At 48.1% G+C, this 141,439-nt stretch overlaps 7 protein-coding genes across 7 annotated transcripts in view; 2 read left to right on the forward strand and 5 right to left on the reverse strand.

The window, feature by feature from the left end:
- Positions 1–5,399: 5,399 nt before the first annotated feature.
- Cib3 (calcium and integrin binding family member 3) lies at positions 5,400–14,106 on the forward strand. Its single transcript, XM_051178215.1, has 5 exons — positions 5,400–5,450; positions 5,603–5,637; positions 8,302–8,413; positions 12,406–12,553; positions 13,835–14,106. Exons 1-5 carry the CDS (start codon positions 5,400–5,402, stop codon positions 14,104–14,106), a joined length of 618 nt encoding a protein of 205 aa, XP_051034172.1.
- Positions 14,107–22,099: 7,993 nt separating this feature from the next.
- Positions 22,100–29,601, reverse strand: Hsh2d (hematopoietic SH2 domain containing). The gene is made up of 6 exons (XM_051178201.1): positions 28,599–29,601; positions 27,618–27,764; positions 25,619–25,708; positions 24,402–24,567; positions 24,004–24,123; positions 22,100–23,147 (listed from the first exon to the last, which is right to left on the reverse strand). Exons 2-6 carry the CDS (start codon positions 27,740–27,742, stop codon positions 22,647–22,649), a joined length of 1,002 nt encoding a protein of 333 aa, XP_051034158.1. The 5' UTR covers positions 27,743–27,764; positions 28,599–29,601; the 3' UTR covers positions 22,100–22,646.
- Positions 29,602–36,523: 6,922 nt separating this feature from the next.
- Positions 36,524–53,545, reverse strand: Rab8a (RAB8A, member RAS oncogene family). Its single transcript, XM_051178203.1, has 8 exons — positions 53,378–53,545; positions 46,860–46,920; positions 44,176–44,236; positions 41,061–41,138; positions 39,706–39,795; positions 39,246–39,311; positions 38,009–38,059; positions 36,524–37,210 (listed from the first exon to the last, which is right to left on the reverse strand). The coding sequence occupies exons 1-8, from the start codon at positions 53,499–53,501 to the stop codon at positions 37,118–37,120; spliced, it is 624 nt and encodes a 207-aa protein (XP_051034160.1). The 5' UTR covers positions 53,502–53,545; the 3' UTR covers positions 36,524–37,117.
- An 11,698-nt stretch (positions 53,546–65,243) lies between these two features.
- Tpm4 (tropomyosin 4) lies at positions 65,244–83,248 on the reverse strand. The gene is made up of 8 exons (XM_051178204.1): positions 83,041–83,248; positions 79,003–79,136; positions 74,463–74,580; positions 73,392–73,462; positions 71,855–71,930; positions 71,302–71,364; positions 71,152–71,221; positions 65,244–66,742 (listed from the first exon to the last, which is right to left on the reverse strand). The coding sequence occupies exons 1-8, from the start codon at positions 83,170–83,172 to the stop codon at positions 66,660–66,662; spliced, it is 747 nt and encodes a 248-aa protein (XP_051034161.1). The 5' UTR covers positions 83,173–83,248; the 3' UTR covers positions 65,244–66,659.
- A 16,336-nt stretch (positions 83,249–99,584) lies between these two features.
- Positions 99,585–103,987, reverse strand: LOC127217288 (olfactory receptor 1361). The gene is made up of 2 exons (XM_051178228.1): positions 103,971–103,987; positions 99,585–100,527 (listed from the first exon to the last, which is right to left on the reverse strand). Exon 2 carries the CDS (start codon positions 100,524–100,526, stop codon positions 99,585–99,587), a length of 942 nt encoding a protein of 313 aa, XP_051034185.1. The 5' UTR covers position 100,527; positions 103,971–103,987.
- A 5,784-nt stretch (positions 103,988–109,771) lies between these two features.
- LOC127217289 (olfactory receptor 2Z1) lies at positions 109,772–110,716 on the reverse strand. Its single transcript, XM_051178229.1, has one exon. The coding sequence runs from the start codon at positions 110,714–110,716 to the stop codon at positions 109,772–109,774; it is 945 nt and encodes a 314-aa protein (XP_051034186.1).
- A 19,864-nt stretch (positions 110,717–130,580) lies between these two features.
- Positions 130,581–141,439, forward strand: part of LOC127217266 (cytochrome P450 4F3-like) — a 20,447-nt gene continuing 9,588 nt past the window's right edge. The window contains 7 exon segments of the mRNA XM_051178205.1: positions 130,581–130,643; positions 130,999–131,198; positions 134,700–134,709; positions 136,747–136,877; positions 138,152–138,205; positions 138,282–138,415; positions 140,453–140,571. Coding sequence (XP_051034162.1) covers positions 131,000–131,198; positions 134,700–134,709; positions 136,747–136,877; positions 138,152–138,205; positions 138,282–138,415; positions 140,453–140,571 — 647 coding nt within the window. The 5' untranslated portion in view covers positions 130,581–130,643; position 130,999.

The following is a 141,439-nucleotide window of genomic DNA, read 5'->3' on the forward strand; positions in this document are numbered from 1 at the left end:
ACCGGAGGTACAGTTATCTCTTTGTTTCTTAAGGACCTAGTCACAAGAAAGGAGGGGCAGTGTGAATTCTTGGTTCTGCTTCCACGCTCACTGTCTCACCCACTCAAGCACCTGAAGCAGTACCACCGCCCCAGCCTTTCTTTACCTTTTACAACGTAACTGCTCCCAGCAGTGAACCGGTCAATGTCTCCTCAGCCAGTGGGATGTCTGTAAGATCTTTGCGAACCCCAGTCTCTTTAACCAACAGTTGATGGCAGTCCTGAGTCCCTGGTTCACCAGTCTCCTCAGGCAGAAGAGTGGCAGGATGAGGCTGGCTGGTGGAGCGAACACAATCCGCTCAGTCTCTCAGTGAGAAGCAGGCTTTGGTGGTGAGTCACACGGGCGTTGGTCATCATCAGTCGGCGGCTGCCGGACAATGCTCTCCAATGCATGTGGGCTATTATAGTTGCTTTACACCCCAAAGTCAACTTGTCAGCAGCGATAGCTTTTAGACAGCCAGGCCCTCCCCTGGCTACAGGATCAAGCTTCTTTGGCAGATAAGCAACTCGTTTGTTTCAAGGCCCTAGGGATTTGGTCAAAACTCCCCAGGCGACCCCCTTATGCTCATCCACATAAAGGGTAAAAGGTTAGTAACATCAAAAGGCTTAGAGCAGGTGCGCTCAGCTGGGCCTTCTTAATGGCATCAAATGCCTCCTGATGATCTGGGGCCCAGGAGAATTTTTTCTTAGTCAGCGGGTAGTGTGGAGCTGCTAAGGTCTCGAACCCTGGGATCCATAGCCTGCAAAACCGAGATGTCCCCAGAAATTCTCTGGCCATTGCCTGGCCATCGTTGGGGAATTTTAAACCCTTGGGACAGTCGGGTCCAGATGAGCTGCCCAGTTCTGCACGTGTCAGGGTCCTTCCATTCAAAGGCAAAAAGCAGTTGGCTGGTGGGATGTAACCTCGAACGAGTGGGGTACCCGGCCCCCGCCAAGGTCCACTGTTCTTCGGGCAGTCCATGAATTACCTTGGGCTCGGGGAGGAGGTCCAAACCCCGTCTCCCTTTACTTTTATCCTTCCTTAGGGCTAGGACCTTTGATACCTTGTTTGTCTTCTTGGGACAATCATTTGCCAAGTGTCCTTTTTCTTTACAATATGCACACTGGTCCTCCTTGTCGAGTGGGGTCCTGTTGCCTAGCCTGTTTTAAATTTCCTAACTTTTTTCTCTCTCTCTTTATTTTTTCCTTTAACCACTGCAGCCAAGATATTTTAGTCAAATTCTTTTCCTGTCTTCTGTCACACTTTTTCTCTTTTTCTTTCTCTGCTCTCTATCTCTCTACTGTCTTTCCTCTGTCTTTCCTCTTCTTCTCTTTTCTGTCCCTTTAGTACACTTTCTCTGCCTCTTTCCGTAAATCACATAACTCAGCTTTCTCTAATTGGGAGTTTCTTCCTAATATCTGGGGCCCAGTTTCCCCATGAAGACCAGAGCCACAGAAGCTCTCTGGGCTTCTGAAGTATGGTCAAAAAGTGCTCTCTTTACCTTAGCCAAATTGGTGGGCGGTCTCATGGCACCTTGGAGACCCTCCACAAGAGCCTGGTGATAGATCTTTAAGCTCTCCCTACCTTCAGCAGTGTTGCCCAACTGGGGCCAGTCAAAAGAAATCCCAAGTCAATCTCATTTTTTTCAGCTGCGCTGGCAGCCCATTGGCCCAAGGGATATTTTTATAGCCTCAAGCAGAAACTGTTGATAATCATCTCAAATAGCCTGGTGAGAGAACATAAGGAACTCCACCAACCCCGTAAGGTGTTGGGGATCCTCAGAGAAAAGGGGGTGGTTAGTTTTTCAATTACAAAGATCTGGGGAGAAGGGTCAGCCCTGGAGGCTGGCGTTGGGGAGCCAAACATGTGCGGCGGCAGGGTCATAAGTCATAACCCTGTCCCTTCATTCCGGCATGGCTCCGCCCAGGCCGCGCCTGGCCCATGGCTGTCCAACCATTCTGCTGAAGCTCAGCCCTAGCGGCTCTGGCTGCCCTGCCACATTCCTGGGGGTGGGGGACAAGCGTGCTCATTGTCTCTAGCTGGATCTCCTGGCCCTGCTCTCCTGGGGATCTAAAGTCAAACTTAGGTGGGGTAGTTAGTTGTTGACCCATGGGGAGAGTAGAAATGGACACAAACAGTAGGAACAGAAGGATGTGACAAACAGAACAATCCGACAAACAAATCTGCGCATAGACAAACGGCGCCCAAACCAAAGTTACAAAGAGGGAGGGAAGCAAGTCCAGAGGCCGGCCGGCCCCCGGAGAAGCGAGACTTCGTCTCCTCCCCTTCTCCAAACAACCTGGGACTTTCCTCCAGGGCGGGACCAAGGGTCTCAGGACACGTCTGACTCCCCCTGTGGTCCTATAACAAATACAAGTCCTGTGCAGGCCAGGCACAGATTCAAATACTTGAGTCAAAAACACAAAACATCAGACACATCAGACATACAGCAAACATAGGTTGCGAGCTCAATCTTACCTCCAACTGGCAATGGAATTGAGTCTGGGGGTTGACCAGATCGCGGTGGGACCTCCAAAATGTAAGACCCTCAGAATGAGGAGTCTCCCAGTTTCGGTCGGTACCCCCAAGAACTCAATGTCCAGTCCAGTTGCTGCAACACACAAGAGGCTTTAATAAACAGGAAACGTTTGCACAAACGGGCTCCTCCAGCATGCAGGCTAGAGAGTTTGTTACCTCCAGCTGAACCAGAACATCAGACCCCATTGCTATACAGACTCTCTGCCGGCTGGACTCAGAAATAAAGCAGGAGCCTATTGACTGGAAGCTGCCTCCTTGCTGGCCTCACCATTCCAGACTGTGCTATGGCATCAGGTTGGTGTGGGGGAGCAGGTGTAATGATGGAGCCTAACTCTCCACTGACTCCAGGAAGCTAGAAGTTTAACCCTTAAATTCCAGACCCTGCCCTCAGCCACAACCAGGCGAAAGGTCACATTCTTTGCTTGTGAGTACATGAGCTTTGTTGCCCCACCCAGGAACCCGAGTGAATGCAAACCTCCGGGGCTATAGGAAACTGATTTGTCTATAAAGCACGGGCTTGGATGGTTTAAATTGATTGGTCTGCACTGCGCAGGCTCTGGATGCTATGAGATGATTGGTTTAAGATGTGCAGGCTTTGTTGTAACCCTATATAAACTATCTTACTTCCACCCTCGTGGTCCTTAGTCCTCTGGCGCTGCATGGCACATGACTGTGGACCCTAGTGCACTTGGAATATAAAAGACCTCATGCTGTTGCATCAGGACCACTTCTCATGAGTGATTTGGGGGAGCCGCCTTTCCTGAGTGGGAGCGTGAAGGTCCGTGCTCTGCCGGTCTTTCACAGGCACCGATAGTTTCACTAAGCTGTGGGTGCTGTGTTCTGCATACTGACCTGCTGGGCCAGATGTGCATGGCTGCAAAAGGGGCCCAGCTGTTAAGGTGTAACTGACCACTTTCTGCCAGGAGGGGACTCGTGCTTGGCATTTTAAATCAGGTCAAAAGCACGTGCTAGCATTTTCTCAGTTACTGGTCCCTTTTCCGGGATGACTCTGCTTGTGTCAAGCTGACCAACAATAACCACACAGCATAGATTCTCAGCGTTAGACTTTGGATCTCTTTCTTCATTGTTGGGGTGCACCATGCAGCGCCAGTTGGTAGAAGAAAGAAGGGACTCCAAGCAGCAGGGAAATCCAACCTCTTCTGATGGATTGAACCCTAAACAGCTGACATTTTTATTGGTTGTTACATGTCTTACTAATGGGGAGCATCGCATGCCCCCATGACTTTATTATGTATCATTTGCAATACACAATAATATAAGAGTCTCAGGTGTCCCTGAGGTGTCTTGTGACCAAAGTCATGGGGTGGCAGCAATGCCCCTTCAGCAAAACAATCAGTTTCCCACAAGGATTCTTCAAGGTCAAAGTACTTCTAGGAAACAGCTGTTTATTCTAATGTCTACCCCAATATAGTGATTCTGCTAAATTCCTACAACACTTCATCTAACTCAGCACTTAATACAAGGGCTGCAGTGCTGACCTCAAGCTTCGTCTAGCTTAGTTTGTCCCTGCATTCCTAGGGCCTAGACTGGCATATGACCAATAGTCCCTTAATTACCCTGACCTCTCCTATTCCTTGTGCAGTGCATGTGTACAACCTAGCACCTTCCTCTATCACTCACCATATGTTCTTTTTGAGACAGAGTTGTGGTGATATTTTGCTTATGATCTAATAAAGCTCGACTAAATATCAAAAAAGCAAAGCTGGCCACAACCATAGAGGCCAGGCAATGGTGGTCCACCCCTTTAATCCCAACAGCCATACAAGTTAGCCATAGAAGTTGGGTGGTGGTGGTACATGCCTTTAATCCCAGGACTCGAGAGGTATGTAAAACAGGAACAGGGTCTCAGACCTGACAATTAGTCCCCAGCCATGTTGAGGACAGGAACTCCCCAGCCTTGGTAGATATGAGAACTCTCTGGCAGCTGACTGCTTTGTTTTTCCAATATTCAGCTTGAACCCCAATATCTGTTTCTGGGTTTTTATTATTTGTGCTACATAGGGTCTCTCACTAAACACAGAGATTGCTGATTGGCTGGGTGGGCTGTCCTGTGAGTTCCAGGGATCTTCCTGTCTTCTCCCAGTACCACCCCAATCCACCTTACTCTACTTCCCTCCCTCCCTACAGCCTCCCCCCCCTCTCTCTCTCTTTCTCTCTCTCTCTCTCTCTAGCTTTGGCTGTCCTAGAACTTGCTCTGTAGGCCAGGCTGGCCTTGAACTCACAAAGATGGGTCTACCTCTGCCTCCTGAGTGCTAGAATTAAAGGAGTGAAAGACCATGGCGTGGCTTCTCTTCTTAATCTTCTTCCTACTTCTCCCCCATCTTTCTTTTTCTCTAACAAATTCTAACTATGCAGCTTCAAGATGACCTTAAACTCTCCAGCCTCAGTCACACCCAACATAATATCTGTCACCTGTAGACTAATCCTATGATATAGATGCTAATGTAATTGTTATTTCACAAACAAGGTTCAGAGAAGTTATCCAAGGCCACACAGCTAGCAGAAGGAGAGCTGGGATTTGAGCTGGGATGTGTGTTTGTGGCCTTCCCCTGAAGGTGTCCTGGGCTACTAGCCTCACCAGATGGTGATGAGCCTGGCTTTTCTGTGACCTCCCACAGCCCTTGTTCCTCACCTGTGGACACATTCAAATGGTTGCCCAGAGAGCCAGCTGTAACTTGAGCTTCACTAAGCTTGGGGTTACTGGATGGGTGGGCAGGTGACAGCCAGGGCAGGGACATCTGCTCAGACACTATGTGCTTAGGTGACCCCAAGGAGCCACCTGTAATTTCATTTCCAGTAGATTCAAGACTGCAGTCCTCAGCATGGGCAACAAGCAGACTGTGTTTACTCATGAGCAGCTGGAGGAATACCAGGTGGGTGTGGGTAGTGGGTCCTGCCAGCTGGCAGAGCCAAGAGTCTCCTGCAGAGCCTTGTTTGTGTCATCTGTCTATTTATGTGGATTTGGAGTGACTGGAGGGGCACTTGGAGAGACAACCAAGAGGTAAGCCAGTTCTTCTCCCCACAGGACTGTACTTTCTTCACGAGGAAGGAGATCATGAGGTCAGTGGGGACGTGATTCCTGGGCCTGTGTGCAGTCTTTTGGTGTTCTCTTTTGTTTGAGAAGGAGTCCAGACTAGCCTCAAATTTACCTCATCTCTTTAGTCCTGAGATCACTGGTGTGTGCCACTGTAGCTGTCTGCAAGTTTTTTGTTTTTAATTGTTGTGGGGAGTATGATTTGTGAATGTATAAATGTGTGTGCACATGTGCCATGGTGCTTGTGTAGAGTTCAGATGGCAATCTGTGGGCTCGATTCTTTTTTACCTCCTTTGGGTACTGGGGATGGAATCCATATAGTTCAGATGTTCGTTTTCCGCCATGTGTTAGTACTCCAGTAGCTGTGCTGGCCTGCCCTTGGGGTTTGGACAGGATACATCCTCACCTGCAGCCACTAAGAGCACCACCTGTGCACATTCACAATTCCCTTTTTAAAAGGGCCCTGCCCACCTCTCTTTTTTTCTCTCCCTCTCTCTGTTCCTCTTTCTGTCTCTCTCTCCGCTTCTGCCTGCCTCTCCACCCACCCACACCTCTCTTTTCTCTTCTGTTGCTCCTGTTCCCAGAGGCTCATCTCCCCCACTCCCTTTTTACCCATCCCCTACCCCCTAATAAAAACCTCTTCGTGTGAGCTCTGTTGCATGGCATCTTTCTCTCTAGTGATGCTTTTGAAATTTCAACTCAATGCCCTGTGGGTCTCAGGGGTCAGATTCAGGTTATCAGGCTTCGTAGTGAGTCAGAAAGTGTCTTTCATCATTTTGGTTTTCCTTAGATTTTTGGTGGTGGTGCTTTTTTGTTTGTTTGGTTTGGTTTGGGTTTGGTTTTTCAAAACAGAGTTTCTCTGTGAAGCCCTGGCTGTCCTAGAACTCCCTCTGTAGGCCATGCTGGCCTCAAATTCACAGAGACCCTCCTGCCTCTGCCTCCTGAGTGCTGGGATCATAAGTGGGCTCTGCCATGCTCTGTGTCTTTTGCAGTGTGAAGGGAGTCAAGATACAGCACCATCAAGGTCAAAGCTTTGATGTGGGTTTTGCCTTCAGGTCAGTGGACTGAAGCAGAGATGGTTGGCTAAGAAGTCACATCCTGTCATACCGGCAGAGTTTGTACTGAGGAATTTGTACTTTTACCCAAAGGTAGCAGGGAGCCATGGAAGGTACTGGAGCCTTGGAAAGGCACATTGACTTTTTGCTGTTGGGAGTTCAGTGCAGAGTAGAGATCCAGCTCCGAGCTGTGAGTGGTGTGAAGGAGATTGTGATGTGGGTGGGTGGCTCCTGAGTGACTGCAGGTCCCTGGCTTGAGCTCGTCAAGATGGGCACAAATGAACCCCCCTTGTCACCCTTCTGTTTGTTGGATCATTATCCATGAACTTGGAGCTGTGAAACCCAAGCCGGCTGGGTTCAGCTGTGGGGCGCTCAGGGCCGAGCCCCTCTTGTGTGGGCACAGGGCATCCATTATTGATGGGCACACCTCTCGCCCATCAACCCATTGTCTGTGAGGACAGTTGGAAGGGTCATTTTGGCCATCATGATCAGATTACTGGCAGGGAAACTGAGGCTTGGGCATGGAGGACTTCTGTTTCCAGACAGCAGACAGGCAGAATCCCGGGTTCCAGATTGTCAAACAGAATAACTGAGACTGGGAGGAGAGAGGGACTCACTGGATGTCACAAAGAAAGACAAACTCTGTGGGTCCTCAATATGGCTCAGTAAATAAAGGTGCTTGCTGCCAGGTAGACCAAACTGACCTCTAACTCACAAAAATCCATCTGCCTCTGCCTCTTGAGTGCTAGGATTAAAGGTGTCTGCCACCAGTACCTGGCTCTGTAAAGATATTTTTAAAGGAAAGATAAACACACTCAAGGCATCCCTGGAGGACTCTGGACAAGGGAACAGGGCACTTAGGACTGAGGCTCATCAGCCGCACTCAGCTATGGAGTCATTAGAACACCCAGGGACATCCTTGTCCCTCCAAGAAAGCTCTTAGCAGCTTGGGGACATCAGATGTCATGTATGGTCTCTTTGGGGTTGGTTATGCACTCTAAGGGGGTATGGTGTCAGCAGTGTTTTGTGGATTCCCTTTTTTAAAATCTAACTGGAAGTGGTAGAACAAGCCTAGCATCCTCACCCTTGGGAGCATGAAGAGGAACATGAGATAGGCTACATAGGGAGACTGTGTCTTGGCAGGGAAAAAAAGGTCTGAACATTAACTGTTTATCTGTGCCCTGCTCCAGTGGGGAAAACCTGCCTCCTAGTGTACAGAGAGCGAAGGAAGCCTGAGACTTGTGTGGAGGGGTCAGTAGAGCCAAGATCCTGCCAATGTAATAATGAACAGTTTAGGTTACATATCCAGGTCCCTCAAATATTGGCTGTGGAATGATCAATCAGTCATTAGCACTTCCTTCTAGTTCCATCTTCCTGGTCAACTCCAACTCCTACTTGTAAGCCCAATGCCAGTGCTCCTCCTCCAGGAAGCCCTTCTTCCTCCTTACCTTGTTTCTACTTCCCCTTTCCACCTTGGCCTTGTCTGTGGAATGTGTGGCTAAGGTGCCTATTTCTGGTTCTGTGTGCCGGGGGATGCTGGGAACCCAGTGCCCTTCCTTGTGGAGTAACGACAAGTGTGTAAGAAAAGGGACAAGTCCCTTCTGACTATTCCAGGTTTATCTCTCCCCACACCAGGCTCTTCTATCGATACCAGGACCTGGCCCCCCAGTTGGTGCCCCTGGACTACACTACCTGTCCTGAGGTGAAGGTTCCCTATGAGCTGATCAGCAGCATGCCAGAGCTGAAGGTATGCCTGGACTGTCGGGACAGAGGGAAAACAATGAAGATGTCTCCGCTGTGTTCTTATGAGGTGGAAGCTGCTGATACCTCCATTTTACAGAAAAGAAAGCTGGGGCTCAGAGAGACACACAGGGGTCACGAGGGAGACAAGGTGGGAACTGGGTTGAGGGGCAGGGAACATGATGGCACTCGGATCTCCTGCAGAAGAAGATGTCTCTGTGAGTTTGAGGCTGGTCTGGACTACATAGCAAGTTCTAGTCCATCTGGGACTTAGTTACTAGTTGGGAAGGAGACATCCAAAGGTGTGGGAGGGCAAGAGGGCGGATGTATGCATGTGAGGGTGTGTGGGGATGTGTGAGGGGAGGAGTGTGGGGATGTGTGGGGAGGAGTGTAGGGAGTGTGGGGAGGTGTGAGGGGAGGAGTGTGGGGAGGAGTGTGGGGAGGAGTGTGGGGAGGAGTGTGGGGAGGAGTGTGGGGAGGAGTGTGGGGGGAGTGTGGGGAGGTGTGAGGGGAGGAGTGTGGGGAGGAGTGTGGGGAGGAGTGTGGGGAGGAGTGTGGGGAGGAGTGTGGGGAGGTGTGTGGGGGAGGTGTGTGGGGAGGTGTGTGGGGAGGAGTGTGGGGAGGTGTGTGGGGAGGAGTGTGGGGAGGAGTGTGGGGAGGAGTGTGGGGAGGTGTGTGGGGACGTGTGTGGGGAGGGAGTGTGGGGAGGAGTGTGGGGAGGAGTGTGGGGAGGTGTGAGGGAGTGTGGGGAGGAGTGTGGGGAGGAGTGTGGGGAGGTGTGAGGGGAGGTGTGTGGGGAGGAGTGAGGGGAGGAGTGTGGGGAGGAGTGTGGGGAGGAGTGTGGGGAGGTGTGTGGGGAGGAGTGTGGGGAGGAGTGTGGGGAGGTGTGAGGGGAGGTGTGTGGGGAGGTGTGTGGGGAGGAGTGTGGGGGAGGTGTGAGGGAGTGTGGGGAGGAGTGTGGGGAGGAGTGTGGGGAGGTGTGTGGGGAGGAGTGTGGGGAGGAGTGTGGGGAGGTGTGAGGGGAGGGAGTGTGGGGAGGTGTGAGGGGAGGTGTGTGGGGAGGAGTGAGGGGAGGAGTGTGGGGGAGGAGTGTGGGGAGGAGTGTGGGGAGGTGTGTGGGGAGGAGTGTGGGGGAGGAGTGTGGGGAGGTGTGAGGGGAGGTGTGTGGGGAGGAGTGTGGGGAGGAGTGTGGGGAGGTGTGAGGGAGTGTGGGGAGGAGTGTGGGGAGGAGTGTGTGTGAGGGAGTGTGGGGAGGAGTGTGGGGAGGTGTGTGGGGGGAGGAGTGTGGGGGAGGTGTGTGGGGAGGAGTGTGGGGAGGAGTGTGGGGAGGTGTGTGGGGGAGGAGTGTGGGGAGGTGTGTGGGGAGGAGTGTGGGGAGGAGTGTGGGGAGGAGTGTGGGGAGGAGTGTGGGGAGGAGTGTGGGGAGGTGTGAGGGAGTGTGGGGAGGAGTGTGGGGAGGAGTGTGGGGAGGAGTGTGGGGAGGAGTGTGGGGAGGTGTGTGGGGAGGAGTGTGGGGAGGAGTGTGGGGAGGAGTGTGGGGAGGTGTGAGGGAGTGTGTGTGAGGGAGTGTGTGTGAGGGAGTGTGGGGATGTGTGGGGAGGTGTGAGGGAGTGTGGGGAGGTATGGATGTGTATGGGGATGTGGGGGATGTATTGTAGAGTTATGGGGAGATGTGGTGGGAGGAATAAATGCATGTGTAGGTATGTGTGGGTATATGTATGTGTGTATGCAGAATGTGTGTTTTGTGTGGAAATGTAGGTGGAGAAGGAGGAGTGTGTGTCTGTGTGTGTAGGGGCAGTGTGTATGGGGATGGTGTGTATATCGGGAATTTGTATGTGTGGAGGGAGCCCCCTGGTGGCACACAGGCAGACGTGGTGCTGGAGAAGTAGCTGAGGGTTCTGCACCCAGATCCATCGGCAGCAGGAAGAAGGGAGCCACTGGGCCTGGCTTGGGCTTTTGGAATCTCAAAACTCACCTCCTGTGACACACTTCCTCCAACAAGGCCTCGGCTTCTAATGCGTGTCAAGAGGTGCCACTGCCTGATGACAAGAATTCAAATCTATGAGCCTATGGGGAAATTCTTATTCAAACCACCACAGGTTCCTTAGGAGTAGAAATGACTCACAGACAACTGCATCACCAAAGCCCACCCCAGCACAGTGACAGCTCACAGAGCTGGGATCTGGAGCGTAGCACACAGGCAGTTCAGCAGGTTGGAGGGTGTCTTTTCCAGGTGCTTCAGTTGAGCTGAGCCTCTTGTATTTTTAATATTTAATTTTATTATGTATGCAGTATTCTGCCTACATGTATCCCTGCAGGCCAGAAGGAGGCATCAGATCTCATTACAGATGGTTGTGAGCCACCATGTGGTTGCTGGATTGAACTAAGGACCTCTGGAAAGCAGTCAGTGCTCTTAACCTCTGAATCATCTCTCCAGCCCCAGACTGAACCTCTTTTAAGCAGCCAGTTTGCTGAGCATCTCTTGGCAGTTCTTACAGCATCTATGTTCCTGGAGAAGAAGGGGCTAGTGAATCTGGTCAGTTTCAGGGACTTCCTGAGTTCAGGTCTTCATGAACTACCCTCAGAATGGAGAGTTTCTCCTCCCCTTAGACCAGTGATCCTCAACCTGTGAGTTGTGTTCCCATTGGAGGTCAGATGACCCTTTCACAGGGGTTGCCTAAGATCATTGGGAAACACAGACCTTTACATTACGATTCATAACAATATCAAAATCACAGTTATGAAATAGCAGTGAAAATACTTTATAGTTGAGGGGTCACTGCAACATGAGGAACTGTGTCAAAGGATCACTGCACTGGGAAGGAAGGCTGAGAACCACAGTCCTAAAAGATCTCTGTGAGTTCAAGGCCAGCCTAGTCTACAGAGTGAGTGCTAGGACAGCCAGGGAGACACAGAGAAACCCAGATTTAAAAAACACTAACACCAAACAAAGATGTTTTGCTCCAAGGCGGGAGGATATAAGAGGACACCTGCACTCAAATACACACACACACCATTAAAATTAAATAAACCTTTATTTTACTTTTGGTTTTTTGAGACATTCTCTGTGTAGCCCTGAAACTCATTACATAAATCTTGCTGTCTATGCCTCCTGAATGCTAGGATTCAGGGTGTGTACATTGCACACAGCCTTTCTACTATTTTTGTTTGTGAGCCTAGCCTTTAATGGCTGAGTCATGTCTCCAGCCTACAGCTTTTCTAGTTTTAAAAAATATTTTATCATGTGCATGAGTGTTTTGCATGCATGTGTGCATGCATGGCTGTATACCATGTGCATGCTTTGTGTTTTCAGAGAACAGAGGAGGGTGTTTGGTCCCCAGGAACTGGAGCTACAGATGGTTGTGAGCCACTTTGTGGGTGCTGAACACTGAACCTGGGTCCTCTGGGAGAGCAGCCAGGGCTCTTACCCACTGAGCCATCTCTTCAGGCCTTAAATCCATTAAAAAATAGATATTATATATGTGAATGTAATTGTCAAATATAACTAAAAATTATTTAAAAACTCAAATGAGAGAAGGAGCACACACACACACACACACACTAAGGCTATAGATAGCTGAGTGTTAAGAGTATTTGCTCAACATGTGTGAAGTCCTGTCTCCAAGCCTGGAAACACCACACATACACACAGAGAGAGAGACAGAGACAGAGAAAACTCAAGCAGTAGTCATGGCGGACTTTGACAGGGCATCTATAAAATCACCAATCTCCCCCTGGAAAGAGGTACAGGCCTTAGAAAGTATCTGATTGGCTAGTTTGAGTGACATGTCCTCCCAGGTCAGTTATGGCTGTCAGGTGGATGCCAGCTTCTGATTGCTTCCTTGGATCACAAGCATCTTGTGAAAGTGGAAATGGGTACACAGATGTGAGCGGCTTGACTTCTGTCATAGAGCCCTGGGTCCTGGGGAATGGGGCAGGGATGATACCTGTGAGCTTGGAGGAGTCCTGCTGAGCAGATATTTCCCTTCCTGTCCCCAGGATAACCCTTTCCGCCAGAGGATTGCACAGGTCTTCTCGCAAGATGGGGATGGTCACATGACCTTAGAGAACTTCCTGGATATGTTCTCAGTGATGAGTGAGATGGCTCCACGGGATCTGAAAGCCTACTATGCCTTTAAAATTTATGGTGCGTTCTGGGCCCTAGGGTGGGAACCAGACAGAGACCATATAATGCTCATCTCCCTAGGGACTCCAATGCCCACACAGCTGTGGCCTCTGCCCTATCCCAGGCCTCCTTGTACACTATGCCAGCCTCATGACATTTTGTGCCCTCTGCTTACAGCACCATCTACAGGGGATTCTAGGCAGGGGCTCCATCCCTGAGCCACATCCCCATCTGTCTGTGCTCAGAGTGTCTATTGGTGTTTAGTATTTTTGGAACGAGGGCATGTGAAATAGCAGCACTTTTTTCAGGGCCTGGCCCACAGTAGACACTCAATACTCATGAGTGAGCCAATGAACAACAATCTCTAGGGCATCCAACACACAGTAAATGAACCAATACAACCCTCCCAGGCCCCAGCAGCTCACACACCCCATACATGCTGAATCCTCCGTTGATTGATTTGCTTTTGCTCCTGGGCATGTCCTGGGTGTCCCTACTCTCAGCCACATCTGCTATGGATGTCATCAGGAGCATGTGGACAGCTCTATGGGCAGGCACACATCTAAACACTTAAAACAATCTTTTATGCTATGCTGTGGTGCCTAACACCTTTAATCCCAGCACTAGGGAGGCAGAGGCAGGTGGATTTCTGTGACTTCAAGGCTACAAAGGTACACAGAGAAACCCTGTCTCAAAAAGCCAGAAAACAAAACAAAACAAAACAAAAAAACTTTTACATTATTTATTTTAGCATGTGTAGAGAGGGTTAATGAATGACAAATTGTTACCACAGTGGCTGGCAAACAGTAGGTATTCAATACACACTAGTTGAGTCAGTAAATGAATAAAAAGCAACTATCATGATGCCTGGTACATAGTACACACTTAAATACTTGTTACGTTCACACATATGCCATATAGTAGGTACCTAGTAAACATTTCTTGAATGAGTGGATGTGGTGCCTGGCACACAGTGAGTACTCAGTTGACTGAATGGCTGGATGGATAGATGAAAAAGTTATCCCAATGGCTGGCAAACAGAAAGAACTCAGTAAAATGCTTGCTTAAGTAAGAGGAAATCAGTCATCGTGGTACCTGATATGTAATAAGTGCTATATAATTAAAGAAACAGTTGTCACAGTGGCTGGGATGGTTCTCAGTGTCTATGGTGAGGAGCTCTGGGTAATCAGTAGGTGATCAATAACGGCTGCAAGAGTTCTGAGCATCCCTGTGCAGTTCCAAAGCATGGGGGCAGACATGTCCTGCCACCTCGTGTCCCCAGCCCTACTGTTGGCCTCACAGACTTCAACAATGATGACTACATCTGTGCCTGGGACCTGGAGCAGACGGTGACCAGGCTGACCCGAGGGGAGCTGAGTGCTGAAGAAGTGACCCTGGTCTGTGAGAAGGTGCTGGATGAAGCAGACAGTGACCAGGATGGGCGGCTGTCCTTGGAGGACTTCCAAAACATGATCCTGCGGGCGCCAGACTTCCTCAGGTGCAGGTTCGATCCAGGGATGAAGAGACCTCAGGGAACTTCCCCAGATGCTGTGGCTTCAGCCCACTCCATCTGAGGACCAAGACCAGGAGGCTGAAGGCAGCTCTATCAACTGGCACAGAGTTTAGCTGTGAACTGTCCACACAGCTGCCCTCTGCAGCCTGGGGCAGGCTAAGAGCCCCAACTGCAAGGCTGGTGGGTACATACATGGGTAGCATAGGGTTGCTAGACTGTGGCCCAGGTAACATCCATCCATTTCTGTGATTGGTTGGTTGGTTGGTTTGCTTTTTTCTCAGAAAAGGTCTCACTATTTAGACATGGCTATAGCATGAGATCTAATTGGTCTTAATAAAAACCCAGAGTCAGATATTAGGGGGTGAAAGCTGAAAGATCAGAGAAGCAGAGCAGCCACTAGAGCTCTTACCTCCAGGAAATCCTCAGACTGAAAAGATATCGACTTCCTTTCTCTTTCAGCCTTATCACTTCCTTTCTTTGCCCTGTCTGTCTGTACAGACCTCTAGACCTCAATGGTTAACTAGTAGCTAGCTATGCCCTCTGATCTTCAGGTAAGCTTTGTTAGAGTATAAACAAGATATCACTACATTTCCCCTTGTTTCTCTAAAATAAAAATGTTATAACTAATATTAGAAAAACTATATACAATAAGTACAATAACTATATACAATATAAACAGGCAATAAATACCTCATCAATGTCTAATCCATTAGCAGCTGACAAATTCAGAGATAATACTCCATATCTATCCTATCTCGGTGAGTCAAAAGGTTGTACTAATTTACTTTCTATTCTAACTTGCATTACCAAAACTATCTTTTTATGTGTCTCAACCTTATACATTTAATTTACATTTCATCAGTGAACTTCTTTTCTGATTTTGGTAACAAGGAAAACTACAACTATAAATTCTTCAACTCCATCAGAGACCTGAGAAGGAAATATTACCTGAATGAATAGGGGGTGCAAGCAAGCAACTTCGAAGCAGCTGGCTGCCTAGACCTAGGGTTCCTCTGCAATGGTGGGGCATCCATCTTCGGCTATAGGCCAAGCATATGTGAAGGAGGATATTCTGAAGGGTTGTCCTACCCTTTAGGGTTAGGGTTAGGGTAATTACTAACATGTATTTCCTTTTCCTAAATAGTTGGTAATAATTACTATCAAGGGTTAAAATTGGCATTACATTGTTAAATGAGTTGCATAGGTATAATACCTTGAACAAGATTAGAAATGTATGTACAGTATGTTTTAATAGAAATAATCTTGACTTTGCATCAATATACAAAAAATCCAAGGCAATGTAAGATATTTAAAGCTAGTAGTTGCTTTTTTTGTCTAAAAGTAGTTATGCTTTTTTTGTCTAGATTCAATAATCTACCTTTTAATCTTATTTCTATATTTCCCTTATTTTCAGAGTAGGTTTAATAATCTACCCTTATATCTTATCATATCTATATCCAACTTTTTCTTTTTAAAACAAGAACTCTGAATCTAATCACCTTCATTCAACTTTCTTCCTGATCATAAACAATAACAACTTGTAACCAACTCCCCTAAACAATGACAAATATCCATAACCCATTAAACAACCACTTTTCTGCCAAAGCTCTCTCAGCTTCAGCTGATAATTCTGTTGGATTATTTAAATACTTGTCACAGTCTAAGGTTTTGAACAAATTACTCAGTTCATTTTTTTCTACTTTAATAGTGGACCATAGATGGAAATGTCTCCCAGCAATGTTTGAAAGTCATTAACAGTCAGCAATCAATCTTTCCTAGTTTGCCTCTTTGGGGTCTGATTTTCTGGAGACTTATTTTATATCCTAAATAATTAATAGAATCTCCTCTTTGTATTTTTTCAGGAGCAATTTGTAATCTTCAACAAGACAAAATTTTCTTTACTTCTTCAAAATTCTTTCTAATGTATCTATATTTGAGTCAGCTAATAAAATATTGTCCATATAATGGTAAACTATAGGTTGAGGAAATTGCTTATGTATGACTTACAAAATATTGGCACAGGGTGGGGCTATTTAACTTTCCCTGTGGGAGAACCTTCCATTGATATATCTCTCTCTCTTTGGTTTTTTGTTTTGTTTTGTTTTGTTTGTTTGTTTTTTTCTTTTTGAAACAGGGTTTTCTGTATTGCTTTGGAGCCTGTCTTGGAACTTGTTCTGTAGACCAGGATGGCTTCAGACTCACAGAGAGCCATCTGCCTCTACCTCCTGAGTGCTGGGATTAAAGGCATACACCACCAATGCCCAGCTTCCATTGATATCTCTTAACAGGCCGAGAATTATTGTAAGTTGGAACAGTGAGGACAAATTTTTCTGTCTTTTTCTTGTAAAGGTGTGTGAAAAACAATCTTTTATCAATAACCGTAAGAGGCCATCCTTTAGGTAATAAAGAAGGAAAAGGTATTCCAGATTCTAGAAAGCCAATGGGTTGAATCACCTTATTAACAGCTCTTAGATCTGTCATAATTTTTCATTTTCCAGATTTCTTTTTAATAACAAGGGCTAAATTCCAAAGGCTGGTTGATTCTTCAATATGCTGAGCACTTAACTGTTCCTGTAGCAGTTGTTCTAAGGCCTGCAGTTTCTCTGCTGTTAAATGTTATTGTTTAACCCATATAAGTCTGTCTATCAACCAGTGTAAAGGTAGGGCTGTTGGTGGCTTTGAAAGATCAGCAGCTGTGGCGCCCTGTTCTTGTACAACCTGAATTGCCAGTGACTGTTATTTATTATTTATAATACCTTCTAATATTTTTCCCAGAAACATGTTAATTTACTGTTTGTTTCTGAGATTGGAGGAATGTTAATCTGAGTATTCCATTGCTATAACAAATCATGTCCCTATAAATTCATTGCTATGTTAGCCACATATGGCTTTAATTTTCCTCTCTGTCCTTCTGGTCCTATACATTTGACCCATCTCATGCTCTGTTTTGCCTGAGATAAAGTTCCAATCCCTAAAAGCTGAACATTTACCTCCTGAAGAGGCCAATTTAGATGTCAATTATTGTGACATCCACACTAGTGTCTACCAGACCTTCATGACTATCCCATTTATTTGTATTTTTAATTTTTGTCTTTGTTCATTTATAGAAGTTTGCCAAAATATTTGCCTCATGATTTCTTCTGAATTTTTTGTTCTCTGCTCTATAGCTTTTCTATCATCCAGAGAAGCATTATTTCTTGTAATAGGCATTAGGTTCTTTAATTGCTCTAGGAAAGAGTTTCCTCTATGTTTACATGAAACTGAGTTTGGCATAGGAGCCTGCAAGAGGCCCCTCACAGCCTTTCCTGAAGACAAAAAGTTACCTTGACTATCCCTTGTTGACCCACATTTATTTGTCCAATGCCTGCCTTTGGAACACTTTCTGCATAATCCAGAAGGGAGAGGATTCTGTTTAAATTATGCTTAGAAAAAAACATTGTTACTAGGAACACCCTGCCTATAATCCCTTTTAAGGTGACCTTATTTGCCACAATTGAAACACTTGAAATTTTGATTTTTCTTCAAACCTCTGGAAATCACCTCTCCTATCCAAGCATCATCATGGTCATGAGTTTCAATATTGACTGTATCTCAGATCCATTCCTCTATGGGTGCTGATCTTGCCTTTAATGGCCTACATACCCATTTTCATTATGCATTAGCATTCTCAAAAGACAGAGATTCAATTGTTATTTGTCTAGCTGGTATCATTCTATTTACTGCTGAAGTCAGTCTTTGTAAGAAGGCTCAATTTTCTTTTCTTCTTCTCCAATTCTGTCTCAAGCATTAAAAGCTGCTGTGTGGCATAAATCTAGGATGTAGTCATCATAAAGAGATTGCCTTTGTACATCAGCATAATCTCCCTCTCCAAGAAGTCGGTCTTGGTAGATTTCCATACCTCTAGCCCTACTTCATTGTTCAATGGTCTTAGCCTCATCTTTCCACCAGGTCCTCCATTTTAACAGAGGACAGGCTCCAAGACTGTTGTAACCAATTCTCTCCAGTCTTGAGGGATAATTCTATTACAAGTTGGCCCTGAGTTTAACATCTGGTTCCCAAAAGGTGAACACATGCCATATAAGACTATCACGTCCTTGAACCTCCTTAACCCTAACGTTTCTACAGGAGCCCACTTAACTCTTGCACAGTCTTGGGGATATCTGTCATTTGGAAGTTGCTGTAAGGTGACTGGATAAATTAATGTTGGCTGTTTGAAAACCTTAGGCTGTTTCTCTATTGCCCCGGCCCACGGGATCAGTCGACGGGGGCCCTGAGGGAGGGAGTGAGAATGAGGGGACAAGAGATGAGAGAGACGGAGACAAGACAGTGTTCTGATCAAGTCTCATTTAATGAATATAACCACAGGGTTTAAGTAGTGGAGAAATGAGGGAATGGGCCAAAGGGAGGATGTGAGGGAGGCAGAATGTCCTTACAAGCAGGATGCAGGTGTCCTGCTATAAGATAAGTTGCTATGTGATAAGCCTGCAGCTGGGACTCTTTCAGGGTCAGGCTGCATCATATGCTTAACAGGAAAATAGTCAAAGGGGAATGGAAAATTACCAGTATGTTAGTATCTAAGAGAGTAGTAGGAAAGATGGCTGTTAAGATGCTAACTTTGCTCTGTGGTTCTCCACACTCTGTAACCTTATAATATAAAACTTAAATTGGTTCTCCATTAAATTCCTCAGTCTGGATCTGAATATCTCTTTGACCTATTTTATTAATTTTTTTAAACCTTATGTCTTAGCACACATACTAACTAATCAACTTTTTTAGTGATAAGACAAAGATGGTAAAACTGATAATGTTTATAATTGACATTATATTAATCCCATCTGAATTAGTTATCCTCTCATTTAATTGTTCCATTTTCAAACTGTCCAGGGTATTATTATACAGAGACCTAAATCCCTCCATTGTATGGTGTTTCCTATTTTTTAATGTTAGAAAAAAACTCTCTCAGGGAGGGAGGGAGGGAGAGGGAACTGGGATCGATATGTAAAAAGAAAAAAAGAAAAAGCTCTCTTTTAACGACTCCCCCCTTTAAGAATTCCCAATTGTCTGACCAAATCTTCTGACAATGACAGTGAACTGTGAGGCATAGCACATCTGAGCAGAGAACACAGGCAGTGAGCAGCCTGACTGAGGACAACTGCAGCTGCTAGCATGTAGCTGTGAGCAGAGAGTGGCAGCTCGAGGATAGGGCACCTTAGGGAAACCGGCAGGGACCCGGCTGCCTGAAGGATATACATAGGATCGTGTAGAAGAAGCTAGTGTGGTAGGAGCTGCCTGAAGGCAGAGCCAGCCGGTCTAGGGTGGGTAAATACTCTGGAGTTTGGTGCCTGTGGAGTTCTCAATTAGAGGTTTAGGAAAAAAAGAGAGAAGAACCTTGCCAGCTGGGGGGGTGATGCCAGCAGGAGCTCCACATGAGGTTCCCGGCTGTGCTGGTGCTGCAAAGCCACAAGCAAGTGGCTTTTTCATAAATTCATGCCTTAAAGTTAGGTGAAAATTTGTAGCCCGAGTTCTAATAGGTCTTGATAATAAAAGACCCAGAGTCAGATATTAGGGGGTGAAAGCTGAAAGATCAGAGAAGCAGAGCAGCCACTAGAGCTCTTACCTCCAGGAAATCCTCAGACTGAAAAGAGACCAAACTCCTGTCTCCTCCGGCCTTATCACTTCCCCTCTCTGCCCAGCCATATCACTTCCTGTCTGTCTCTGTGGCTAACTCATGGCTAGCTCTACCCTCTGATCTTCAGGTAACCTTTATTTGTTAGAGTATAAACAAGATATCACTACAAGTTTGGCTGGCCTGGAACTCTCTAAGTAGACCAGACAGGGCTTGAATTCTATCACTTTAAGCCTAAGCACTTCTGTTTGTCAGAGGAATAAACTGAAGCTCAAAGAAGGTTGACAGCAAGTCTGGGAAGGAGCTGGGATGTGAGTGCTGATCCAGACAGGTGCTTAGGACTCCCATGGAAATCTATCTGGGCATGGTAGTGCACATACCTGCAGGTGAAGCACCCAGAAGTCTGAGGCAGAAGGATTACTAGGAATTGCAGGGCTGCCTGAACTACATAATGAGCCAAGGTCTTCAAAACCCAAAACTAACCAAATTAAAGACAGTTCTGGGGGCTGGTGACAGGGCTTAGTGATTAAGGGTGATTGCTGCTCACACCGAAGACTTGGTTTCTGTTCCCAGCACCCACATGGTGGCTCACAACTGTTTGTGACTTCAGTTCCAGGGGATCTGACACTCTCTTCTGGCTTCTGCAGGCTCCTGCATGTAATATTCTGCATATACCCATACCTAGGTGCACTCACAAATAAATAGGTAAATACGTAAATATTTTAAAAACATAATGTGGAAGCCACCTGAGTAGAGACCCCTGGTGTTGACTTCTAGCCTAAGTCCCATGGAGGCAGGAGAACTCCTTACTGTCTGTGATTGCTAGGGTGTCCATATCCCTGCAGATTTCTACTTGCTTCTGGGTCCAGAAGAGGGAATGTTGGGGACCCAGTGTCTATTTGTGAGTTGTCAGTGATGACTGTTTTTTGCACACAGCACCTTCCACATCCGCGTCTGACAGAGCTCGGAGGACATGGCCTAACCCTCACCCATCTCCACTCTGACCTCTCTAAATAAACAGGAATCAAACCCGCCTCAGGATCTTTGCTTTTTGATGCATGGCCTTGGGTGTGGCCACACCCACTCTGGATTGCCATCTTCCATTCATATAACTGACTTCTAGACCTCCAGGTCTAGAGGGTCAGGAACTTCACAGCATATGGAGAAAGACCAATGCCACACATAGCTCCTTTCCCATGTTTTGTGAATTCCAGGAGCCCAAGGTTGTCCCAGGGCCTTTGGGTAGGGTACCCTCCTGCCCACTTGGTGGTTATCCCACCAGACAGTCCTGCCACCCAGAAACTTCCCAGACCAGTCACCTGGTGACTAAAAGCACTAGGTTCTGGGACTGGAGAGATGGCTCAGCTATGAATAGCACCTGCTGCTCTTGCAAAGGACTTGGTCCTTGGGTTGTGTTCCAGCAGCTACTTGATAGTGACTCTCAACTGCCTGAACCTCCCATCTCAGCAGACCTGATGCCACCTTCTGGCCTGTATGGGCAACTGCACTTATGTACACACACCCACCCACAAGCACATTTAAAAATGAAAATAATTCTAGCCCGTTGGTGGTGGTGCACACCATTAATCCCAACACGTGCAGAGGCAGGTAGATCTCTGTGAGTTCAAGGCTAGCCTGGTCTACATAGTGAGTTCCAGGACAGCCAGACCTACACAGAGAGACTTTATTTCAAATAAAACAAAAATAATAAAAATGAAAATAGGAAGACCTGGTGGGCACACCTTTAATCTTTGTACTGAGGAAGCAGAAGCAAGCGGATCTCTGCCAGTTCTGGCACAGCCAGGGATACATAATGAGACCCTGTCTCAATCAATAGTGATGATGACGAGCAGAAGAAGCTCCAGGGCCTCCCTGCCCCTTTTCTGTATGTTGCTCCTGAGAACGGACTGCTATCTCCTCATCTTCCAAGTGAAGAAATGTGCCCAGAGAGGCCTATGTTGATCAACCATCACACAGCCACACAGCGCTTTAATGTAGGAAACCTTTCAGAGGCCACTGCCAAGCCTCACCTCTGTGGATTTTTTTGGGGGGGGGCATTCGTGTGCATATGTGTGCTCTTGTGCAGGTGTGGGTCAGAAGACAGCTTGTAGGAGTCAGATATCTCCTTCCACCATGGGTCCTGGGACTCAAACTCAGATCCTCAAGCTTAGCAGCAAGAACATTTACTGGAGCCATCTTGACTGCTCAGATTTCTTTTAACACTGGTCTGTGTTGGTATTCAGACATCAGTGCTGGCCTGCCCTTGGAGTCCTGACAGGATACATCCTCAGCTGCAGCCACTAAGAGACCTCCTGTGTGCATTCCCTGTGTTCCCATCTTTTTCCCTTTCTTGTCCAGCCCCATTCCTCCCCTTTCCTCTCTATAGCCATTCCTATCCCCCTTCCTGCCTCCTTTATCCCCTCCCCCCTTTCCCATTCTCTTCCTCCAATAAGAAAAGTCTCCACATGAGCTCTGCCGATTGATGGCGGCTCTCTCACCTACCATTTTTTAAACAACAGTCTGGAATTCATTAAGTAGGCTAATGTGGCTGAATGTGAAATATGGATCCCATGGATATAGAAGGCTACCTCATGATCAGAGAGGTTGTGATATAGGCCTGGCATGTATTGTGTCCACCGTGTATGTGTGTGTGTGTGTGTGTACACATGTATGCATGTATGTGGAGGTTGGAGGACAACTTTCAGGAGTTGGGTCTTCCCCTCTGTCATGTGAGTACCAGGGATTGAACTCAGGTAGTCAGGCTTTCCTGCAAGCCCTTTACTTCCTTACCAATGGGTCATCTCATTAGAGTCCCTAAAGTGGTAATTGTATTATTGTTAGAACAATCAGGTCTCTCTGCTGGCAACTACAGAATTCAGCCCTATAACCCCTTTAGCACAGTTCTCTGGTTGTGAGGGCAGGGGCAGGGGCAGGGACTGGAAAAGAGATAGGTACCCAAGATAGAGGGGGTGCTATCAGTACCCAGGGGCAAAAGGTGGTGGTCGGAGATATTCCTCAGGTAGCCAGTCCTGGGCTTCTGGCAAGTCTGCAGGCTCTGGCGTGGTTGCCTGCACAGACAGGGCCCTCACCAGCTTTCCACCCCAGGCCGAGACTGTGTCCTTCCAGCTGGTAGGCCTGGAGGCTGTGAAGGTGGATTCTCTGCCTCTCCAGGCCTGGGGCTCTGAATGGTTTTGGAGAGAGGTGGCTGCACCAGGGTCCGAAGAGTGGCAAGCACTGTCCCAGCTGGATGCTCGAGTCACGGGGCTATGATGATGCACCTCACGCCTGGTGTCTCCCTGCAGGTTTGTGGCGGACAGGTGTGAGGTGAGCCGCTGTTTCAGCCTCCGGCTGGTCTCTGGCAGCGTCCTCAGGTTCTTCCTCAGCCTCTGTCCTGCCTCCCCAAACAGTGCCTTTGGGGAGCAGGGGGCTGGCGCAAGCTTTCTGCCAGTTGCTGCAGAAGGGATCCTTTCAGGGTTCTGGAGCAGAGAACCAGGAACAGACCAGGGGAGGCCTGGGGCCTGGATGACCAGTAAAACTCTAGGCAGCCCCACAACCTCGTCCCAGAGCGCTGGAGCACCCAAGCCCCACCCTGCCCATCTCTCCGTGTGGCTTCTCCACTGCTCAGCCATGTATTCCTGTCTACACTAAAGATTCATTAGCCTAACTCCTTCAAATGGCCAGGTCCTGGGTGGGCTCCTTGAGGCCTGCTGGTGCGCACCTTTAATCCCAACACTCAGAAGGCCGAGGTAGGAGGATCTCTGTGAGTTTGAAGCCAGCCTGGACTGCATAGGGAGTTCAGGCCAGCCAGAGCTACATAGAGAAACCTTGTCTCAACAGAAACCCTTTCTCTTGGCAGGGTGGGGACAGCCGTGCAGAAGGAGCCATTTGGACTTTGAGGTTTGATAAGAGAAACAGAAAGGATACATGCACACCCAGAATAAACAAAAGCCTCCAAGTTGGAAGATGTTCTCTGCAATGACCACACAGGGTTACATGTGTGGGGAAACTTTAGATGGAGGAGACACTTGAATGACTTCTAAAAGAAGAATTAACCAGGCAAGTGCATGGTCCTGTGGAGGGGACTGCCAGACAAAGGGTTCTCAGGGTGGCTGATGGGTCCGTCTGAACATAAGTGGAAGCTGAGGGGGAGGACCTGAAATTGCAGCCACCCCTGACAATCTCTCTACCCCCAAACAACATACAACCCAAGAATGCAACATGGAGTCTGATTCCAGAGTCTGAAAATCACTCGGAAATTAATTACTTAGCTACAGAAGGGCCTGCTCTAGCATCTTTTCCCAACCCAGGCTGGATGCACCACCTGTGGCCTACCTCCTCTGGTGGGCAGGAAGAAGGCCTCTGAATTTCCGTGGACCCGCGGCTTTCAGCATCCTGGACCAGGGCATTAGAGTACAGGAAGAGATCGTCGTAGTCCACGTTTGCTGGATCCTTCTGCAAGGTATGGAAGAGACCCAGGGCTCAGACCTAGCAGTGAGAAAGACTGGGATGGGGAGAACATGGGTGGTGGGGCAATCTCAGAAACCAGGCCACACCCCCACAGAGCCCCATCCACAAGTCTCAGATGGTTGAAAGAGCTCCAACCACTGCAGATCTTAGGCCACGCCCATCAGCCTCCGAGGAAAGCCATTTGTGCCCATGAACCCCCGTGAATTCCTTGCAGGGTGCCTCTGGCACTCCCTAGTCGGCTGCTGGTGTCCGCTTGCCCCCACCTGCCCGCAGGCTTGGGTCAGTAGCTCTCCATATGGACGAATGGGTCTCTCCTGGTGGAAAGTGACCAGGGCGTCCAGAGAAGCGTGGGTCACATGATCCCCAGCAAGAATGAAAGTTCCATCATCTGTGAGTTTCACCATGAAGTGACGGCAGCAGGTCTGGGCTCTGTGGAGACACTGCTGGTATTGGGATGCAGCCACTGTGCCTTGGTTTCCCCAGTTACCACACAGGGTTTCTAAGGTCCACCTCAGGAGTTCTTGGGTGGATGAGATAAGACAATTGCGGTGCCTGCCTGCCATCCCTGCGCTGGGGAGACTGAGGGCAAGAGGATGGAGATTTGGAGGCCAGCCTGGGCTACATAGTAAGACTGTCTCAACCAAATAGTAGTAGCAAAATCTTTTCATTTTAAAGATACAATCTCATGTAGTTCAGGCTACACTTAAACTTACTATGTAGCCTTGAATTCCAGATCCTCCTGTCTCAGCCACCGCCCCCCCTTACTGGGTTAACAGATAGGCACCCCCCACACTACATAATCAGATCAAGGCCAGCCTGGCTAAGAAACCCTCTCCCAAATAGGAAGACAGAAAGAATAGGGTGTTTATATGGAAGTTCTGCCTCAGCTCCCCCACTCTCTCCAAATCCTGCCCCCTTTGAGAAACCCAGCCAAGCAGTGGCTCCAACCCCTTAGATGTTCAAGCTATGCCTACAAGGTATATAAGACCTGATCCCTAGCTGGGCCATATGATTTGTTTCCTGCTTCCCGGAGAGTCACCCCGGAGTTGCTTTGCTCTGTCTTATTAATTTGGCTGGATTTGGCTTATTGCATTGGCAGAGAAACCCACAACCGAGGATTTCAAAATACTTATCAGACAGGAAGGGAGGGAGGGAGGGAGGAAGGCAGGCTGGCTTGCTTTCCCTAATGCTCTAAGATGCCAAAGTCAGGCTTTGAGGCCCCAGGAGCTTGCGGCCCTGGCTTCCTGATCCAGACTCATGTCACTAATTTGAAGGTGAAGGATGCAAGGAGGCAGGGCCACTCTCAGATCCCTGTCTGCCCCAGTTTTCCACGACTGCTGGATACAGCCAAGCCTGCAGACTGGGCAGACTCCTGATGCATGAGGTGACCTTGGCCATCTCCCAGAAGCCTTAGTCTATCTAATTTCCCCCATGGTGCCCTGTCCCTGAAGCCTGGGCCTAACCTCCCCCATGGCCTTACTTGTAGGAAAGGGTGTAGCCCACATGGCTGTGGCTGACTCGGATAAGAAATGCCCCCAGGGGTTGTGACTCCAGCAGGTTCTCAGCAACTCTAGAGAGACAGGGAGAAAGGAGACTGGCTGGATATGGAAGCAAACAAGCAAGTATAGGGATGGCTTAGCAACCTGGAGTTCCATTTGACTTGGTTATGCACAGGGCACTTACAGTATTGCCCTTGGCAGTTTAGCTCTCTTACCTGTATGTTCTCTGTGTGCATGTAACCCCTAACCCATCTGAGCCATGCACATAGCAACCTTGGATGCCATGTGCATCAGGCTACCTGTATTAAGTGGCTAAGCCACTGGGCAGTGGTGGCGCTTGCCTTTAATCCCAGCACTCGGGAGGCAGAGGCAGGCAGATTTCTGTGAATTCGAAGCCAGCCTGATCTACAGAGTGAGTTCCAGGACAGACTCAAAAGCAATACAGAAAAACCCTGTTTCGAAAAACAAAAAACAAACAAACAAAGAATGGGATAAGTTTCCCCCTCCCTAAAAACAATCAAATTTAATTTCTCATATGGTAGAAGGAGAGACCCAATTTTCACAATTTGTCCTCTGACCTCCACACACATAGTAAAGAAATAAAATATAATAAAATGTAAATATCTTGTTACAAAGAAAGAAAAATTCTGATCCAGTCTCAACTAGTCTAGTGTGCATGTGCATTCAGGCAAATAGTGTCCTTCAAGGGCTTTGGGGGAGAATCCTTCGTTTTCCATCTTACACCTGTTGTATAATTGGGCGTGCATGTGACTAGAATCAGATATATTACAGTAAAGGCATGTGCTGTGAGCAAAGACCTACATAATTCAACCTGTGGATCAAAATGCAATGGCACAAGTACACTCCCTCAGCAACCAAGCTCCTCTTGGAGCACACACCTTTGGTCTTAGCACTAAGGAGGCAGAAGGAGAGGTCAGCCTGATTTAAGGACAGCAAGGGCAGGCAAATGTGCTATGGTACATTCAGAAGTCAGAGGACAGTCCACAGAGCCAGCTTTCTGTTTTTGCCTTGTGGGTCTCAGGAATTGAACTTGCATTGTCAAGTTTGGCTACAAGCACCTTTACCCCCTGAGCCATCTTGCTGGCCCTTGCTGTCAATCTTAACAGTGTAGCCATCTCTAACCTGCACTATTGCTTTGCTTCTAATTGGAAAATTTTGCTGCTTTTGCAAATTCATGTGAACCCTTAGCATAGGAAGCCAAGAACCTGGGAACATTTGACCCTGACCTAGGAACACCAGGGCAGGCCCTGGATCTTTCAGGTTTCCCTTCTTTCCTTTTGAGGGGAAACCGTATGAAGTAGCTCAGCCTGGCCTCACACTGGCTTTGAAGCTGAGGATAGCCTTGAATTCCTTATCCTCTACCTTCTGCCTTCTAAGTACTGGGATTGCATTAGGCCTGGTTTAGGCAGAGTGGGAACAGACGTAAGGGCTTTGTGTACACCAGGCAAGCATTCTACCAACCAAGTTATAAGCACTCTATCAACTTAGCTGCAAACACTCTACCAATTGAGCTATAGCCACAGCCTCTGAGTGAACAAATAGCAAGCACTCAGTCTTTCCTGGTGGTTTGAAGCCCTGGGTTGTGAACAGGCGTCACTTGGAGGCTTCTCGAATTGACCCTGAAGTAGATCTCCTCCTATCTCCCACAGCCCCTGCCTACCTGTCCCAAGTCTGAGACCCTCTTAGGTAGGACACAGTATCCAAGAGAAAAAGCAGGGGCTATGGTCTGTCTGATACACTGAGTCTAGAGCCCAGCTGTGTGTGCTATGCATCTGCCGTGTGACCTTAGGCAGGTCTAACCTTATCTGTTCCTCAGCTTCCCAGGGCTTGGAGCTAATCTGAGAATTATGTGAATAGGGGATTTGCTACCTGAGTGTGCTCCCAAATGTTCACTGTGGTTAGGGGAGATCAACCAGGAAGCAGAATATGGCCTGATGGGGGTTACCATTATGTCCTTACTCTCTAGAGATGGTACCATGGAACCACTCCGGGATCCCATATTGGGCCAGCCGGTCCACCTGGGTGTGCACAAACCAGTCCAGCCGAGGGGGTAGTGGTGGGGGCAACCTCCCAGCTTCTGCCATGGCATCCAGGGAAGGGGGTCACCTGTGGAGAGGAGGGAGAGGGGGATATCTCTTGGCTCTAATATTACACACCATGGTGCCTCCTCTACTGGGAGCCCCCCTGGTGGCCAGAGCAAGGACAGTTCCTGTGAACATAGAATTGCTTCCTGGTTTCTGTTGTGTCACAGGCTGTTGCTTAGCTCTGAGTGTGAAGGAGGGGTCACACACACACACACACACACACACACACAAACACACACACACACACACAGTCTGGGAGTCTGTTGTCTCCTTCCACCATGTGGCTCCCTGACTGACACTTAGGTCTTCAGGCCCGGCAGCAAGCATCCTTGCATGCTGAACCATCCTCAGCCAAAATGACATTTTGTTGTTCTGTTTTTAGACATGTTCTCTTTACATAGCCCTGGCTACCCTAGAACTATGTAAACCAGGCTGGTCTCTGACTCATGGAGACCCACCTGCCTCTGCCTTCTAAATTCTGGGACTAAGGGCATGCACCATCATGCCCATCATGCCCAATTCAACTGGCATTTTTTTTTTTGAGACAGGATTTATCTATGTATAGCTCTGGCTGTTCTGGAACTGGCTTTGTAGATCAGGCTCTTTCCAAACTCACAGAGATCCTCCTGCTTCTGCCTCCTGAGTGTTGGGATTAAAGGAGTACACCCTGCCAAACTGACACATTTCTAAAAATTTGTTTTGTGTGTGTGTGCCTTTGGAGGCCAGAAGAGGACATTAGATCTCCTGGAGCTGGAGTTATGGGTGGTTGTGAGCTGCTCCCTCTGGGTGCTGGGAACCGAACTGGGATTCTCTAGAAAGAGCAATGAGTGGTTCAGAACATCTCTTCATACCTCACCTTCTATTCTGAGAAAGGGTCTATCACTAAACCTGGGGCAGGTCACAGAATTCCAGGGGTCTCTCCACCCCAAGCTGGGCCTTTGTTTTGCTCTGTTGTCTCCATGCCTGCTGGAATGAAAATTTGAACTCAGGCCTTCATGCTCACACAGGAAGCATTTTATGGGCTAAGCCAGATCTTGGTTTGTTTTATGAGACAAGCTAGCCTGGCACTCAACATTTAGCCAAGGATGGCCTTGGACCCCCAACCCTTGTGTGTCTACCTCCTTAGGTGATAGCTCCTCCAGTGAGCTGTTAATTCACACTCTTGTTGTTTGATTTACACTCAGGGTACTGCAGGGCTTTGTGGGCTGGTGACATAGGGACATGGCCCTGAAATGAAAAACTGAAGGAAAGTAAGCAAAAAGCTCTCCCCAGACCCCTCAGTCACTCTTCATTCAGTTCCCAGACCTGAGTGGATGGATCCCATAGGGAGGGTCTGTTGATACAGGGTGGCTGTGCTGACATTCTTCCCGGAGAACAAACACATTCCCTCAGGTGTGGCCCAAAGGCTTCAGAGAAAAGTCATTAACCGAATCCACTAATGAACACTTGATAACCTCTGTCTCTGTCCCCATTTCCTATTCCCTCTCTCTCTCAACAGGGGTTCCATGGTGGTAAACAGTCTCTTCCAAGCCAGGGTCTCCCCTGGATGAGGGCCTGGGATCATCAAGCATCTGGAATCAGAGGCAGATTGTCTGGGTTCAAATTCTACCCTACATAACAGCTGTGTGTCACAAACTTAACCGTTTGGGGCTTTAACTTCTGTTGTTAAGTGACATCTTTGGAAGGGGATGGCTGGAACAGAATACTATAGAGTCAATACATTACACATACAGATTGCTTACACATCTATGTATATGGGAAGGTGAGAGGCAACCTCTTTTGTTTTTATTTTTTCTTGTTTTACATATCGATCCCAGTTCTCTCTCACTCCCATCCCCCAACTCTTTCTTTCTTTCTTTCTTTCTTTCTTTCTTTCTTTCTTTCTTCCCTCCCTCCCTCCCTCCCTTCCTTTCTTTGAGACAGAGTTGTGTAGCCCAGCCTGGCCTTAGTGTACCTGAGGATAACCCTGAACTCCTGATCCTCCCACCTCCCTTTCCCAAGTGCTGGGATAACAGGCCTGCTCTACCAAGCCCAGTTTATACCGTGCCTGTGACTCCTGTTCTTGTCACATACCTGTAGTCCCAGTGAGGCTGAGGCAGGACTGCCATAAGCTCAAAGCTACTCAGGGCTATGCTTGGAGACCCTGAATTAAAACAAAGGCCAGATGTGGTGGCACACATCCACCATCTCAGTACTTTCACGGTGGAGACAGAAGCGCCAGGAGTTTCCAGGACACTCTTGAAAATAGTGGAGCTGAAAGTCTTCTATTACTTGTTTTTTTATTTATTATATTGCTTATTTGTTTTTTTAAAGTTTTTTATTTTTATTTATGCGTATGTGTGTCTGTGTACAAATGTTTATCAGCCGTGTATATTCAGGTACCACTGGAGGCCAGAGGTGGCACTGGATCCCTGGAGATGGATTTACAGGTAGTTGTAAGCCTCCCATTTCAGGTGCTGGGAACTGACCCAGATCCTCTGTGGAACTGTACATTCTTAACTGCCCACCCCTCTCCAGTCTCGTTCTGCTATTTAAAAAATTTCAGTGGGGGGGCACCCATGTATATGGACACTCTCATGTGCAGATGTGTGTAGGCCTTACGTTGACATCAAGTGTCTTCTTCCTTCACCCAGTTATGTATTGAAGCAGGATCTTGGAAAGAGCCGGAGAGTCTGACTAGCCAGCTGCCCTGGGGATCTACTGCCTCCCACATGCCAGGAGGGCAGGTGCCCATCACCGGCCAGGCTACAGGACTGCAGGTGGGTTCTGGGGATCTGAACTCAGGTCCTCATGACCCTACACCAAGTGCTTTGTCTAGTGAACCACCTCCTCAGCCCTTCCCTTTTTACTTCCCTTTTCTTATTTTATTACTCACCATGCTTCATAGCACCTACCAGGGTGCTCCAGTTCTCACAGTACTCATGCAGATTGGAGTCCCAGCTCCCAAGGGTGCAGCAGGCAACCCTGCCCAGGCTGTGTACGTATGCACTGTGACAAAATCACCTACCAACAACATCTCCCAGAATGTATCCCGTCATGACGGGACTCTACATCTGCCTCTGTCTAAAATACAGCTGAGCCCAGTCACAAGCTGGCATAGAACTCTCTTTTTACCTCACAACACTCCTATACATCTCTCAAGACCCAAAGCAAATGTCCCTTCCTCCAGCCAGCCTTTCTTCCTCCCCTGCCCACAAAACCCTGGCAATCTTCCCTCCCTTCTCCTTGAGCTTCCCATTGTTCCTTTCTCTGCTGGCTCCAGCTGGACCCCAAGGAGCTGGAGGGACTTTATCCCTCTTTGCCTTACTCTTGTTGCTTAGGACACAGGGCTAGCGGACCGTTGGTTTCTTTGAAACAGATCTCGCTACAAAGCTGAAGCTAGCCTCAAACTCATGGTCTCACCTGCCTCACCCACCAGAGTGCTGGAATGACAGGTGTGGATAACCACGACAGAGCTTGCAACGGTCCCTTCCTCCGGTAAGCCCTTCCCTCATCTCCCAGTCCTACCCCACCCAGTGCTGAAGCCCCAGAGGCTCCACAGCTGGGATGCTGGGATGCAGGGATGCCAGGATTCCAGATACAGGTTTCAGATGCAGGCTACATACCTCAGAGAGCCCGGGCTGTGTTGCTTTGAGCTGCTGCTGAAGCCTTAGTTTCACTTCAGGGTCTGCACGTCAGAGGGGCAGGGCAGGCAGCCCCAGGCGGTTCCTGTTTCCTCCAGCAGGTGAACTAGGGCGGGACTAAGCTCAGGGCTTTGTCTGTATCTGAAGCTGATATTGGCTCCCGCCAAGCCTTTGCTCAGTATCAACTCATTACCAGCTCCATGGAACCCCCAGATTATGCATTGCTGGTAATGGAGCCCAGAACTTCATGCTTGCAAGGCAAGCAGTCTGCCAACCGAGCTGTATTTCCCACCCTTATTGCAGCCCTAAAGAAGTTGGCCATCAGGAAATGGGGGTGTGGCAGTTAGATAGTGAAAGGGGACAAGTAGGAGACCTGTTGGTGAGTACGTGGTACAGCAACAGTGTGTAGACAAGGAGCAGCAAGTGTAAAAGTCCTGAGGTTGGACAGAGACTTTGAAGAACAGACAGGGCTAGTGGACCGTTGGCTTCTTTGAAACAGGTCTCACTACAAAGCTGAAGGTAGCCTCAAACTCATGGTCTCACTTGCCTCAGGCCACACACAGCTCTATCCTGCCTTCCTTTGCAAAAATACACTTGAAATAACACTTTTCAGTCATGTTGCCCTTTAGGCCAATATAAAAGTGTGATGTGACTCAGGTTTGTAGTCCCAGTATTTGGAAGCCTGAGGCAGGAGGATCTGGGGTTCCAGGCTAGCCTGGGCTACACAGTGAGACTCAAACTCAAAACCCAAACAAAACCAAAGCAAGAAAAAAAAAAAAAACCTATTTTATTTCCATCATTTTTCCAAGACAGGGCCTCATGAAGCCCTGGCTGGATTGGAACCCACTGCATAGCGGAGGCTGCTTCAAAGCCCTGCTCTTGCTCCCACCCCTGGAGTGCTGGGTTACGGGTGTGATCATGTTTTCTCTGGTACTGGATAGGACCCGCAGCTCCATTCAGGCCCAGACCATGCTGGACTTGCATGTGCACGCGTGCGTGTGGTGGTAGGCCTCCTGTGCACACCCTGCCTCCTCGGTGATGTGTCTCTGTGTCTAGCAGGCACAGCTGACTTAGCTAAGAGCAGCCTGTCCCACCCTCTCTTGGCTCTGCACCAAGTGGCAAAGCCACTCTCTCCTCTCCAGGGCATCTGGAAGTTCATTCCTTCTAGGATGGACTGGGAGCCTTTCTGATCCCCTGCTTTTCCCAGGTGACCAGGGCTTGGGAGTCTCCAAGGTGACAAAGGCCCAACAGAGAAGGAAACCAGCGTCAGTCCCACAATAGACCTACTCAGGCAAAGGGCCCAGGGGCTTGGCTGAGTCAGCTCATTGGGGCCTGTTATTGTGACTTAATAATTCGGTGCTGAGCCAACTTCAGGTAACTCCCTTGACCTTTACGATTCTCTTCACATTTGCTATGGGCTGGTCTCCAGCCTCCGTGGTGAAGGACAGAAGAGTTCAGGAGGTACCAGACCAGTACAGTGTCACCTGGACAGTCAGGCCTTTGGGGCTCTCTTGTGCATGGGGCTCAGTCTCAGAGAACACGAGCTGTTTGGCTATGCTCGTGGGCTGCGGTCGTCCACAGGATAACATCTTCCTGTCAGCAGTCAAAGTAGAATTCCCCTACCCCCCCCCCATGTCTGTGGTTCACAAACGGACACAGCACCCAAAGGAAGGAAGGGGGCAGTTGTGGCCACCAAGGCAGTGTAAACAGGGTTGCCTGATGGAAAATAATGGGGAGAGGTCAGCTTCTTTTATTGACCTCATAGGGTGAGCTCCAGTCGACAATCCTCAGGGTAGGTAGCTGCAGCTGAACCGCATCAGCTTGGGCCACAAACTCTGGGGGCAGGGGTGGGTAGGAAAGGGACAGAGCCGCCATTTTATACTTCTGTCTGCCAAGGGCATCTGCTTCTACTCTTTCCTTTGTTCATTCTCTTATTCTTTTGTTCATTTCACAAACACTAGTTGGCCTTAAGCTCTGTGCAGGTATCATACTGGATGTCAAGGCCAAAACAAAAGAAATGATAGCATGCCTCTCATCCCAGCACGGAGAGGCTGTGGCAGGAAGAAGGCTAGATCTGGGCCAGTCTGGGCCATACTGGCTCAGGGGGTAAATGGACTAGCTGCCAAGCATGATGTCTTGAGTTTGGTCCCCAGGAATCACAAAGTGATTGCTCCTGCAAGCTGTCCTCTGAACACAGAAAAAAAAAAAAAATTAAGTTTAAAAAAATAATTTCTACTACTACACTGGGCTTGAGCTGTGAGCCCAGGAACCTTAGAAGACACACTCAAAACATGGTATTACACACTGGAATATTACTCAACCATGAAAATGCAGGAAGTTCTGCCCCAGGCTATAAACTAGTAACTTGCTGCTGGATGTGAGGATCCTTGCTTTGAATGGCAGCCTTCGGGAAGCAGAGGAAGGTAGATCTCAGTTAGTTCAGGCCAGCCTGGTCTACATATCAAAAACAGGTCTGCTAGCGCTACACGAGACTTCGTGTCAACAAAACCAAACACCAGAACAATACGGGTCAGGCACAAAAGAGTGAGTGTCATGACAACTGGCATACAGCCAGAGCAGGCAAATCCACAGACAGGAGCATATGGCAGGCTGCCAGGGGCAACTCACCAAGGGAGACAACAGGAAGTAGTGCCTACTCACGAGGACTTGGTGATAAAACATGCTCTAAACTTGACTTTGGGGAGGATATTTTAAGTCTATGATTGTGTTAAAACAAACAAACAAACAAAAAACAAAAACAAAAAACATCTGCCCAAGGACTGGAGAGACAACTCAGTGTTTAGGAGCACTAGCTGCCCTTGCTTGAGTGACAAGATTTGGTTCCCAGCACCCACAAGGTGGCTCACTTGTAACTCTGGCTCCAAGGAATTCCATGTATCTTCTGGCTTCCATGGGCACCAGGCATGAATGTGGTTCAGGCAAAACACTCAAACATAGAAAAATAAAATTAAAAAGCCCTCCCAACCTGGCTTCACACCCTCTCCCTCCTGTTCTTTTCTCCAAGGCTGGGGAAGACCTGCCAACTCCCATGCTCTGTTCCTTAATGCTTTTTATCTTGGATATTTTTGCCATTATTACCCTTGTTATACTGAAAAGACACATGCCATTATTATTTCTTGAAGACTCTTCGTAATGAACCTCAGCCTTGAATCCTGCTCTGTGAAACTATTGTGGAACCCAGACTACACATGTGCTTGACAGGACCAGATGTCCTTCTGAGGGCCAAATAATGCTACAGGGATATCCCTTATGATGCATATAGGGTGTTATATGTATGGTTGTTTGGCCAGCAGGTGTGTCTGTGTACCATGTATGTGTGTGCCTTGTGTTACAGCACTGATTTATCAGTCCTCTGCAAGAGCAACATGTGCTCTTAACCACGGCAGCATCTCTTCACCCCTGCAGGATCTTAGTGTGCCTTTGTAGCCACTGCTCACCTCTTCTCTCCAGCCCCAACCCCATCTTCCTGACTCTTCCCACTGTCCTGTGAGAGGGAGTTGGGGTCCCTCCGTGGCACACATGGTAAGGCAGCTTCCTTTTGTCCACACACAGTAAGGGTTCAGAACACAGCCAGCAGGGTTTGGTGAAGATTGCCAGTCATCCCGGCACCCAGAGACTGCAACAGGACTGCTACGAGTTCCAGAGCAGCCTGGACTTCATAATGATCCTTGATCAAAAAACCACAAAACGCAAGTCCAAACAAACCCTTATCTGGGTGGCTCAGTGTGGTACTAGCCATCTGCACACACGCTAAGGTCTGTGCTAAGCAAGCACATGTTCACTGGGAGGAGGAGTCTCCATGATTGCTCCATGGAAACCTGGGTGCAGACAGTAACATCAGATGGCTCCTTCACACACTGGCAGTCTGTTTATGAGGGGTTTAGCATGTGATATGTGATTACTTTGGCAGATTTCTGCAAGCTTCTGCCCACTTTCTCTTGTGCTCCTTTGCTCACCCTATTAACTCCCCTCAACCTCCTGACAGTTTCTCTGTATAGTCTATAGCTGCCCTGGAACTCTCTGTAGACCAGCCTGGTCTCAAACTCAGAGATGCGCCCACTCTGCCTTCCAAATGCTGCACTGAGTCTGGCTTCATTAGCTGACTTTTTTTTTTTTTTTTTTAAATAGTGAGTCATCTTAGCTGAGAGTGTGCTATAGTTTGGCTAGAGCTTGTGGCTAGGAAGGCTGTGTGCTGGAAGTTTGGCTCTGTGAACATAAGAGGTGGTGGACTTTTTAGAGGCAAGGTTTTTGGGGAGTGTGGAGTGCTTCCCAGGTAGCAAGCAGGCAGTGAGAGCCAGAGGGGAAGAGGTCTGTAGCCAAACAATATTTGCCAAACAAGATGGTTGCTGTGACTGCACTCACAAGGCCTGCACAGGACCACATGGATGGGGAGGGGCTTGTGAAGTCCCACCCCTAGCTGAGGAGTAATGGATGGCTGGTGGCTCCTTTGGGAGAGCTGCAAGTATTCAGCTGCTGAGCCATCTCTCCAGGCCGGGTCCACTTTAACTAAATGTCATCCATTGAACCTGGCACTAAACACAACAACCTGGTGGGTGCTTCTTTTCAAATGCACTTGAATCTGTTTTCGAGTGTATTGATCAGTGTAAATGGGAAATGTTAGACACTCCAGGGGAAGGTGGCTATTGCTGGTATGTTGGTTTTAATTTCAAAAAAGGGAGATTTTGATGCTGACAGCTTGGACTGACAGCAGCATGGGGAAGGGTTAAGAGTAAAAAGGAAGGGGCTCCCAGGCAACACCCCACCCCTCCCGCCAGGATGTCTGGTCCCAATCAGTCTCTCCGGGAGAACAGAACTGTCAAAATACAGGTGGGTAAAGACAGCGACAGCCCACCAGACTGCAGGACGGCACTGTGCCATGGAATGCCTGTCGGGGTCTCAGGGACCAGGTGCCCCCGTCGGGCCAGGACAATCACGCTGGCTCCTGACCACCTGGGTATGCTGCTAGAAAATCAAAGACGGAATCATTTCATGGTGTTAGGAATCTGGAAAAATAAAAAATCATCTCAGCTAGAAAAGGAACGTCCGATTGGAGCCAGCCAGAGGATGAGAAGAGCAGGGAGGTGGTTTTGGTGCCATTGAGGCAGGTGGTCCAGTGACTGGTCATGGGTGAGTGGTGGAGATGGTGGAGTCGCCTGCTGGGGGTACAGTGTCCCCTCAGTGCTGGACACAGACTCCCATCCTGCTGTGGCCATGAGAGCCATCCGCTTCTTCCAAAATCCTCTACATGGATTTTCCTTAGTTTGTGCTTCCCTTTGGTTTGACATGTAAGGAGACAGGGGACATGGTTCTTTGTCACTTGTCCAAAACTGACAGGTGAAGGCAGGTGTCAGGCTTGGCCTGTAGTGGCTCTTGTGGCGGTGCTCAGGGTATAGGGCCAGGCAGGTTGGGCACCGCTGCTGGCCTCACTTCTGTGGTGGAGGAGCAGGGACAGAAGGCTGGAGATGGTGTTGAAATGCCCCCACCCCACCTCTCTCCATCTGTGGCAATATGACAAGGGATGGATAGGCCTGACTGGCAGATGACACAGGAAAAACAGCAAAATTCTAACTTGTTCCATCCCTGAAGGTGGAAAAGATCAGACGGTTACTAAAATAATCAATTTCTCAATTGTGTCCGGGTGGCTGTATCCAAGCAGCGGAGGTGGAGGCTCGCCCGGGGCAGGCACAGTCAGCTGGGCTGAGCCAGGCTCAGGGTAGCGGTGACCTTGTCCTCACAGGAGGCTGCACCGGAAGAAGCTGGTCCTCTTCTGCTGCTCCACTGTGATCTTGACCCCATGGCTGCTCCCCTGTGGGCTGTTCCCTTCCTGAAGTCACAAGTGTGCCTTGTTACTTACTGTGGGCTGTGAGCACCACTTGCTACCTGCATTCAGCTGTCAGTCATTCAGTCCATCTGCCCCCCACTGTCCAATTAACCACTCTGACATCCATCACCCCAGAGCCAATCACCCAGTAGCCACCCATCCGTCCCTGCCATTCAACTATTCCCTATTAACCACTCAAGTACACACCCATCACCCTTCCCACTCATCTACCATTGATACCAGCCACAAAAACTTTTGTCTCAAAAATTAAATAAATAAATAGGCATAGGAATGATGGCTCAACAATTAAGAACACTGGCTGCTCTTTCAGAGGACCTGGGTTCAATTTCAGTACTTACACTGTCTCATAACTGTCTGTAATTTCAGATCCAGGAGAGCTCATGCCCTCTTCTGGTCTCTGAGGACACTAGACAAGTACATGGTATTCAGACATAGTGCATACACATTCATGCATGCAAAACACCAAACACATAAAAAAAAAATAAATAAAACAACAACAAAACAAGTCAGGAGGGTCCTGAGGCTCACTGTCTAGCTAGCTCAACCTAACCAGCAAGGTTCAGTGAGAGACCCTGTCTCAAAATCTAAGACAATTCCTATTGAATGAAGATACCTGACAACCTGATACTGACTTCTGGCTGTCATGTACACATACATGTACACTCACATGCATGCACACACACAGACACACAGGGTAGGATGGTAGACCTGGGTTGGGTAGTGATGATAGTTGTATTCTACAGAACCCCACATCGAGATTTAGGAAGGACTCAGACTCACCAATTTTTTGTCCATTTTTGCTTTGATATCCCTGGCAAGAGTGAAAAATGCCTGTGGAAAGAGCAGGCTGTCAGAGCCCTCTAGTGGTTGGATGTAATGGGCAGGCAGTAAGGGACACATTCCAGTTAGCACTTCCTCCTGTCTCCAACTAGGCCCCTATCTGTCACCCTCTGTAGAGCACCCTGGGGACAGAGGCCTGCTGTGTGGCCACCTCTCCTCAGTTGGCCCTTGACAGAGGCCCATAGGAGACCATGTGATTTGCTCAAAGGTTCTGAGTGGTTAACTGGTTTGGAAGGGTCTGGAGGGCCTGGAAGGAGTAGCTACCCCTGGCTGTGTCTGTCCATGCCAACCCCCTCCCTTTTATTTTAGAGAGGTTCTCTCATAGCCCAGGCTGGCTTCAAACTCCTGTTTCTCCTGCCTTCACCAAAATACTGCCTCCTCCTCTCTTGAAAAATACCTACAAAAGCCAGTCTGCCTGCCCACTGCCATGTAGACAGAACACACAGAGGCAGGTTGGATTTAGGTTTTCTATGCAGGGTTGGCAACCTGGGAGGTGATGCCAGGGAAGAAGGCATGAAGGCGTTGCCCTGGGTGGTAGGGCTAGACAGGAAAAGAATCTGATGGCAGGAAAAGGGAAGGGATGCAGTGAAGGCTGGGAAGGGTGGGCTCACCCAGGTGGCTTATGGGAGGAGTGAGGGTGAAGGTCATTGAGGGGTCAAGGTCCACTGTCCTCTGGGTACCTTATGGGGTGATATGGATGATTTTATTTTCTTATACAGTCTTGCTGTGTTAGCCCAGGCTGGCCCCAGTAATCCTCCTGTCTCAGCCTCCTGAGAGCTGGGACTATAGGTGTCTGTTTTTGAATGTCATTAGGGCTATGTGGAGTTGAGGGCCAGCTGCCGTGGAGAGAGCATGAGGATCAGGGCACAGCACTGAGACCTGGCTCCCTACTGGGGCTGTCCATTAGCAGTGTGGCTGAGGTGAGTGCAGCTGGGCCTATGTACTGGGTTGGCTGGGACAGAGCTTCACTTCCCCTTACCTGCTGACAGCCAGTGACATGTGTCCAGAGTACCCAACAAAGGGCACTGCACAGGCCCCATCAGCAGCACTGGACTGGGGCCCCTGAGCCAGGGACAGGCCCTCTGGATCCTCCAGGCTGAACCTCCCAAAGAAAAGCCCCCCAAACCCCAGAGCACCGATCCCACAAGCAGGGGTCTCCCTGGAGCCTGGGACTCACATTCTCCACATTGATGTTGGCCTTCGCACTGGTCTCCATGAACTTGATCCCATAGTCGAGTGCTAGCTGTAACAGGGGACACACAAACAGTGAACACCCAGGGTTCCCTCAGGAATGAAGTTGGGGCAGAGCTGACAAAGCTCAAGTGGTGATAGACCTGGACAGGGTATCACTTTCACTGTGATAGTACTGCACCAAGTAGGGAGGGAGCAGAGTAGAGGAGGGAGAGGCAGCATGCCCCAGCTGTTCCTTGCTGTGGCGCTGTGGCTGGCCTTGGTGGGTCCTGGGGACATGCCTGGAGCTCACGGCTAAGTTCTTGTTGCTAGGCATGAGCAGCTTCTGCCATCCAGCCCTGCCTGGCTCTCTCCTCCATCCCCAGGCATGGCATGTCATCCTCTGCTCAAAAGACTATGAAGGGGCACATGGGTCCCCCTGGGGTGGGACTGGCTCTGGCACCTACCTTTTCTCCTCGCTCCTTGGACACCTGTCTCTTGTCATTCACGTCACACTTATTCCCCAGTATCATCTTCTCCACATCTGCAGAGGCATGCTGAGGAGAACAGGGTGATCAGGATTAAAGCGTCAGGGGCTGACAGCCCATGCTCCCAGTTGTTGAACTCTGCTTAACTGTAAACAGTTTCTATGGGCCATGGTTGTCAGGGCCAGGGCTCCCAGAACCGATGCTGAGACCTTATCCACACCCACTCCACTGTTCTGTGTTAGTCTCTGTGTGTGCATTAGCATGCACACACCATGGTACATGCACATGCAGCACACCATGCAGAACACTACGTGAAGTCCGCTGTCTCTTTCCATGGGTTCTGGGACTTGAACTCGGGATGTCAGGGTTGCTGGCAAGTGCCTTTACCCATTGAGCAACTTGCCAGCTGAAGCCTCAATGCCTGCTTGGACCTTTTTAGAACCTTCTTTCTCTAGGTTCTGGAAACAAGGCTGTGCCTAGAACAGCCAAAACTTCAAGCTAAGTTCTTCACGAGCACAAAGGCTTGGCCCAGCTCTGACCTCTCTCCTAGAAACAGTTCCCTTGTCAGTCCTCCAGTTGTCCCCTGCAGAAGGGACATCAACTCTGCTGTCAGGGAACACTTTTCCACTCTCTGCCACACCTCCTGTCCACCAGAGGACCCCATTTAGGATGTCCCAAGCTAAATTCAGGACTCCTCTTTTGACCAAAATGGCATCTATAGCCAGAGCAAGCCCAAAACAACTGCTCATAAACAAAGGGTCTGCTTCTTAGCCTGGCTTGGGCGTCTACCAGTCCTGGGTCCACAGTGACATGTGCTCCTTTGTGGCTTTATAGATGGGTAAAGTTCTTGACATCCTAGACCCAATGCCTTACCTGCTTAGTCATCATGGCCACAGGTGGAGCTGGCTAGGAAGGGTAAGGGGTGTGGCAACTGGTCAGAGGACAAAGTTAGCTTTGGGAGGGGAGGCTGGGCTGGCTGCCTCCTTGTCTCTTCACAGTTTTGGGTCTCTTTTTATGACTAGCTGTTGACCTGAATATGGGCTTGGACAGGCTTACACTCTGCAGCTGCAGCTCAAAATGTTTGTAACACACCATCCAAATTACATGTCTTGGCTGCTCTAGAACATTCTCTCTCTATAAAGAGCCAAATGCTCATGTGGCCCCAAACAGTGATAATTGCAAGATCAGCCAAACACTACTATATGGGTCCTGGGACAATGGCAAGTTTGGGCAGAGGGCAGGTGTTTTGGTTCCATTCCCCACTTTCTGCCTGTACTCCACGCTCCTGACTCTGAGATATAACCTTAGGAGAAGAAGCAAAAAGGTGCCCTCACCTCTTCAATGTTTCGAATCCAATTCCGGATGTTGTCAAAGGATTTTTCATTGGTGATGTCATAGACCAGCATGATACCCTGGGTGAGGAAAGAGAAACAAAATGGGCTTTGAGACACCCCATGGGGTGAGCACCCATCAGGAATGGCTGTGGCCACTGTCTCAGCCCAGCCGGTCAGCTTCCCTACCTTCATGGTGACTCCCAAGCTAGACCTGCTGTGCCAGCAGAAACGTGGGCCTGAACTCTCCAGTGGCCTCCAGACTGAGCCAGCACCTCTTTCGATACCTGACAGCATACCTGTGACGTGCCAGACTTACAGCAGGCAGAAACCTGAGGCTGGGGCCTCAGGCCCTGCCCTTGGTGGGGGTCAGCATCCCAGGGTAAGTGGTCTAGTCAGATCCCTAATGGTTTTGAGGGGACACCTGATAAGGTGCACAGGTCCCAAGAGATCCAGAAAGCAGCCTCAGCCAGCCCGAGCAGACTGCCTCACTGTCACTGTAGAGGAGAAACTGAGGCATAGGGAGATGAGATTTTTTTGATTAAGACTGAAGTCCAGGACACCTGTGTGCTGGTTCACACACCTGAAATCCTAACACTCAGGAGGCTGAGGCAGGAGGACTCCTGCAAGTTTGAGACCAGCCTGGGTTCCAGAACAGATGTGTGAAAAAGAGCAACCACCCTCTGATAATCTGGTACTGTCCTGGGTTTATTTATGTGTTGCCTACAATAGCCCAGCTTCCATTCCACTATCACAAGGCCCACATAGGACCAAGTTTTAAGGCCCATAGTTGGCTCCAGCCAAGGCCCTGCTTGCTCCTCTCCTCAGGCATTGGCTAGTGAGTACAGTCCTGTGTAGAACACTACTCACATTTGCCAAGGAAGAGGAGCAATCAGCCAGGGCATAGCACAATGGCAGGCTGTGAGGGTCTGGGTTCCACTCTCAGCATGAAATGATAATAAACACAAAGTAACAGGAGCTGCTATTGCCTGTAATTCAGCGCTCAGGAAGCTGAAGCAGAGGTGTACCACAAGTCTGAGGTACAGAGACAGTGCCATGAGAAAAACTGGCTCAGGGATGGTGATGAATGCCTTTCATACCATCACTCAGGAGCTGGGTCAGGTGGATCTCTGTGAGTTCAAAACCAAGCTAGGCTGCACAGTGATACCCTGTCTCAAAACAACAACAAAACAAAAACTTGGGCTGGGAATATAGCTTAGGTGGTAGAGCATTTGCCTAGAGTGCATGAAGCCCTGGCTTCCATCATGGTACTTTGTGAACCAGACATGGTAGGCTGAGGCAGGAGAATCAGAAGTTCAAGGCCAGCCTAGGCTACTTGGCAAGAACGTGCTTCAACAAAACAACACTGAAGGAGACTGCCACCATCTTGGTGCTGGTGCAGGGCAAGTCTTGGGGTCTTGGCTGCAGAGCAGCGCTCATGTCCATACCTGTACTCAGGACACAGCCATGATCCAAGGAGATACCAGACTAAGACCAAGGGTGCTGGGGGTGGTGGTGGAGTAGGAGGGCAGTGAGGGGCTCAGGGTGACGAACTCAGGCCCCAGTACCCTCAAGGGGCAAAACAGGATTAATTTTAACGAGGGTACTAATGTTTCAGGGCATGGAACTGAGTTTCCAATGTTGGCTGCACTTCCTCTAAATACTTAATTTAATGTTGTCATTCATGTCTTTTGCTCCCAGGCTCCTCAGGTGTCCTCATGAATTCTCAGGCATCAGGCCTGCACAGGGACTGAGACGCACACTGTCCTCACACTGTGGACAGCCTAGGGGGAGGAACTGAGGTCTATGGTTCTAAATGACAGGTTGAGCTATGGAAGGTACAGGGTGATAGGGAGAATGGGACTCTGAAAAGTTGGCCATTTGTTTTCATAGCAGCCTGGGGACATGCTCTACTTTCTCAGAGAAGAGACAAAGCTGGGAGTGTGACCCAGGGTTCTGGGCAGGGCTGGGGTTGCTCCTCCTTCCCCCCTTTGTCCCTTGATGCTCTGTTTTACATAGTCTCACAAGAGCAGGACCAGGTCACTGCCTCCCTCATCTCCATGGGGGAAATCTGTGGGGGTGAGTTTGCTGACATGTCATCTGGCTACAGGCCCAGGTGGAAGATGGGATAATGATAATTCCAAATAAATCCGGCCTTTAAGTTATAGCAAATTCCAGAGACACTGATGTGGCCCATGTGGCCTTTCTCAGTATTGAGAGGCCAGCCAGGGTTTGTTCTCCCTTGAAGGATGGGCTTCCTGGTGCTCCTTCGTCCTTCAACACGAGATATGTTCACCATTTAAGCCTTGCACTGGCTCTGAGGCCTGGGAACGTGTGATGGATGAGAAGATGATGTTGTGGGAGCTGGTTAGGGCACAATGACCTCTCTAAAGCCAGTTTGAGTCCTGGGTTGCCTGAGGAGTTGGAACACAGGCTCCTCAAGACATAAGACTTGGCCAGGTGTGGTGGCATACACCTGTGATATTCTAGCCTAGGGAGGCTAAGGCAGGAGAATTGTGAGTTTCAGGCTAGCCTGGTGCAAAGAAAGTCTTGTCTAAAAAGCAAACCAAAAAGGAGGCTGTCCATAAAGTGCTTACCACATGAGCCCGAGTTTGATCCTAAAACCTGCATCATGCTGCATTGTACTGCAATCCCTGCACTGGGGAGGTGGACACAGGCTGATCCCTGGGGCTCATCAACAGCTAGCCTGGTCTACCTGGCAAGTTCCAAGTCAGAGCAATCAAGGAACAATGCTGGAGGATGACCTGATTTCTGACCTCCACACTTCCACACTCATATACACACATGCATGTGCACCCACATGAACACACACACACACACACACACACACACACACACACACACACACACACACACACACACACACCACTCTTTTAGAACACATAAAACAAGTTGGGTTCAGTGGTATACACCTATTATCCCAGCACTTGGGAAGTTAAGGCAGGAGGATTTTGTTCCTAGGCCAGCCCAGGCTACATTTGGGACTATTTCAACAAGATAAAACAAAACAAAAGTCAATCACACAGGCCTTCTTACTGCCACCTACTGATGGTTGTTTACACTTCAAAAGCAACAGAAACAAGAACAAAGTCAGTACCATGGCACCCCTGTAGTAGGCTGTTGTGATCGTCCGAAACCGCTCCTGGCCAGCTGTGTCCCTAGAAAGAATGAAGAATATTAGTGATATCTATGGCCTGCTGGATCTCTCCTTTGAGTCTCTCCTGCTCAGGAAGCAGGACTATTCCTATGACACAGAAGGGGACTGTGGAGTGACAGGCGGAGGACTTTCCAAGTCCCCTATATTGTGTCCCCCTCTGCCCTTCCATGCCTTAGCTTCTAGTATTATTTTAGGGTCCCTGCAGTTGATGCTGAGGCTGTTGGGAAGAACATGGTGGGTACCTGGGGTGTGTGATGTGTGGTTTACAAACAGGTGCCTTACATAGTTACATACTTGCCTGTTCCCCTGGCACTGGGGAGGTCTAGCAGGGGACTGTGAATTCCAGGCCAGCCTGGGATACACAGTGAGACACTGTCACAGAATAGAAAAGGGACAGGGTGTGCCTGGTGGTACAGTGTTTGTCTAATACAAACGAGGTCTGGGAGGAAAAGTGATCTAGTCAGGGAAATGTTTTTTTTCATCCCTGAGCCCATGGTTCCTCCTGAGGGCTCTGGCCATCTGAATTACACAGAAATGTCTAGTGCTGAGTCTGTGTTCTACCTCTTGCCTTTAATGTTTTCTTATTTGTTTGTGAGGTCACAGCACAAGCAGGTGTTGGTTCTCTCCTACTACAGTGTGGGTCCTGAGGATTGAACTCAGGTCATCAGACTTGGCAGAAAGCACCTTTTACCTGCTGAGCCATTCAGTGACCAGTGTGTGCTAAGGCAATGCTCTGTCACTGAATCTGAAAGCTCTCATTTTATTATTTGTAGTTCTGAGATGACGTGCTGGTGGCACCTGCAGGGGACATACATGGTGAAGAATGCCAGTTGCAGCCCAGGCCAGCTTTCCAGTGACTCTCCCCTTGGCTAAGAATGCTGAGGGGTGAGGTGGAAAGGGAGGAGTCATGGCAGGTGGCCTGGCTTGCTGGAACTGTGTCACTTTGGACTTGGGCACAAAGGCTGCTGCATGGCCAACCAATTGGAAGTGGAGAACTTCTATGGGTCCACTTACCATGTGGCCACAACTGATGACCAAACCCTGAGGACAGACAAGGATTCTCCCTTATCCAGGTTCAAGGTCTGAAGTCAGACTGTGGGGTGCTGACTAGCTAGAGACAAGGGCACCCAGTTGGCTCCCCCAGGGATATTGGCAATCTGGGTGATGGCTCATGCTGAGATTAAAGAGAACTGACCATGCCATGGGGGAGGGGCACCCAGGCTCTGTGCTTTTACCCAGGGGTGCCAGGCTGGTGGGCATTTGAGCACACCCTTCTGTTTGGTTCTGACACAGGTTTGCACTATGCAGTACAGATTGGCCTAGAACTTGCTGTGACCCTCCCGTCCACCCCATGAGGACTAGGATGACAGATGTATGCCACAGGTCCCACTGTAGCATGCTCTTTGGGTCTGTTTGCCCAAGATTGGCTGGATTCGGCCTCCCAGAATGCTGGGCTACTCAAGTCCACACCAGTGTTGGGGACCTACATGCTCACACTTCCCTGACTGACTTTGGTGGTGAAGCCACCCTCAGGGCTAAGGATATTCATGGCCTCTAGGCCTGGCCTTAGCTTTAAGGTTATTTGTGGGTTTCAGGTCCACACACCAGGAAGTGAGGCCTGGGCTCTCTCATCAGGGGAGAAAACAGGAAGTGGTATGAAGCCTTTAAAATTTGGGGTGAGGCCGTGGGCTTGGAAGGAAACTCCCAGCTGGGTGTGGTGGCGTACACTTGTCATCCCGGGACCTGGGAACCTGAGGCTAAAGACTGAAGTTCTAGGCTAGCTTGGGCTACATGGTGGGACTCTCTCATAGCAAAAGAGAAAGGAAATTTACAGCCCAGGTGTCCTGTACTCCACCTCTGCCTATCCCCCAAGACCCTTGGGAAGTCAGAACCACCAAACAGAGCTAGTGACAGGAGCTGTGACTTATGGCCTATCTTCTGAGCCCTGGGCCTTCAGGATCCTCTCAATTCCCACATTTGAAAGTTTCTGGAAGTATTTTCCCTGACTCTGCTGTCTTGGCTACCTCCTGGCATAGAGGGCTTCCTCCAGATTCAACGCAAACCTTGTGCACCCTGGGACACTGAACTCACTAGACAGGTTATGTCCCTTCACACAACCACTAGGCTCCAATGGCCAGCAGAGCATGGCTGCCTCAGCTGGGTATGAAACTCTGGTACCTTCTGAGGAAAACTGCGTGCCAGGGCTTGGAACCAAGGAATTTTGCTCAATTGGTAGATTGTTTGTCTAGCATGCACGGGGCTCTGGGTTCACTCCCATCAGTGTAAAATCCAGGAGCTGTGACATAGAACCAGTCATCTCAGCACTCAGGAAGGGGAGGCAAGAGGATCAGGAATTCAAAGTCATCCTGGAGCTGGGTGTGGTGTGAACCCTTTCAGTCCCAACACTCAGGTGGCAGAGGCAAGCAGATCTCTGTGAGTTTGAGGCCAGCCCAGTCTACATACACAGTGAGTTCTAGGACAGTTAGGGCTGAATAGAGAGACACAGCCTCAAATAAATAAGATAAAGACAGTATGTGTGGGGAGGGGGCACCAACAGCTCTGCTCCAAGTATGGAGCCCAATGAAGGGTCACATTGCAAGGCTGCACAAGGCAACAGCACTCACCATATCTGCAGTTTAATCCTCTTGCCATCAAGCTCTATGGTCCTAATTTTAAAGTCAATTCCTGAAAGAAAAGGAAGAATAAAAGGTGTTATTAAGGTCAGGTCACTTCCCAAGTTGCCAGCCTAGGCTGGTGACAGGTGCTGTGGCTTATGGAGCAGCAGCTGGGTTTCGGGTCATCTCTACCCCAACAAGACTGAAAGCTTCTGGAAAGACCCTCCTCTGCTAGAATCAGAGCCTGAGACTGTAGGGGGGTCTAAGGAAGATGGAAGGAAGCTGATAGGTGTTGGGAGGTGGGCAGACCCATCTCACACTAGCCAACTCTTCCTGCCACCATGGTCCAGCCTTACAGTGGGCATCTACAGGCCAGATCCTGCACTACAAAACATCCAGCAGCTAGTCTATTACCCCACAGTGCACTGAGCTGCAAATGGGCCATATCCTCTCTCCCTAGCCATTGCACAGGTCTCAAGATCAACAAAACCCCAAAACAATCCTAAGTGTAAGTATGTCCACAGCTGGCCTCAGCCCTGACCTTCCACTGGGCTCAGAAACAAGCAGAAAGACCAGCAACAGGCCATCTCTTTGGTGGGATACTGCTCTGTCTTTGAACCGAATGAAGGACTCACATGGTAGAAACATTGTGGAGATGCCTCAAATACATAATGTTGAGCGAGAGGAGCCAGAGAGGAAGGAAGGCCACATATGGAGTGATCAGGCTAACACAGCAGGCAAATCTAGAGACTAGAACTGTGCCTGAGGTTGCCAGGGCAGGATGTGGGGAAGATAAAGGGCTGAGGGGCATGAAGGTGCTGGTGTTTCTTTTTGGCACAAGGAGACATTCTGAAATGTATTATGGTGATGAATGTGCAACTCAAAACATACCAAAAGGTACTGAGCTGTAAGCTTTAAATGGATGGATCAATGAGATGTCAGTTATGATAGTTCTTTTTCCTTTCCTTCCTTTCTTCCTTCCTTCCTTTCTTTGTCTTTTTCCTTTCTTTCTCTTTTTCCGTTCTCTCTCTCTCTCTCTCTCTCTCTCTCTCTCTCTCTCTCTCTCTCTCTCTCTCCAAATTAAAGGTTGGCAAGATGACTCAGGAGATAAATGGACTTGCTGCCAATCCTCATGACTGGGTTTGATGTCTGGAACCCACATGTCATTGGCCTTCATTGGTTCATGTATTAAATGCTTGCTCACCAAAGAATGAAACTGTTTAAGTGGACTAAAAAAATTGGAGGCGTGGCCTTGGAAGAGATATGTCACTGGGGTGGGCTGTGATGTTTTAAAAGCTGTCTCTCTCTCTGTTGCCTGTGGGTCAGGGTGTATCTCTCAGCTACTACTTCAGTGCCTGCATGCCGCCATGCTTTCTACCATAATGATAATACAGTAACCCTCTAAAACTGTAAGCAGGCCCCAATTACATGTTTTTCTATATAAGAGTGTCAAGGCCATGGTGTCGCCTCACAGCAAGCAGTACAACAATGACTATGACACTGTGTATCTATGCCAGTCCCCTACACATCCTAAGTGTCCTAGGGGCTTTCACGCTTGCTCTTCTCTCTTCTGGAATGTTCTTTGCTTCCACAGTCATCTGGTGCCCTTCTCCTGCTCAAGTTGTTCAAAATGGCTTTGTGAGGTCTTCCTCCACCATTACCACTCCAGTACTAAACACACCATAAACAACTATCCCATGGCAAGCAAGAGAGATGTCTTAGGACCCTCTGCCTGATGATATTCAAATCTTTTTCATACTATGACACTTGGTTTACATATATATAGTTTTGTGAGGTGAGGATGATGCACTTCAGGAGGCAGCTTTCTTCTTCCACCATGTGGGTCCCAGGAATTGAACTCAGGTTGTCAGGATTGGCTACAAGGGTCTTTATCTGCTGAGCCATCTCATTGACCTACATTTTTTTTTTTTTTAAAAGACAGGACCTCACTGTTTTATGAACTTTCCTGGAGATCTGAATAGGCCTCTATTTAAGTCTAACAAGAGACCGAAGGAACAATTCCACCTAAGCCCAGCTGGGTGAACCGTGTGGGCTTGGTTCAGATGCATGGGTAAGGGGGTCACTGAAAGCTGCAAGACAGACCTCCACTGTGACAAGGATAGAGTCCACTCTTAGCCTCACACATTATGTACTTCATCCATCGGAGACAGAAGCAGACAGCATAGGTAAAGGTCTGCTAAGCTGCCTCATTCCACCTTCAGTGAAGGTCAACAGTCCAGTTATCAGGGCTCTACTAAGATGGTAGCCAGCTGTGAATCTGAGACTAGCCAGGGCTGCATAGAGAGTCCCCATCCGAGAGGAGGGTAAAGGAGGGAGGGAGGGAGGGAGGGAGGAAGGGAGGCAGGAGGTGGCTCTTACACTCAGAGGGCAGCACCACAGCAGACCCTGCAGCACAGGCTGACCTGGAAACTCACAGTGATTCTCCTGCCTCAGCCTTCCTAATGCTGGGATTACAAGCATCATGCCTGGGTCCTCTGTAGATTTCCAGTCCTGTTTGGAGGAGACACAGACTACCCACTGTCCAAGCTGGCAAATGGCAGTAGGTAAAGATGCCAATAAGCTCAATGACTTGAGTTCTATCCCTATAGTCCACATGGTGAAAGTAGAGAACCAACCCCTATAAACTGTCCTTTGACCGCCACACATTGGCCACTATAAATGTTATTTTAAAACTTTTAAAGTTATGGGTGTAGGGCTGGGGCTGTGGTTCAGTAGGCAGAAGACTTGTCTAGCCTGTGCACAGGCCTCAGTTCCAACCTTAGCACCACAAAAACCAGAGGTTGTGGTATACACCTATCATCCCAGGATTTGCAGGTGGAAGAAGGAGGTGAGGAGCTGAAGGCCAGCTGTGGCTACAAATAAGTTTGAGGCTACTTGGGAGGCTAAGGTATGAGGAAAGATTAAGCCCAAGAGTCTTAGGGCAGCCTAGGCAAAACACACACACACACACACACACACACACACACACACACACACACACACACATAGTGAGATGACTCAGTGGGTAAAACACTTGCAGCATAGCCTGAGTTTGACCCAGGACTGAACATGATGGAGGGAGAAAACTAACTCCCAGCTGTCCTCTGACCTCCACATATGCACTATGGCAGGAACACCCACCCACACACAAAAAAATGTCAAAATTTTAAAAAACAGACTGTGACTGGGGCTCACTTGATAGACTGCTTACCTAGTGTCCTGGGCTCTACTCCCAAAATACTGGGTATGCTGGTATGTCCCAGCAATCCCAGAACTCTGAAAATGGAGGCAGGGGGATTAGGAGTTTAAGGTTATCTTCAGCTACATAGGGATTTCAGGCCAGCCTGGGCTACACAAGGCCCCATCTTAAATAACAGAAAGATGGCTACAGTGTCTGCTGAAACAATGAGCGGGCCTGAGGGAGTGGCTGGGCTCTGAGCCTGGCTTGAGAACTGACTTTGGGAGCTGCAGGGCCAGGGTCACACCACAAACACTGCATACAGCTCTGGAAAAGAGTCTACCACAGGGCCACAGCTTCCAGAAAGCACACAGCACTCAATCCTGATCATTAATGAACACAGTGACAACAGCTGGCTGCTGTTACAGATGCACCTTCCTACATAATTTTAGGACTAAGCAGCCAGGGCAGACTCTCCCAGAGACATTTCCCAGTGTGTCACAAATGCCTAGTGACACACAAAAGTCCAGGGTCACTGTGTAACCAGCCCTGGCCATGAATCCTGCTTTGGTCTAGAGCTCTCCTAGTTTCTATTAACATATGAATTGAATTAGGAACTGTAAACTTTATGAGGCCCCAGAATTATGAGGCTATAATTTTAAGGTCAAGGAGATTAACTTTCCTAGAAGACAGAGGTCTGTAGGAAAATGATGCTTTGGGGAGGGAAGAGATCCTGGTTCAAGTGCTACCTTCACACCTCACTGTTAGGAGGGCCATCTCTAAGTTGGTTTTCTGATCAAGAGTGTCAAACCATCCAGATGTCAGTGGTCAGACATGTGGCTAACCTGGGCTCCATATCCAGTACTTCAAAAAAGAAAAACTAAATAAAACACACTTGAGATGTAAAATACATATTACAGGCCTACGAGAAAGCTCATTGGGTAAAGTTGCTTGCCACCAACCCTGATGATTTGAGTTCAATTCCTGGGGTCCACTTGGTGGAAGGAAAAAACTAACTCCCACAAATTGTCTCCTGACTTAGGCATATGTGCACACACACTAAATAAATGTAACAAAACCAGTGGAGCAGGGAGGCTGTAACCCCAGCGTTTGGGAAACAAGAGCAGGCAGATTTTCATGAGTTCTAGGACAGCATGGTTTACACAGTGAATTCTAGGCCAGCCTATTTCAAACAAACAAACATACAAACAAACAAAGGGCTAGGGACATGTTTGATCCCTAGCACCCATGTAAAAGTAACTGGGCATGGTGGTGTCAACTTACAATCCCAGTGCTGGTGACACAGAGAAAGAAGGGTCCTGGGGCTAGCTGGACAGCCAGTCTAGCCACTTGCTGAGCTCCAGATTCAGTGAGAGACTCAGCAAAGATGGCTTGGTGGGTAAGGATACTTGCCCACAAGCCTGGCATCGTGAGATCAGTCCCCAGGACCCACATGGTAGGAAAGAACAGCTTCCCACAAATTGTCCTCTGACTCCCACATGTTCACCAGCATGCCTGTACCCTCCCAATAAAATAATAAATAAATTAAAAAAAAAAAAAAAAAAAAAAAAAGAACCAGCAGCAGCAAGTGCAGCAAGTGGAGAGTGACTGAAGAACCTCTAACCCTCCTGCACTCACACACATGCATGGGTATGCATGAGCACACACACTACAAAGCAAGCAAGCAAACAAACACCACCCTGAACTAATATGTTGGTGACTAGGAAGTGTCTGAGGCTGGAAAACTGAGGTCGGCGTTGAGAGCAAGCCAGAGCCTGTGGGCAGCTACTGTCATTTCCACTTGGTCCTCCCTCACCTAAGGGTGACTCCAAAGCTGGATGTTTGGGTGGGGGAGGGGAGAAGCTGCAGATGCACCCGTGTCCAGGAGTGTCTAAACTCTCTGCTTCCCCAGATGGACCTCTTCACTTGTTGTATAGATTTAATCCTCCACCACCAGACAGTGCCACATCTACTCTAAACCAACTCAGATCAGACAGGGTAGAGCTTGTTCAAGGATGGACAGCACCTGGAGTCCAGGTATAATTTTCTGGACTTGACACCTGCCACTTGACTGTTTTGCGTGCCCACTAGGATGGAGAGCTTAGATGACATTAGCACACAACGGTCTGGTCAGGGAGACAGTATGGCTTAGTTGGCATTACACAGAAATCATTCCCTAAGTTTTCCTTTTTCTTTCCAAGACAGGTCTCGTGTAGCTCAACCTGGCCTTGAACAGTGTAACCAAGGATGACCCTGAACTCCTGATCCTCCTGCCTCCATTTTCCAAGTGCTGTCATTACAGCTGTTTGCCAGCACATCTGGCTTCAGGGCACTGGGGATAGAACCCAGGGATGCAACAATTGAACAACAGCTTGGCTTGGGATAAATCAGGTCTAGGGACCAGTCTCTCGTTCCAGGGCCAAACAGCACACAGATCACTCTGTTTGACAGAGTTACTTCCAGGTCCAGCTGTCTCAATTAGGGCCATAACTATCAAGGTAAGGATCAACGTCTGCCATTTTTGACATCAGAACTTTGCCAATCACAAGCCAATTCTTTTCAACTACACCGTGAGGCAGCCCTGGAGGAAAGCTGTTCAGAAAGTGATAGGTGGTGTCTTGCGACCGGGATAGGGAAGTCAAGGCTGCACGTATCCATGGCTGATCTTAGTTTCTCATTGGAACTTTTTTCTCATATACCCACCAGGATGACAGGTGCTAGCACCACTCCTCGGGCAGAAGGCAGGAGGACTTTGGGTTGGAGTCCTGACTTAAAGGTGAATTGACGGTGGTGGCTCACCTCTCTTGGACAGCTAAGTCTTGAATTTGGGGGTCAGACACACATGGGTTCAAATCTCATCCCTGACACATGTAGACTGCGACCTTCAGTGCGTGCCACACCCTCAGTTTCAAATTCCTCCCCCAGCGACACGGCACCCAACACGAGAACACTTCAGTGTTTGATACTGCACAGGCCGAGCCTGCCACATAGGAAATGATGCACGAGGTCAGGTGTCATTTCCATGCCTCAGTTTCCTCTTTTATAGGACGGGGATCTCTCCCAAAATTACAGTCTCGAGGGCTGCTGTGAGGACAGAGAGTTGACAGGCGCTAGGACCCCAGCCCAGGGCAGGCTCTCCCTCAGACAGCAGCCTGAGTGTTCCGTCTGCACCTCGTTCCCCGGCGTTCCGCCACCGCCCGGGCTCCCCTCGGGGAGGTGGAGGCCGCTGAGGTTCTCCGCCAGACCCCGCGACCCTCCCGGATCCTCGGCCCGGATGGATACTGACTCGATCCCTCAGCCCAGCCCTACAGGGGCGCGCCCAGCCCCGGCCACCCCAAGGCCCCGCTACCTATGGTGGAGATGAACGTGGAGTTGAAGGCGTCCTCGGAGAAGCGGAACAGGACACAGGTCTTCCCCACCCCCGAGTCCCCGATCAGCAGCAGCTTGAACAGGTAATCGTAGGTCTTCGCCATATTACACTCTCTCCCCGACGGGAAGTACGGCCGGCGCCTCGCTACTGGTCGCTAGACCCGTCCATCATCGCAGATCCCGCCCCCTATTGGACCTCGGCCCGCCGCGCGTCACCAAGGCTGACGCCCGCCCTCCAGAGCCCCGCCCGTCGCAGGGAGCCCAGGGGCAAGAGGCGAATCCGGCGCAGAGCCGGAAGCCGCCGGGCCGCACAGCTCATTGGCTGACCCTTGGACTAGGGAGATTTGTGATTGGCTAGTGGTGGAGAGTCGGAGTGGGGGACTTCAAATGGCGAGCGGTGGGTGTGGCTACGATTGGCCGCGCCTCCTCACCCCCCAACCCTTCAGTGGCTTCGCCCCGCCCTTGACGGGAGGGACCCCAACAATTCCGCGCGCTATCTGCGGAGTGGGGACGGCTTGGTGAAAGTGCGCATGCGTGCAGGAAGACGGTTGGCTCCAGCAGAGGGCGCACGCGCGCGGAGGACGCCTCAGCTTTCCCGCCTTCACAGACCGCGCAGTCGCTGTGGGCGCTGAGCGAAGCGCGGGAAGTACATGTGCTGCTGAGCTAGCTCTGCAGACTTTCTGCGCTGGTGAAGGTGGCCTCCAGACTGCTCCCGGACTTGGCGCCCACCACTGGACACACTGAGGTACAGCCCATGCTAACGCCGCGTAAGCCCCCACGAGCGAGGCCCTGAGGCGCACTGAAGACGCGGCCTCCACCAACCCCGCGACGATCCCAGAAGCCTCAGCGGGGCAGGGGTTGGTAGGACAGTGGCAGTACCCTGTAATGACAGTGTTTGTTCTGGACCTGCGCTCCACACTTAGGAAAAAATGCAGGATTCTTCACCCCACACCAGCTGGGTGAGGTAGGTAGTCCTTTCTCAATTTATGTAAGTATACGCCATAGGGGAGGTAACTTTCCCAGGCTTTAGAGTGGCACTTTTTTCCCTTCTGGGTTTTTTTGGGTTTTGGTTTTTCGAAACAGAGTTTCTCTGTGTCTTTGGAGTCTGCCCTGAACTCTGTAGATCAGTCTGGCCTTGAACTCACAGAGATCCTCCTATCTCTGCCTCCTGAGTGCTGGGATTAAGGCCTGTGCCACCAACACCCAGCTCTCTTTCTGCTTTTCATATGCGATTTTATTTAAAGTTTGTTGAGATGGAACCCGGGATAATGAGAGAGAAGAGACAGAAGTGTTACATTAGGATAAACAGATGAGGAGCTAACAATGTGGCTCAGCCAGTAAAGGCATTTGTTGCCAAGCTTGAGGATCTTAGTTCAACTCCTGGTACACAGTGGAAAGCAAGAACCAACTCATGTAAGTTGTCTTCTGACCTCTACACATGGGTCCTGTGCCACCCTCCCTCTTATCCCCAAAAGATAAAACCTGTGGAGAGCAGCATTAAGATCAACACTAGGGGCCAACAAAATGGCCCAGTGGCTAAAGATGCTTACTGCCAAGCCTGCCGTGACACGAGTTTGATCCCTGAGAAGACACATTGTGGAAGAAGAGAACGAGCTCCTACAGGTTGTTCTCTTGCCTCCATGGCTAGACACTTGCTAAGTAAATAAATGCAATTAAAATATCACATGAGTATTGTATATATGAAGGCTGAGGAGATGGCTCAGTGGGGGAAACACTAGCTGAGTCTTAGATTGCAGACCATCTTAGATCAAGCCTGTCTCCCAGTGTGTCTCTCCTCACCCTCATAAGTAATTGTGCATGCAGGCTCCAGGCTAGTACATACCAAGTTATTTTATGCTGGCTCTTGAAAGGAACAATGTTAATTAAATTGACCCCTTCCCACTTCCCCTAAGTCATGCAAGCTGGGAATCAAGAGACAGCCTGATTTCAAGCTCTTTCTGTAGACTACTCAACCATGTTGTGTCATGGAAACACTCCCTATAAAACATTCAAGTAAAACCTCCCTACTCTGCCACATTGACCTGAATTCTAAGTTCCTACCATGCCCTCTGGCCGACTACCTATGTCCATAGGATCTGTACTCAGAACTCCTTACCTGATGCTGCTTGTATGTCTGTGTGTTAATAATTCTTCTAATAAATATCTTTGCTGAGAAGATAATCTGTCTCAGTATCCCCCTGGAAGCTCAAATGGGAAAACTTTCACTATAATGTGAGGACTGAGTTTGAATCCCCAGAACCCATATAAAATTTTGATGTAGTAGCACTCAACTCTAATTCTAATGCTCCTAAGGTCATATGGAAGACAGGTAGGAGAATCTCTAGAAGCTCAAAGGTAAGCCTGGCAGCAGCACAAACACAAAAGCAGTGTTTTATACAAACAAACAACAAACTGGTCTCAAACAAGGTGGAAGACAAGCATTGAGGTTGTCCTTTGGCCTTCATGGACATATACACTTTAACAGGATGACATACAAAAAGCCAGTTGGCAGAGGGCTGCATGCTCTTCTCTATCTGGACTATCTGTAACAAATAGCATGTGTAGAAAAAGGCCACCATACACATATATGGGAGAGGCTGATCATGAGTCTTGTGGCCCAGTGTTTTGGAGGGGAAGCTTGTACCCTGCTTACAAGCCCATTCTCATCCTCAAAAGCACTATCTTGTTACGAGCAGGTTTTCCCATCATCCTGGTCCCACAGCTGTGCCAGCCCCAAATAACACACATAGACTCTGTATTAGATTTAATGCTGTTAGCCTGTTACTAGCATTTCTTATTGGCTAGCTCTGTCTTAAATACTAACCCATTTCTATTACTCTAAGTATTTCCATGTGGTCTTATCTTACTGGAGAGAGGGGCTGGCATTCTGCTCTCCCTGTCCTACATGTTGACTCTCCTTCCAACTTCTTCCTCAAAACCTCCTTGTCTCCTAGTCCCACCTATCTTGCTTTCCTATTGGCCAACAGTGCTTTATTCATTAAGCAATAAGAGAAACATATTTACAGAATGACGTGTCCCATCATCTCCTCTCTTCTATCTAAAATAAAAAGAAGGGTTTTTAACTTTAACATAGTAAAATATGTAACAAAAACAGTTATCAAATAAGAACCACAGTTAACAATGTTCAGTCCATTAACATTTAGCAAGATTAAAAAAAAATATATCCTATCTTTGTGAGTCTAAAGTCCTATATGTAACTTGTCTTTAATCCTAACTAAGGAAAACTATAACCATAACTATCTGTCCTTCAAAGACCACAGAAGGATAATATATAAATTTTAGAAGTGACAGACAACTCACTGCCTGGTCAGTTATCCAAAGTTCTTCTGTAAGGTTCCATCTTCAGCCTATAGGCCATAGTGTGTCTGGCAGACTCCTCAGCAAAGCAGGAAACTTTAAACTGTCCACCTGTATTGGCAGTTTGTTAGTCATTTTTCTCTGTGTCCTGTCTGGCATGAAGCAGGAACCCTGTATCAATGTCCATCTTGTATCAGCAGTCACTTTCCTGTGGGTCCTGCATGTCTAGTTTATACAGCATAAAGTCAAACAGTCTAAACAAGAGCAGTATTTTGCCCAAATGGCTAGTCTTACCATATCAAAAGCAAACTCCATAAAGTGTTTCTTTAATGTCCATCTTCCTTTCTGACACAGGTGGTGTTGCCAGGAGCAGTTGTGTCTCATTGTCAAAAAAAAAAAAAAAACCTAAACCATTTTAAATGCCATATTCTGTAGGTCTTTGAAAGGTTTGAAGAATATCCATCTCAAATACATTTCTGTATATCTAGAAAACCTAACTCACCTAACTATAAGTTTTGACTATATTAGGTAACTATAATATGTGCTAAATTATACATTACATTTCTAAATGAGCTATATAAACACAATACCTAACAATAGAAATATACATACCACAAAATTAACCTTAAATTTGTATCAATAAATGAAAATCCATTCCAAAACAAAGTATTCATATCTAGACCATAATCCCCTTTTTACCTTTAAAAAGATTGGTTGTTGATGGGAGATGTCATTCTGTAAATGTTTCTCTTATTGGTTAATGAATAAAGTACTGTTGGCCAATAAGAAAGCAAGATAGGTGAGACTAGGAGACAAGGAGGATTCGAGGAAGTAGGGAGGAGTCAATACGTAGAGACTTGAAAAAACAGAGGTCCCGGGCTTCTCTCCGGTAAGATGAGATCACGTGGAAATACTTAGATTAATAGAAATGGGTTAATATTTAAGACAGAGCTAGTCGATAAGAAATGCTAGTAACAGGCTAACAGAATTGTGTCTAATACAAAGTCTCTGTGTGTTATTTGGGGAGGGCACAGCTGTGGGTCCAGGCCGGCGGGTAAACATAATCATAACATAATAGTGCCAGCAACATGGACCCGAGAACTTCCACTTAAAACTTAACAAAAGCTTAAGAAAGGGTTTTAGAAACAAAAGAACAGAGACAAGCAAAGCTTCTTAGTAACAGCATTTTTCTTAGTGGGGCTCTGTTTTGCTCCAGACAAGCAGAGATTTGGGTGGCTCCTTTAAGGGAGATTTCCTGACTCAGCATAAGTGACAAAAAACAAAACAAAAACAAAAACAGCAAGGCTTTTAAAGAGCTCTGCTAACTACTTAATGGTGTGTATGAGAGCTGGCAATGGCAGCACCACATCTCCAAAACAGCGCAGCGTAGACAAGGCAGTGAGCACAGCTCTCAGTTCTGTCAGTAAAAGTACCTGCCATCATCTTTGATAGACGGCAGCTAATACAGCTGTGGCTTTCATTTTAGCAATGTTGTTGTTTACCAGATAAAAGACTCATGGCCAGAAAAATAGTCATCGTCTTTGGGTTGGTTTTAGTTATTTGGGATTGGGTGATGCTTACACTCGGGTTTATCTTTTAGACAGGAATAGGGAATGGTTGGGAAGGTATGGTTTAGATGGGATATAGGTAGATTAGCCTATTTTCTTGAGAATTTGAGTAAGAATGAGATAGTATTTCACAGCTTACATTGTTGTGTATTCTTATGTGGTAAGCTATGTAAAATTAAGTTTATATTTTGTTATATTGTGTTAAATCTTTCCACTTACAATGTTTTATGCACATTATTTTTCACCATATTCTATGTATGTATACTTTTCTTGTATTCAAGACATTTTGTATATTGATACAATTTGGGTATTTATCTTGCTGCCCTTTATAGTTCCACCTCTTGTCTTGACACTTATACTCTACCTCTATTTTAGGGATTTACATGTATGTATATGTAATAGTTATATTGTTTAAGTATTTGTTCCTGCTTTACTCAGGGAAGTTTTAATCAGTCTTTTTAGCTAAGTTCCTGAGTATTACAGATTATCTTCACTCACATTTCCTGTACCTATGAGATTAGTCAGATATAGATGCTTAATCTTCAATCACTTCATAGACATGCAGAACATGGCATTTAAATGTTTTAATATTAGTACTCCATTGACATGAGACACTGTTGCTCCTGACAGCACCGTGCACTTTCCAAAAAATATGTTGGACACTGTTGTTGCTCCTGCTAGAGTTCAATCTTGCCTCAACTAATGGCCTGTTGGGCAAAGAATTGCCCCCACCTTGACCACTGATTTGGACATGCAGTCCTATGTGCTTGCAGGAGACAAATATAAAAGACTGCTTGACCTTGCCAAGTCAGGGTAAGACAGCCATTCTACCTCCCTGCTGTTGTTGTGGTCTTTCAAGTTCTCTTGGCTTTAGCCAAATCTGAGTGTACCAACGTGGCTGTGAGACCTAGGGTGACTGTTCAGGTGGCTTGCTGTGCAGGTGGCTGCACCTTTTGGAAGGTGTCCATCTGCATTTCCTGTCTACTCTAGTATTGTTAATTTCCTTCTCAGGTCTGGATGAGGTTGAAGATTAAACTATCACAACTATTATTCTCTCTTCCTAGTTAGATATATTAGGTGCTAGACTTACGTTTTCCAGCTTAGGACTCCATATTGCCCTCACCCTAGGACTAGATATGTAGGTCATTTTGTTCTCGATTTTCCTTTTCTTAGAGTACACTTGTTATTCACTGTTTTGTATATAGTTTTGTATTAAGCCTAAATCTTTTCTTTAGACTAAAAGGGGAATTGTAGTGAGATAGTTCTGTGGCACTGACCACGCCCATTGGGGGGTGGAGCCATGGGCGGAGTGACCTGTGGAAGGAGGTCGGAGGGGGCCAGGAAAGGCACTCTCTTTCTGGCGTGACTGGCGTGACTCGGACAGGAGAGGATCGGGTTGAATTTCCTGGTGTTCATCTGTCTAGGTTGTAAGTTATTTCTCCCTGAATAAACATCTATTTGGCCTATTTGTTTATCCTGATCCTTATTTACCGCAATAGACTTACAGTAAAAATACATTTAGATTAAGAAAAACCTCTAAAGGTTTACAATGTGTTTTAAAATGTACATAGGCTTGGGAGAGGAAAAGAAACAGGATAAAATGGTTTACAAAAGAATAATAAAAAGAGAGTAGCTGGGTGTTGTGGCACACGCCTTTAATTCCAGCAGTGGGGAGGCAGAGGCAAACAGATCTCTGTGATTTCAAAGTAAACCTGGTATACAGAGTTAATTCCAGTTACACAGAGAAACCTCGTCTCAAAAAATGAAAAAATAGAAGTAGAAGAAATAGAGTAATAAAAAAGCCACATAAAGATGCAAAGCACAAAAAGAGTCTGTATACTATATGCTCTTGTTATTTTTGTATTGTTTGACTACTGAGGAAATAGCAACAACTGTTAAAATAAATGCTGCTGAATTAATCCAATTTATATATTTTAAAAATGCTTTGACTTCCAAAATTAAGTCTAAGGACTGATTACTGGAGGAAAGGATTTCTATTTTTGTTTCCACAGAAAATGAAAAGCTGTGAATTCCTTCCAGATTAACATGGTTTGATCAAGCAAGACCCTCTGAAGCAGTGTCCCAGGTGATCCACCATTCAAAACAGCTGGGACAAGCTAGCCTTGCAGACCACTATAGCCAGGATTTCTGAATCTTCTTAGGCTCCCCATGACAGTGCCCCCTACTAGCAGGAAGCAGTTTGGAAAGAACGATGCCCAAATTCCCAAACATCGTTTATAAATGTTTGTATTCATTTAAATGGGGTTGGTTATAAATTGTGCTTGCTATCAAATGTAACAACTTGAGTTAGATTCTTAAGATCTATATGGTGGGGGTTCAAGGTGACCTATGTGGAAGGGAGAGCCGGGTGCAGTGCCTGTAAGCTGTGGAAGTGAAGCCTTGATGTTCTGGAGCAAGGGTGTCAGGCTGAAGCTGGACCAGGAGGATTTGAAGCAGAAGATGCATGAGGATGTGATCTCCATTCAGAGCTTTGATCTATGTGGCTCTGCTATGAGTCATACCATATATCTTAAAGCTTATGAAGATTGGGAGTCATATGTGGATGCATGACATGAAGAACCTTGTGACAGTTTCAACTGTCTATATGTGACTTGGCATAAAAAGTTAGAAGGGTGATTGACTGGAAATATAAATTCCATCTGTTAAGAACCAGTTGGATTGTGGGAGCTGACATTCATAGCTGAAATATACAACCATTTAGAAAGTGCAAAAGGATGTCTTGTGGTAGGTGTCTACTTTTGTGTTATGGAATTGTAAGTAATATCAATCTCTAAGGGGATTATACCTGAAATGGTGCTGTCTTGGCAGTCATTTCTGTTTAGATCTCTACTTCTGTTCCGAATGTATTTGTTAAGAGTTTGCATGTAATCACAATGACATTTAAACACAGGACTATCAGTCCATATTTTTAGTAAATGAAAGATGAAAGAAAAAACATCCAAGTGGTGGAAGAAGAGACTCAATTTCTGCAAGCTGCCTTCTGACCTATATAAACATGCTATGACCAAAGTGTTGGTGGCACACTCCTTTAATCCCAGAATTCGGGAGGCAGAGGCAGGCAGATCTCTGTGAGTTTGAGGCCAATTTGCTCTACAAAGCTAATTCAGATAGGCTCCAAAGCAATACAGAGAAACCCTGGCTTGAAAATCAAAAACAAAGAAGAACAAACATGCTATGGCATGTGTTGTGCTTTTGCTATAATCCTTGCCTAAGAAACACAAACATGAGACTCAGCACCCACGTGGAGTTTACTGATAGAGGGGAGAGAAGGGGGGATAGCTGGTGGCCAACTGAAAGCAGGAGGGGGGGCAGAGCAAGGAAGAGAAATAAGAGAGGTTCGCTTGGTGTGCTTGCTTTAAAAGGGAAACTTGCACACACGTAACCAGGTAAAGCTTGAGCTGCCAGGTAAAACCTGACATAGCGATGACATGGCCACGAGCGTCCCGCCCATCGTCGGGAGGTGGGGTCAGCAGACTGCTGGTTCCCAACAGCATGTACCATGTACCCAGACCTATACATACCCACACAAAATAAGTAAATAGTGCTAAAAAAATAAATTGATCATTCATTACCCATGTTTAATTGCTTCCTGGTCATTATCCATCCAGACTAGCTTGTCCTAAATTACCTTGTGGGTGAAACTGAAGTAATTTTTGGAACTTTTAAAAATCTCTCTCATATCCTGATTCTTCTAATCTGTCTCAGTGTGTGTGTGTGTGCGCGCGCACACATGTGCCAGTGTGTGTATGCACACACCATAAGTTGATTTGGTCAGGTGTCTTCCCCAATCACTCCACTATGTTGTTGAAGACAGGATCTCACTGAACCTGAAACTTGTCAATTTGGCTAAACTTCCTGACCAGAGAGCCTCCCGTCTCTGTCTCCCCAGTGCTGGGCTTAGAGGAAAATACCACTATGCCTGCCTTTTTCACATGAGTCCTAAGACTGAACTCAGGTCCTCATGCTTACTCAAACACATTACTCACTGAGTTATCCCCCTAGCCTACATTCTGGTTCTTAAAGAGGTTCAAATCCATTTCACATTACCATACCCCTCTCTGCCCATGATAGAATCCACTCTGGTGTGCTTATTCTTAATGGTTACTTAACATCCATTCTTGCCTTAGTCCACCCCTCACAATCTGGTCCTAACCTCACTCTCTTCTATCCTTAGGTCATAGCATTGGGGGACTCCTCAAGATTGGGACAAATCAGCAAACACTGGGTCCTTTTTATTTTATTTTAGCCTTCTTAGAGTCTATCAAAACAAGTCATCACCAGAGATACTGAGAAAAATTTCAATTACATTCACACCTGAGTATGCTTACTGGCTCCAATTCTCCCATTGTTATGGTAAGCAAAACTGAACACTTAAGTGCTGAGGCACAAATGTGAGTAAAACGATCCTGAGTTCAGTCAGAATCCAACCCTGTGGAGTGAGGAAGGAGCAAAGACCTATATGAAGAAAGAACTTTGATCTTATAGTGTGGCACTCAGAGAACAGGATTATGCTATTTAAAGATGTCTGTACCATCTAAACTGTCCACACTGGAGGCTCTTAACTATATTTGGTTAAGAAAATGGTTTACATTTTGTACTAATGTTTTGAAAGCTTTCATTTCTCTGTCTTGAGATAGGGCCTCAAATATCCCTGGCTGGCCTGGAACTCACAGAGATTTGTCTGCCTCTACCTCCTGAGTGCTGGGACTAAAGGTACACACCACCTCACCTGATTCCAGTCAGGTTCTTACTCTAGCCTACGTTAGCCTGCAGCACTTTACCCAACAAAAATTCCATTTTTTTTTTTTTTCATTCCCTTAATCCCCTTGAAGGTAAGATTTTGAAGCCAATACTAAAGCAATTGTGGTAGTGAAACTGTAGTGACTGACAGACTCTTACTCCATGTCCCCTACCACCCAACCAAACATAAAGATCACTTCTCCTTTCTAGCAGCTGCTATCCCAGATAGTCCCCTTTAAAAACGTTTATCTCATTGTAAATACAGGTGCATGCATATCATAGTTTATAAGTTGAGGTCAAAGGACAACTGTCTTTTTGTTTTTGAAGTTTGTCCATGTAGCCCTGACTGTCTTGGAACTTGTTCTATAGACCAGGTCAGCTTTCAACTGAGAGATCGATCTGTAGTGGACAACTTTTATTTCTACTTTGTGTATGTTGTGTATACCTGCTTATCTGTATGTGTATCACATAAGTGCAAGTGCCCTTTTGAGGCCAGAAGTGGTTGTTGGATCCCTGAAACTGGAGTTACAGATAGTTATGAGCTGCCCATTGTGGGTGCTGGGAACTAAACCCAGGTCTCTTCAAGAGCAGCAAGTGCTCTTCATGCTCAGCCATCTCTCCTGCTCTGAAAAAATGTCTTTCAGGAGTTGGTCCTCACCTTCCCATGGTGGCACAAGAATCAAATTCAGGTGGTCAGACTTGCATAGAAAGCACTTTTACCCTGAGCCATCTTGCCAGATTCCATCTTGAATCAGTGGCATTTTCCCACCTTGCCTTGCATTCTTGCCTGTAAAATTAGCCACTCACAGTATTTCTGAGATTAAATGCTGCTGTTTATTTCCATTTCTGATCAAACAAGTTCCAGTTTGGTTTTTTTTTTCTTCTTCTTCTTCTTCTTTTTTTTCTTCTTCTTATATAAAGGGGAGTGGGAGAGAAAAGAGGTAAAGAGACATAGAGACATTGGGAGCAGAAAATAAGAGAGCTAAGTTCCAGTTTTTATCATGTGGATCCAATCTACCTTTTACTTTTGTTTTCTTCTTGGCTTTGTATGTCCCAACAGGCTTTGCATTTCCTAACTAGGACAGTTGTAGTGAGATATCCACCCCACCTGCACCTGTTGCACTGACCACAGCCCTTGGGGTTGTGCCGGGGGAAGGTAGGTCTGGGGTCCTGGACCCCAGCTCAATATCTGGGTGGCATCCTTGGAGGGGGGACCTGTAGCAGTCATGTTTCAGGTGTAAGTGATTTTCTCCCCAATAAACATCATTCAACCTATACTGTGTTCCAGTGAATCTTGTTTCCCATGTGATGGACACTCTGCTCAACCCAGTTTAGGTAGGATCAAGAACCACATGGGACAGGACATCTGGATTGACAGAAGCTACATGCTCCCACCTAAGTATGGAGATTATCTTTGTACCATGAAGTGACAGGGTAAGACAAAGAAACTACTTGCTGAGTTCTTAACACAGTCTCTTTCACTTTATATTCTGCTAACATTTGTTGAACCAAAATGGTTTGTGTGCCTGCACATTCCAGCACACAGCTGGGCTCTGTGGGGAAAGGCAATTGCTGCCAAGCCTGAACCCAGAACCCAGATGGTGAAAGTAGAGAACCAACTCCTCCAGGTTGTCCCCTAACCTCCATGTACTTACTTACCATGGTATGCATTTAAATGTACAACTGCACACACAATAAACATTTAAAAAAAAAAAAAAAGAGCTACACAATCAGTCCTAAACAAGACATTTATACCATTCCTTGGAAGGCTCAGGGAATGTTGCAGAAGAGGGTAGAAACAATTATAAGAGCCAGAATGGAGGAGGGCTGGGAAATGACATTGTCTGGGCAGATATAGCCCTCATAATCATAACTCTGAATTACTAGTAATGTCCATAATATGTCTGCACAGGAATAGGACAGTCAATAGCGAGGCGTTGATGGAGGAGGGGCCTGGGAGCCCCATCCCTCAGTGTGGGACTGGTTTGTTGATAGATTCAGAAAAAGGGAGCATAGTTGCAAAACCACTAATGATCCCAGCAGACTCCAGTGGAAATCACTGGTTTAACTAAATGAGACTGGTAGCGATGGAGGTGGGGTGTAAAGGAGTGGGAAAGACATAAGGTGTGTGTATGGAACAACCATAATGTATTATATATAACCACAAAATTGTCCAAGAACTAAAAAAGAATATACACATTGTTTATGTAAAAATTTATTTGACCAAAATGTAGAAAAAGTGGTATTATCACATATACAATTGCAAGAATCTAAAGAACAGAGTAGGTTTTATTCAATTGCACAGTTTGCTAAAAGTTCATCTTCCTGGTAGTGTGATGCTTAATAAATAGGAGTGAGGGGCAGGGGTTCAGATAAGCTAGAAGCAGGGTAATTTTCAGTTGGAATTGTAAACTCAAGTTGTCCCCACACTGCTAGGGCATGTGGAATGTTTCAGTCTGAGATGGTAACTTAGAAAGCAAAACTACAACAACCCCCCAAAAATGTGCAGCCTACAGAATACTCCCATCCAGTTCAATCAGGAGTTTCTTGGTCTTGTACTAGTGTCATTCCCGAAGGAATTCAAGTCTTGGCAAAGTCAAGCTTCTGTTTGTTGTTCCCTGAACAATGGAGATGAAGTTAAACCAACTTCTTTTTCTACATTTTGCTGCTGGAACAACCTTGTTTTTCACCCCAACTGTAGATATTAGAACAGTCTACTCAATGTATTGATGACCAGCAGTCTTTTTGTTTACTATTCAAGACAGGACCTCACTCTGTAGACCAGGCTGGCCTGGAACTTAAAGACCCTCCTGCCTCTGCCTCCTGAGTGCTGGGACTAAAGGTGTGCACCAATGTGCCTGGCTTTGCTAGCAGTATTTGACATGGTTGATCTGGAAAGTATTGGATTTTGCCACTGGCTCTATTGAGCATGTCATTAGATCATAGCAGATAAGTCCTGGAATAAGACACTTGCTCCTCAGAGAACAATTTTGGAATAAAAGAAAAAAGTGCATGGAACAATATCAAGGCTTTCCTGGAAGACAGATGGGCAATCACCTCAGCGTCCCACTTGGAATGCTTAAAGGAAGTTTGTTCTGCACAGTGGAGTGTGGAGCTGACTCAGCATGATCATGCCTATCTAGCTATGGCTTGACTTCCATACTAGCCTGTTTTTAATTTTTGTTCTGGGTGGAAAATTCCCACTTTTTCTTATAACACCCCCAGCCTCCCATAACTTCTCCAACAGCGACCAGATACTATCAGATATTTGAGCCTGTGTTTGAAAGTATGGAGCTGACTAATTCCCAGGAACCAAATTCCCTCAGCCTTAAGCAACTACACTCAGTGTGAAATTCCCTGCCTATTTTAGGAATAAATGCAATTTAAGAATGAGAATAGCTGAAGAAGCTGGTGACATTGAAAGGAAAAGGAAAGAAAATTAAATGGTGCTCAAAGCTTGTCTGATACAAAATATTTGGTCATGAATTCATTATGTGCTTGGCATTTTCAACAAGGTGAAGACACAGTAACAAGAGGAACTTCTTACAAGAGAGGAAGACATGGCATACTCTCTGGAGTCGTTGGTGTCAGAACACAGGACTCTTCTGGTTTGGGTTATATACAGTTAAGTTCATTTAGTGTCTGATCCAGTGTCTGATGTAAGCCCACATTCTCTTCTTTGGCCTGGGCAAGTTTTTCTATTAAGGATTAAGACAGGAAGGAAAAATGAATTAATAAGCATTTTTGTTATAGGAAGGAAAAGGGGGCCACCTCAAACTGTCAGTGAAAGTTACAGTTAAAAAAGTACTTCTGTTCAGACCACACAGAACACCACGGAGTAACAGGGATCAAGGACCAAACAAGATAAAATATGGATTATTAGGCTGGGCTTTGAATCCCAGATCTCAGGAGGCAGCAAGTTCCAGGCTAGCAAGAGCTGTGTAGTTAGTTAGATCCTGTCTCCAAAACAAAAATGTCTAGAAACAGCCTGGCTTTGTGGTATATACCTGACACTCCAGCACCTAGAAGACTTAGGCAGGAGGTTCAGGAGTCTGAGGTCATCCTGGGCTAGGCTTCATGTGACCTTGTTTCATGTGCCCAACCCAAAGAAAAACCTTAACTTGGTAGAAATTCTCATCAAGAAAAGGCACTTGTTGCCAGGCATGATAATCAGGTTTTTTTTTTTTTGAGACAGGGTTTTTTCCATGTGGCCCTGGCTGTCCTGGAACTCGTTCTGAAGACCAGAGATCTACCTGCCTCTGCCTTCTGAGTCCTGGGATTAAAGGTGTGCATCCGTCCCTTCCGTAATACCCCTGGGATTCACATAGTGGAAGGAAGAGAAGTGACTCCTACAACCTGTTTTCTGACCTCCACACATACACTGCAGCACATGAGCACCTCCCCCACAAACATACAAAGTACAAATAAAATTAACATCCCAAATGTTTCACAAGATGAACTGCACAAAACCGAAATTCTTTGCCTTGCTGACACTCAAATTTGACCTACTGCCCTGTATTTTCCTTTGCTAAATCCAGCAATCCTTGAGCCAGGGCACTTGGACTGAAGCCCTAAGCTGTACAATTAGAATGAGCCATTTAACTTTTGCAGGTCTGTTTGCCCATCTGAAATGGAGAGAATAACACCTGTGAGTATGATGTTAGGAGAACTAACTGGGACATGCTTCAGAACTCAAGAGATACTGTACACATACAAGATTTTGGTCCCAGAGACATTTGTTAGGAAAGTGTCTGGGAGTGACTGCTGTAATCCCAGGCATACAGTGCTCTCTATCTGTGTGCCTCTGGCAATGGAGTCAAATCCCAGGTAAATGATGTAAGACTGAAACCTAAGTTAGACTACAGGCAAAGTATTCCATAACTGAGCTGGTTAAATAAAATTTAAAAAAGATTTGGTGGTTTGTGAGATGGGCAAGGTTCCTGCTGCCAAGCCTGAAGACCTGAGTTGCATCCCCAAGACCTACACGGGAGGAGAAACTTGATACCACTGCGTGCTCTCTTCATCCCCAAGTAAGTAAATAAATATAATAATTTGAAAAAGTCATTGAAAGCTGTGCATGATCAAGCAGGAGAGAACACTGGTTTGTGTGAGCAATGGCTCATAACGATCAGGCCAGGAAGAAAGTGAAAGTCCTCCTAAACTGTGATAGGATCAACCTGCAATTTTTCAGAAAGAAAAACACCTTATACTGCAGAAGATGAAAGCCTCTCTATAGCCACAGTAGCTTTTGTGTGACAAATTACTGTGACTGGCCCATGTTAACTGCATTCTCCTGGGAGCCATGTTTTTAGACAACTCTCCTTGTAATCCAGACTGCATGTTTGTTTAAAAGAAAAGCTCTTGTAGGGCTCTAGCAGAATGATCAGACAGGAAGGGATGGTTATTTCAAAGGGTGGAGGCTAGTCATGTCTGGAAAAAATCTCAGGGAAATGTAGAGCAAACAACAAAAGCACTCCACCCCCTTGTAAGTTCTGTAATCTATCCCAAGGCGTATGCAAGACAAGGTATATAGGGCAGGGTTTACAAAATGCCCACCCCACCCCTCAAACAGGATTTCTGTGTAGTCCTGACTGTCCTGGAACTTGCTCTGTAGATCAGGCTGGCCTCAAGAGATCTGCCTGTTTCTGCCTCCCGAGAGCTGAGATTAAAGGCATGTGCCACCACCACCACCGCCCTGCTTATAAAATGGCTTAGGGTAAATGGCACATAGGAATGGAGAAGCTGGTGGTGGGGAGGGTAGAAAATATGAATCTTTACAAGGTTGGTCAGAGGTTAACCTTGGCTCCTGTGTCTAAGATGCCATCTACCTTTTTGTAAAATTTGCTGTGTGTGTATATGTACCTGTGTGTCTGAAAAATGTGTGTAGGTGCCTGCAGAGGCCAGAAGAGGGTGTCAGACCCTCTGGAGCTGGGGTTACATGTAGTTTGAACTACTTGGTCTGGACACTGGAAAATATACTTGGGTCCTTTGAAAGAGTAAGTGGTCTTAACCTTGTCTCCAGCTTCCTTTTTGAGACATGGTCTGTCACTGGCCAAAAACTCACTCAGTAGGCTAGACTAGATGGCCAACCAGCTCAAAGGATCTTATTTCCCTCCACCCCAGAACTGGCAGTACAAGCCCAAGTCACATCCTAGCCTTTTTACTTTGGTTACAGGGGGACTGAATTCCGGTCCTTATGCTTGAGAAGCAAGCACTTAACTGACCAAACAAAGTCCATATTTCAGGACTAATAATGAGGTATTGGTGGTGATAAGATTAGGAGAAAGCAAGACTTGAGGAACTCAGGGAAAACCCCCACTCTGTTGCCTCTCTCTGCCCACCCCCCTCAATGTGGGTACCCCTTGTGCACATGCAAAGGCCAGAGGCCCAATCACTCAGCCTTATGCCTGAGACAGGGTTTTACACCAAACCTGGAATAAGCAGGCAGCCAGTGAGTTCCAGTGATCCTCTCCATCACTATCTACCTGAGTGCTGGAGTTAGAGAATCGTGGAACTATGTCCATGTGGGGGCTAGGAATTTGAACTTAGATCTTCCTGCTTGTTCAGCAAGCACTCTTACTGAGTTATCTCTCTCCCCCGACCTCTTTTTGGGAGGGTATGTGTGAGATAGGTAGGATCTGGCTATGCTGCTCAGACTTCATATTCAAAATCTTCTCGCCTCAGCCTCTAAACGCCCAGGATCTTTTTTCCTTTGATTGCATCAGGTTCAGCTTCCTTGTACTGATAATGGGCATTACATCTTTTGTGTGGCTTTCTACTGGCAGGGTGTGGAGGTGACCCTTACCCTAGGACAGGGCACTGGCTGACTTCCCTAGACAGTGGAGACTCCAGTTATCATCCTCAGAGTTTAACAGAGAGAACAAGAGTTTAATACAGAGACCACAGCACTATTGCAACCACTTGGATTCATAGCCTGAACCCCAATCAAGGGCAGCCTTTTATTTGCTCATCCATCAGACACTCTCCACTAAGAAGTACTGACTGGGTTGCCACTTTGATTACCTACTGCTGTGTTTGAGAACTCCTGCCAGATTGGCTTTTGGAGTCATTTTCAGAAAAGAACTATGTGGGCCTCATTTTTCTTTAGGTAAAAAGAGCTCTACCTCTCAGCCCAGTCATGTCAAAGGCACCTGGCTCCAGCTCAAAGATGAGATGGTCTGTTGTCATTCCAGTCAGAGTCTGACACATGGGAAAAGGCTAAAGTTCATACCAGGAGGTGAGTTCCTGGAGCTCCTAGGCACCAGAGGCAGGAGGCCACCTGGAGATGGCTACAACCCAACGTGGCACCTGGTGGCCTCAGAAAGGTTTTGTCATTGAGGGCTGGTTCAGATACTTCATGATACCTATTTATTTAAGCTTCTGGGACTCTGTCCCCAGGGTGGTGTCCCCAGGGAGGGAGGCAAACAGGAGGAGAAAAGTGAAAACAGTGACCAAGACAGAGTTGAGCCCATGTCAAATAACTATGGGGTGACTCCTAAGAGGTCTCAGGATCTGAACTGGAATAGCCTAGATGAGCTCTTCAAATAATGGTGAGCTGGTGGCACACACCTTTCATCCCAGCACTTGGAAGGCAGAGGGAAGGCCAGCCTGGTCTACACTGTAAGATCCTGTCTCAAGATAAATAACCCCCACTACCATCATCACTGGGCCCAAGACGACTTCTGATGACTTGATGACATCATCCTGTCACATGTCACCCTTTGGAATGGAGCATTTTCCCTTATATGGAGAAGGGATATGAAGAATGAGTTTTACTCCCTTCCTGGATGAGACAGCCTAGGGGATCCCAACCCCCACGTGCCTGGAATTTCCGTGCTCTATCTCAAAGAATAATAAAGTCACTTCAAGAAATGCTGAGTTATGTGTTGCCAGGGCCCTGTAGGCCCCCTTTTTTTCCTTTTCTTCGTACTAAGATAATCCTTGACTCTGGGAGAAAGGCCAGCAAGAACTGGAGGCATTTAAAAAATGCAAGGCATCTCTGAGAATTCTGAAGACCTCACTCTGAAAACAAAGGCCAGCTCTGTCCCTTCAGAGACCCCCCTCACCCAGCTTTTCATTTGTTACTTAGGGAGATGGATATTCCTACCTTCCAGGTCATCGATTGTCTTCTCCAGTTTAGAAACTGTCCTCTCTGCAAACTCAGCTCGGGTCTCAGCCTAGGGAAGGAGAGAGTCACTACCTTGCCTCAGATGAGCCTCTCAAAAAGTAGGACATGGCTGGGTGTAGCCACACTCACCTCCTTCAGCTTGTCAGACAGAAGCTTAATTTCTTCTTCATATTTATCCTCCTTTTCAGAATACTGTGAGAGAAACCAAAAGGCAGTTCTTAAAAAGTGGGGAAGGAGGCTGGAGACATGGTTCAGAGGTTAAGAGCTCTTGATGTTTTTACAGAGGACTGGTGTTCAGTTCCTAGCTTCCACATGGCGGCTCACAACCATTTCTAACTTCACTGCTAGGGGACCTGACAACCGGCAGTTCAGATGTACATGTAGGCAAAACAGACACGTTAAATACTTTCAAAAAGGAAGGAGAGCTGGGGAGGTGACTAGGAATGAAGAAGCACTGCCTGGCAGTGAGGGCCGCAGCATCCACATAAAAGCTGGATGGTTAAGGCAATCCATCGTGGAGATGGATTCCCAGAGCAAGCTGGCTAGCTAGAGCAGCCAAACAGATGAGCTTCCGCTGAGAGATCCTGCCTCAGCAAGGCTCCCATTAACAAAGGTCTGCTTGCCCACACTCTGGTGTGGACTGAAGAGCAGAACAAGCACAGCAAGCTCCCCTCTATCTGACCTTTTCAGATGCAGCCTCCAGTGACTTCAGGTTGTTGGTGACATTCTTGAGCTCCTCTTCCAGATCGCCACACTTTCTGCACCAAGACAAACCTTGGTTTTCTCTCACATTATAGCAGGCAATTCCCTCCCAAGAAACCCCAAGTCCCCAAGGAATGCTGGAAGCTTATCGAACCCTCTCCTGCCGGATACAAGCAGAGGCAGGGCAGGAGGGCACTTGGAGGGTTTGTAAACCAAACTGGGCATCTGCCAGGAATGAGGCAATAGGAACTTATGAAATCTGTGACTGGCCAGGCTTTCTGAGGAAGGCGTGCAAATGAGATGAGGGCGGGAGTTGGGAGACGGCATTCAGAGTTCATACTAGACACTCCAGGAAGCAAGCCTAGAATGCATCTATGAACCCAGCCTACTCCCAGCCCTGCAGGGTTCTGTGTAGCTGGATCTCTGGTCCAAGGCCAAGGGAAGAGGCGGTCTGTTGTTAGGACCTGTGAGATTCTAGGTGAGCTACCCCAACAGGAATGTGTCAGGCACCAATACCAATATCAGCAGCAATGCCCTGAAACACTTGTGTGGCTGCCACAGACAGCATCTGTAAAGATCGCATGGCCTGGCGAAGCTAAGGAAAAGTCCAAGTTCCAGGACAGCCTGGTTATATAGTGAAACCTTGTTTCAAAAACTAAACAGCCAACAGGGAACACTGAGGAAGTGGGAGGGGCGATGTAAGAGCCAGAGGACTAGGAGAGCTGTGAGATGCTGCTTTCTGTGTCACATAGTGTTATTGCAAACTTATAGTAGCAGTGATTACCTACATAAGACCCACACAGGATGGGGCCTGTCAAAATTCCATCACAGAGGAGGAATGGGCTCATAAGGCCCACCCTCCCGTAGTTATCAGCAGTTAATGGCCTCTGGGGGGAGGAGGAGATGCATTTCTTAGTGGGGTAGCTATTCAGCAAGTTGCCTTGCTCAGGTAAATAAGCCCTACCCATGCACATGCTTGTGTGTGTGTGTGTGTGTGTGTGTGTGTGTGTGTGTAGCAGGTCATACACAAGAAGAAATGAAAGTTAAGAGGGGGTCAGTGGGAGGGCTAAAAGAGGTGTAGGAGGTATGATGCAAACAAAGTGTGTGTGTGTCTGTGTGTGTACACACATAAAATTTTGAAGAACAAAAATTTAAAAGCTCAGTTTGGTAGTGTGTGCCTGTCATCCTGGCAGCCAGGAATCAGAGGCAGGAGGACCAGGCATTCCAGGCTACAAGAGACCCTGTTTATCAAAACAAAAACAAAAACAGAAAGCAAAACAAAGCTCAATAGCCTTGGCTGGTGGAGGAAATTTCAGGGCCTCTACCCAATTTCCCAGTATCTTGGTGGGAAAATAACCCAGCAAAGTTTTCCCTTGGTAGTAAGAACCATCAGCAACCATGTTATGTCAACTGATGAAGCAAAAAAAGGAGGGATGAGCCCTGAACCCTGGATGGCCAAGCCTTTGAGCAGAGGGCCCTGCAGGCAATTACCAGCACAACCCCATTCTGCTACTTACAGTTCGGACACTTCCGCACGCTCCTCTGCTCTCTCCAGCTCGCCCTCCAGGATGACTAACTTACGAGCTACCTACAAAGACAGAAGGGCCAGCTGAGACCCATCCTACTATGTATGGGTCATTCCTTGCAGATGATGGCCCCTCCAAATCTAAGAGCTCTGGAGCCTGCAAATGGATGGAAAACCTCAGGTTCCCAGAGTGGGACAGGCAAGGAGAAGGGAGAGCTGAGTCACAGAATCATGGAGGGAGGAAGAAGGACCAGAGCCCAGTGTGGTGGTAACACTGTTATCCCTGTTTAGTAGGCCAGTTCCTAAACCTGATGGCTTACAATCCCAGCATTTGGGAGGCAGAGCCCCCCCCCACCAAAAAATTAAAAACTGGGAATTAAAGTTACCTCTGGCTATATAAAAGGGAGTTGGAGACCAGCCTGAGATACCTTAGACTCTTTCTTTAAAAACAAAGTTCAGCCATGTATAGTGGTTCATGCCTATAATCCTAGCACTTTGGAAATGGAAGCAGGAGGATAAGGACTTCAGAGGGTCATCCTTGCATTCTTTTCTACAAAGAACAGCCTACACTACAGAAGAACCTTTCTCAGAAAAAAAATAAATAAATAAAAGAACATAGACTGGAAAACCAAAACAAGATAACCAGTTCATACTTAGGATCCTACCACTTGGAAAGCTGAGGCAATGGACAGAGACAAGAGTTCATTGCTAGTCCAGGTATCAGGAATTCCAGGCCACCCAAGCTAGTGTGAGATACAAGAAGATACAAAAGGGACAGTAGAGCCTGACTGGCAGACATGACCCCCAGTGTTTGCAAACTGGTCTCACACCCAGCTTAACAGACAAGAGGAGTGAGCTGATCATTTGGTCTCCAGCAACTCAGACAAGAGGCCACAGTCCTTTTTTTTGGCACTGTCAAGATAGTTTTCCAGCTAAGTGACTGTGTCTGGGGACACAGATGTTCCCACAGAGGTAATCATCCTGAGTGTGCCTTCCGCTGGGTTCCTATCAGCTGCACCGTTTCCTCCCACTTCCTGCGGCCACACCCACTGGCCCCACTCACCTCCTCATATTTGCGGTCAGCCTCCTCGGCAATGTGCTTGGCCTCTTTGAGCTGCATCTCCTGGATCTCCATCTTCTCCTCATCTTTCATGGCTCGGTTCTCTATCACTTTCATGCCTCTGCAAAGGGGGTGGGTGGGGTGTTAGAGCCAGGTCTTCAAATGCCTCCACCCAGCACCAGGCAAGGATGAAAACCCTACTGTCAACTTCCACAGAGTTCACTGAGAAGCCGTTTGGTGTTGGGAACTGAACCCAGGTCCTCTGCAAGAGCAGTAAGTGTTCTTAACTGCAGGACCATCTCTCCAGCCCATATCTTTTTGAGATAGGTCTCTCACTGAATCTGGAGCTTGCTGTTCTCTATAGACTGGAAGGCCACAGAAACCCAGGGATCCTCCAATCTTTGCCTCTCCAGTGCCAGGATTACAGGCAAACACATACATCCATGTCCACCTTTTATGTGAGGATGGGGATATGAACTCAGTATCTCCGGCCTATTCAGCAAGCACTTCAACCACGGAGCCATATAGAGCAATCTTCCCAGACTCATGTTAATTTATTTATTTTTGAGACAGGGATCTCATATAGCCCAGGCTGACTTCAAACTCACTGTGCAGTCAAGGATAGCTTTGAATTCCTGATCTTCTTGTCTTGACATCCTCCTCAGTGCTGTGGTGATGGCCTTGCATCACCATACCTGGCTTATGTGGTGTTCGGGATCGAATCCAGCTTTGTGCAAGCATTCTTAGCAACTGAGCTTCCGTCTTACTCCCAAGACCCCTTTTATCAGGTCTTAGAAGACAGGGTTTTGCTACTTAGCCCAGGCTACTCCACCTGCCTCAGTCTTTGGGAGCACTAGAATGACAGACATGCATCATCTCCAAGTTTCGTGGTCTTCTAGACACTACCAAATACCCAGGTTTCACTATGTGGTGGGTCTACCCCCACCTTACAGATAAAAGAAACTGTGAAGTGGCTCCTCAGAGTGCACCCGTTTTGTATTCCTCTCAGAGAGACAAGCCTGGGCATCAGCAGTCACTATGGAGTGTGCAGCCACACCTTCGGGAATGTTGAGCAGGTGTAGTAGGAACTGAAGGGAAGCTACAGAAGGCTTTCTAGAGCCCTTATTACCTACATGAGGCTGCACTAAGGGTAAGGAGACAATTGGAGGGGCCTGCAGGTAAGCGTGGCCCACCTCTGACATCTCAGCACTTGGGAGACTGAGACAGACCTCTGAGTTCCAGACAAGCCTGGCTCTCTAGCGGGATCTTGTTTCCATAAAACAAAACTTAAAAAAAAAAAAGAAAAGCCAACAATAAACCCAGAGCTACACTGTGTGTGGTGTTGGACACCTTTAGTCCCAGCTCTCAGGCGGCAGAAGCAAGGGGATCCCTGTGGGTTTCAGGCCAGCTGGGGCTATACAGTGAGACTGTTAAAGCACAAAAAGAGAAACAAAGAAACAACCTCCGAACCAACCAACCAACAACGACCCTTCCCCCCCACAAAACAAAACAAAACAAAACATGAAGACACACAGAAGAGCTACAGAAGTAAAGCACATGCCCAGGATGGGCAGGATGTTCATGCTGGGGAGAAAGGGTTACTGGAAACTTCAAGAGACTGGACCTAATGGAAACAAAATACACAAGCTGCAGTGCAAAGACCACAGGGAAGGCAGGTACAACCTGGGCAGCCCAAAGTGCTGAAAAATAAACTAACTTTGAAATGTACTACCATGCCTGGCTTTCAAAACAAACTTTTTTTTTTTTTTTTTTTTTTTTTTTTTTTGGGTCATGCAGGGAATAGAACTCAATGCTGTGTGAATCCTAAGCAAGAGTCCTACCACAAAGGCCCACCCACAACCTGAACCTTTAAGCAGTCATAGCACAAATGGAAGATTCCTCATGCAACAGGCCATTGTTAAAAGGAGGGCACACTAGAAATGCATGAAATGACCCCCCCCCAAGTCCCTGGGTAGAAGGGATGGAGGATGTGTATGGCCTTCCTGTTTAGACAGGAAGATACCTCATTATACATATGTAAACATCTCCAAATCTAGAAACACCCAAACTCCTAAGTACTTTCTGTCCCAAGCATTTCAGACAAATGACTTATGAATATCCAGGTCAGAAAAGATGATGCCCTAGGGCAGCCAGAAAAACTCAGCTGCCTCAGCAAAGCTTACCCTGGCTGAGCTGCACAAAGCAGAACAGAGGAGGTCCTGGGGTCATGGCCCACATGCTTCCACACAAGTATGATACCTGATGCTCCTCCCAGCACCACACAAAACCACTGTAGGGAGGTGTGGACAGCATCCCTGGAGCTCACTGACCAGACATATGGCTGACTGGATGAGCTGTCTCAAAAAGCAGGATGGAGAGAGCCAGAGAGAGCTCAGAGGGTATAGCACTTGTCACCACCAGTCTTGACAACAGGGAGAACCCACTCCTCCAAGGTGTTCTGACCTCCACATATGTGCTGTGGCACATACAAGTGAAATACATGTCCCAGGACAGCCAGGACCCTTCTTCACACACACACACACACACACACACACACACACACACACACACACCAGCCAAAGATATGCCAGGCAGTGGTGGCGCACACCTTTAATCCCAGCACTTGGGAGGCAGAAGCAGTCAGACCTCTGTGAATTCAAGGCCAGCCTGGTCTATAAGAGTTAATTCCAGGGCAGCTTCCAAAGCTACACAGGGAAACCCTGTCTCAAAATAAAAAAATAAATAAATAAAACAACACACACACACACACACACACACACACACACACACCCTGTGGAATATGACAAAACCCCTGATTTATTTATTATTATAATTGCACATTGATTTGTGTGTGAGTGCATACACCCCAGCTTAAGAGTGGGGGCTGAAAAACCTGCAGGGGTTGGCTCTCCTTCCACAGTGCGGGTCCCAAACACTTACTGAACTTGGGCTGTCACACTTGGCAGCAAGTACGTTTACCCACTGAGCAATCTCACTGGCTTGTCTTTCGTTTTTAATATTTATTTTATTACTTTTAATTATGTGTTCGTGCATATATGTGAGTGCAGGTGCCCACAGAATTCAGAGGTACTGTGTTCACTGGAGCTGAAGTTACAGGTAGTTGTGAGCTGCCCAATATGGGCAGTGTGTGCATCAGCCATGGCACAGATGTGGAGGTCAGAAGACAATTTGTAGGAGTCGGTTCTCTCCTTCCACCATGTGAGACCCAGGGATTGAATTCAGGTCCTGAGACTTGGCAGCAAGTGCCTCTACCTGCTGGACCACCTCAACAGCCCAAGTGAACTTTCCTAGTGTTGAGTATATTACACGGGTCCTCTCATGTGCTAGGCAGGAGCTCACCATCAAGCAGCACTGCAGCTCTTGGTTGGTATCTAGTATCTGGTTTGTATGTTCACAGCATGTCTGAGCTCAGTTCTTTGGGAGGAGCCTACACTGGGAAACCTTCAGTATTGGGCTGGCTGGCCACACTGACCACTGTTGGAGATTCCGTATCTGTGTGTTCTGCCCTCAGCTCTCCAAGCTGAGACACACCAGTCACTCAGTCCGGGGGACAGGAGGACAGAGCTCCCTGTGGAAGCTGAAATATAGCACAGATGCCACCAGAACAGCACAATCAGCTGTACACACAGCAAAGGCTGGTTATACACTGTTCTCAAAATACAGCTGTCATCATTCAGAAGCTAAAGCCGGCCACAGCAATGGGAACTACCATTTAGGCATATGGCAGAGCCCACCCTCTCCTGCCTCCCTGGGATAAAGGGTGCACTGCTACGCTTGTCCAGTCCACCTTCACTTCCTCTTTTCTCCACATTAGAAACCCCGTTTTCTCTAGAGTGGGGACCAGAGGCATGGTGGTGTCCCCAGGAAGAAGCAGCACACTGAGGTCCCAACCCCACACCTGTACATTGTTGCTCCTCTCTGCCTGCTGGAGCATGTTCTCCTGGACCATTATCAAAACAAAACAACACAAACCCAAGCTGGCCACATGTTGGAGCATCTGTCATCCCAGCACTCAGGTGGCTGAGGCAGGAAGGTTGCTAGGAGTTAAAGCAAACAAATAAATCCTAAAATCACCACAAAGTGAGGTGTCTATAGGGCTGTCACACATCTATAAGATCTCATTGGCTTTCCCTTCAGTTCCCAAGTCACCAGTGCCATCTCACTTCTTTTTCCATCCAAAATTTGTGTGTGATTTGGAAGGTCAGAGGACGCCAAGCATCCTGTCTATCACTCTGTCTTAGAGCCTTCAGACCGGGGCTCTCACTGACCCTGAAGGTAGGCTGGCAGCCAACGAGCCCCAGCATCCTCCTGTGTAAACACAATAGGCCTATGCTGGGCATTTAAGTGCTTATATACTGAGCCTTCAGCCCTCAACACACACCTTTTTAAAAGTCAGGATGGGCCTCATGTAGCCCAGGTTGACCTGGAACTCTCCACCCTCCCCAGCATTGGGCCCAAAGGGGTGCACCACCACACCTGGCTCTATCTCCAGACTCCCACAGGTCACATGCATCCTACCTACCTCTCACTCTCATCTGCAGCCTTCTCTGCCTCCTCCAGCTTCTGCAGGGCTGTGGCCAGTCGCTCCTGAGCCCGGTCCAGTTCTTCCTCCACCAGCTGGATGCGGCGATTGAGAGCGGCCACATCTCCTTCCGCCTGGGAAGTCAGAGTGCACCAGCCAGGTTAAGAAATGGCAAGCTGTCAAGCAGCCGTCCCCACCGCACAGTCCCTGATACCCTGTCACAGCCCACATCTGAATTTAAATATGCTTTTTAAAAATTACTGTTCTGTGACACAGGCCTTCACAAATTGGACAGGCTGGTCTCCAGCTCAGGGATCCTCCTGCTTCAGTCTCCTGGGTGCTGACATTATAGGCAAGTCACAGCATCCAGCCTCTCTGGAGAACATAAAATATCAGTCTCCCTGAAAACTTCAGGGAATTCACTTTGTGACTGATGGCCAACCAAGTCAACATAGGAGAGACCACTTGTGCAGCTATCATGTCCTGAATAAGAATCTAACTGCACAGTAAAAAGAAAACCAAGCCTGGGGTAGCGCACACCTAGATCCCAGCACTTGGAAGGCATAGGCAGGAGGATCTCTGTGATCTCTGTGAATTCCAGGCCAGCCAGAAACACAGTGAGACCCTGTCTCCAAAAAAAAAAAAAAAGGAAGAAAGGGGCTCACTGTTGGTGGGGCACGCCTTTAGTCCCAGCACCAGCACTCTGGAGACAGAGGCAGGTGGATCTCTGTGAGTTTAAGTCCAGGCTGGTCTACATAAGTAGTCTAGGACAGGCTCCAAAGCTACAGAGAAACCCTGTCTCAAAAAAAAAAAAAAAAAAAAAAAAAAAAAAAAAAAAAAGGTAGAAAGGAAAGTCCGGCCTGTTGGTACATTCCTAACATCTCAACACTCTGAAGGTAACAGGATAGCCAAATGGAGGCCAGTCTCAGCTACAGACCCCAAAACCCAAAACAGACTCAGTATTAGGGTGAATTCCAGAAGGTTCTCAGGCTCAAGGTAGGATTCTTAAAAAGGCTGCTGGATGCACAACAGGGACCCAGCTGAGCATGTCACAGAGTCTGCTCCCATACAGCAAGCGGTCCAGCCCACTGAGAGGCCAAGAAACTTGGGTAGTATGAGAAAGGAAAGGATGCTGCACTAAAGGCACAGGACACACTGAGCAGTGCTACCAGCTTCTTGGTGTTTTGTTGTTTGTAGTTGCTCCTCCATAGTGGGAGAGGGGCCTGGGGCTGTGTGCACACTCAGTGAGCATGCTTTCAGGGGGGCTTTCATAGCATGCAGAAAAGAAGGAGCTCTGGGGTCAGCTGGGTAGAGGGATCTCTCACAGACGGTACCTCATACACCCATTAACTCTCACAGACTGAGCATTTCACAGGACTAAGGGCTACGACCAAAGTGACCAAAGGCTGTAGCATGCTTATCCCTCACATGGGAAAGATGATGGGGGCAGGGTGGGAATCCTTACTGCTGTTTTGTCTTTTTTTTTTTTCTGAATTACATTCATCGTGTGTGTGTGCATGTGCTCGCGTGCGCGTTTAAGGGGGGACCTGTGTGGCAGTCAGGGGACAACTTTTAGGGTTGGTTCTGCTCTCCCACCATGTCCTGAGATTCAAACTCAAGGCAATGTTGCTGTTGGTAAGCACCTTTAACAACTGAGCCATCTTCCTGGTCCTGGTATTGTTTTATCTTCAAGTCTCACCCATCTTACGAGTGGGGACACAAGGTCCCATCAGTGCAGTGGTTTCGTTCAGTGACTTGGGACTGATAAGCCCCTTCTTTCTCTGTTCCTCAGAGGCTTGGGGATTGAACTCTGGCCATCAGCCTTGTTGGCAAGTACCTCTACCCAGCTGAACCGTCTCAGTGGCCCATAGGTGCCTCTTTTTAATGTCTTAAACCTCAATATCAAACTCCAACAACTAGGGCAGGATTGGTTCCCACCCGCTACAGTTTCTGGTATATTAGCAAAAGTACACAGCAAGGACTACTATTATCTAATCTGTTAACTTTTGCCATTTTTCAAAATGAACCTTGTACCCACTTGCAGTCAATAGTTTTTTGAATCATGGTCTAATATAGTTCGGGCTGGCCTTGAACTTCTGATGTCTCTGCCTGAAACTCTCAAGTGCTGGGACCACCTTCACCCAGCCCTGGAGATGGCACCTGGGTTTTGTGCGTGCTAAACAAGCACTGTACCACTCAGGGACAGCCCTAGCCTCTGGAGTAGAGGGGGCTGGAGATGTGCAAGGCCACACCCAGGATAGTAATCAACTTTGACAGTCACACTGAGTTTCTTGATTCATGAGTTGTCTCAAAGAAAAGAGAAAGAATTTAGATTGATGAAGCACATTCTGAATCTTGGCACATTTTCAACTGCTTAAAATCGAAAGAAATTTCGTTCATAAACATGCATTAACGGCAGCGCCTGAGGGCACGGGACACACACACACACACACACACACACACACACACCCGCAGCACATGCGGGCACCGGATGAATGGACACACACACACACACACACACACACACACACACACACACACAAACTACACTAGCCCCCACCTCCAGGCTAGTCATCCTGAGTTCCGCCCCTTCCTGCAATCAAAGCCTTCCACGGGCTACAAAGGGTTTCCCTTATAAGGTAAAAGAGGCTCGCTAGATACTTGTGGCCAAGGAACAGGAAGACGTCGGTTAATCACACAAAAATCTAAATGAAACCAGCTGCTGGGACACAGTCCCAGAAGTCTGCCACATGCCCCCCCCCCATTTCTGGTCTGGGTGCTTCTGGCCTGGAATCAACTTAAGAAGTCTTTCCACAAGGAAGAGAAGTACACTTTGTCACATGAACTTTTAAAGAAGCCCCAAGTTTTCCAAAAAGCACTCCCCCGCACCCCACCCCCGGGCCGCCAAATTCCTGGCTTGGCTGGAGATTCGGGGCCATTTTGGAGCTGTCTAGGGTGGGACTGGAGCGTGAAAGGCCAGAACCGCTACTGTGTGGAGTTTCCACCCGGTGCTGAGGCTTCCTCCAGCCAAAGCTGCCCTTGAGGGATTCAAGGTTTCTACTCAGGCCAGGCTGTCGCCCAGGCCGCCTCGGGAGGACTCCAGGCGGTGCCTGCGCTGCCAGATCCACCTGGCCTGGCAGTTTCTAGGGTCCCCGCCCTGAGTCTTTGCACTCCGGCTTTCAGAGTCCCTGGACATCCCTCCCCCCCACCCCAAGATCTCTCCCTTGTCTGAGAGGCTCCTTAGCCAGGACACGCGGCTTTAGTGCCCAGCCTGGGGAACCGTCCGCAATGCATAGTCTTGTCTGCCCACCCACCTTTAGCGGACTTTAGGGAGAGAAACGAGAATCGAGTGCCTTGTGGGTGCCAGGGCTGAGTTATTAGAACCCAGATCTGGCCCCGGCCCCGGGCTTGACCCAGAGATGAAGACGAGGGTGCGGAGGCCGCTTCCTCTTTCGGAGCTATTCATGCTCCCGGGTCCCGGACTCCCTGCGAAGGCGCATTCTGTGAGCGCTCCGACTCTGGCGGGTGGAGAGGCCCCTAGTGGGTATTCCCAGGGGCGTCTGGAGACTAGGTGAGGGGGTGCTGTAGGCCTGCGCCCAGATACTCCTGCCCCCCACCCCGCCCTCAGCGGACACGTCGCGACCGCACCCCAGGGACGCGCGGGCCGGGAAAGTTCGGGCGCGAAGGAGCGCGAGCGCGCGCCACCCCGCCCCCACCGCGGTCCGGCCGCAGACAATGGGAGCGCGGCGTCCGCCCGGCCGCCAGGGAGAGCCCCACGCGGGACTGCCCCGTCCCATGGCCCCGTTTCCCGCCCAGTGAGCGTACGGCGCCCGCTCCGGGGTCCTGGGTTGCGGATGACCCAGGCGGAGGACGGAGGGAGGGAAGGAGAGAGGGAGAGAGAGCTGAAGCGCACGGAGCCGGGGAGAAAGGAGGGCGCGCGGGAGCGCGGCGGGGGCCCAGGAGCGCGCGGGGCTGCAGCGCGGGACGAAAGCTGGGGTCGCGCGGGGCTCGGGGACGGCGCGGGCCCGGGTCGCTCACTTTCTCGCGCCGCTCGCGCTCGCCGTCCAGCTCGCGCTGCAGGCCCTGCGCGCGGTCTTCCGCGTCGTCCGCCTGCTGCTGCAGGGCCTGGATCTTGCGCTTCACCGCCTCCAGCGAGTTGAGGCCGGCCATGGCGCGCTCGCTCCGCTGGGCTCCGGCGACAGCTGGGCGGCCGCGCCCGGGCCCGCGAGCCTTGGCCACGCCGGGGCCGCCCCCGCCTCTCCCCGCCCCCGGCCGCTGCCGTCGGGACGATGAGGTCACCCCGGCCGGCCCGCGACGTCAGCACCGGGCGGGGGGAGGGCTGACGTCGGCACCGCTGCTCTCAGCTGCCCTGAGGGCTCCCTCGCGTCCCGCACGGCCTGCCCCGCCCCGCCTTGCCCGAGCGGGCGCCCGCAACTGCGCTTACATCCGAGGCTTTCTTCTCCGCCAGTTCTAGCTTCTCCTGCGCGTCTTTCAGGTCCTCAGAGTGCCTGTCCAGCTCGTCCTCCGCGCCCTTCAGTTTCTTCTGAAGGTGCGTCAGCTCTTCTTCCACCTGGGTGCACAGGAGAACGAGTCAGCCTAAGGGTCTGTGTCCCAGCTCTCTCTGCCTCAGTTTCCTTATCTGTAAAGGATGGGCGTGGTGGTGCACGCCTGTCACCCAGCGTTTGGGAGGTTGAGGCAGAGGGATTGGGAGTTTGAAACCCTGCCAAGAAACAAAGTCTTGATGAGCTGGTGAGATGGCTCAGCTGGAAAAAGCCGGTGCTGCCAAGCCTGACACCACCCGGGGTCCATCCACAGAACCCACTCCCACAAGCTGCCCTCTGCCCTCACCCATGCGCCCCCCCCACAGCAATGTAGAAAATAAACAGTATATATAGACAGGTCTCTCACAGAGGACACAGGTTTGATTCCCAGTTCCTGTTCCAGGAGACCCAACACTCTCCTCTGACCTCCATGACACCGCTGCACAGGCATGCACGCAGGCAAAACACCCACACACGTAAAATAAAAATAAATCATCCACACATTGAATTCTTAGACTCACCAGCATTCCCATTCTCTTGAGAAAGGCAGAACCTCACTTTGTTAGTAAACACTGCAAATTCCATTTTGCATTCCCATTTTCAGAATGCCGCTGTCGGTGATCTCTGTTTACGCTAAGTGGAGCTTTTGGGTGTCTCGCTGAGTTTCATAGTCAGAGAGATGAAATTTCTAGTCATGTGCCGGCCTGTCTCCCTGCCGAGAATCTTCTGTGGCTCCCCATTGCCCCGGAGAGCCCTGAACCTGTTCCAGCCTGGCCTTGTGAGCTCTGCTGGAAGAGACTTACCCTTCAGAGACCAATTCCCTTAAAAGCTCAAGTTCCCCCTCCTCCAGTTTTTGCACATTTGCCGTGAATCCGTTTGAATGAACACATCCCTTAACCTCTCCAGACTGTAGTCCTATTTGTCCTGAGGGTCTGTCCCCAACTTGCTGTTTGGGGTGTTCCATCCATCTCTCTCACAGTCACCCAGTTCTTCAGAGTCAGGAAGCCACCCAGCCTCCCTTACACCTCCTAGCTGCCAGGGCCACTCCTGTATTTCATCCAGTGCAGCCTACTGTATGAGGCTCCAAGCAGGCCTACTGTGGCTCAGCAGGGAGCACACAGGGTGGCTGCCTTTCCCTAGGCTACCAGGACTAGAACCCAGTTCTCAAAATAAACTTGCTGGGGACTGAATGCTCACACCAAGACTGATCCCTGTGGACAGTAAGTGTTAACTAAGATGATAATCAGCTGAGTCTCTGTGTGTGTGTGTGTGTGTGTGTGTGTGTGTGAGAGAGAGAGAGAGAGAGAGAAAGCATGCAAAGCAGGCAAGAGAACATTAAATGCTGTCTACTCTTTTTTTTTTTTTTTTTTTTTTTTTTTCTTCTTCCTGTTTTTGGTTTTTCAAGATGGGATTTCACTGTGTATCTGTGTATCCCTGGCTGTACTGGAAGTCACTCTATAGACCAGGCTGGCCTTGAACTGGCAAGGATCTGCCTGCCTCTGAGTACTGTGATTAAAGGTGTGTGCCACCATGCCTGGCTGCTGCCCACATTTTTTAATTTTAATTTCTGAAGATGGGGGTCTCACTGTGTAGGTCTGCTGCTTCTGCCTCCCCACACCGGTTAATGCTTGTTTTCTTCTCTCCCAAAGGGAGTGTGTTGTATGAGGGGGCACCTGGGAGGTCCTGAGCACTCCTCAGTGGGTAGGAGTTAAAGTCCACCCTGGGGGGAGTGAGGGGGGGAGAGACAGGCCTGACATAGAGGCTCAGTTGAAGCCACCCAGGAGTCCCGGATGAGCAGGTCCAACTGGCTTGTGTGACAACCCAAGGCCACTCCTATACAGTCCCAGTCTGTCACTATGGTAGATGTGACTGGGCCATCTCATCTTTCCTAGAACTTCAGGCTAAAGCCAGTGCCCTGACTCCCAGGAAGAGAACCCCAGATATGTGACTCTTGACCCCTTTTCTGGCCTTGGTTTCCCCATCTGCAGAATGGAAACCTTGGTCTGGTGACCTCTGAACACTCTGGAGCAGGAAGCTGACTTTGACTAAGAATGAGTCATTTTCCTTAAGGACATCTCCCAGAGCAGGGCTGGCCCTCACCACCCTGTCTTCCTTCTGGATCTGTAGGATGGAATATTTATTGATCATCTACTGTATACCAAGCATGGGTACTCTCTGTGTGAAACAGATATGACCCCATTGGACTCAGAGGCTGTAAAGAATTTGAGAAGGGCTTTGTATGCTTTAAAAAAAAAGGTGTGTGTGTATGTGTGTGTGTGTGAGTGTGTACATGAGTGTAGGTGCCTGCAGAGGTGTTCGACCCTCTGGAACTGGAGTTACAGGTGAGTTGCTTAATTCAGGTGCTGGCAACTGAATTTGGGTCCTCTGTAAGAGCAGCCAGTGCTGTTAGCCACAGACCCATCACTCCAGTCCCTGTTTGATTTTTGAGGCTGGGTCTCACATAGCCCAGGGTATCCTCCACCTCTCTATACAGCCAGGGATGAGCTTGAATTCCTGACCCTTCTGTCTCCACCTCCATCGTGCTGGGGACAGGCATGTGTCCCTTTACCTGGCTGGGTACCTGACTGAGTTCCTGATGTTTTGGGAGACAACACTTGAACAAGAAAGTTGAGAGCTTACATAGACATACAGGCTCACTGAAGTGCTATGTTACAGAGTGGCAAACTGAGTCCCTGAAAGGGGAATGGACTCCAGGATCACACGAGTGGAACTTGGGTGTCAGTGCTGGTTTGACTGCTATGTTCTGCTGTCCATACCTTTTGCTGTCAGTCCACCTATCCCTAGTGTCCCCAGGCTCCTCCCTCTGCCATCCTGAGACTAGGGATGTCTCTGAGAACCAGGTTTACAGGGCTCCAGCAGCAGAACACAGCACGATGTGATCTTTAATATGTGTGTGGTGTGTATGAGTGTTTTGAGGTAGGGTCTCTCACTGGAACTCAAATCCACTAATTTGGCTAGCCTGGAAGGGCAAGGAACCCCCAGATCCCCAGTGGGGTTACAGACATGTTCTGCTGGGCTCTTAATAGGATCTGGGATCCAAACTCAAGTCCTCATGCTTGTGTGACAAGCACTTTACCCATTGTGCCATCTCCCCAACCCCCAAGAATTTGTTGATTAGATCAGTGACACCCTCCAAAGCTTCCAGTGGTAGGATGTGGGTATGAAAAAGTAAACAGATACAATAGGAACCGGACTGTTTTCCTTTTGTCCAAATTTCATGCTCAAAGCATGTGGGTGTGCAGCTTTCCCTAGCCAACCACTGTGCTTTGGGCCTCAGTTTCCCTCCCAGTAAAGTGGTCATAGGATACACAGTTTAGTGAGGTGGAGGTAGGATATGGGGTCAGAGGGCAGCAGGAACGGATGTTGCTGCCCTGAGTTGGGAGTAGGCAGGAAACATCAGGGCTAGTTTTCCATCCTACCTCCACACTGGACAGACACAACCAGGAACCGGATCTGGCTGGAGGTCCCTGGGGGGGGCACAGGGGCAGGGGTTGGTTCCGATGGTTCCTGATTGGCTCGCTCTGTCCTCCCACAGTGGTAGGCCCTCTAGGGAAGGGGAGTCCATGTTGGCATCTGTACCCACCCTGCAGCCTCTATCACCAGGCAGGACTGACTTAACTTTCTGCCCCAGCATCCCAAGGTTTCATTAAGGGCCTGCAGCCAGGTGCAGTGGTAGACACCTGTCATTCCAGCACTTGGGAAGTTCAGACAGGAGGATCGCTGTGGATTGCAGGCTAGCCTGTGCTACATAGTTGGACCATGTGTCAAAAAACCATACCATGGAGGTGACCCAGTGGATGAAGGTGCTCAAGCCAAGTTTGACACCCTGAGTTCAGTCCCAGGACCCAGGAGGTGGACGAAGAGAACCAACTCCTAAAAGTTGTCCTCAGATTTTCCCACATAACATGGGAGTGGCCTGGATTTGAACCTAAGTCACTCCAAGCAGCTTGCTTGAGAAAAAGACTTGGAAAATACAGAAGAAAAAACAAAGTCCAGGACAGGGGAGATGGCTCAGTGGGTAAGAACACTGTAAAGCACAAACTTGATGATCTGAGTTCAAATCCCCCCACACTGATGCACATGTGTTGTAACCCCAGCACTATGCATGTGTGTGTGTTGCGGGGGGAGTTGACCATCACTGGCCATCAGGCTGGCTAGCTCCAGGGCCATCAAGAGACCCTGCCTTAGGGGATAAGGCAGAGGATGCTAGAGTGGGACACCAGGCATGTTTCTCTGCTATCTGGGACACAGACATGTGTCTAACACACACACACACACACACACACAGAGAGAGAGAGAGAGAGAGAGAGAGAGAGAGAGAGAAATTCAGCGAGAAGCAGGACAAACTGCCACTATTTTGGTCACGGAGCTGGCTGGGAACTGTGAGAGTCCTATCTTTGAGTACTAGGTTCCCTTGGGAAAGTGGCTAGATCAACCAGTCACAAGTTAGTGAGAAGTGGAGCCATAGACTTACTTTTCTATTCCCCAAGCCTTTATGACAAGGACATGAGGGTTGGGTGAAATGCAGCATTCACACACCACACAGACATGGGCACACAGTCCGGCCTAGGACAGGGCTAGGCTGTTTGCCAGGGAAGGAGGAGGGGTGGGGCTAGCCTACACAAATGTGCCACACAGGTTCTCTGGGCAGTCCTGGGACAGTGGGGGGTGGGGAGGCCCACAGGGGAAGTCAGGCGGGGCAGGGTATAGCCCCACATTTATTGAGTGCTTACTCTCAGCTAGGCACTGGGCCAAGGGTTTCACCTGCACAGTCACCCATGAGCCTCCATGTCAGCTGGGAGGTGACCCCAAGACCTCCCCACCTTACAGGGAGGCCACAAAGGAGGACTGGTGGTGCTTGTCCCTAGGCACACAGTGACAACCTCTTCTGTGTAAACTCACTCTTGGCCTGGGAGGGCTTGGTTTACTATGGCAGGGTTTACTATGCTCGGGGACCGCTGGGTTTCTTGGAGGCTGTAGATGCTCCTGTGGGCTTCTCAGGTGACCCTGTGGAAGGGAACACCCTGAGGACAGAGTGGGGTGCTGCAGCGGTGGGGGGCAGGGCTGCCACATTGAAACAAGTGAATTTGCTTAGGGTCACTGCAGTGGCTGCCTGTGAGTTGCCAAGCCTGGGCAAGTGTCCATTGCCCCCCTCCCAGCTCCCCAGGGAATCTCCACCCCAAGGCCTCCTGGACATCTACTCTCTATAGTTCCCGACAGTTCCAAGGCTGTCATTAGGGTGGAAGTGGCCTCTGGTCCTGTCACGGGAGCCAAGTTTCCACAGTACTTAATGCTCCTCCCTGGAACCCAGGCTCCTCCTGGCCACTCAGTAGTGGGTCACATGTCACCTCTCTCCACACACAGCTACTCTCTTTAGGATGCTGTCACAACTGGGGACACATTTGACATAGTTTTCCTAGACACACAGGGCAATGTCCATCAGATAATACCTCATGGATACAAGTCCAGACACTACAGTCCCAACAACACATGATCGTCCTGTGGCTGTGACAGATGCACACAGACAGACAGATGGACAGACACTCTTACCTTCCTCACACCTTGGCCCTGTAGTGAGGAAACACGACATTCACATGCCGCACATATATGAGCGTACATGCTGGAGGTCACGCACAGGGAGAGGGGCCTCGCTACATAGCCTCTCTGACTCACACCCTGACTGCCAGGCTGGCTCCCTCCTCTCTTTCTCAGACTCCCTCAGAGTCCGCTACAGCGAGTGCCACCTTGCTCTCACACCCAGGGGCTCTGCCTAAAAGTAATGCTGCATGAATGCTTCACCTGGGTTGCTGTCCACAGCCTCCTAGGAAGAACAGGGCTCCCTTAGCTTTTCTTTGTTAGAAAACTACACATCCTATGTCATGAGCAAGTGCAGAGTTCAGAGGGCAGCTGGCTAGAGGGACTTCTCTTCCTCTCTTCCTTCTCCCACCACGTGGGTTCCAGTGACTGAACACAGGCCATCTGTGCTGGAGGCAGGTCCCTTTACTCCAGCGCTGTCTGTTTGGCTGGAACCCTTGCCTTTTCTATTACAGGGCATTAGTCCCCCACCCTCCTGGCAGTGCTCAGGCTCCAGAATTCCTGGGATGCTCACCCTCAAGGCCAGCCTGAAACAGCGGAAGGAATCAGTACAGAGAGGGTGCTGGGCAGCCTGGAAGTAGCCCAGCATGGCTCAGGGCTCTTACTTGCTTACACTTGTCCTCAGCTGTTTTTCTGTCTGCCTCAGCCTGTTCGGCGCGGTCAATGGCATTCTCCTTGTCCAGCTTCAGCATCTGCATCTTCTTCTTGATGGCCTCCATGGCTTCTGTGGGGTGTGGGCACAAGGGTTTGAGTGAACAGCCCAGAGTGGAGGAACAGGCCTTATAAGCCTTGCATGCCCGCCCTCCTGCGGGCGAGTCTTGGAGGAGGCCCAAGTCTGCTGTCGGGCCAGCCGCCACTCGCTCGCACTCAGGAGGACTTGGCCAGCTCATCTGCCAGAACACCTCACCTTATTTGGGTCGAGGCTTTTCTTAAAAAAAAAAAAAAAAAAAAAAAAGCCAGATCCAGTTCCCTTTATAACCTGGTGACACAGTATGGGGCCCACGTGAGACTGTGGGCAACAGGCAGGTCTCCGGAGATTCCTGTGGGCAGCCCTGGGGCAAGGTTGTACCCGTCAGCCTCAGTTTCTCTGGCTCCAGGGAAGAATGAATGAAGGTTGGTGATGGGCTCAGATTCGGAGTGCTGCCTGTGGGTGTCGGGGCCAGTTGTCTTCATTAGGTCCCCTGCCGGCACCCAGTGGGTCTCTGCTCTCCTCTGCCCTCCCCTGCTCTCATCTTTTCCTCGCGTTCTATAACTCGCTGTCTCTTCTCCATCTTTCGTTCTGTCTTTCTCTCCCACGAAGCTCACCAAAGTGAGGAACCTGGCCCATCAGCTACTGTGGGTTATCTCCTGCACATTTGCAGCTCTAGGCAGGTTTCTTAGACACCATACTCTGTCTTACGTATTCAAACTTGCTGTGGCTCCCCAGTACCTACAGAAATAGCAAATGGTCTTAGACTCCCACAATTCCCATCCCTGCCAGTGCCCTGGAAAAGCCAGGAAAAGCTGCTGGCCTAGCAGCAAGACCTTGGTGAGGGATCTAGGCCCAGCCCAGACCTTCCCTTAAGTCCTTTCTCAATCCCTTCCCTAATTTGTTCTGCGTTCTCATCAAGCAAACTCAGTTTTCCTTTGTGACAAAAGCAGACTGAAATAAATGTATCTCCAGAGAATCAATGAAAAACAAAAACAAAAAACCAAGACACAAACTTGGAGCAGGTCACAAAGGCTCCCAAGTCAAGCCACTGGAACATCAAACCTGTCATCAGCTTAACAGGTAGACACTTTCACTTTGTTTGAGACAGGACCTTCCAATGCAGCCTAGGCTAGCTTGGAACTCATGATTCTCCCATCTTAGTCTAACAGAGTACTGGGGTTATAATAGCCTGTGCTGTGCTGTACGTGAAACTCCAAACCTTACACCGAGCTCAATAAGTGTCTGCCCACTCATGACCTCACTGGGGGAGTCTTGGCAGTGTTTGTACCTATGGTTTGCACGCAGCCTACCCCTCCCTGATTCACAGATAGGAAACCGAGGCTCAAGGCTCACTCCTGGCCACCCACCTTGTCAGTGACTCAGCTGAGTCTGGTGCTGAGGTCTGGTGCCCCTCCCCCCTCCCCAATGTGGTTGAATCAACCACCTAAAGCTGAGTCATCCGAGGTCACTTGGCTTTATCCCTACTGCCCCTGGCGCCTGCCCACCAAAGGTCCCCTGGCTAATTCCAGGTCTGACAGCATGGCTCAGGAAGAGGCTCCATCCTGCAGAACCCGTTTTCCTGGGCACAGCCTTGGCCTCTTAGGGGCAGGGCCTGGTGTCTGGACCTGTCTCTTGCTCATGGAGCTCTGGGGTGGAACCTGATGCTAGGAGAGGACTAGGGGGCTGGGCCCCTGTCCCCAGCCATGTCCTCTTTGTCCCATGCCCTGTACCCTTAGGGATGAATACTGCCTTTCTGTGTCTCTGCCCCAGGGTCATTTGGGAAGTCCTGGCTAAGAGTGGAAGGACATTTGGAATTTCTGGACCCTGCGGGGAGGTCTGAAGTCTCTATGCACCCGAGGCAGGGCCACTTAGAAGATGACATTTCTAACTCAAAAAGAATGTGGTCCCTTTACTCCACTTGAGTATACATGTCTTGGACATGAGATTCAGAGTTATTCATGGAGCAGTATTATGATGTAGGCTACTGTGCTGGTTCAGCTCCTCCCCCCCCCCGTGTGTGTGTTTGTGTGTGTGTTTGTGTGTGTGTGTGTGTAAGGTCAGCTTGTGGGATTCTGTTCTCTCCTACCATACAGGGCTAGAGAACCAGACTCAGGTCATCAGGCTAGGTGGCTAGTTCCTTCACCCACTGAGCCTGCCCAGTGTGAGGGTTTGAGTGACACTGTGGAGACTGACTCAACTCTGGATTGAAATCGACGGATTCAGCAGTGCAAACAGGTGTCTCAGTTTGGGTGTTGCAGAAACAGATCCTGACACAAGATCTCAGGGGTGAATAGTTTATATGGGAGGTGATCCAAAGAGCAGTGAGACCAGGAGACCCCAACCTTCACATAAACTGTTACCACCGGGTTCAAAGGGGTTGCAGTACCACAGATAGCCTGTTTGGGGCGCCAGAGAGCATAGGCCTTTTCTCCCCATCTGTTCCTTGTGGTCTATGTCTGGAGGATGCTGATTGGCCAGAGTTTCTGTGACAAATGGGTTTTCAAGACCTGGACTCACTTATGTAGCCCAGGCTGACCTGGAGCTCACTTTGTAGACCAGGCTGGCCCGAACTCACAGGAATCCATCTGCCTCTGCCTTAAGTGCTGAGATTAAATGCCTGCACCACCACATCTGGCCTGTGTTTAATCTTTTTGAGACAGGATTTTGCTTTGAAGCCCAGGTTAGCCTCCATGCAGTTGGTCCCTTGGGTCTCTACGTGCCACAGATTCCTGGAGACTTTTAGGGTGGGGAAAAGCTCTCATAGTGACCCCAAAGTCACTCATCTTGTTCCACCCGCTACATATTCATGAAAGGCAAGGAGCTAACCTTCCCCGTGACACCCAGAACTACTTCCCCACCCTCCTTTACTGCCACCCAGGCTGAAACAGGGGCCTTGCACTGCACTTGCTCACTAAAGCTGTTGGTCACACTCTTCATCTGCCCTGGCCTCTGGGCTTCATTCTGCACCCAGGGCGGCCACCTCTTGGGCTCTATCTAACTTCCGCATTGGGAATGCCCCTCTGTCTGCACACTGCTCACCCAGGGCCAGTCAACCGGCTTGTAGCAAGTCGGGATTTGAACAGGAGTGTCTGATTTGAAAAACCTGATGCTCCCATCTATTAAGAAGGACCTGCGAGACAGGCAAGATGGGTCTGTGGTAGAGCAGAGACCTAGCATGTGAGCTCCATGATCTGTCCCTGGTGTCAGCCCTGAGGTTTTACTCCCAGCACTGCTGGGAGGACTGACATAGGTTGTGTGGGTGTGGCCTGATGTCCTCCTTGCGATGCTGAGTAGCCCTGTGTGGTTTAGAGAGCTACAAAACAGGCAGAGCCACAGGCTCTGCAGCATGGTGGGGTAATTAATAATAATTACAGTTAACATTGATTGGCCCCATTGTGCCTGCGGCTCCCTGCCAAATGCCTTCAATTGAATTGCATGAAGTTTTACAATTCTCCTAAGAAATAGGCACTGTGTTTTATTTTTCAAAACAAGAAAAAAATTACTTATTTTTATTTTATGTATATATGTGTGTCTGTGTGTGAGTTTGTGCACCACACACACGCAGTGCCCTTGGAGGCCAGACGAGGGCATCAGATGTCCTAGAACCGGAGTTACCGATGTTTGTGAGTCACCCAGTGTAGGCGCTGGAACTGAGCCCAGGTTCCCTGTAGGAGCAGCCAATGCCTTTCACACCTAGTAACTTACTCAAGCTTCAGAGCTGGGATTTGAACATGGACAGTCTTTTCTGGTTCAGGGACAGCTCAGGTTATTCACAGCCGTCAGCCAAGGGGTGTCGTTGCTGCTATCAGGGTTCATTTCCAGATGACTGAAATATCTGGCCCTAGGGGTGTGGCAGCCTGGGTTCCAGCTACCTCTAAGGATGCTTGCCCATGGAGTATAGCTTTCCCTGTGGAACAGGGTGTTTGCCTATGGGGCACAGCATCCCCTGTTAAGCAGAAGGAAGGTTTATTTGGTTTCCATAGAGATAATAATATTCCTTTTGGAACTGAGGGTGGGGCAGGAATGTTTGCTTATAACAAAAAAGGTTGGAATTTATTATTTTAAAGAATAGCTTTTATTTTTTTCTTTGAAAATTTTAATTGAAAATATTTTTTTCATATAATATGTTCTATTTTTATTATTATTATTTTTTTGAGATAGGGTTTCTCTGTATTGCTTTGGAGCCTTCCTGGAACTCACTCTGTCAACCAGGCTGGCTTCAAACTCACAGAGATGCACCTGCCTCTGCCTCCTGAGTGCTGGGATTAAAGGTGTGTGCTACCACTGCCCTGCCCATACAATGTATTCTGATCAGTTTCCCATCTCTCAACTCCTCCTAGAGTCTCTCCACCAGAGAGACCCATCCAACTCCATTTCTTCCTTCTCTCTTTCTTTAGAAAAAAAAATAGTCAAACAAAAAAGCAAATAAACCAGAATTAAAAAACAAAACAAAACAAAGAGAAAGCACATGAAACACACACACACACACCTATGAAAACACAAAATTGGAAACCATAATTTACAAGCAAAAGACCAGTAAATCAAAATTGCCCAAACTAAGTAATATAAGTAGAAAATTCTGGAAAAAAAATACTATTGAGTTGGCCATCTGCTGTTGAGCACAGGCCCTCCCTTAAGAGTGGTTTGTATACCCAGTGAGACTCCACAGGAGAAAACTCATTTTCCTTTGTAAGTTGTTAATTGAAGAGAGCATCTGGGTTAGGGATGGGGGTGCATGTCCACTTCCCCCTTTAGCACTGGGACCCCATCTGGCTTAGACCCCGCAGGCCCTGTGCATGCTGCCACAGTCTATGAGTTCATGTGCTCATCAGTGCTGCTGTACCTAGCAGGCCTCTTCTGCAGGGTTCTCTGAGCCCTAAGGAGAGGGACTTGATGAAGACATCAAGGGTCCAGTTGTGGCTTTCTGTGTTAGTTCCCACCTACTGCAAGAGGAAGATTTTCTGACAATGGCTAAGCAAGACACTGATATATGGCTATGGTAGAATGTCATTAGGAGGCATTTTATTGCTGTGTTTCTTTAGCAAAACAAGAATATTTGGTTTTCCCCTAGGTGTGTGGCCTATCTAGTCTCAGGTTCTTGGGCACGGGAGCAGTGTCAGGAATGGATCCTATCTCATGCAATGGACCTTATATTCAACCAGGGAGTGGTTGGTTACTTCCACAACTTTTGTGTGACTAATGTACAGGCATTTCATGCAGGCAGGTGACCATAGTAGAGCTCAGGTTTTGTAGTTGGGGTTGATGGTTACCTTTTTACAATTTGTTTAAGAGGATTTAAAATTTTTTTTATATATGTTTTACTTACACAAATGTGTATGTGTTTATAGGTAGGTAAGTAGGTAGAAAGACAATTTGTAAGAGATAGTTCTTTCTTCCTATTATGTGGGTCATAGGGATCAAACTCAGGTCATCAGGCTTGGCGAACAAGTGCCTTTACCTGCTAAGTCATCTTAGTGCCCCTGCTTTACAGTTTCATACATGGCTATCTTGATCCTATGCATCCCTTTCTAATCCCTTGATACCTCTCCAACATGTCTCCCTCCAACTTTCTGCTTTATCTCTTCCTTTTCCTCTTCTCTCTCTCTCTCTCTCTCTCTCTCTCTCTCTCTCTCTCTCTCTGTATATATGTATGTAACTCATAGTGCAATTAACACTGCCCATTGAAATGTTGACCTGTCTTCTTAGCTTGAGCTTGTGAAGTTAAGTTCGTGAATGCAATGGCTCCGTTGTATTCAAAAGACAGCATTTTGCAGCACTCCTTCCCATCTCTACCTCTTACATTCTTTCTGCCACCTCCTATGAGGTGTTCTTTGAACTCTGAGAAAGGGGTGGTGATGGAGCCGGCCCATTTCTGGCTGAGTACTCAACAGTCACTTTAATCTTAGACCTTTGGCCAGCTGTGAGTGTGTGCATGAACTGCTGCCCACTGTGGAAGGAGGACCCCCTGCTCATGGCTGAGGGCTCATGTTCTGGAGAGAATTGCTGGCACAACCACCCGAGTTAAAGGTGAAGTCCTCTGGTCCAGCCGGCTCCAGCAGGTTCTGTGCTGTGTGGAGGAAGGGCGAGAGAGGGCTGCTGGTTTCTGCAGCCTCAGAGTTCCTGGGGTCTTGGCATGTGTGACAAGGTCCCTGGGGTTCCCGACCCCCGGCCTCCATGGTCCTGCAGGTATTTGGAGTACTTCCCTTGCTATCTCCCGCAGCTGAGTTCAGGAGGCCACCCTGTGGCCCCACCTAGTCTGTGCAGGGAGAGGTCTCACTGTGTGCTCTCCTTTCTTTCTCCCTCAGAATTTATTTTACTGTTACACATTCTGGTACATATTTTACTGTATGTGTGTATGTGTTGACCCCCAAGCCAGGCTGTGTGGGAGGCAGCCCGGAAGCCTGCCAGGGCAGAGAAGGGAGACCAGGAAGTCTAGCTTGGGGGAAGCCGCTGGGGCTCAACTTCCCTTTGAATCTTTCTAAGCAAAAGCAGATACCTCAGGTTAGGAGCCCGAAAGTCACTCAGCTATTATTTTATTTATTTAATGTACCTGTGTGTCTCTGTCTCTGTGTGTGTACATGTGGGTCTCTAGGAAGGCCGGAAGCGGGTGTCGGACCCCTTGGATCTGGAATTACAGGCATTTGTGAGTCTTCTGATGTGTGTTGCAGGATGTCAGTCAGGTCTCTGATAGACCAGTAACCACGGCTCCGGCCTCAGTTGTCCAGTGCTTTTTCTGGGCTGGGGAGATGGCTCAGAAGTTGAGAGCACTGACCGCTCTGCCAGAGGATGTGGGTTCAATTCCCGGCATCCACATGGCAGCTCACAGTTCCAGGGAATCTGACGCCTTCACACAGACAAATACAAGCAAAACACCAATGCACGTAAACTTATTCCTATGGGTAAAATTACATGTATGTGTGGTGGGGCATCCACCAGAGAAGACTACTTAGACACTAGTTTAAGCCAATAGGATGTCTTTATTAGCCAGCCTGAGACTACCCTGGGTGGTCAGGATCCCAGTGTAGCCTTGAGCCTTTCTCAGGTTGAGTTTTTAAGCACAAAAACTGTATCCTGGATTGACACACTTCAGTTAGCAAGAACAGTTATCTAGAAGTGGAGCTTCAGGAGCCAAAACCAAGGTTAGTACAGTTAGACTTTCCCAGAACTAAAAGCAAGGTTAGTACAGTTAGACTTTCCCAGAACTGTGGACTTTGATGGATTAAGTCTTTGTTTTAATGCCAGCTGGTGGTACTGTCTTCTTGCTGAGTTTTTAATGGCCTGAATGGCACTTCCATCATGGATCAGTTGTACTAAGGGCCCTGTTACGTATGTCTGGATGGAAGTATGTGCAGGTATGGGGGTTCGAGGAGGCAGAAGAGGGTGATGGATCCCTGAAGCTGAAGTTACAAGTAGTTGTGAACCACCCAACTGGGTGGGAATTGAACCTGTAAGAGCAGCCAGTGCTCTTACCCACTGAATGGTTGCTCCATGCCGCTCATCCAATTCTTTCTTTCTTTTTTCTCAGTGTAGCTTTGTGCCTGTCCTGGAACTCTCTCTTCATTACCTTCACCTGTTCTTTGTTGCTGTAGCTGAGCCTGGCCAATCACTAAAGTAAGGAAGTTTACTCCATCCAGTTTCTACAACAGGACATCTTGTAAAGCAACTTTATAAATAAAAATATTTATTTTGATTGACATATTTTGGGGGGACACAATTGACCTTCCATGGTGGAAGTTGTTGGTCTGCCTGAGAACTGTGGGTGGACTAGAGAAAGTGAGGGGGGATTACCATCCATGTTTGCTAGAGTCTTACCTGTGGGCTGAAGAAACTACCATTCACTCAGACACGTTCTTTAAATGTGTGTAGTTACTGAGATAGGACAGAAGAAAGTGTTTATTTTGACTCACAGTCTGAAGGATACAATCTACGTGACAGGGAAGACATGGAGAAGTGTCTCAGTCTGGGGAGGTGTGAGCCTTGCAGCTGCTATTTATTACATATAGGGAGATGAAGCAGACGGCTTGGGTAGGAAGTGGGTGTCATTGTCAAGGTCCACACCAGAGACCACTTCTCCCAGCTAAGTCTCATAGCCCAAAGATGCATAAGCTCTCCAAATAGTGCCACCTTCTGGGGACCAAGAATTCAGACACACAAACCTGCGGGGAATATCTCACACACATTCAAACCACAACCCAACAATGACACCATGTATGGTGGCACACACTTGCGATCTCAGTTCTTGGGCAGCCTACATGAGGGAGGGGGTTGATGCTTTGTATAGTGAGGGCATGGGGGCTTTCAGGTATGCTGAGGAGAGGTTGATTTTAGACAGGTGATAGAATATAGCAAGAGGCGTATGGAGGTGTCCAGAAGGAACTGAGCCATGGTGTGGGATGGGAGTGAGGGGTGGGGATGGGGGAGAACAAGAGAGAAGGGAAGACAGAGGGAGACAAAGGAAGGCAGAGAGAACCACAGTGGCTGAGTGATACTGGAAAGGGAAGCTTGGGAAACTGGAGAGGGTTAGGGTAGGGGGCTGGTGAGACATAGTGGGAGAAGCCACAGATACTGAGTGAGAGCTGCAGTCTGAAGTTAGCCTGGGTTAGACAGAGAATTCCAGGCTAGCCAAGCCTATATAATAAGGTTGCTGTTTTATTTTATTTTTTTCTCTCAAGAACAAAACAAAACAATGGTGGGAGGGTTAAAGAGATGCTTGTGCACCAGAGGCAGAAGATCTCATTAGAGATGGTTGAGAGCCACCATGTGTTTGCTGGGAATTGAACTCAGGACCCCGGGAAGAGCAGCCAGTGCTCTTAACCACTGAGCCGTTTCTCCAGCCCCTTTGCCCCTTTCTATGTCGTCCCCTGAGCCTTAGGATTACTGTTATAGATGCCCCATTTGGGGCTGTGCAGCCCATGGTCACTTCTTCTCTACATTTGACCAGTTGTGGGTCTCTGTGATAGCGTCCCTCTGCTGCAAAAAGAGCCCCTGTGATGACAGGCAAGAGCTGCATTTATCAAGACCTTGCAATGGCCCCTTAGCCATCTCCTAATCCAAACAATCTGACAGTCATGGTTAATCATGGTTAATCATGGTTAAACATCTGAGGTAAAAAAGATTTACTGGTGGGACCAGAGAGATAGCTCAGCAGCTAAGAGTGATTGCTGTTTTAACATGGACCAGAGTTCAGACTCTAGCACTCACATCTGGCAGCTCACAATCACCTGTAATCTCAGTTCCAAAAAAAATCTGATGCCCTCCTATGGCCTCTGTGGACACACACACACACACACACACACACACACACACACACACACAAATAATTTTTTCTTTGGTTTTTCGAGACAGGGTTTTTCTGTGTAGATTTGGAATCTGTCCTGGAACTTGCTCTGTAGACCAGGCTGGCCTTGAACTCATAGAGATCCACCTGCCACTGCCTCCCGAGTGGTGGGGGATTGGGATTAAAGGTGTGTTCCTCTAGCTCTAAAAGTCTAATGCTTCGTTCTGGCCTCCATGGACACTGCACACACACACACACACACACACACACAGAGAGAGAGAGAGAGAGAGAGAGAGAGAGAGAGAGAGAGAGAGAGAGAGAGTCTAAAGCAAACAACTGTTTTGTAGACAACTTTGGGAGAATAAGATAATTGGTCAATTCAAGCCATGTGATGTCTGGACAGTTCAGGAGAAAGAAGCTTAATTTCCACCCTTCTGAACAACTCCCAAGCCTGTGTCTACTCAACAAAGACTGTCTTCCTTCGAACAAGGGCTCCCAGGGCACCTTTCATGTCTCTGTTCCTCAGGGTGTAGATAAAGGGGTTCAGCATGGGGGTGACCACAGTGTACATCACTGCAGCCATGGTGTCCTTCTGGGCTGTGTGGGAGGATGTGGGGCTGAAGTACACCCCAATGAGTGTTCCATAGAACAGGGATACCACAGAAAGATGGGAGCCACAGGTGGAGAATGCCTTCCATTTCCCTCCTGCAGATGGGATCTTTAGCACTGCTGTGAAGATTTGTGTGTAGGAGATCAAGATGCCCACAAAGGGGGTGATGACAGGCAGTGCGCCTATGGTGTACACCATGGCATTGTTGAGAAATGTATCTGAACAGGCCAGCTTCAGCAGTGGGCTGAGGTCACAGAAGAAGTGGGGGATCTGGTTGTGGGCACAAAACGAGAGCCGAGTCAGCAAGACTGTGTGGGTCAGGGCATTTGCAAAGGCTGAGGTCCAGGAGGCAGTGACCAGGAGGCCACAGAGGCGGGGTGTGATGGACGTAGTATAATGTAGAGGGTGACAGATGGCCACGTAGCGGTCATAGGCCATGGCGGTCAGCAGGAAGCTGTCGATGCCAGCAAACCAGATGAAGAAGAACATCTGCGTGAGACAACCAGAGTACGAGATGCTTTTGTGTCCTGACACGTGGTTGGCTAGCATCTTGGGGATGGTGGTGGAGGTGAAGCAGATGTCTACGAAGGCCAGGTTGGCCAGGAAGAAGTACATGGGGGTGTGGAGCCTGGGATCAGTGGCAATGGCCAGGATGATGAGCAGGTTGCCCAGGCCTGTGAGTAAGTACATGCTCAGGAAGACGGAAAAGAGCAGATCCTGCTGCCTGGGGTCCTGTGACAGGCCCAGCAGAAGGAACTCGGAGACCTCACTAAGGTTGGCACCTTCCATGGTAGGCCTAGAATAAGTTAAGAAACTGGATCTGTCTACGGTGCTGACCAAGGTCTGTCCATGCACCCCTTCAACCCCTTACTCCCCTGCACCTTGCTCAGATCCCCCCTGAGTCCCTTACTGGGGATTCTAGGCAGGGGCTCCACCCCTGAGCCATGCCTCCAACCCCTTACTGGGGGATTCTAGACTGGGCTCTACCACTGCAGTGAAGCCTCTGCTAAGACTCTCATAGTGATGGGGGGTGGGGATGACTCAGTGGCAGTGCTCGCTTGCCTAGCATGCACAAGGCTCCTGGAAGGGGAAAAGGTAAAAATAATGCTATGCAGGAGTGGGTATGTCTGTTTGAGATAGCATGTTTATCAGATTCCCAGTACTGTCACAAAATCCTTGAGACAGTCTATTGCACAAGAGGACAGGCTTGTCATGGCTCACAGCTTCAGAGGCTTCAGTCCCTCCCTTGTGGCTGGAGCAATGTGAGACAGTGTTCTGGGATGGGTGTGGCAGAGGAGGAGAGGGAAGGAGGTGCCAGCACCCCAATGCCTTTTCCCCTAGGTTCTGCCCCCTAAATGTGCCACTGTTTCTCAATGGTAACAAAGGGTCATGATCCAGTCATCACCATCATCACCACCATCATCATCACCATCATTACCACCATCATCACCACCATCATCATCACCACCATCATCATCTTCATCATTGTCATCATCATTATCATTTTTATTTTGGTTTTTCAGTACAGGATTTCTCTGTGTAGCCATGGTTGTTCTTTAACTCACTCTGTAGACCAGGCTGGCCTTGAACTCAGAGACCCACCTCCCAAGTTCTGGGATTAAAGTTGTGTGCCACCACTGCCCAGCTTATTTTTGTTTTTTTGAGTCTATGTAGGCCTTGAGCTCACAGTGCTGGGATTATAGGAATGCACCACCATGCCTGGCTCCAGTGTTTTTTTATATGTGTATGTGCCTGTGTGCAGAGCCTTAGGAAGCCAGAAGAGGGCATTGGATCCCTTGCAGGATCTCCTGACATGGGCACTGAGAACTGAAGGCTTTTTGTAACAGCAGCAGAAGTTCCTCTCTTCCAGCCTCTAACACACAGGACTGTGCAGGGAGTACAAGACCCAAGGTTTAATAGACAAGGATTTCATTTTTTTTTTTTTTTTTTTTTTTTTTTTTGCTGCTTCTGTTTTTGAGACTCCTGTAGCTCAGGTAGGGCTTGAACTCTTTGTGTACCAAGGCTGACTTTGGATTTCTGATTCTCCTGCCTCCACTTCCCAGTGCATGAGTGACAGGTGTGTGATTTCATGCCCTACTGGTCATTTCCTGAATTTGTGACCAGAAGTAGGTCTGCTTAAAAGGAAGTGTAAATCCAGGCTCAGTGGGTAAAGGAGCTTGCTGCCAAGTCTGACAACCTGAGGTCGATCCCCAGGTCCCATGTCAGAGAGAAAAGAATCCTACATTTTCCTCTGACCTACACACACACACACACACACACACACACACACACACACACAGAGAGAGAGAGAGAGAGAGAGAGAGAGAGAGAATGAGAGAAGAATATATATACATATACATATACATATACATATACATATACATACATACATACATATATATATATATATATATATAGAGAGAGAGAGAGAGCTCTGTGTAGGTGAACATGAAAGTGACCACACCACACAGCACTAGCTTTCCCTGGACTATTTTCTCCTCCTTAGTTTGGATAATGAATATAATTTGTCATCCAGTTGAGTTGTTTTCTTTTTAATTTTAAGACAAGGTCTCTATGTAGCTCTGGTTGTCCTAGAACTTGATATATAGACCAGGCTGGCCTAAAACTCACAGAGATCTTTCTGTTTCTGGCTCCAGAGTGCTGGGATTAAAGGCATGCACCACTAAATCTGTCTAAACTGGAATTTTCCATGTTTTTTGGATGCCTAAAAACCAAACTCTCTCTCTCTCTCTCTCTCTCTCTCTCTCTCTCTCTCTCTCTCACACACACACACACACACACACACACACACACTTCCCACTTTTCAGCCCTGCTAAGTTGGTTAGTTAATTTCAGACCTCAACACCATTCTGTGCTCAAGGCCACCACTCCTGTGAGTTGTCACCTAAGGGCCCTTAACTCCTCTCAGGTGTCCCGATCCTTGTTGGACCTGCTCAGATCCCCAGAGGTTATGCCAACCCTATCTCAGTGTCTGACCTGATTCTGGGCCCCCTGGCTTAGCCTCACCCCCACTACAGTCAGAGCTGCTAGGCAGGGCTCGGGGTGGATAGAGGTGCCGTTGGCGGCCCAAGGGTGCTGACTACCTTATATACCTCATATCCTCATCTTCTGCTTCCTCCTCTCCTTTCTCATCCTTCCTTCATCCTCTTTTTCCTCCTGCCCCTCCTCTTCCTTCCCTTCTGCCCTGTTTTCCAGTGTTTAAATAAGATGGCCATCATTATTTGCAGTGCTGGAGATGGGTACAGGGACTCTGCTGTCACTTTTCACTGTGCCACATCCTCTACCTTTGGCCCAATCCAGCATCCTCCTGCCTCGGCTTCCTGCATGTTGGGATGACAGGTGTGGGTCACCATGCCCAGCCTCCTTCCCCCTGCTGATGCTCAGCTTGGGCCCATTGACTCTCAACCTTGCAGTCTACTGGTTTCTTTGGCACCAGGCTTGATCTGGGTCACTCTCTACAGTGGCACTTGATCAGGGTGAGGGGACCTGCCTCTGCTCTGTAAAATCTTGCACTGGCTTCTTGCTGACCTACATTCATGCTGATATCTGACAGCTACCATTCATGAGATGCTTGCTGTATACAGAAGACCATGACAAGGAATGGATGGAATCCCCTCACCACACTTAGCACTCCAGCTAAGGTCTCTTGTCTCCATTCATGCACTGAGGGGACTCAAGAAATTATCAATGGCTCAACCAACACATTGCCCATTGCCCTCTGTCTTTCTCCAAAGTTCTTAATACCATAATATACAGCCTGAGCACGGTGGGCTCATTTGTCACCCCAACACTCAGGAGGCTGAAGCTGGAGGGTTACAAGCTCCAGGTTAGCCTGGGCTACATAATCTCTCTTCTCCAAATGAACAGAAAAAGAACAACATTACCGTGCAGGACCCAGACTGCGACCGCTCAGCATAACTGCCCATTTTGTTCTCTTTTTTTATAGCCATGACTTAATGAGTCTGGAAAGGGTCACACAGTAGGCCAGCTGCACCCTCCACAGCCTGCTGCCTGGTGTGGCTTCTTTCTCCTGCCCAGCTCATCTGTCTCCACTCACCTGTGGATTCCTGGTGAGCCAGCTCTTCTTGGGAAAGGGTCTTGCACAGTGGGTGACCCTGGATGCAGCTCTTTGTCCCTACAAAGGACTGCACAAGGCCTTGGCAGAGCACATTTAACCTCCATCCTCACATCCTGGGCTTGTTCCCTGGGGTCTTGTTAGGACACTGGTTAATTGTTCTGTGTTCCATTCCTATCGGGCCAGCTTCTCAGGGGCCGAGTGACTGTGGCTTCTTCCCAGGTTTTCCCTCCACGCCTGTGGTGCCAGTGTCTTTAGGATTCTTTGGGGTTCTCCCTGAAGAGCATGTTTCCCTAGAATTTCTTTGACACTGTTAGTCCTGCCCAAACCCTGGGATAGGTGGAACAATAGCCCCATTTATACTTTGCTATCTTTGTTAACAAAGGTAAAATTTGTTATTTGGGTGGGGGGGTGAGGGACACAATGTCTGTAGCAGCCACGATTCCTGTTTTGTCCATGTGTTCAGGCATGCCACATTCTCATAGCCTTCGGTAGGAATGGAGTCCCTTGAATTAATGCCCTCCCATCCCTCTCAGCCTGTCCTGTTCTTCCAGGAATGGCTACCCGGCCCACTTTGAGGCAGCAGCAGCTGGCTCTATTCCCTTGCTGAGGGGAGTACCCTGTGGGGTCAGGTTCCCGCTGACCTCACTACATTTGTCTATAACCACTCCCCATCTTCCATTCCCTTCTAACTATACTTTTTGAGACCCCAAATTACATATTTGGGTCCTCTGACTGAAATTCCTCCACATCTCCTGCAGGTTTGTTCCTCAAGCTGAACTCTCCTGTTTATCCTGAGCCCCCTCTGGGAGACACATTTTCCTGAATCCCCTCCACCCTGGGGACCTGACTCCAGCCTCCCTGCAAACCCTTGACCTGTGGATGTTTGTTGTTGCTTCTTTCTCTCACTGCCTGGAGTTTCTCAAGCACAGGGCATAGGCTGAGCTTTCTCTGATGTCCCAGCCCTACTCAGTTAGGACAGGGTGTCTAGGACTGGCAGGAGAGGGGCCATTACTGAGACGAACAAGCTAGCCTTTGGAGATCATGCTGGGAAGCTGCACTCTTGTCTTCCTAGTGGACCATGGCTGGATGTGCTGCGGCTTGAGCATCATGTGTCCTCTCAGAATCACAGTGAAACTTAACCCAGTTATTAACTGGTTGGTGTTCAGGCAGGGGTACCTCAAGAAATGTCTGAGGTGGAGAAGGGTAGATGTCTAGCATGCATGAAGTGCTGGGTTTCCAGCCATGGTGTGTGTGTGTGTGTGTGTGTGTGTGTGTGTGTGTGTGTGAGAGAGAGAGGGGGGGGTTGGAAAGACAATTCAATAGATAAGAGAATTTTAATTTTCTGCTCTTGCAGAGGGCCCTAGTTCAGTTCCAGCTTCCATCTTGAAACTGCCTGTACCTGTAACCCCTAGCTCCTGCTCAGGGCTCTGAGGGCACTATACAAACACACAAGCTCCACCCCAATCCCACCCCACCCCCATACACATAGGTAAAAAAAATGAAACAACTTTTTGTTGTTTGTTTTTGTTTTGTTTTGTTTTCGAAGCAGGATTTCTCTGTGAAGCCCTGGGCCAGGCTGGACTTGAATTCAAGGCTTCCTGACTCTGCCTCCCGAATGCTGAGATTATTTTTTGTTTTGTTTTGGGTTTTTTTTTTTTTTTTTTTTTTTTTTTTTTCTCCCAAAACAGGGTTTCTCTGTGGCTTTGGGGGCTGTCCTGGAACTCACTCTGTAGACCAGGCTGGTCTGGAACTCAGAGATCCCACGGAGTGCTGGGATTAAAGGTGTGCACCACCACCGCCCCACAAAACAACTCTTTTTAAAAGAAAAAAGAAAGAAAGGAAGGGATTAGAGCAACCAGGCATGGAGATGCCAGTTCACCAGCACTGGGATCTGGAGGCCCACCCCCATGGCGTGGAGACGGGACCTGACCTTCCAATATCTTCATGAATTTTTATTTTGCTGCATGCAGGCGTGAAACACTGACTTTAAACTTTTCTCTTTGGGTCGCCAGAGTTTTGGGGGGCTGAAAGACCTTTAGGCATCACCCCAACTTTGGGTCTGAGCAGCACCCTAGCTAGGCGGATTGGGGGGAGGCATCGCGCCCTCTAGTGGCCACAGCGAGAAGCACAGCAGCTTCAACCCCATTGGTGCCTTCTCTCCTGGCTTCCTCTTGGCTCCTCTCCCTCCTTTCCCTCTCTCCTCTCTCTGCTCTCCCTCCCTCCTTACCCCCTCCCTCTCTCTTTTCCCTCTCTCCTTCTTTCCTTCTTCCCTCCCCAGTCTCTTCCTTATTTCTCCTTTCTCCATCTTCCTTTCCCTCCCTTTCCCTTTCCCTGCCTAGCAGGTCAACCCAGAGCCCACCACATGGCAGGCAAGTATTCTTCCACTGGACCACACACACAGCTACAACTGTTTACAAATAAGGTGAGATTTTATGGAGTCGTGGTTCAAGGTAGATGTTTAGTGTGTACATGTCATATTGTAGATTCCGCCATGCACCCACACTTTGAGGTAGGATCTTACCATGTAGCCCTGGCTGGCCTGGCCTGACTATTCTCCTGCCTCAGCCTCCTTGATTGTGGGATAACAGGTGTGCCAGCACGCAGGTGTGCCATTGTAACAGGGCTGCTTGGTTGTCCTTTTGGGTTTTATCCTGTTGTAGATGGGGTCTAGATGTGTAGATCAGGCTGGCTTAGAACTCCTTGTATCCCCTTGTATCCTCACACCTCTTCAGGGCTTGAATGGATGGGGTGAACCATACTTCCAGCTTTGATGTCCATAGTTAATGTGTTTTTGTTTTTGTTTTCCTGTCTGTTTGGATCTAGTTGCTATGTGTCTTAGTTTGTTTTCTACTTCTGTAATGAAACACCATGACCAAAAGGAACTTGGGGAGGAAAGGGCTTATTTGGCTTCCATATCCTGAATCACAGTCCTCTTGAGGGAAGCTGAGACAGGAACTCAAATGGTCAGGAACATGGAGGCAGGAGCTGATGCAGAGGCCATGGAAGGTTGCTGCTTACCGACCAGCTCCCCACGGCTTGCTCAGCTGCCCAGGATTGACATTGTTGCTCCACATTTGTCATTAATTAAGAAAATGTCCCACAGGCTTACCAACAGACTCACCCTCTGCAGGAGTTCCTCAATTGAGACTCCATCTTCTCAGATAACTCTAGCTTGGGTCAAGCTGGCAAAAAACAAACAAACAAACAAACAAACAAACAAACAAAAACAAAAACAAAAAAACAAGCAAGATCCTGTGTGTCTTATGTGTGTTCATCCAACTTTCTTTGATCTTTCATGACACTGAGCATTTAAGAACACTTTTAGGGTGGGTGAGAGGACTCACTGGACAAAGATGCTTGCCACCAAGGCTGACGTAATTTTGATCCCTGGGACTGCCACAAGTTGATTTCCAACCCCACCCCCAATGAATAAATTACAAGTAATAAAAAATTAAAAACAAACCTATTTAGATTTTGATTGTTAAGATTTGCTAATGGATACAGACACTCCACCACCAAAGATCAAAACACTTTGACATTCTCTAGACATAGTGACGCAGATGTATTATTTCAGTTACTTTGAGAGGCTGAGGCAGGAGAATTACAAAACAGAGTGAATTCAAGGATAGTGACTTTCCCAAAAGAAAAAAGGAGAACTAGGGATGTACCTCAAATGTACAGACCCTGCCTAGAATCTTCCAGTGAGTGACTGGGGCAGGCTCACAAATTTAGCTCCTGTCTAAACCACTAAATTAATAGCAGTAGAGACTGTCCCCCTTGAGTTTTTTTAAGATCTATTTATTATGTATACAGTGTTCTGCCTGCATGTGTACCTGCAGGAAGAGGGCAGCAGATCTCAATATACATGGTTGTGAGCCATCAAGTGGTTATTGGGAATTGAACTCAGGACCTCTGGAAGAGCAGAGACAGGTGGATGGAGGCCAGCCTGATCTACATAGTGAGTTCCAGGATACCTAGAGCTACACAGAGACCTTGTTCTGAAAAAAAAAATGGCAGCATCAATCAGTGACAGAACTGATAGTCGTTAATGGGCTCCCTTTCTACCACTCAGCTCCGTAACTATCAAAACAGCAGAACAACTCACGTGTGACTGGCCAGCAAGGGTCACCCTGAGTGACTATTTAGGTGACATTTGCAGATGTGTGATCCAAGCAAAGTCACTGCCAACGTCATCAGGGGCTGGAAGTTTTAGAGCCTTGCTGATGGCTCTTTCTCTGGTGAAATCCAGAGGTTTGATCCCAGAGACTTGGCCCGTGGTCCTCCTCCTCCTCCTTCTCTCCTCCTCTTCCTCCTTTTCTTTCTCCTTCTTCTCTTCTCCTCCTCCTCTTAAGATAGGGTCTTACTGGCCTGGAACTCACTATGTTCACCAGGCTGGCCTTAAATTCACAGAGACACACCTGCCTCTCTCTGTAGATTGCTAGGATCAAAGGTGTGTGTCACCATGGCCTGCATGCCCTATGACATTTCCTGGAGAGGCCACTCTGGACAAGCACTGATCACAGACCAAAGAAATTACTCAACCTAGCTTAGGGAACCAGTGTGTTCACTGGTATAACTTAGAGAGTATGGGTGGCTCAAAGGCAGCTCCCAGCATTCTCCACAGGATGGTGGTCAACTCGCAGGCAGCTCCACCGCAAAGTCTCCATCCCAACAGTTCTTACTGCTTTATAACCTTGGGGAGGGGCCTTGCAAATCCTGTAAATCTGAGAAGTTTCCTGAGACTTGTGGGTTTTGTTTACTTCCTGAGCCCTATGAGCCCTCATCTTTCCTCCAGGAGTTTGGAGGAAATCACTAGACAACAATCCCTCCCAGACTGCAGAAGTGTCAGTCACGGGGTGAGGCAGGTTGGCCGGAGGTAGCTGCTGCCTATGTTCACTTTCTGTTGCTATAACACAATGCCATAGACTGACAAGTTATAAAGAAAGAGTTTTATTTTAGTCTGTGGTCTGTGAATACAAGGTTGAGGGCCACAGCTATCAATGGTTCTTTTTTTGGAAAAAGTCTCTCATAGTCCAGGTTGACTTCAGACTCAATATGTACCTGAGAATGATCTTGGACTGCTTTTTAATTTGTATTCATCATTATTTTTCATGTGTGGTGGGCATGTATGTACATATGTATGTATTTTTGCATGTGTGTGTGTGCACATGTGAATGCCGGGGCTGATGTCAGGATTCCTCTTCCATTCCACCACTTTATTCTTTGAGGCTGGGTCTCTCCATAGAACTCAGAGCTCACAGATGTGTCTATTCTGTCTGGCCAGCTTGCTCCAGGGAGCCTTGTCTCTGCCTTTGGAGGCTGAGATTGGAGTGGGCTATCCTACTCCCCCCCCAGCATTTGTGTGGGCTCTGGGAATCTGTACTCACATTGTCATGCCTGTGTGGCAAGCACTTCAGGGCTGCGGCCATTTTTGCAGGCCAACTGTGAAATCTCTGTCCTCCCATCTCCACTGGGTGACAGGCATGCTTCACCATGTACAGCCTATAACACCTGCCCTCCTATTTAAATAATTTACAAAACATTTATGTATGTATAAGCCATATGTGTGTGGGTGCCCAAGGAGGCCCGAAGAGGGCATTAGATCTGGAGCTGTAGTTACAGGTGGTTGGTTGTAAGCTGTGTGACATAGGTGATTGGAACCAAGCACAGGTCCTCTAGAAGAACCTAAAGTGCTCTAAACAGCTGAGCCCTAAATGTATTTTTTGTTTTTGTTTTAGGCAGCTTCGTGCTATGTATCCCATGCTGGCTGAAAACTTGAGGTAACCTTCCTGCCTCAGCAACCCTGTGCTACTGTGGGGATATGGATATGTACCTCAAGTTGGGGTGTAACTTTTAGTTTTCTACAAGTTGCAATGAACTGTGCACGGCTCCAGCCTTAGAGAAGGGCTCCTGTGAAAACCAGCATCCCAGGACATCACCGTTTCACCCTGAAGTCAGCCCTGCCTATGGCTTTGACGAAGGCCATTTGGACTTCTTTGTTTCTCAGGCTGTAGATGAGGGGGTTGAGGGTGGGGGTGATGAGGCTGTAGAAGAGGGATACCACGTTGTCCTGTTGTGGACTGTGGTAGCTGCCCGGGACCATGTACATGAACACAGCTGCCCCATAGAAGAGACCCACTACGGCCACATGTGAAGAGCACGTCGTGAAAGCCTTGTGTCTAGCTTTGGCTGAGCGCATGCGCAGCACAGCCCCCAGAACGTGGCCGTAGGAGGTGAAGATGAGAGACAAGGGCAGCAGCAAGATCAACACCCCAGAGATGGATAGTGCCAACTCATAGGTGGATGTGTCTGCACAGGACAGCTTGAGGAGAGCCGGAAGTTCACAGAAGAAGTGGTCCACAGTGTGTGAGGCACAGTAGGGGAACTGCAGGGTGATGGAGGTCTGGATGGAGGCCACAAGTGCCCCTGAGAACAAGGATGAGCCCACCATCACCAGACACACCTGGCCTCTCATGAGCATCTGGTAATGCAGGGGGTGGCACACAGCCACATAGCGGTCATAAGACATGAGGGACAGAAGGACGCCCTCAGAGACACCCATGAGCATGAGGAAGAACATCTGGGTGGCACATCCCCCGAAGGTTATGGCATTCTCTCCCTGCAGGAAGTCAGTCACCATCTTGGGGATGGTGACCAGTGGGAAGCCAACATCAAGAAGCGAGAGTTGGCTGAGCAGGAAGTACATGGGCGTGTGAAGCCTAGAGTCTGTGGCAATCAAGAAAATCAGGATGGTGTTGCCTAGCAGTGCTGTGGTGAACATGGTGGCCACGAGGAAGAAGAGGGCAAGATGGGGCCCTTTGTGGCTGAAGAGCCCCACGAGGGTGAAATCTGAGGTTGCTGACACATTTGATGCCCCCATTCTCCCAGAGTGCATCGATGTCTAGGGAAGTACAGGTGATTTGGTAAAGGGTCCCAGTGGCATAATTTTACATTATACTGCAACTGTTTGGTGGTGGCTTCCTAGAGTTTCACTAGAAAGGGGATGGAAACTAATGAATGAATCCAGCTCCTGTGAGGGCCTGGGGGCATAGTTCAGGGTGAAGCCCCTGCCTAGAATTCCCCTGTGATCAGAACATGGAAAATTCCACCGAGCTGTCCTGCTTTTGGTATCTTCCAGGCAAGGGCAACTTACCAATATTTACAGTTGAAGTCTGAACAGTTGCCCTGGAAGATCCGAGCACACTGCTCACCAGACACCTCAGGGCTCAGTCAGGTGTGGGATTTTGAAGAAGTCAAGATTCGAAGTACGGAGACCTTGCCCAAGATGACACATGAAGATGAAGGTAGATCAAGAATGTCTGGAAGAAAGGCTCATTTCCTTATTTATGGCAGAGAGAAGTCAGACTTGGAATATTTGGGATGGTTTGAGAGAGGTGGATGAAGTGTTCCCAGTGATAGAGGAGACACAACATCAGCCTGCTTGTTAAGTTTCTGGTGTGTGTGTGTGTGTGTGTGTGTGTGTGTGTGTGTGTGTGTGTGTGTGTGTGTGGCTGGGGCTAGATATCAGTCTCGAGTGTTGTCTCTCAGGGGCTGTGCTGTCTGTCTCGGTTTTTTGAGCTTGGAGCTTGCCAAGTAGGCTGGCTGGTTAGCAAGGGACAGGCCTGCCTCTACCTTCCCCCAGAGCTGGGATTATAAGTTTCTGCCACCATGCTTGTTTTCTGTCTCCCTTTCCCTGCTCTCTCTCACTCTTCACCACTCTCCTCCCTCTCCTTCTTCCTCCTCCCCCTCCCTATCCCCACTGTCCCTGCCCTTATCCCTCCCCGATTGTGCTTGGAGGAGGCATTGTACCTCCTACTGCATATTGAAGGGACTGAATTCAGGTCCTCATGCTTGATGCTTGCATGCCCAACACTTTTCTGACAGAGTCACCTCCCCAGCTGAAGCTAGCTCAGGGCAGATATGGTATGTCTAGTGTGTATGGATGTGTGGTCACTCACCCACCAGCCTCCCCTCCCCTTGAGCTCAGAGCATCTAGCTGTGTGTTCTCACCTCCAGCACTGAGCATGTCTGTGTTGAAGAACCGTTATGGTTGATGGGTACACACCAGAAGCACACACATACTGCCTTAGGAGCCATGTGTCCAGGGGAGGTGAGACACTTGGGCACTAGGATCTGCCTGGAGACCACCTGGCACCCAGGTCACCATGGTGTTGCCATGGATACCCTCCAGCCTCTCTGACTCAATCTCCTTTAACACAGAGTGGCTGAGCTTCATCAGAAACTTTTGGTTCAGGGATGGAGAGAAGGCTTAGTTAAGTGCATGTGCTGCTCTTCCAAAAGACTCAAGTTTGGTTCCCAGAGCCCACACCAGGTGGCTCACAACCACCTGTATCTCCAGCACTATAGGATCAGACATCTCTGCCCTGAGAGCATCTACACACACATACACATGATTTGAAATGAATGCATTGAATAATAATAATATAATAATAATAAAAACTTTGGCAAGGGCCCAGGGAGGCGAGTCAGTGGGCAGCGATGCCTGGTGCCAAGTCTGAGTTCATGCCCTGAGGAGCAGCATGTGGCAAAGAGAGAATGGACTCCTGCAATCTTCTGACTTTCTCAGGCTTGTCACGCTGTGCATTCCTCTTTCCCTTTGCTTAACTGATGTCCTCTCCACTTTTGTTCCTTTTGTCTTGTTTCCTTTGAAGCCAACTTTAACAGCTTCACATCATCGAAGGCATTGGCTCCCTATCAATGCCTTTCTACGTTCCTTTCCCTGGGGATTGGGGGAGTGGGGAGATGGGGATATGACACACATGAGAGCATACAGGGACAGATGGTGACAGAGGCAGGACTGGACACGTCAGTGATGACTCTGGAGCTGCATCTGGTTTTTGGCGAGGCTTTCTGGAAATGCTGCTCCCTGTGTCCTCTATACTTACGGAAGATACCCCAAGAAATGTTAGGTCTTTTGTTTGTTTTTTTGAGACCGGGTTTCTCTGTGTATCCCTGCCTGTCCTGGAACTCGCTCTGTAGACCAGGCTGCCCTCAAACTCACAGATTTACCTGCCTCTATCTCCTGAGTGCTGAGATTAAAGGTGTTTGCCACCACATCTGGCTCACCATAATTCTTTTTTTAACTCCTTTATTTAAAGGTACTTGTTTTTCAGTGATTATTCGCAGTAATCAACCACTTGTGTCTCACGGTAAATGACTGCTTGGAAAGAAAAGGGTTAAAGCTTATGCTAGTTGTGAGGTTCTAAGAAAGTTATTTAACGTATAGAAATGCATGCTGTAAAGGTCTAAGAAAGTGATTTAAGGTATAGAAATCCATGTTGTTAAGGTCTAAGAAAGTGACTTAAGGTATATAAAAATGAGAGATGTTTCAGATTTCTTTCCCTCTCTATGCTATTGTTATACTAAGATTTGAAAAGTTCAGAGTTAAATATTAATCAATGGTGTCCTGATAAGCTACTAATCTAGCCCAGATAAAGCATTTCTACTGCCATCATAGTTACAAGCTCAAATTTTAAAATTTCCTTTGAATTCTTCTAAGTGTAGACTTAAAAGTGCTTCTCAATGTGCTAAAATTATCTCTGTCCAATGGATATATCCAACCTTCTGAACAGAGGAAAAAAGTATTAATGATTTTTAACCCAAAATAATTGTTTTGGGTCCCTAAGCTGTTGCTATGACTCAAAGAGTGAGTGTATTGCTTTTTCGACAGTGTGGATTTCAGTACAGATCTCAAACAGTGGGAATGCTGACATATCTAAAACTTTTATCTCATTTTGTAAACTTAAAAAAAGTCTTATAAGCTTCAAAGAGTTAAGAGATGTGGATCCATCTCTCACAGGTCAAATGGACTTCAGATAAGTACTTCTGTCAGTCAACAACCTGAGTTTCCCCGCTAACCCTTTTCCTGAGGTTGGAATCTCCCCCGTTTACCTAGTCTTGGGATTTCTTCTTCCCCTCCAGCCAAAGATCTAACAAGAAACCCACTGGCTCACCATGCTGGGCTTGGGTAGAATTGTTTATTCTGTCTGTTGTAGGTGCTCTGTCTGGGGTAAATAGACATTTGTTCACATCTCTCCAGGAAAGGTTACACAACACATTCCTATACTCACTTCCTCTCTTGGTAACAGTTACACTCTTATAATGTCTCAGTCACTAAAGGAGGCATGGAAACCTGGAGGTCCCAGCAGGAGAGATGACTCCTCCTCAAGAGTGCTTGCTGTTCTTGCTGAAAACTAGAGTTAGGTTCCCAGCACCACATGGTGGCTTAAAACTGCCTGTAACTCTGCCTACAGGGTACACAATACCCTCTTCTGGCTTCCATGGGCACTGCACACATGTATACACACCCACACACAGACATACCCATATACACATAAATAAAAAATAAATCTAAAACATGAAAGGAAACCCGGGGATGAAAAGAACAAATGGTCCCAGCATTTGTCCCTTTGGGGAGATAAGAACAAAGAAGCAAGAAAGTAAAAGAAAACCACCATTTTCTTCCATAAACATAACAAAGGAGATTCATCAATTTGAGAAGCGCTCATACAGCAGAGAAAATGAAACAAACCAGCAGTGGGAAGAAGTAGCTCACAAAATGGGAAGTCTTTGCCAGCATCTACCTGATAGGAGTTACTATCTAGAACATATGAGGAACTCAAAAATGTCCACCAAAGAAACAAAGTCCACACAGGGGTGTGGGTTGAATGATGGTTCTCAGAAGAGGAAAGATCATATGAGACCTGACATTAAGTCTCTTCAACCTCTTGGGAAATGCAAATCAAAAAGTCCATTGAGAATTGAGGTGTGGAGGGTTCCTCTGAGATTAGAACCTTCTGGCTTCCAGGGGAACTCCTTAATTAAGCACAGGAAGAAAACAAAGGCTTCCTGAAGTTCCCAAAGTGACAAGATTGACTAGGCACTTCTTTCCTCAGATATGCATAAGGTTGAGAGAAACACAGACCAGTTGAGCTCTTGGAAAGGGTTCAGCCCAACTGAGGGACCTGGAAAGATACTCTCCAACCCGTCAGGCTGCCTGGAGGCTGTGCTGTGCACTCAGGGTTCCCGGCTCTGTGAGATGACACCTGTGCTGTGGTGAGCTTTAGTGATGCAGCTGTCTGTGAGTCATATCCTCTCCTGTAAGTAACCCCAATAAAACTCATGGTTCACCAAGTCGGATTTTGGTGGTATTTGTAATTTGACCAGTTGTCAGTTTCCTATTTGGAATGAGTAGACATTTGTCCCCTGTTATAATGTCACACAATACTTGTCATCTCAGCACTCAGGAGGATCAGGAGTTTAAATCTAGCCTGGGATATATGAGACCCAGACTCCAAACTTAAACCAAAAAGGTACATGGAGACTCCACCTCAGCCCAGGGAAAGTGACTGTCACCAAGAAAATAACAGACGTTGGTGATAATAAGGGGACCCACATATACCAGGGAGTGTGGACCAGTGCAGCACACAGAAATCAGTCTGGGGGGGGCTCGTAAGAACTAGAATGAGAACTATTATGTGATCCAGCTGTGCCCCTCAGGATTTATCTAATGGGATCAAGATCAGCATGGCTTGGCTGCCACACATGCAGCTGTCTTCAGAAAGCCCTCACATTACAAATAGTAATACAAATAGCACCTTAGGACCCAGCATCTTTAGTAGTGCATAAATATCCAAAGAAAACAAAATCAGTGTGTAGAAGATATAGCTGAACCCCTGAAATCATTGCATCACCAGCAAAGGAACTAAGGTGGAATAGAACCTAAGTGTCAACAGACAAATGAAGAAGAAAATAAGATTGAATGCATGGGAGGTACATTTTTAGTGGGATATTACTCAGCCACAAAGAGGACACCTGGCCATTTGGAACAGTGTGATGACCTTGAGAACAAGACATAAAGTGATATAACCCACTTATGTGTGGAGTCTGGAGCAGCTGAACAGAGACAGAAAGTTGGGTTGAAAGTAGTAGATCACCCTTATAACCTCAGTAAACCAGAAGCTGAGGCAGAATTGTCATGAGTTTGAGGCTAGCCAGGGCTACAGAGTAAGACTGTCTCAGAGAACAATAGCTCACAGCAACCAACTAACTAACAAAACAAACAACTACCAACAACAGGAAAAAAAGCCAAACCAAGCAATCAACCAGCTACAAGAACAACAAAGCCCAAATTTAACCAACCAACCAAACAAACAAATATCCACCAACCAACCTACCTACCTTCCAATCAATCAACCATAACAACAATAAAACCTCCAAATCCTAGGGACTGGAGAGGTTGCTCAGTGGTTATAGTGCTGGCTGCTCTTGCAGAGGACTTGGTTTGGTTTCCAGCACCCACATGTTGTTCATAGCCACCTGTAACTCCAGTGCCAGGAAATACAGTACTTTTTTTCTGGTCTCTGAGGGCACCAGGCACACATGTAGTACACAGATATAAATGCAAGCAAAACACTCATACACATAAAATAAAATAAAATAGATCTTAAAAATAAAAACCAAGATCTGGAGAGATGACTCAGGTTAAGAACTCTGTTCTTCTAGAGGTCCTGAGTTCAATTCCCAGCAACCACATGGTGGCTCATTCTTAATGAGATCTGGTGCCCTCTTCTGGCCTGCAAGGGATACATGCAGGCAGAATGTTATATACCTAATAAATAAATCTTTTAAAAAATAAATAAAAACAAAACCCACAAAACATCCCAACCCAACCAATGGCTAGTTTTCCTACTGACCAGTCAACCAAGTGACCGAGCACGAGAACAGACTAGTAAATGGAACAGAGGTCACCAGAGGCCTGGATAGGTAGATGCTGGCTGGCTGATCCTCTGGGCTCTGATGCACAGCCTAGCTGGATATCAAGGTGTTAATTAAACTGCTTGTAATAACCATGGCCCAGTGCACATATAAATTAGAAAGTCGAACATCTTAAATATACACAACCTTATCTGTCAACTAAATGTTAAATGGATCAAATAAGCTAAAACCTGGGATTTTACTAAAACCAGAGCTTCAGGGTGGTGTATGTTTTACCTAATCTCTGGAGAATCAATATACGATGTTGAGGAAAGATGGAGAGAAAGGGGTAGTTACTGGGATGTGAGGAAGGAGAGGGTTCTGGTTGAGGAGTCTGTCTGGAAGCAAGAATTCTGAAGTAGTTACCAACTGCTGCTTTGCTTGTAATTTTCTAGGAATTTCACCAGGAACTCCATTTACAGTAAAAGACACAGCCTCACTTCCTTGTGCAACCCCAGAGGCCTCTGGTTTTATCAGATTATAATTCCATCCAAGGTGACCTGGAGCCACCCTCTAGTCTCACTTATCAAGGTAAAGGGGAGGAAAAGACAATCAAGTTTCCTAGCAACCCTTTGAAGTTGTAGTTTGAGAGCCACCAAACTGGTTTATGCAGCCAATGCTGAGACAACTGAGATGCACTGGAGCCTGTCCCCACACTTGGGCGTGTCACCTCATTTCTGTTCTGAGAGCTTTCCTCTTTCTTTAACCTTCCTTCATGCTTAGAATAATGGCAGAAATATCTCTTAGGGAATTGTGTCTTTTGCAGAGAAGTGCACACTCTTGCCATTCTGTTTGCATTCATTCTTCTCTTAAGGGACTTTCCATTTTTAAAAAGAAAAATAGGCCTGGTGTTGGTGGCACACGCCTTTAATCCCAGCACTGGGGAGGCAGAGGCAAGTGAATCTCTGTGAGTTCGAGTCTAGCCTGGTCTACAGAGCTAGTTCCAGAGAAACCCTGTCTCGAAAAACCAAAAAAGAAAAAAAAAAAGAGAGAGAGAGAGAAAAGAAAAATAATAATTATTCATGTGTGTGCATGTTGTGTGTTTTCGTGCAGGTTTGCCTGTGTGCGTGTGGAGGTCAAAAGGTCAAAGCACAAGTTTGCACAGTTCACTCTCTCCTTCCACATTTATGTGGCTTCGGAAGTGGAACTTAGATTGCCAGGCTGGGCTTGTCCCATGCCTTTACCCACTCAGCTTCTCTCTTGCCCCCTCTTTCTATATTTAAGAAGACCCCCAACTCAAATTACAAGTTCTGGGTTTGCCTGAGTGAAGGCCCCTAAAAATGAAGAGAATGTAGGTTGGAGAATGGCTCAGTGATTAAGAGTATATACTACTCTTGCAGAGGACACAAATTTGGTTCCCAATGTACATGTTGGTGGCTCACAAACTCCTGTAACTCCAGCTCCAGTGAATCCGTTGAGCTGATGCCCTCTTTTGGTCTCTGCAGGTACTGCACAGACAGACAGACAGACAGACAGACAGACACACACACACACACACACACACACACACACACAAAATGGGAGATGTCCATATATATATATATATATGTATATATATGTATATATGTTTCTCTTATTGGTTGATGAATAAAACACTGTTTGGCCAATAATAAGGCAGAAAGATAGGTGGGACTACCAGACCAGAAGGCTAAGGAGAGGAAGGCAGAGAGAGGCCACAGAGAGATGCCATGTAGAGACCAGGAAGGTAGAGTGTGCCAGGCATTCTCTGGTAATCTAGCCATCGGCTAACAGTTTAATAATTAACATAGTGTCTGTGTGTTTATTTAGGGCAAAGTGGCCATGGGACCAGGTTGGAAAGAAACTCCAGAGGCTGTGGAACCAGGTGGGACATATCCACTCTCCATCTTCTCTCTCTCTCTCTCTCTCTCTCTCTCTCTCTCTCTCTCTCTCTCTCATTCAATCAGAAATCTTTGTTTTATACAATTTATTTAACTTTCTTTTATTTGCTTTGGTATGAAGGTGTCAGATCTCCTGAAACTAGAATGGCTGACAGTTATGAGCTGCCATGTGGGTTTTGGGAATTGAATCTTGGTCCTCTGGAAGAGCAGCTAGTGCTGTTAACCTCTGACTCAGAAATCCTAACAGAAAAGATTAAGGGAATTCCTCCAGCCACTGAGAGTGACTTGGGGCTGTGTCTCTCTCTGTCTCCTCCCTGCTGATGACAGACCCTTTCAAGTGGTTTTTAAACTCACAGAGTTTGATGGGGTGCAGGTAGGTAAGCAAGTTACTTCAGGGTGGGAGAAAAGGGAGTGGCATGAGGACGCACAGTGCTTCAGTCCCCAGAGAGGACTGGCACCTGGCTTTGCCCGGCAGGTAAGTGGTCTGGAAATGCTTCAGGGGAAATCAGTTTTCCCTGTGCACACTCAGAGCACAGCTGCCTCGGAACAGGTGGGTGAGTCTCTGCCCCATCGCAGGACACTGCACCTGGTGTGTTCTTATTTGCAGAGCAGCCAGAGACCAGCCACCAAGGGCTACATCCCGGAGTTCTCCCTTATTCCAGTCAGCTGCAGATTATAAGTTCCCACGGGGCCAATTGAGCTGTCCATCCCCCCCAAGGACTTCCAGTGTCAATTCCAAGTACCTAAGCCTACCCATTCTCAACTGTCAATCACAAGTCCTTGAGCCCACAGTACCCACTTCAATCACAAGTACCTAAGACTGCTACTTTGCAGCCAGTCACTAGAACCAGTGTCTTCTCCATGCTCTGGCTGGACCAGCTGGGCCTCAGGCTTCCCACACCACTGTGGTTTCTGTCTGTCTCCCAGGAATCACTGCACACTGCACACAGCACCCAGCACACATAGCCCACTGCACACTGCACACAGCACACTGCACACACAGCCCACTGCATACTGCACACTGTACACACATCTCACTGCACACTGCACACAGCACACTGCACACAGCACACTGCACACATAGCCCACTGCACACTACACACAGCACACTGCACACACAGCCCACTGCACACAGCACATAGCACACTGCATACTGCACACTGCACACACAGCTCACTGCATACTGCACACTGTACACACATCCCACTGCACACTGCACACAGCACACTGCACACTGCACACAGCACACTGCACATAGCACACTGCACACACAGCCCATTGCCCACTGCATACTGCACACTGCACACACAGCCCACTGCATACTGCACACTGTACACACATCCCACTGCACACTGCACACAGCACACTGCACACTGCACACAGCACACTGCACACATAGCCCACTGCACACTACACACAGCACACTGCACACACAGCCCACTGCACACAGCACATAGCACACTGCACACACAGCCCATTGCCCACTGCATACTGCCCACAGCACACTGCACACAGCACACTGCACACACAGCCCACTGCACACTGCACACAGTACACTGCACACACAGCCCACTGCACACAGCACACTGCACACACAGCCCATTACACACTGCACACTGCACACACAAAGTAGGTCAAGGGATTTCCTTAAAGTTAGTTCTGGACCAGGAAGGTGGGGAAGGTGAGGGTTTCTAAGCCCCAGAGGGTAAAGCAATTCTAGTTTCCATGGTGTGGATGCTTTGGGGAGAAAGCTATGGACCAGGGACTAAAGCTAAAGCCAACTCATGGCATCACAGGAGACCTTGGAAGGCCAGCATGTGATGTGGGAAGACAGGAAGGAGGTCCTACTGATTCCTGTGGGCTGTTGGTTATTAGTTGAGAGAATGCACCTGGGCTTAGGTGGTTCTAGCCCACCTACCTTGGGATCTGGGCAGGTTATGTATCCCTTAGGGTTGTGTTTATCCAAATTTAGATGTCAGTAAAAAGCCCCTTCCTCACTGAAGCTGAGGATTCAATAATTGCCCTGCCTGCCATGGGGCCAGGTTAGCCTTGGCTCACAGTCTCCCATGATACTGTAGTTACAGGTGTGACCCATTACATTTGGTGAAGGGGCTTACACTCTTGAATTAAGTTCTCAAGTATTAGTTGTATCATTAAAGAAATGGAATATTCTAGTAGTTGGCAGGCTGCAGCTCAGTGGACCAGGGCTTGCTTAGTATATTAGAAGCCCAGGATCCCATCCCAGAATCATGAAAAGAACAAGGATTTACTCTGCAGGAAGATACCACAATAAAGAACACATGAGTTTAGGTTGGGACATTTCTGAACTTTGGCATCATTGACATTTTTAAATGGACGAGGGCTGACAAGATGGCTCAGTGGATAAAGGTGCTTGATCCCTGTAACGAAGTTAAGCCTGTTTCCCAGGTCTGTCCTTGCTATACTGCCTCCATCACACCACCAGTTTAATCACATGTCTCTGTTTAACATTTTTTCCTGGGTGGGTGAGATAGCTCAGCAAGTAAAGGATCTTGGAGCCAAGCCCCAGAATCTGAGTTAGGTCCTCAAGACTCACAGGTGGAAGGAGAGAACCGACTCCCAAAAGTTGCTCTCTGACCTCCACACATGTGCTGTGACTATAAGTAAATAAGATGTGACAAATAAAAACCCTTCCTGTTCCAGGGCAGAAGTTGCTTCCCCATCCATGGATGTCTTAGCCCCATGTCCCTTCTCCCCATAGTACTCACCTGGATCTGTCCTGGGGTCCTCTCAGCTGATGGATACAAGGTCATAGACAGCTGTCCAACCAGTCTTGAGAAAGGGGTATGCAGGTGGGCTTCGAGAAAGTGAACTCAGGACTGCTGGCTTCCAGAGAGGCTGAGTCCCTGCCTATGAAGAACAGCTGGGGAATGTCTCAATGTCTTCCTGTTGTCTCTTGAAGTGTTTGGGTGGCCCCACTGCTAATCTAGGAAAGTGCACACCTACCAGGATTTGAAATCTCTTGCAGGTTGCCTTTGAATAGGATTAAAAAACAAAACAAAACAAAACAAAAACCTTACTTATTATGCATACAGTGTTCTGCCTGCAGGCCAGAAGAGGGCACCAGATCTCATTATAGATGGGTGCGACCCACTGTGTGGTTGCTAGGAATTGGAAGAACCTTTGGAAGAACAGGCAGTGCTCTTAACTGCTGAACCATTTCTTCAGCTCCTTGAACGCAATAAAAGATTTTACTCTGTGTGTGTGTGTGTGTGTGTGTGTGTGTGCGCACACGCGCGCACGCGCTCGTGCGTGCATGCATGCATGCAGTGCTTTTGGAGGCCAGAAGAGGGTGTTGGATCCCCTGAACCTGGAGTTACAGGAAGTTGTGAGATGCCCTATGTGAGTCCTGGGAACTGAACTCAGGTCCTCTGCAAAAAGCTGTAAATGCTCTTAACCTCTGAGCCATCACTCCAAGCATGTGTCAAAGGTTGCCTTAGAAAATTAATGCTTCTATCCACCAAATCCACCCTCTATAGCTGGACAGGCAGGGTGTTGGACCTGGGATGTCTCTTTGCTTTTACAATGTTCTTGTTATTGTGTGTGTAGTGGAGTTAGTTCTCTCTTTCCACTTTTACGTGGGTTCTGGGGATCCAACATAGGTCGTTGGCTTTGCCAGGTAAGCAATTTTACTCACTCAACACTCTTTCCCCATGTCCCTGGGGTTTATTTCCTTCTTCCAAATGGAGAGATGGCTTCGCCAGGGTGGAGAGTCCATGCCACAGGCCCAGGGTCTTGCACACAGGAAGGTGTTCTGCAGTGAGCTACACCCATAGCCCTCTCTGGACTTTTTCAGGCCTCTTTGTCTCTTTCTCCCCTCCCTGTCTCTTGCATTCATGAGTGCAGGAGTGTGTGTGCCACAGCTCACAGGAGTAGGTCGGAGGACAGCTTGCTGGAACCAGCTCTCTCTTTCCACCACATCAGTTCTTGGGACCAATCGCAGCCACAGACTTGTCCAGCAAGCACCTTGACCCCTGAGCCATCTCTCGGACCCCTCCCTTTTTTTCTGCAATTTGAAACAGTATCTCATTAACTTTCCCAGGCTAGCTGAAACTGTCTCTGTACCTCAGGCAGACTTCAAGCTAGTAATCCTCTTGCCTCTGCTTCTGAGCACCTGGGCTGACAGCCCTGCATCCTTGGGCCTGGCTGTCACAGGTTTCTTGGATTGACTTGAATGTCTTATCTTTCACAGCCCATCTGCTGTGTGTTTTAGGTCTGATGCTGAGGGTAAGAGATGAAGGGAGGTGCTGAGCTTGACTGGCTCTGTGCCAATAAAACCTCTACCCTTCCATCCTTCACAGCACCAGGCTCAGGAGACATTTGTGAATTTTTTTTTTTTTTTTAAGACAGGGTTTCTCTGTGTAGCTTTGGAGCCTGTCCTGGAACTCACTCTGTAGACCAGGCTGGCCTTGAACTCACCACTATGTAGCTAAGGTTTTGCTTTGGACCTGATCTCCCTGCCTCCATCTCCCAAGTGCTGGAACAAGCATTTATCTGTCTGATTTATATGGTACTGGGGATGGAACCCAGGGCTTGTGCATGCTTGTGCATGCACTTTATCTACTGAGCTACCACACTCTACCCACTGAGCTACTACACCCTACCCAATGAGCTACAAGCACTGTACATACTCAGGCACAAGTAAAATACTCTAAATTTACAGCTTTAGTTTAACAAAATTGTTTTAATTTCTTTGAAATTCAAATGGAGAAAGAAGGCTCTACTCCTCCTGGAGCTTATGTGTCTTTAAATTAAAACCAACCATAAAATGTGATTTAAAATATTACTCTGGTGAGGCTAGAAAGATGGCTCAGTAGTTAAGAGCATGTATTACTGTTGCAGAGAACCTGAATTTTACTTTCAGCACCCATGGTGGGCAGCATACAGACAGCTCCAGAGGATGCCATGTCTCTGGCCTCTGAGGACACCTGAACTTACACGCACAACCCTCCCCACCACACACATAATGAAAAATAAAATAAAAGTTACTGCAGGCCGAAAGTGGTCTGTAGAGGCAGCAAAGGCTGTCTTGGTTTTGCTCCAGGATGTTATGGGTGACTCCATGGCAGCTGTCCAGAGTTCATCTTTCCAGCTCCGAAGCTTCTGTGGATGGACTTCTAAAAATGGCATCTGGAGCTTCTAAGCTCAGAGTAGTGTGATTAAATGAGATGACTCAGTTGGGAAGGGGCTTGCTGCCAAGCCTGATGACCTGAGTTCAATTCCTGGAACCCAAAGGAGAGAACCAGCTTGCAAGTTGTCCTGGATCTCCATGTGGGTGGGAGTTGGGGATGAAATAAGCATGTTTTTCTACCCTCACAAATGTGTGCATGTCCTCGAAACTGACCCAATCATGAAATGAAATATAGACACCAACAAGTCCTTTCTAGCCTTACAGAGATACCCAGGAGTCCCCAAGTCCCCATCCAGCCCCCATAGGCCCAGGTCTACACACACCTGTCTGTGCTTTTTTCTAGAATGTCTTCCTGACAAAACCTTCTCAGAGACCAGTCCCCTGCTAATATCACTTGCTTTGCTTTGAGGTGCCATTAAAAATGCTCTCTGAAGATAGAGTCCCTGGGGATGCCATTGCATTAGGACCCTTCTTTTTATCTCTTGGGTTTTTTGTTTAGATGGAAAATTAATAGCTCTGGGGGTGGAGCCCTTGAGACTGGAATATTCCTCCCACAAGTTTTGGAAAACATTTTCAACTTTCAGCTCTGGGAAATAGATCAGTGATTGACTCAAAACCCATTGTAGCTGGCAAATTAAAACTCTCCACTTGTTTTCTATTGGGAACAGGGTCTAGGAGAGCTGGTTTTCCCCCTTCCTTTGTTTTAGTATGGGCACAAACGCACAGAAATTTAACTTCTAGGTGCTGGGGCTGATGCTCAGTGGTGGAACACTTGCCATGCTCTGGGCTGCACTCCCGAGTCGCATATATGTTCCATCTCTGTTTGTCGTCTACTATCTATCCTCTATCAGTCTATCATCTTTCTATCATCTATTGATCTATTACCTATCATTTATTATAACCAATCTATCTCTACTTATTGATCATCTTTCAATGGTTTATCATCAGTCTTTCAATTATCTATCTCTCCATTCACCTATGTATCTTTCATATGTTGCCTATCATTCATCTATCTATCTATCCATCCGTCCTTATTTCTGTTTATCCATCTATTTTTCATAGAATGAGGAGAGAGCAATATTTTTGAAGGTGCAAATGGGCATTAGAAATTTGACAGTTTGACTGAGTGTTGTGGCACAGGCCTTTAACTCCATCACTTTGAAGGTGGAGGCAAGCAGATCTCTGAGTTTGACACCAGCCTGGTCTAGAGAGTGAGTCTGAGAACAGCCAGAGCTACACAGAGAAACTCTGTCTCAAAAAAGCCAGCCAGCCCCCCCCCCAAAAGTTTGATGATCTGAGGATTGAGGCACAGGCTACTTGGGCGGGTGAGTCAGGAAGATAGTGACTTCCAGTCAGCTTGGACTACAGAGTTAGTTCAGGGCCAGGCAACTCAGGCTAGTGAATTCTAGGTAACTTAGACCGTGTCTCAAAATAGTACCAAAGGGGAAAGTCAAAGTGTGTCAGGGGAGCAAGCTCGGGGGCGGAGGGCTTACCTAGGACATGGAGGCCCTGGAGTTGATTCCCAGTACAGAAAGAAAAGTGGATTAAAAGGAAAAATGGTAAAATATAAAACAGATTTGCAGGGATTACTATAATTTATAAATTCCTGAAGAATTGATGAAATGAAGATGAAACATTACAGTTGGTCCATATCAGAATGGTGCAGGACACTGATCCACAAACAATGAAAAAAAAAAAAGGTAAAAAGTCAAATAAGTGTGGAAATGTAGATGAAATGGCATTGTCTGCAAGAGCAGCCAGTGCTCTTAACTTCTGAACCATCTCTCCAATCCTTTGGTCTAGTTTTTAAAAAGATTTTTATCAATATATAACTTACATGTAATAATGTGTTTTTATTATGACACATTTGTACACATATGTAATGTATTTGATCATATTTACCTCTATTATGTTCTCTTCCATTACGTGACTTTCAGAGACCAAGTTCAGCTTGTCGATCTTGGTGGCAAGCAACCTTATCAACTGAGCCATCTCCCTGGCCCTGTCACCCTCTCTTGTCCCCTCCCATTTCCAATGACTTTCCTTCTTCCTCTTTCCAGGTAGCCTCACTCTCTACTCTCATGTCCTTTTTTGACTTTTGAGAAACCAGTGAGTCATTTTAGAGTTGTTTACAGGAACATGGGCACATACCACATTGCTGAAGAAAACGTCCCTCCCTTCCCAGCAGATGTAACTGCCAGCAGCCCCTCAGGTGAGGAATGACACACAGATGAAAGAATGGAGGAGAAGATGGAAGACTTCATCATTCATCCCAGCAGGACTGCAACATGTTTGGCACCAAGATGAATATCATGAGAAATCACAGGCCCGTCTCCACTACAGTCAGAAACAAACTCAGCCAGGGGGGCCCATGCTGAAATTTGTGAGGCTGAGACAAGAGATACAGGATTTCAAGGCTGTCTGAACTTTATGAGACTCAGTCTCAAAAATAATAACCTCAGCAGAAGTAAAAAAGAAAAAAGTGCAAAAATTATAAACAAAACATTAGCAGAGGGTACCTAATAAATTTCAAAGAGGTGGTATATCCTGACTTACTCCAGACATTTTTTTTTTAATCATTCAGAAACTAGCTAATCCCTGGGACCCACATGGTGAGGTGAATGTTGCTATCTGACTTCTTTTGTGCAGGTTAAAAAAAAAAAAAAGTAAGTACAATAAAAAATAAAAAGAAACCAATCAATATGATATATAATGTTAATAGAATAAAGGAGACAAAAGTATAATCCATCAAGTAAAAACATACAAAGAGCCAAGTGGTGGTGGTGGTGCATACCTTTACTCCCAGCACTCTGGAGGCAGAGGTAGAGATCTCCGTGAGTTCAAGGCCAGCCTAGTCTACAGAGTGAGTTCCAGGACAGCCAGAGCTATACAGAGAGACCCTGTCTCATAAAACCAAAACAAAACAAAAAACATAGGTTATTGTCATTCTCAGCTTTGGCCAGAGAAGCCAACTTCTTCCATGGTCAGCAGGGTGGGCAGGTAGTGTACAGACTCATAACTGGTCAAAGCACTGAAGTACCTGGCTGCTCAGTTCTATGTGGGACATCCATACAGCAGGACATCTAACAGAGCCACCATGGCTCAGGGAACTTGGGGACAGAGAGGATGTAAGAGTCTTGGGCTGGGGAGGAGAGCTGTGAAATTGTCTTCTGAACATGACATCGTGTGGGACTCATGTCCTCACAGTCAGTTTGTTCTCCTGGGGGATTCATGCCAACTCCAGCATGCCACACCCATGCCTGATGTGTACCCACAAAATATATAAATAATAAAATAATAAAAAATAACTGAAAAAAGACATTTATGCAAAAAAGAGAGAAACGAGTGGAAACACACAAATGGAGGCGTAGGTCACACTTATGTATTAGGGTGTAATACTTGACAAATGCAAAGAAGTCACAGAGTGCTGACAAAAACAAAATGATTTACAAAGCCAATGTGGAGGTCATAGGACAACTGTGGGAGTCAGTTCTCTCGTTCACTATGTGGGTCTCAGGGACTGGTCTCAGGTTATCAAGTTTGGTGGCAAGTGCTTTCATCACTGGGTCACCTTGTCAGTCCTCAACAATGACTTTAGAATTTATGCAGAAAAAGGAACAAGAAGGCTGGTGAGGTGGCACATTGAATCCCTGGTACCTCTGCCAAGATGCTAGGGGCTCCCTGCCTGGGTGTGGCTCTCGCCTGGCCTCTTGGCTGCTGGATTTCACAGCTCACCACAGGGTGAGAACACAGCAAACATTCCTGGCCTGCCTTAACCTGGGGCAGTGTCAAACTGCAACATGGTTTTCTGTGTGACCTCTTTACCTCACCGTCTGAGGGGAAGTTGCTGCACATGGCTTATTTCAGCTCTGTGTGGGGAAGTGTGCAGAAGGCAGGCAGTGTGCTTCCGATGGTCTGCCTGTTAACCCGATGTACTCCTCTGTGTCACTCAGGTTCTGCTCTGGGGTCACCTCTTGTGGATGGCCTCCTGATCACTGAGTCCTGAACAGTCCCTCATCCTGTCAGTTCTCAGCCAAGTCCTTCCCAAGCTTCTACCATCTGACTTGATCCTGTTACCTCTTGACAGCCCCCATCAGACATGTGCACCATGATGACAGAGACCTTGTGTGTCTTATGATTCTGTTTCCTGAGTCCAAAGCTGTAGGCCAGGGATACTGTAGGTGCTCAGGTAGTTCACTAAAGGGGGTATAACCTCACCTCTCCATTTTAAGGAAGACAAGAGGCAAGCTACCTGCTTGAGTTTTCACAGCTAGCTCTGACTCAGTGCCAATGAATTTGAAGTTATCTCTTTCTGACTGCTAAGGAAGGGAAAGGTGAGGTTCTAAGCAGCAGGTAGCATTCATGAGAGTCTAAAGGGACCCCAGGAGCTATGCATGTGTCATCCACATGACTGTGATCCCAGGAGTCCCAGGTAGGAGAATTGCTACAAGTACCACTGTGCTAAGCTTTGTGTGTGTGCACATGTGTATGCTTTTGTATGTGCATGCAGATGCACATGCGTGTGTGTGTGTGTGTGTGTGTGTGTGTGTGTGTGTGTGTATGGAGGTCAGAGGACAAGCTCAGGTGTTACTTCTTAGGAGCTTCCCACCCCCTGTTTTGAGTCTGTCTCTCATTGGCCTGGAGGTCTTAAGATGGGCTGCCCCAAGGATCCAGCTGCCTTTGTGCCCTGATGCTGGGGTTATAGGCACATGCAGTCATGCTTGCATTTGCTTTTTAATTAATATTTTAACTACTTATTTAATTGTGCACATGTGCGTGGAGGTGAGAAGACAACTTGTGGGAGTTGGTTCTCACCTTCCTAGGTCCTAGTCTTGAAGCCCGGTCATCAGGCTGGGGGGCAAGTGGCTTTCCGTATTCCACCACCTCACTGGTCCATGTCCAGCTTTTTCCAGAGGTGCTGTGAACAGAGGTGCTGGGAACTCGAACTCAGGTAGCACCTCATGCTGGATGAGTGAGCACTCTAACCCATGGAACCTTCTCCCCAGACACATCTGTTTTGTTTTGTTTTAATGTGCATATGTGCATGTTTGCGCGTGTGCACATTCCTTTGTGTGTGGGTGAAGACACCTGCTTTGTTCCCGTGGAGGTCAGCGGACATGCCCTCACATGCCTCCTACCTTTTGTTTGAGACAGAGTCTCTGGACTTGCTTATATAGGTCAGGCTAGCTGGCCACTGAGCGCCTCAACATCTGTCCATCTTCATCTCCCACCTGGCCATGGCTGGGCTTACAGATGTGTGCTGCTGCTCACGGCTTTTTATGTGGGTTCTGAGGTTCCAAACAAACCCTCACAACTGCCAGGTAACTAAATTTCTGATTGGTCTTTCTCCTCAGCTAGACTTACTCATTTCTATTGTTGCTGTTGTGGTTTTTAACATAGAGTCTCACTATGTAGCACTGACTGACCTAGAACTCACTATGTAGATCGGGCTAGCTTGGAACTCACAAGATCTGCCTGTGTCTGCCTCCAGGGCATTGGGATTCAAGTTGGTGGGCTGTGGTGATTTAAATAAGATTAGCACCCTTAGGCTCACATATTTGATGCTTAGTCACCAGGGAGTGTCACTACCTGAAAGGATTATATTGGTTACAGGGTGTGGCCTTGTTGGAAGAAATGTGTCACTGTTTCTAAAGCCAGGCAGCATCTCTTTCCGCCTGCTGCCTGCCGGAGTCAAAGGTTTCAGTTGTGGCTCCAGGGTCGAGTGCACCGCCATGCTCCCCACCATGAAGATTGTGGACTAGCCTCTGAAACTATAAGCAGGCCCCAGTTAAAATGTTTTATTTTATGAATTGCCATGGTGATAGTGTCTCTTCACAGCAACAGAACTGTGGCTAAGACATGGGCCACCATGCCAGGCAAGATTTTATTTTAAATCATGTGTTCGTGTCTCTGTGTAGGCATGTGCATGTCAGTGTCGGTATCCAAGGAGGCCACAGGAGAGCTGACATTACAGTATGGACTCACACTGTAGCTCACATTGGCCTTGAATTACATTACTTTCTTTGCCTCTCAAGTGCTTAGACGACAAGCATATGGCTCTGTGAGTCTAGCCCCTTGACATCTGGCTTACTGGGGTGTAGAGGGAGCCATCTCCCCCTTGCCTTCTTTCTCAGCAGCTGAGTTGGAGCCCATCATTCAATACTCCATCCTCTGGACCACCTCACAGGGCAATCTCAGGAGGACCAAAAAGGGAGGAGGCAATCTGCTCTGCAGAGCATCCTGGGTATGGGAGGAGGAGGAGGCCATTAAAGGGCTCTGGGATCCCAGCACTATAAATGTCCCTACATTGACAGGGCACTGTTCTCAGTAGGATAAAACAGCACTGTGGAGGGAAAAAACTTTGGGTTTTATGCTTTGACAAACCTGAGTTGGTTTTTGTTGTTGTTGTTGGTGGGGTTTTTTTGAGCTGTGCAACTTGGGTTAGATGCTTGCCCTCTCTGAGCTTCAGTTTGCTTTTCTGTTGTCTAGTTCAGGCTCCTTACAGTGTGGAGGAAAATGGGCCTTGTGAGGAAGCTGCACACCTGAAGAAAGCTTAAGAAATTTTATGTAGACTAGCCAGGGCACAGGAGGCAGGATGAGGACCCAAGGCACGGTGGGAGGACTTTCTTCACTGTTAACATGCAGCAGAGTCTTAGCTCACAAGTCCCATAGTGGTGGCCAGCCTGCTTCCTCACACCCTCTCTTTGGGGGCTTTATCTCCATTAATCTGCCCACTGCTCCCTCCAAAGCCCTCACGCTAGAGGTATGAAGTCCAGAGGGCCCAGTACTCATCTGTGTGACCTCCAGTATGGGGTCCTGATTGGTTCCTCCGTGCTGCAGGCTGGCTCCACCCCCATGTGTTGGCCACCTACTCAGGCAGGAAGGGGCAGCTGTGCCTGCAAGGGTTGGGCTGGCCCAGCCCAGACTCCTCTAGCCATCCCTGGTCAGGGGCCAGAGGAGGTGCGAGAAGGGCCTGGGGAACACAGTGCTTCTGAGAGAAGGTACCAGGCTGGGGCCAGTGGTCTGAGCCGTCCTGGCCTGGGGTGGGAATGGGCTGTCCCAGGCTGGGGCAGGACAGGAGGTCAGCATCAGGTGTTGATTTCTCGCTCAGAGTCCCTGGCCACCGGTATGTGGCTTGGACTCAGATTAAGCTCTTTCTTCCTCTGTCTTCTTCTCTTCCTTTATTTCTTCCTCCTCCTTCTCATTCTCCTCTTCTTCCTCTTCTTGTCCTTGCCTGTCCTCTGCACTGCCCTGGGTCTCCTTACCTTCCCAGGCCTTATGACCAATCTTTTAATTCCCTGTTTCTGTCCCTTTCCCATGCACCAGGATCTCACATTGTGCCTATTTTCCCTGCAGGATGCCACAGCTGAGCCTGTCCTGGCTGGGCCTGGGGCCTGCAGCAGCTCCTCTAGGGATGTTTCTACCCCTGGCTGGGGCCTCTTGCCTCCTGGCTTACATCCTGACCCAGGCTTATGGCATCTATGAAAACTCATCGCCTTCGCTGTTTCCCTCAGCCCCCAAACGAAACTGGTTCTTGGGTCACCTGGGCCTGGTGAGTGTGCCTGTGAATGGGTCCTGGGGTATCAGGGTAGAAGGAACTGTGAGAAGCCTGAAATGGGGCTCAAAGATCTGGGGACAGGGGTGGGCTGGGGTCTAGGACAGCAAAATGATGTCATTCCACAGATGTGCTGTCCTGAGCCCTTTCCACCCAGTTTCTTCTGTGCATCCATCTCCAGCTGTCTTCCCCACAGACATCCATGCTGCAGGGCTCCTAGCACAAGCTGAGGATCTTGGTGTGCTGGGCTTGAAGCCTCCTGAGTCTAGATCTGTGCCAGTCCCCAGCTTCTATCATGTCTTTTCAGCCCATCTCTGGCTCCCTCTGGAGACCCTCTGGAAATGAGCTGCAATCCCACCCAGGCACACCCAGGGGCGTAGCAGGGTTCGGAGAGCTCTGGGGTCTGGCTTCCCACCCCCTTCAGCATCTTCCTCTTATGTCTGGCCTCTCTGCTGAGGCATACCAATGAGCCTGTTGCTCAATCTAGACGTGAGGTGTCCTCTCGCTTCCCCTTTCAGATGCCTTCCCAGAACCCATCGTCCACGCCACACCTTGAACATCGACTTAGATCTGTTTTACCCTCTGTGTGATTTGGTAACATTTGCTTTCCTTGTAAATGGCACAGTGCCAGGGGAGCAGAGGTTCAGCTGGACCACAGGCTGCTCTGCCAGAGTCTGGTGTCAGCAGATGACAGGGAAGAGCTGGCACTCTGATGGAGACCTAGGGGTCCTTTCTGTTCCCTTGGGGTCTGCCAAGGCTACAAGTTCCCCAGGTGTAGCCCTTCATTGCAGGAAGAACCAGAGGCTACAGTGGTGCCAAGCTAACATTTCCTGGGAAGATGTGAACAAGTGTGTATTCACCCCCAGGAGGCACCCGAGTAGCAAGTTTACCAGTGTTCAGCTCGATGACAGCAATGGGTTTATTAGGTGTTTTTATACAGAGAACAGGAGAGGGGTTACTTGTAGGATCATGGGTGATCCCCAAACAGCTGTATCATTATAAGGGCACACCATCCGGGGTGACAACTTCATGGAAGTTGCACCATAGAGTCCTGATTTAAAAGCCTCCCTTTTGTGTATACACTAGTGTATCCCAAGATCCCTTGCTGCTGGGGGGAGAAGAGTCCCAGCTGGAGTTCCAGAAGAGGATCTCCTGACCTCTGGAGTCTAATAACTCCATCATCATTATTACCATTGGCCTGGCCTCTGCTCTAGTTGCCATGACTACCAGGAAACATTGAAAATGACATTCTGTTAGGCCTAGAGGGAAAAGTGCCATAGTAAAAATGGGCCACCTAGACCATGGAGGGATATGATACACTTTGGGAACAAGTCCTGAGACCACACTACCACCCACCATCTCCCCTTGTGAGTTCCCTCTTGTGGTCTCTTCTGACACTGGGACTCCCAGGGTAAGAAAATCTATACTCCAAAGCCAGGGTAAACAACATGGTGTTGAGAGACTTCAGGGAACCCTGAACTAACTTCCACTAATCTGGGGTAAGGCTTTGACATCTTGTGTGTTTCCACCTTTCAGACTCTTCGGGACTTGGAGTCTTATGAGCCCCAGAAGGAATGTTCCAATTTAGAGAAAATTGTTATACGACATATACTAACCCTGCCTGTTGTGAATGCCAATGCCCAGCGGGTGACACTAGTTTGGAGATTCTGGAAACTCCAGGAGTCAGGTTATAGTTGGAAGACATAGATCATTAGGGACAGGTTCTTGAGGGTATCTTGTCTTCTGTGCTTTCTTATCTCTTTTTCCTTCCTGTCCGTGTGAGCTGAAGAACTAACTCCCTTACCATAGGCTCCTGTTGCCATGGTGTAAAACATCAAGTGGGTGGGCCCCACAATCATTGACTGAATGCTCTGAAACCTTGATTGAGCATTTCACTTGTTCTTTCAGGGATTTTACTCACAGGTCCATGATAATAACTAACACAGAGATTAATGGGTGATTCTGGAGGAACTCAAGAGTCCAGAATCTGGTGAGAATTCAGACTGTGCCTGTGAGGTAATGACTGTGCCCATGAGGTAATGTAATGACTGTGTCTGTGAGGTAATGACTGTGCCCGTGAGGTAGTGACTGTGCCCGTGAGGTAATGGCTGTGCCCGTGAGGTAATGACTGTGCCCGTGAGGTAATGACTGTGCCCGTGAGGTAATGGCTGTGCCCGTGAGGTAATGGCTGTGCCCGTGAGGTAATGACTGTGCCCGTGAGGTAATGACTGTGCCCGTGAGGTAATGGCTGTGCCCGTGAGGTAATGGCTGTGCCCGTGAGGTAATGACTGTGCCCGTGAGGTAATGGCTGTGCCCGTGAGGTAATGACTGTGCCCGTGAGGTAATGGCTGTGCCCGTGAGGTAATGGCTGTGCCCGTGAGGTAATGACTGTGCCCGTGAGGTAATGGCTGTGCCCGTGAGGTAATGGCTGTGCCCGTGAGGTAATGACTGTGCCCGTGAGGTAATGACTGTGCCCGTGAGGTAATGACTGTGCCCGTGAGGTAATGACTGTGCCCGTGAGGTAATGACTGTGCCCGTGAGGTAATGGCTGTGCCCGTGAGGTAATGACTGTGCCCGTGAGGTAATGACTGTGCCCGTGAGGTAATGACTGTGCCCGTGAGGTAATGACTGTGCCCGTGAGGTAATGACTGTGCCCGTGAGGTAATGACTGTGCCCGTGAGGTAATGACTGTGCCCGTGAGGTAATGGCTGTGCCCGTGAGGTAATGACTGTGCCCGTGAGGTAATGACTGTGCCCGTGAGGTAATGACTGTGCCCGTGAGGTAATGGCTGTGCCCGTGAGGTAATGACTGTGCCCGTGAGGTAATGGCTGTGCCCGTGAGGTAATGACTGTGCCCGTGAGGTAATGACTGTGCCCGTGAGGTAATGACTGTGCCCGTGAGGTAATGACTGTGCCCGTGAGGTAATGACTGTGCCCGTGAGGTAATGACTGTGCCCGTGAGGTAATGACTGTGCCCGTGAGGTAATGACTGTGCCCGTGAGGTAATGGCTGTGCCCGTGAGGTAATGACTGTGCCCGTGAGGGTAATGACTATGCCCGTGAGGTAATGACTGTGCCCGTGAGGTAATGACTGTGCCCGTGAGGTAATGACTGTGCCCGTGAGGTAATGACTGTGCCCGTGAGGTAATGGCTCTGCCCGTGAGGTAATGGCTATGACCGTGAGGTAATGGCTATGACCGTGAGGTAATGGCTGTGCTTATGAGTCTTTAGCTGGGGTAAACACTGTGCTGGTAGTTGGGGTAGAGGCCATCTGTTCTATGGAATTTTTCTCCAAATTGCAACATTCCTTCCAAATTGAAACATTTGCTCCAGAAAGGAAAAGGGTGCCTCAAGAGCCTAGGAGGAATAAAAGCTTAGGAAGTTCTTGGGGGACCTTAACCCAGCAGTATAAAAAGGGGTAAACCTTTGCTGGATAGAGACTCTGACCAGCCAAACTGCACAAAAAAACTATTCGGACTGTGGAATTGCCTGCAAGCTATACAGAGAGCTCCAGGTTGCTTTTTTCATGAATTTTCTGGAGTGGGGTGCAATCACCTATGTTGGGATGGGTTTCCTAGTGATACAGCTGCTTTTGAGTCATCCCTGCTCCCTGTAAGTAAGCCCCTTCCCATAATCCTGTTAGCAACCCCAATAAAACCCATTGGTTGGCCAAGTCAGACATAAATTGGTACAACCCTTACTTTTGGTCTATCATGGTGAATAAGGTGTTGCAATTTCCCAGAGAAACTGTCACACAAAGTAGCAAAGAAATTATGGACATTTTGTTCTTGCTCTAAGACTTTGTGGGAGGCTCACTTTAAAGATGTGTGTTTGTGTGCACGTGTGTGTGCGTGCGTGTGTGTGTGTGTGTGTGTGCGTGCGTGCAGTGCTTACAGAGGCCAGAAGAGGGTGTTGCATCCCCTGGAGCTGGAATTGCAAGCAGTTATGAGCTGCCCCACATGGGAACTGGGAACCAAATTTGGATCCTCTGCAAGAACGTGTGCTCTTAATTACTGAGTCATCTCTCTAGCCTCAAGGCTGTGTTTCAAAAGGGCAAACTAGCTCTTTCCTGCCATTCCTCTGAGGAGGCAGCCCTCTCTGTCTCTCTCTGTCCTTCTCTCTCTTTCTCCCTTCTCTATTCCTTTCCCTTACTCCTTTACCTTTCCCCAATAAACTTTCCACATTAAAAAAAATGGCAAACTAGTTTGTTTGACAGAAGGAATTTCAAAGTAGCAGGTTTCTCCAGGTTATTGCATGGTATCGATGTTTGCTTTTTAGGTATGTTTATACTGAGAATTAAGATTTTAAAAAACCAGGGCAGAAAAATACAGAAAAATGAGCAGTTTGACCCAAAATGGAGCACTGAGAAAGCTGGGGCCAAGTTGTGACTGATGAGGTGAGGCACATTGGAAAGATGGCTCAGTGGGTGAGTGGAAGAGGATCTGATTAATTTCCTAGCACCCACAGTGGGCAGCTCACCACCACCTACACACACACAGGCATTGTAATGAATAGTCTTGATTGTTAATTTGACACACATGGAAGAAGGAATCCTCTATCAGACTGATGTCTGATATATCAGACATGTCTTATGTATGTCTGTGGGAGTATTTTCTTATTGTTAATTGATGTAGGAGAGCCTGGGGTACTATGAGTGCTACCATCCCTATGAAGGTGCGCCTGAGCAGTATAAGAATGATTGATAAACACAGGCCAATGAGCAAGCCAGAGTGAGCCAGTGAGCAGTGTTCTTCCATAGTTCATGCCTTTAGATTCCTGCTTGACCTTCTGCCTTGACTTCCCTCAGTGACAGACTAAGACCTGGAAGTATAAGGCAAATAAACCCTTTCCTCCCAAATCTGCCTTGAGTCAGGGGGTTTTCTCACAGCAACAGAATAGAACTAGAACAGGGATCAGGCCATGATGTGGGGCTGTCCCCTCAAAGACTGGGCCTCCCCAGCACTGGGGAGGTGCACACAGCTGGGTCCACAGAGCTGGCTGGCTAGTCTAATTGGTGAGCCTCAGGCCAACGAGAGATTCTGTCTCAAGAAAAAAAAGTTGGGGCTGGTGAGATAGATGGCTCATTAAGTAAAGGTGCTTGCTGCAAAGCCTGGCAATCTGAGCTCAATTCCCGGGGCCCACATGGCGGAAGGAGAGAACCAAGTCCTGTAAGCTCTCCTCTAACTGCTACAATGCACACCATAACCCATGGCCACCCATTAATAAATAGAATTTAATAAAACATTTTTAAAAAACAAGTAAGATGGTACCTGGGGTTGACCTCTGGCCTTCACACACATGACCATGTGCACAGACAGCAAAATAAAATATAGAACAGTGTTTAGGATCTGAAGTGAGTATGTGTCTTCTGTCCCAAGACTGAGGTTTGGGGGTGGGGGTGGGGATCCAGGCAGGGCTCAGCAGTGTGGATGAAGTCCTGAATGGAATCCCTGGGACTCCCTGAGGCTCCCTACCCTACTTGTTCTCTCTGGCAGCCCAGAGAAGCCAACACCAGGTGGATCCTCTTCTTCTGTAGATCCAGGCCTCCGAGGAAGGGGCTCCTGTACATCCAGAACCTGGTGCGAACCTTCAGGGATGTGTGCTGCTGGTGGGTGGGGCCGTGCCAACCTGTCATCCGCGTGTTCCACCCTGCCTTCATCAAGCCTGTGCTCTTGGGCTCAGGTAGACACCGTGCTGATCCCAGCTTGCATACCTGTGAGTCTCAGGTGACCCCACTGTTGTCAGGAAGGGCTGTGGTAGAAATGCTCCTTCCGCTGCCTCATGTGACTCACCTGTGTCCAGGTGGCTCCTGTCCATTCGGGTGTCCTCCATCTTTCTGGTGTATGTGCTATTATCTGGCTGCCCCTGATTCCCACCTGGGTTTTATATGACAATGGTTTTCTCTGGGGCCACAAACAATTGGGATATGTTGGCTTCTGGTTGGCTCTTGTTGAGATGTTGTTATAAACAGCCTTTTTTCTCCTGGCGTGGCTATACTGTTTAAGAGTATCTGAAGGCTTGGACCAGGGGCTTTCCGAGATAGGACTGAGCCCTTTGAAGAAAAATCTGAATAATGTTGAGGCCTGTTTAGGTCACATCAGGGAAGTTAGTTTTAATATTTTTGTATTTATTTCATGTGTGTGTGTGTGTTCTATAGAGCAAGGGTGGCAGTCAGAAGGCAATCTGTGGGAGTCATTTCTCTTCTTCTATGTACGTCCCAGGAATTGAACTCAGTTCATCAGGCTTGGTGTCAAGCACCTTTACATACTGAGTCATCTTGCTGCTCCCAAAATGAACTCCTCCCCTCTAAAACTGTATTTATTTTCCTAAGCACTATATTTTATTTTATTTTCATTGTGTAGCTCTGGCTAGCCTGGAACTTACTATGCAGTCCAGGCTAGCCTAGAACTCATAGAGATCCACCTGCCTCTCTCTCCATAACACTGGGATTAAAGGCATGCTCCCCTATGCTTGGCCCAGAAATGGATTTTCAAATCACATCTGGGACCTGTCAATGGGGTATCCTAAGGGACGTTTGACCATCTATGTCACAGTTAGGGCAGGTCATGTGTGTTTCAGTCATGTTAGCCTATGTGTGTCTGTGTCACATGGCCATGTCAGGAGCTGTCAGCACATGCTGGAGTGGACAGGGACATTTGGGTCTTCATAAAGGTCTGCAGAATGTGATGCTGTGCTTGGCAGGGAAAACATGCTTGAGCATGTAGTAGCTGTGGGAAAGTGTGTTACAGTGTGTGTGTCATGTCAGGCCAAGTCTTCTGTGTAATGCTGCTGCATGTCTGGCCCCTCTTGTCCTGCTCCCTCCCTGCACCCTCTGCCCCTACCTCCAACCCTACCATGTGGACTTGGAGGGGAGTGTGCAGACTCCAGGCTAAGGACTCTATCCCTTCCATGTCCTCCCTCCTGACATGGTTCCTGACTGTCCTTATTCACACCAGCTTCAGTTGCTCCCAAGGATACAGTCTTCTACAGTTTCCTGAAGCCCTGGCTGGGTGAGTATCAACAGGTGAGGGGCTGGGAACACCCTTGGGGGCCAGAGGGGAAGATACAGCCATGCTGCTCCATTAGGAGATGGGCTCTTGATGAGTACTGGTGACAAGTGGAGCCGCCACCGTCGCATGCTGACACCCGCCTTCCATTTCAACATCCTGAAGCCATATGTGAAGATTTTCAATGACAGTGCCAACATCATGCACCTGAGTGTCTGGAGCCCAGGGATGAAGGGCTGTAGACAGATCTGGTCTCCAATATTCACTCAGTCAGAGGTGGTAAAATACCCACGCAGAAGCAACTTAAAGGAGGAACTTTCTGCCTCACACTCCATTTGGGGGAGCCACAGTGGCAGAGATGAGGCAACTGGTCCCATTGCATCAATGGTCAGGAAGCAGGGAGGGGTGAATGCTGGCGGTCAGCTCACTTTCTCCTTCCTGTACAGCCAAGGACCCCAGCTGGGACCACCTCTTCTAGAATGGACCATGCACTTCAGTTGACCTAACTAAATCTTCTAGTTCACTTTTGCTGCTGTGATAAAAATCCACGACAAAAAGTGGCAGCGGAGAAAGGTTTGGCTCATGTCCATCACTGCTGGGAAGTGAAGGTGCAAACTGAAAGTGTCACGGTCACGGCCACGACCACGGCCACAACCACGGCCAAAAGCAGAGAGAATGTGTGGATTCCTGCTCATTCACAGCCAGTTTTCTCCTCTCTCCACAGCCCGGGAAACTCTGTCTGGGCAATAGTGCCACTCACAGTGGAATGGGTTCTCCTGCATCAGTTGACAGTCAAGTTAATTCCCCATACCCATGCCCACAGGCTAATCTGATCTAGAAAACTCATGGAGTGACTCTTCCCATGTGATTCTAACTGTGTCAGGTTGACAGTCAAAACTAGTCAACACATTCAGATAACCTGTTACAGGGGTTAGATAACCTAATGCAGATAATCCCTCATAAGCATGCCTGGAAACTTGTCTCCTAGGTAACTCCATATCCAGTGAGGGTTTGTGTGTTCACATGTGTGTACATGTGGAGGCCCAAGCTTGAGGTTGGAAATCATCCATCTCAGCCTTACTCACTGTGGCAAGGCCTCTCAAGAAAACACAGAGTTCACAGACAGGTCCAGCTAGTCTTCCTAGCCAGCTGAACTGGGGATCCCTTATCTTTCTCCTGCATGCTGGGATTAAAGGCATGAATGGTCATGCCCGGTTGGGATCTTCTGTGACAGGAAATAAGGAAGCCTGAGGTTTTCCTGAGAGAGTTATTGCTACTCACTGAGATGTCTTCTACAAACACATCTGAGAAATAGCCCAGATGAAGAATAATAGCACAGTGAATTATTGGTATTCCTAGAAAGGATTTTCATGATCAGGGGCAGCAACCTCTCACACACCACAGGTGTGTGTGTGTGTGTGTGTGTGTGTGTGTGTGTGTCTGTGTGTGTACATGTATATCTGTGTGTGTGCTCGAACACTGGTGTGTGCATTTATACCTGTATGTGTATGTATATCTCTGTGTGTGTGTGCATGAACACCGGTGTGTGAGCATGTATACCTGTGCATGTATGTATATGTATGTGGAGATCAGAGATCAACTTTGGGTACCCTTCCTTTGTTGCCATCCACCTTGCTTTTTTGACACAGGGTCTCTTGTTGCCTGGAGCTCACCGAGTAGATAAAGCTGGCTAGCAGTTGAGCCCTAGGGACCCTCCTGTCCCCATCTCTCTGGGGTTAGGATTACAGATGCATGCCACCATGAGCACTTTTTTTTTTTTTTTTTTAAAAAAAACATGAGTTCTGGGAACTGAACTTAGATCCTCATGCGTGGGTGGCAAGCACTTTTATGACTGAGCCATCTCACCAAACCCCAGGGATATCTTTGAAATAAATTTGTAACAGTGAAGATCAAGAAAGTTAATACTGACTAAACACCTTCTGCGTCAAACATGGTCTCAGGTGCAGTCCTGTAATTTCTCCTGTCTGCTTTTACTTCCACAAATGTATGAAGTAGAGGGCGCTGCTGCCCGTAAGGTGACCCTGAAGGTCTGATATATCAGGGAACTTGCTTGTTCAGGTAAAGAAGAGATCTAGGCGCGGTGGGGTACAGGTTCCATCTTGGTTTGGTGCACAGCAAATCAGATAAAATCAGAGGCTGTTTCAGAGGGTTCCTTTTTTGGTGGCTGGGGTTGGGAAGAGGCTCAAATGGGCCCAGCCCATTCCTGTCCCCCTCTCCGGCCAGGCCAAGTGGCAGCACCACCTAGCCTCCAAGGGAAGTGCCCGTCTGGACATGTTTGAGCACATCAGCCTCATGACCCTGGACAGTCTACAGAAGTGTGTCTTCAGCTTCAACAGCAATTGCCAAGAGTGAGTAGCTGTCCTGGCCTGGGAACATGGCCCGCACACACAGGGGAGAGAGGACTGGCCAGAGGGGGAAGAATGGCTTCCTGGAGGAGGTGGCTCAAAACTAGCTTGAAAGGACCTGGGGCAGGGGAGAGAGAGTGGTCCTTCCAAGAGGTGTGATTATTCCAGTGATGGCATTGGAATGCAGGTCTGACTCCAGCAGTGAGGGTAGAGATGACGGTGTCAAGGGGGATAGATGGTGGCTCAGTTCTAAGGACCCAGAAAAGCTATGTCAAGGGATGTGTACTTCATTATAAGATTTCAAGGAAATCACTGAGGGTGTTTGAGTTTACAACAGTCAGATTTCTCCTACTGTAACAAAATATCTGAGACTATCAACATCAAGAGAAGAAAAGTTTGTTTGAGCACAGGGTTTCAGAGGCTTCAGTGATCAGTCAGTTCCTGTGATGAGGCAGTACCTCAAACTTGGAGCATGGAGAAGAGGGGGCTTTTCAAAGTAAAGAGAGATGGCAGAGGGGCTCCTCAGTTCCCACCTGGGGCTATAGTCCCTGGGGCTCTGAAGGTATGTTTTGTGACACTATTCCTGAGGGGGTGTGAACAAGCATCACTCACCCCAGCTAGAGAACCTGTGACAGACCAAAGCATGGACATCACCAAAGTCCAACTTGGTGATCCAATGAGTTCTATCAGGGTCACTTACAGGAGCAGAAATGACTCAAGGACAGCTGCATCAAGCCCATGCCAGCTGGAAGCCTGGAGCTCTCTGAAGCTCTACATGTCAGAGTGTTTCCTCTCTCCAGCAGTCCTTACTACTTATGTAACTTTGGGGAAGGAGGGACCTCATGAATCTGGTGAGTTTCAGGGATTTCCT

This window comes from Phodopus roborovskii, unplaced genomic scaffold (genome assembly GCF_943737965.1).
Source record: "Phodopus roborovskii unplaced genomic scaffold, PHOROB, whole genome shotgun sequence".
Lineage (NCBI taxonomy): Eukaryota > Metazoa > Chordata > Mammalia > Rodentia > Cricetidae > Phodopus > Phodopus roborovskii.

What these genes read in the sequence shown, in the direction of transcription:
- Cib3 (XM_051178215.1), top strand. Translation starts at nt 5,400, where the DNA reads ATGGGCAACAAGCAGACTGTGTTTACTCATGAGCAGCTGGAGGAATAC. An exon ending in GCAGCATGCCAGAGCTGAAG is followed by an intron (nt 8,414 to 12,405) that starts GTATGCCTGGAC and finishes TCCTGTCCCCAG; the next exon opens with GATAACCCTTTCCGCCAGAG. An exon ending in CTATGCCTTTAAAATTTATG is followed by an intron (nt 12,554 to 13,834) that starts GTGCGTTCTGGG and finishes TTGGCCTCACAG; the next exon opens with ACTTCAACAATGATGACTAC.
- Hsh2d (XM_051178201.1), bottom strand. Translation starts at nt 27,742, where the DNA reads ATGGCAGAAGCTGGGAGGTTGCCCCCACCACTACCCCCTCGGCTGGAC. An exon ending in TGACCCAAGCCTGCGGGCAG is followed by an intron (nt 24,124 to 24,401) that starts GTGGGGGCAAGC and finishes CATACCTTGCAG; the next exon opens with AAGGATCCAGCAAACGTGGA. An exon ending in CTTCCTGCCCACCAGAGGAG is followed by an intron (nt 23,148 to 24,003) that starts GTAGGCCACAGG and finishes TCTCTGCTCCAG; the next exon opens with AACCCTGAAAGGATCCCTTC.
- Rab8a (XM_051178203.1), bottom strand. Translation starts at nt 53,501, where the DNA reads ATGGCGAAGACCTACGATTACCTGTTCAAGCTGCTGCTGATCGGGGAC. An exon ending in AGGATTAAACTGCAGATATG is followed by an intron (nt 44,237 to 46,859) that starts GTGAGTGCTGTT and finishes CATTCTTTCTAG; the next exon opens with GGACACAGCTGGCCAGGAGC. An exon ending in CAAAAATGGACAAAAAATTG is followed by an intron (nt 37,211 to 38,008) that starts GTGAGTCTGAGT and finishes TTGTGACTTCAG; the next exon opens with GAAGGGAACAGCCCACAGGG.
- Tpm4 (XM_051178204.1), bottom strand. Translation starts at nt 83,172, where the DNA reads ATGGCCGGCCTCAACTCGCTGGAGGCGGTGAAGCGCAAGATCCAGGCC. An exon ending in AGCGCGAGCGGCGCGAGAAA is followed by an intron (nt 79,137 to 83,040) that starts GTGAGCGACCCG and finishes CTGACTTCCCAG; the next exon opens with GCGGAAGGAGATGTGGCCGC. An exon ending in TGGAGGCTGCATCTGAAAAG is followed by an intron (nt 71,365 to 71,854) that starts GTCAGATAGAGG and finishes TTTCTCTCACAG; the next exon opens with TATTCTGAAAAGGAGGATAA.
- LOC127217288 (XM_051178228.1), bottom strand. Translation starts at nt 100,526, where the DNA reads ATGGAAGGTGCCAACCTTAGTGAGGTCTCCGAGTTCCTTCTGCTGGGC.
- LOC127217289 (XM_051178229.1), bottom strand. Translation starts at nt 110,716, where the DNA reads ATGGGGGCATCAAATGTGTCAGCAACCTCAGATTTCACCCTCGTGGGG.